Source organism: Vulpes lagopus, chromosome 3, assembly GCF_018345385.1.
Source record: "Vulpes lagopus strain Blue_001 chromosome 3, ASM1834538v1, whole genome shotgun sequence".
Classification (NCBI taxonomy): domain Eukaryota; kingdom Metazoa; phylum Chordata; class Mammalia; order Carnivora; family Canidae; genus Vulpes; species Vulpes lagopus.
The window spans coordinates 151,997,295-152,141,473 of NC_054826.1; the positions used below are offsets into that span (position 1 = coordinate 151,997,295).

The 144,179-nt window shown below is 43.3% G+C and overlaps 1 protein-coding gene, 1 non-coding gene and 1 pseudogene across 3 annotated transcripts; 2 read left to right on the forward strand and 1 right to left on the reverse strand.

Moving 5' to 3' along the window:
* Positions 1 to 954: 954 nt before the first annotated feature.
* On the forward strand, positions 955 to 78,430 carry LPAR3 (lysophosphatidic acid receptor 3). 2 transcript variants are annotated; one of them, XM_041747287.1, is made up of 3 exons: positions 955 to 1,119; positions 25,226 to 25,997; positions 76,649 to 78,430. In XM_041747287.1, exons 2-3 carry the CDS (start codon positions 25,247 to 25,249, stop codon positions 76,972 to 76,974), a joined length of 1,077 nt encoding a protein of 358 aa, XP_041603221.1. In that variant the 5' UTR covers positions 955 to 1,119; positions 25,226 to 25,246; the 3' UTR covers positions 76,975 to 78,430. The 2 variants fall into 2 exon arrangements, with proteins under 2 accessions (XP_041603221.1, XP_041603220.1); XM_041747286.1 differs by having other exon boundaries at positions 25,226 to 25,982.
* Positions 29,949 to 30,051, forward strand: LOC121488475. Its single transcript, XR_005987100.1, has one exon. It is a non-coding gene; the product is annotated as a U6 spliceosomal RNA (small nuclear RNA).
* Positions 39,290 to 40,182, reverse strand: LOC121486421 (annotated as a pseudogene).
* Positions 78,431 to 144,179: the final 65,749 nt, after the last annotated feature.

Genomic DNA, 144,179 nt, shown 5'->3' on the forward strand with positions numbered 1-144,179 from the left:
CTCTGGGATGAGGTCCATGCCACGAGGAATCAACCGTTATCACGCTACCATCTTCAGAGCAAGCAGGATTTCTTGGATGGTAGGGGGCGGGTTACCATACAGGCTGTGTCCTGGGATATGGGTCCTGGTTGACACACAGGAGGTCCCAGCATCAACGTTGAATGAACAAGGACCGAATGAATGGCCAAGGGCTACAGGGAGGCATCTGGGCACGGGCTCCCCGTGTTTCCCGAGGTTTTGAAGCGTGAGTAGGAAGGCCCCCCCTCACCTCACCCTCTCCCCCTCCCTGAGATCACCGGGAAGGTCCAACTTGCAGCACACCTGTGACTTCATTTTGCCTTGCAGAGCTCCGAGAGGACACAGTCTTGAGGACATTGTTTTACTTTGCATCTTTCTTTACCAAAGGTGGGTCCGGGGAGGCTTTATACCTCAGCTTTGAAAAACAAAGTATCCAGGACTATTTACCCCAGGAGCTTAAGAAGCCTCTTTCGAGAACTCTTAAGTGTTTTCTTTTTATTTCATTTTATTTCCTGTTGCAACAGAAAGGTGCCCAGGAAAGGCTCCAGGCCAGGAAAGTCGTGAACATCTGGGCCTCCGGGGGCTGCGTGCACCCCGGGGTGGCTCTGGGGTGCAAGTTTTAGAGCAGGCATGTGGCCTGGCGGGGAGCCGGGTGCACGAACCCGCGGCCGCTGCAGACGAACGTCTCCCAGGGGAGCGGGCGGGGGTTGGGGGGGGCGAGGAGAGCGGCTCAGCGCTGTGCTCCCGCGCTCCCAGGTGGGCTCCTACCCGCGGGCGGGCGGGCGGGCGCTCGCGGGGACCGGCTCCCGGGGACCAGCCTCCGCTCGGCGCTCGCCGGCGGGGGGCGCTCCCGCGTGGGAACGCTCGGGCGCCGGGGCGGGGCGGGGCGGGGCGGGGCGGGGCCACCCCTCGCGCCGCCAAACTTTCCCGGGGCTGCGGGCGCGGCGCAGAGGCCGCCCAGAGGACCGCCCGCCCCGTCCTCCGCGGCTGCCCGCGCCCGGCCGGAGCCCGACCCCGGTCGCCTGGTCGCGCTCGGCCCCGAGGGCATGCGGCAGCCGCAGGGGCCGCGCTCCCGGGCTCGGCGGCGGGCGAGCGGCAGCGGTGAGTGCGGGCGCCGCGCGCGGGGAGGGGGCCCGGGGCGCGGGGGGGGGCGGGGCGCACCTCGGCCGGGCCGGCGCGCGGCTCTGCAGGGTCGCCTGGCGTCCTGGGCCCTGGGACCGGACTCTCCCGGGGGCGCATCTGGCGCGCCGCTCCTCGTTCTGGGGGTGCAAGGCCGCCGGGCTGCGGCGGGGCGGGGCCTCGGCACAGGTGCTGCTCGCGCTCGGCCTCCGGCCGTCGGGGCTGAACGGCGATGCCCCCGTGGAGCGCGGGCAGGACACCCGGCGCGACGGTGTGTCAGGGGAAAGCTCCAAGTCTGCAAGGCATGAAGGTTCCAGAAATAGTTATTATGAACCAACTGGTAACACTGGAGGGAGGGAAGGGGGGCGCTTTGCGAGGGAGCGGAGGTCCCCGCGGGCGGACGCGCTGTGCCCCGGGGCAGCGTCACTTCATTGCTCGCCCTCGGCGAGTTGCGACTACCTGAAGTTGCTTGGAGGTTTCTCAACTTGTAATTCGAGTAGTGGCTGTGAATATTGGAAACAATTTGGTCTTATTGGGGTAATCATTAAAACGACCCTCAAGAGCAATTTTTAACTGAGTAATTTCCACGAAATGGGTTCCCATCATTTGTCACGGTTCGTGCAACGCATTTCTCCCTCCTCGCTCCCTTGCTGACTTGTTGCCTGGTCTTGGAGCCCGACTTTAGAAGGCAAAGGCCGCGAAGCTTTTCACGGTTCCTACTTGTTTTTTGTTTTTTTAATTTTTTTTAAATTTTTATTTATTTATGATAGTCACACAGAGAGAGAGAGAGAGGCAGAGACACAGGCGGAGGGAGAAGCAGGCTCCATGCACCGGGAGCCCGATGTGGGATTCGATCCCGGGTCTCCAGGATCGCGCCCTGGGCCAAAGGCAGGCACCAAACCGCTGCGCCACCCAGGGATCCCTAGTTTTTGTTTTTTAAATAAGTCGGAGTATCAAAGTAAGTGGCAGTTACACACAGAAGGTCCCTTCTTTACCAGGCGCTAGGAGTCCATGCACTGCATTAATGCATTGACTTTTCTGTTGCTAAAGAGAGTTGTTCCATTTTCCCGGGAACTGTCAGGAGTTGCTAACCCGGCTCCCCCTGAGACTTTGGATCCAATTTTGTGTGGTCTTGAATCCAGCCAATGGATTTTTCCTCCTTTCCAACTAGAAGTCATACAGTCAGAAACACACAACCTTGGCTCTGTTAACATCATGCTTGTCTAAACAAACTGGACCATTCTGGAAAGGCCAGAAAACAAATCCTGCCGGTGAGGTTTATGTACTTTTTTTTTTTTTTTTTTTTTTTGAGGTTTATGTACTTGAGATAAGCTTCCAGAGTTGTCTCTTGTGCCTTGAGACTGTATGGACCCAGTAGTGTGTACGAGGATATGTTAGATCTGGACATTTCACCATCTAGACATGACTTAATTGATTGTCACTACCATAGGACTAGGAAAGTAGATCATTTGGGCATCTTTTTCTTATCTTTTTTTTTTTTTTTTTAATCTTTAGCATTCCAAACTTTATAGCTTTGATTTAACTATAGATGACACATCTTCTTTTCTAAGCTGGCTGCTTCTCCCCCAAGTTCTCCATCTTTTTGATGAGGGGCAGAAATGCACCATGACTTAAGTCCAACCTCTTATTTCTTTGGGCTGGGGCAGGGGAATCAGTGTAACTCGAATGGGAATTACTATAACTCAAATTACCTATTAGCCGTTCTCCTTGGAGTATACATTAGCTCAGAACGCTTTTCTGGCCTGTGATTATACCCAACAGAGTGGTTAAGTCTGATTGCAAGCTTCAAAATGGCAGAGCCTGGGCCCAGGGCGTTATTAATGTGGTGTAAGGGAAAGAGCAGGGCTTTACAGTCAGACCAGCCTTTGTTCCAGGCCAGGCTTTGTGACCTTGGATACTTGCTTCACGTCTCTAAGCGTTAATTTCCTTGCCTGTAAAAATGAAGATTCTAGAAGACAAAGCACTTAGCAGAGTCTCTGATACACAGGAAGTACTCCTTACCTGGTTGCCATCCTTTTCTCCAAGATAAACATTAAAATGTTGGTATTTCTGTAAACATGGGTGCAAATGTACATTGCTCAGGTGAGAGTGCAAGTGTAGATTCCCATGCTGTCGGTGACCTAGAGGTGTTCCACCTACTTTCCTTGCTGGTCCTCCCCCTTCCTGCTCTTCCCTCCATCATTCCTTCTGCAGGGACTGAGCCTCCTCCTCTTTGGCCTTGCTGATCCATTGTTCCTCATCCTGGATTCTGTGTGGATGGGGAGGAGTCCCCTGGAACTCAGTCCTGCCATGGATGGGAGATGTGGAGGTGAGGGGCACAGAAGCCCTGAGAGTTTGGGCTTTGACAGGACTGAGTTAGGCAGTTGGAGTACAGGGGTCTGGGTTCCAGTCCCTGCCCCACTTTTGTGAGGTCTTATGACAAGGTAAATCGCTTGTTGTCCTTGAATCAGTTTTGCCATTTAAATAACAGGGGTGATAATCCCTTTCCTGCCTCCGTGCTTGTGCTGGTGGGTGCTGTTAAGTCAGTCTGTGTGAAAGAGCTTGGCACCCAGTGAGGACTGCATAAACATGTGAATTACTGAGACAGGGCCTACAGGTGGGGGACACCCCAGGCAGGCCACCTGGAAGTGATAAGGTCTGAGTGTTGCATGTGCTACGTGCACACTACTGCGGTCCCTCTGCACCCTCTCTCCTGCCCTCTCATTGAAGGGGACTTCATGGAGGAAATCCTGCCAGAGGGTGAGAAACTGCTCTATGAGGAATACATGAGGAATACAAGTTTCAGGACTGAGATGACTTCCTGATACGTGATTCCATGGCACAGGACAAAGTTCCGAAGGAACTGTAATTCCCTCTTAGAATCACCTGTCCTGTCTGCTCATCTCAGTTCTTAGTGGACAAAAGCATAGCCGGTTAGGCCAGCCAGCCAGTGAGTCAGAAGAGCACAGTAATGCAATTGCTGGACGTTGAATTGGGGTGCCTGATGCCGTCCTCACTGGCCTATGCCTTCTTGCTAACTTGGGTCTTTAAGGTTCACTCTGCAAAGCACGAGTCCAGCTCCTTGCATTTCCATGCTGCAGACAATTAAGCTAATTATTTAATTGAGTCTGAATGATGCTTGCTTGCTCTCTGCCGGCCCTGCCTGCTGAGCTGGGAAAGTGGTGCCCAATGAGTGGAAGGTTCGGATTTCCCGGTTGCACCTGCCCCTCTTTGACCCCGCCCCCCCAGGCTGAGGTCTTTCTCCGTTTTCCTCTTCCCTCTGCATCTGCTGCCCCTGCCTCTGTAGTACCTGACCCCTGTCATCCCGTCCTCTGTGCCTCTTGCCTTGAATTCCTCCCTTGCCTGTGACCCCTGACATCACCCAGCTCCCATGGACCTTGCCTCCCTACCTCAGATGTGAATCATTCATACGCCTTAGGCTGGGCCAGACTGGGTGTCACTCTGGAAAACAGCCTGTCCAGTACAGCCTGCTCCGCTCCTTCCTAAGGGTGTTAGGCAGCGCCGCCCCCCCCCCCCCCCATTACTCATCAACAGTCCGGTGTCTTGATTATTCTCTGGGACATTAGGCTGAGGGGCTGCTAGCCTTGGCCCTAACTTAGCCCTGTGCAGATTCTGTGGTATCATCAGGGATGGCTTGGCAGGTGGCAGCTCTGGGTTGGAGGGTACTTTATCCCCTCCATAAGTGCCACCGGTTTGTCCCTCCAAACGAACATGCAGTCTAAACAAAAGCAGTGGGCTTGCTTTGTAAATGAAGCCTTAAGGTTTCCCTGGTCTCCCTTTACAGATAGGCTGCCCCAAAGCCCCTCCTCTACAGAAATTCCAGAGTTGCCTACAGATAGACTCGGACCATAGAAGTCCAAGGTGGGCAGTGGAGTCAAGTCAGAGGCATTCACTCCCCAAGGAGCTAGAGAAATCCAAAGTTAAGCTCTTGGCAAAGCTAGTTGTTGAAGACCAAAACAAGAGTTGAGGTAGAGAACCCACTGACTCATTTTGCCTCCTGCCCTGGTTGATTTTTAATAGGTTCGTCCTTTGAATGGGGGCCCTTCCCCTGAACTAAACTGAAAATAAGTATAATCTTTTTCTATACCCCCATGGCATTTGGATGAGTCAGGGTTCTCCAAAGAAACAGAACCAACAGGATATATATAGATATACGTGAGTGTATTATTGGAATTGGCTCATAGGGTCATGGAGGCTGAGAAGTCCCATCATGTGCCATCTGTAAGCCGGAGAAGCAGGAAAGCTGGTCATGTAATTCAGTGAGAGTGTGAAGAACCCGAGAACTGGAAGCACTGTTGTCCAAGGACAGAAGAGGATGTATGTTCAAGCAACAGCACAAACTTGACCTTTCACTTCTTTGTTCTCTTCAGGCTCTCTGTGGAAGATGACACCCAGTCATTGGTCAGGGTTATCTTCTTTACAGAGTTTATCAGTTCAAATGCTAATCTTTTCCAGAAACGCCCTTGGGGACACACCCAGATATTTTACCAGCTCTCTGTGCATCTCTTCACTCAGTTATGTTGACATACAAGTAACCGTCGTATCACCAAATCAGGGAATTGACATTGGTACTACTCTCTGCCATCCAGTCTACAGAACCCATTCATATTTCATCAGTCACCCCACCCCCCCGATATCTCTTGTCTTGCTTTTCCATGTTACATCAATTTGTCCTGTCTTTTCTGGAATAGTTGCTCAGACTTACTCTGTTCCCGAGATCCTTACAGCTGTACAGGTCTTACACACTCTGTAGGCTGATTATCCACCAGGGTCTAGCAGATGTTTCTTCAGTATCAGATGCAGGTCATGTGTCCTCGGTGGTACTCAGCTCGTCTTGGTGCATGGAGTTAGAAAGTACACGATATGAAACTGTCCCACCACTGGAATATTGGCCTTGAGCACCTGGTTATGGTGGTGGCTGCCAAATCTCCTCACCTCAGATTCACCATTTTTCCCTTTGAAATTTGTTGGTGGTTGTGGGGAAGCACTCTGAGGTTAACAGCCTGTTCCTCATTAAACCTCCACCTACCACCTGTGCCATTCATCGATGACTTCTGCCTGAATCAGCCACCTCTATGAAGGTTGCCACATGGTGATTTTTTATTTCCAGCCCTCCTTCTATGTTTGTTCATTGGTATTATACTATAAGGAAGAACTTTTGTTCTCCCTTCTGTGTTTATTCATTTATATTAGGTAGTATTCATGGATTCCCTTTGTATCCAAAATGTTGAAATCTGTTACTGTCATTATTTATTTTGATGCTCAAATTGACCTCTTTTGGCCAGTGGAAGTCCCTCTAAACTGGTTCCTGTGTCCTTTTGATATCCTGTTATTCATTGAGCATTTTTAAAAAAGATTTTATTTATTTATTCATGAGACACACACACACACACACACACAGAGGTAAAGACACAGGCAGAGGGAGAAGGAGGCTTCCTGAAAGGAGCCCAATGTGGGACTCCATCCCAGATCCTAGGATCACGTCCTGAGCTGAAGCCAGACACTCAGCTTCTAAGTCACTTAGGCTTCCCACACTAAGCATTTGAAAAGTTTCTGGCACCACAAGATATTCCAGGCTTACGTTGTACTTTCCCTGACCTAGTCAGTGCCCCTTTTGGTAAAGGATAGTATCACAAAGATATGGAAGGTTGATGTTCTCATTGTTTCTGGAGTGTCATTGCTTTAGACCCCTCAGGGCACAGAGGTAGGCAATGTATGTATATGTACGTGTGTATGTATACACATGTAGTTGTCATAAATTTTTCTATATTAGCCTATGTCTCATAAAATCATGAATTCAAAACAAATAGCTCCAACTCTAATCCAACACCCAGGATTGTCTTTGTACATATCTTTCCTGGCAGTAGGAAGATTGTAGCCCATTACCTTTAATATTTTTACTTAATATTTTACTTATTTTTACACTGTTTTACTCATGGTAGCCCATCTCCTAACCACAAAGGCCATCCTGCCTCCTCTGGCTCTCTCCACACTGCTTCTTGTCCTCATCTATCAGGCCTGCTCACCCATGCCTCTCTGTAGAACAGACTATCAACATAACCTCAGAGTGCTTCCCCACAGCCACCAACAAATTTCAAAGGGAAAAATAGTGAATTTGAGGTGAGGAAATGTGGTAGACACCAACATAGCCAGATGCTCAAAGCCAATATTCCAGTGGTGGGACAGTTTGACATCATGTGCCTTCTAACGTGATGCTCCCTTTGCTCACCAACCTCACTGGCACCCCGACCACAGCCCATGCCTCAGTGCACCTCCCCCAAACTGCCTCTCATCATACCTTTTTCTCACTTACAAGCTGACCCCTCAGTTCTGGGGAGGGAAGAAAGAGAAGGCAAAGGAAGAGAAGGGAAGGTGGGAATGGAAAGAAAGCCAAGATGAAAATAGTATATATATGTTCTTAAAGCTTTTGATACATCTTGCCACATGGCTCTCCCCCAGGTTGTTTCACTGTACATCCTCAAGGTGTGGTCTGTGGATGCCGTTTTCACTGTATCCTTGCCAACACTGAGGTCCAGTCAACTGTTTAAACATCAACCTCATAGCATTTCACTTTTGTCTCTCTTATAGCTCACACCATATTCACCTCGCAGCACTAAGACTGCTTCTAGTTCTCATCTCACCCTTTAGATCAGGGTTTCTCAGCCTGGGTACCACTAACATTTGGGGGCTGCAGAATTCTGTGTGGTGGGGGCTGTCCTGTGCCTTGTAGCATGTGTAGCAGCATCCCTGGCCTCTACCCACCAGATGCCAGTAGCGCCCCCAGCTGTGTCCAACACACGTCTCCAGATATTGTGAGATGTCCTGGGGCAGGGGTGTATGGAGGATTAGCCCTGGTTGAGCACCCACGACTCTAGATTACAAACTTCCTGAGGGCATTTTACATCTTTATACATGTTTGCACATCTCTTTCTCCTGCATTTAATGAAACCGAGGAAATGTTAACTGGACAGGGATGAGAGGAATCCGTGGAGGGGTAGCATTCACCATGACAGGACCAGCGGAACACATCCTTTTTGTATTCGTAACTTTTCATGTATGGGAATTCCATGACTATCCGAGAAGGAAAAGAAAAGGAATGGCAGCAAGGCTCAGGCATTATTAGTCTTGCTGAGTTAATTTCCAGTCTTTTCTTTTAAGTCAGGTAATTGAATTCTGTGGTCTAGCTCAACAGGTAGACTGTTCTGTTGATGGGGAGAGCAAGATGCTTTAGGAGAAGGTGGGTTCTTAAGTTATATTGTTCATTGCGTTAGAGATAAACCTGACTGCTTGCTCTTCTGGACTTTCTCTGAAGCAGGCAAACGGAGTAATCATTGATACTTTCTGTTGGGTATTTAGAGTTTTATTCTGTCGCTTTCATTGGATTATATGGACTTATTCCCGTAAACTTTTGTCAAAACTTCTAAGTAGAGATACAAGTTTTATTGGCATTTACCATAATCCTATTATATTTCTTCGGGAATCAGTAAATGTTTGGAAAAGGCATTAATGTCATTATGGAGAATAAATCTGCGTATTTCATTTCTCATGGGGCATAGAATTAAGTACGGAAAAAGGGTTCCCGTGGTCGGTGTGGCCCAAGAGCCCTGGGCCGGAAGGCTGAGCCCTGGTGAGAGTGAAGCAGGCTGTCCCAGTTTTAGTTTTCTTCTCCGTAACGTGGAGAATGCTCTATTTGCCTGTCTCACCATGTGATCAAATGGGAAAAGAGATGGGAACTCACTTTGAACACTGTTCAGTGGTATGTCAGTGAATGTGTTTAGATGGATTAATCTAAGATCCAGACAGAGTGGCCTAGAGTAAGCATGGTAATGTACTTAGAATGCTTCAACCCAGCAGGCTAAGCTCCTCTTACACATACTCATCTAAATGTTGTCAGTGGTGATGAGAAACTCCGGACAGGGTGGTAGAGGAGAGAAAGCCTTAGCCTAGAGGTTGTTATGCTGGTGACCCACCCAGTCTGAGGGAGGGGGTTCTTCTTCTGGTCTTCCCTGCCCCCCCCAAACCTCTGTTGAGATTCCCCTTCTCTGCCTATTGGGAACAGGCTTGCCTTGAAGTTGACTGGAGTCTTTCGACTCCTCTGAACTTGGAAGCAGGCTGAAGTCTCTACATTGGCTATTTCATTTATTTTGTCCTAATTACCCAGTAACCCAACAAGTTAGAGCTTGTCTCCCTTTTACAGCAGAGGAAATTAAAGCTCAAAGAGGGAAAGTAACTTTCCCAAGACCCTATTGATAAAAACTGAAAAGGAATGTCAGATTTAAATCTTCCAGTAGTCTTAGGGAGAAGATAGTATTATTATTCTTATTTTGTAGATGAGGCAATTAAGGCACACAGAGGTTGAATAACTTGCTAGTAAGCAAGGCCTCGACTCAGGCCATGTAGCTCGAGGCTGTGCTCCTTTGCATGTGCATGTCCAGTTTCACCAACAGCATTTGTGGAAGAGACGTCCTTTCCCCACTGTGCATTCTTGGCAACCTTGCTGAAGATCAGCTGACCGTCTACAAGTGGATTTATTTCTGGGTTCTCTATTCTGTTGGTCCCTATGTCTGTCCTTTTGCCAGTACCATACTGTTTTAATTACTGTAGCTTTGTCATATGTCTTGAAATCAGGAAGTATGTAGCCTCCAAATTTGTCATTCTTTCTCCTCTTTGGAATCCTTTGTGTTCTATATGCATCTTAGGATTTTTTTAAAAAGTGCCATGGAGATTTTGATGGGGGGATAGCTCTGAATCTTTTTTTTTTTTTTTTTAAGATTTTATATATATTCATGAGTGACAGAGAGAGAGAGAGAGAGAGAGAGAGAGAGAGAGAGAGAGAGAGAAAGAAGCAGGCTCCAGGCAGGGATCCTGACATGGCACTCGATCCTGGGACTCCAGGACCATGCCCTGGGCCAAAGGCAGTAGCTAAACCGCTGAGCCATCTGGGGATTCCCGATAGCTCTGAATCTTTAAATCACTTTGACCAGTATGGCTGTTTTGACAATATTGAGTCTTTTTATGCACTAACATAGTGTGTCTTTTCATTTACTTGCATCTCCTTTAGTTTCTTTCATTGATATGCTATAGTTCTCAGTGTGCAAGTCTTTTGCCTCTTTGGTTAAGCTTGTTTCTCAGTATTTTTTACTCTACTTTGATGCTATTGTAAATGGGATTGTGTTTTTAATTTCCTTTTTAAATTGTTCATCATTAGTGTGTGGACACGCAACTGATTTTTGTACGTTAATTTTGTGTCCTGCAACTTTACTGAATTCATTTATTAGGGTTTTTTTGTGCAACCTTTAGGGTTTTCTCTATATAAGATCATGTCACCTATGAACGGACGCAGTTTTACTCCTTCTTTCCCATGTGGATGCCATTTATATCTTTGCCTTGCCTAATTACCCTGGCTGGGACTTGCAGTACTATGTTGAATAGAAGTGGCCAGAGTGGGCATCGTTGACTTGTCCCTGATCCCAGAGGAAAAACTCATTTTCTAACTGCAGGGTCTGATGTTTGCTGTGGGAGCCACGCTCTTTAACCATTCGGCTCACCTGCTTATCTCCTAGTATTTGAACCCATACCTGAAGTCTGTGTTCTTCTACTGTGCCGCCGTGTAGCCTCTGCTTTCCCTCCTACACCCCCTGCTCCACTGCTGCCTCCCTGCTTTGTGTCAAGCGGCAGCAGAAGCAAGTGGCAGTGCCTTAAGCTTAGTCATGTGGCACTGGGCCCATCCTCAGGCAGGGGGAGATTCGTTCCTGGACTGTAGTTCTTCTAGGGTAGGTATAGGATGACTGTATCATCAGTCCTTGTTAAATTGAGGTGTCAGAGCATGAACAGTTAAACTTCCAGAATGCCAGTTGTATATTCCATTGATTGTTTAGAAATTTTGAGTTCCCCAGCTTCCTTGGGAAGTACTGTGTACCATTTATTAGTTCCTCTGGGCTAAGCATCTTGCTCCTCACCCTGTAAACATTGCTCTGCTTTAACCCTTGGGCAGTCCTATACAGCCGTTGTAGCTATGGTGCCTTATGTGTAGAGAGAGGCAAAGGCTCCAGCTGGGTCAGCAGTGCGCCAGGTCAGAGTCGTTGCTGAGTGTGACCAGCCTACGTCTGACTTACGTCCAGCCGATGCCAGAGCCTCTCTGGTCCCTGGCACTGGTGACCCTGCCCCTCCTGTGTCGTGGCCTCCATGCGTTCCTTGACAGGGTTGCGGTTACCAGACTCCACAGGTGTAGCCTTTTGCTCTGTGACCTCTGTGTTACATGCCAGTGCTGAAGCGTTCCTTCCTTGCTTCATGTGGACTGGCCAGCATCTGCTCCGTGATGGAGGAGTAGAAATGAGAGAACTGCATTGAAATAAAACAAACTCCCATTCAGCAGGACAGGAGACCTGCAGCTGCACGGGTGCATAAAAATAATGATCATGAAGCCGTGCTGGGCAGGAACTGAAACCTCTCTGCCCTGGTAGGGGAGTAATTCTGCGGCTGGCCCCGCTTCTCCTTCCTGGGAGGCACCTCACCAGCACCCTGACCTTGACTTTGGTTCCTGTGAAGGTCTCCCCATCCGCCACCCTCTGTGGCCATATCTGAAATGGGTGTGGGAGAGGGTGTGCTCCTGCGGGAGAGGGAACAGGGACTTTCCAGGCCCAGCTGTGGCTTCCACAGCAACCTGATACCTTAAGGAGTTCCTAGGCCTCCCGGTCTGTTTGCTTCTAGTCAGTTCCACTCAGCAGTTACCGTGTCCACGTTTTGTGGGGGACCACGTTCTGAAGCTTGCCTGACCTCCCGACTTCTGTGCTCAGCCCACCTCTGTCTTCCCTTTTCATTGATCTCTGCTGCCAGGTCCCCTAAGGCATGGACGGGAGCAGGAAGGCGCACCTTGGCTCTGCTCTACTAGAGGCCTGTCTTCCTTTGCTTCAGTGCAGCATCTTCTTGGGAGGCCTTCAGGAAAGTCTGAGGGTGGCCACACCACCCTCTGCTCTTTGGGGTCACAGAGAAGTTAACATTTCTAATCTGTCTCCCAGTTTCTGGATGCCATCTGCCCCTCTACACCTTGGCTTCCAAGCTTACGGACGCTTCTTGCCTGAGCTCATCTCTTTCTTGTAATGCTTTGCTCAAAGCTGCAAGGAAGGGGCAGCCAGTGCATGTTCACATTGTGTTTGATTCTAGCACCTTCACCTACAACTGCAGGCTTCTTGGGCAGAGTTCTCAAAACACACTTGCTTGAAGAAGGTAGCCGTTTATTTTTCTGTCTTGTGGACAGCACCGAGGTGAGTGGTTTGCGTTCTAAGGGTCCCTTTTGTCTTGTTTTTCTGCCATCCACTAGGGCAGTGCTCCTCAGACTCTGTTTAGAGATGGGTTTTCTTTATTTCCAGTATTGCAAAGACCAGTAGCTGTGGTTTATACTCCACTGGTCGTGCACTTTGTCGTTGACAGCAGCATCAGAGTGCTCTAAACAGCTCTAAGTGTTTATTTGCAGTTTCTGTACCTACCTCCCCATTGACAGAAACTTGTCCATGGAAGGCGTTGAATCATGCATCTCTAGGGCTCCGCCCTGGTCTGAACGCTTAATGCTGAATCACAGGCCTCCCATCTGTATTCTAACTTGCAAGAAAGGGAAAGAGCAGGGAGGAGCACACACCACACGTTTTAGGACTAACCTGGAAGTAGCATGCTTCATTTATGTTCACATTCGGTTGCAGAAGCTTAGTCATGTGGCCCGCCTAGCTGCAAGGAGGCTGGGGAATGGAGTTTGTTACAAGTGGGAAACAATTAGGAGTCTGCGCCATAGAACATGAAGCTAAATATAGATATAAAAAAAATAATCATAAGTTGCAGGACGGTATAAAGCTAAGGGCAAATGAGTTAGCAGAATGAGTTCAGTGTCATACCAGGTAGAACAGGACTTCTTAGGAAATGGAGTCCAAGGTCCTGCCAGTCTTTCTTTGCAACCTGAGGGTCAGAGGCCTGCTGCTGGTAAGGTTAATGAGGGGGAGTTCCCTGGGGAAGAGGCAGAGAACCATTCTCTCTGGAAAGCCCAGCAAGCATCTACTGGGTTTGGAGCTGAGTTAGAATCCGAAAGGGCATATCCAGCATGCTGGAGCAGGAGTGGCTTGAGACCCCGGAACACCAACAGTAGTCAGGACCCAGCGGCACATCGGGGAAAGGGTCTCTACTAGTCTACCCTGAGCCTGAGCAAAACACCCAGAGGAGAGAGAACACGAGGTCCAGGCCAGCATGATTGGGACAAAAGCCTGTCCCATTCCAAACCGCTCTGGCAACTTTTGAATGCCATTCTACAAACAAGGAGTGAGGCCTGAGACCAACCATCATTTCTAGCTCCCTACATTAAAAATCTGGTGTTCAAACTTGTAATTTTATTTTTTATTGTGGTCTTATTATCTCCAAGAGCTGAAATGAGGGAAGTTGAGAGTTCCAAACTACATGTGCTATCTTTTTTTTTTAATTTTTATTTATTTATGATAGTCACACACACACACACACACACACACACACACACACACACAGAGAGAGAGAGGCAAGACACAGGCAGAGGGAGAAGCAGGCTCCATGCACCAGAAGCCCGACGTGGGATTCGATCCCGGGTCTCCAGGATTGCGCCCTGGGCCAAAGGTAGGCACCAAACTGCTGCGCCACCCAGGGATCCCTACATGTGCTATCTTTAGCGTGACTTTCTTCTTATTTATCTTGAAGGCAGTGTGGGAGCTTAGCATGAGAGAGAGGGGTTGTGAGAGGCATGGGCTTGGGATAGCTATTCAGGAGTCATCACATAGAGGTAATAATTTAAGCAATAGTAGTTCTGGTGGGAGAAAGTTTAAAGGGAGGAGAAGAGGAGGCTGAGAACAAGTCTAGGAATGTGTATCTGCAGAGATATTGAGGATGATGGGGAAACACCAGGAAAGAAGAGAGGCCCAAGGGCTTAGGTGGGGAGTTTCAGGAAGGAAATAACTCTTTGTCAACCTCCACAGTGAACCGAAGGAAAAGAGGATTGGAAACAGAGGATTTGGGAATTACTTGATAAAATGGAACACATTTTAATTTTGTGCTGGTTACAAGCAAGGACTTGTTTGTGCCTCAAAAAGCAGGGAGACAGGACACCAGCTCTGCTCACAATAGGTTTGGAAGTGATGTCAAGATAAATATGCAATAAAGCATGTCGAATGCCATAGAAGAGGTGCCTAGTGTTTCTCAGCCAAATTTCTTGAGAGGACAGCCTACACTTTCTTTTTACTCCTGTATCACCCAAGCCTTATTCAGCATAATGTGATCAAGTCTCCATCTCCTCTGCTTCCCACTGGCTGGCTGAAACTGACCAACACATGAGCCAAATATTTATTGTGTATCTAAGTCTTTGGGCATCAGGGGCACAAATGTAAGAAACTGTGCTAGCCCTTGAGAAGCTCACAGTCTGGTGGGAAAGGCTGACCCTGGGGTAGAGGACACTCCTACAGTGTGACCTCCGACCTCCAGGGAGCTCTCCCCAACAGTGACTAAAATAGAGTCTGAATTCAGTGAACCAAAAGTCAGTTCAGCAAAATCAGTGTATACTTGTAGGAAAGTTCCAGTTGTATCGATTTGTCTAAGTTCCAGAGTCAAGGATTGCCTCTGATCTCCCCCAAGCTTGTTTGTATTCGTATTGGAGGTAGCAGGTGGAAGAGCAGAGGTGAGGAAGGCTAGGATAAGGTGAAGCTATTATTGGTATAGGGACAAGTGTATTCCTGAGACACCCCCACCCCATGCTTTGAGCCCCCAAGCTTCTTTGCTTATTCGGGGACTATGTCAGGTTCGTGTCCCCAGAGTCCAAAGATCATCTGCCATTGCAGCATCTCCAGGGAGGCTGCAGGCTACAGAGCTTCTGGGAGAACAGCACTGATGCAGGACTCCCCACAGCTGGCCCCACCACTGGACATGCCACTGAAGGATGGATCAACGGTGCCCAGCAACGTGTAGCCCTTGTAGTATGTCTGCCTTGCTTTTGGTTCACATCAGGCTGCGGTGCCCCCTCGGCTCAGTTTGTCATTACCCTCCCCCTGCCCTCCTCACAGGCAGTATACGGAAAAGACTATTAATTTCTTCGCTGTAACCCCTGGTTTCAAACATGGCTAACCTTAGGCCCAACTTAACCCTTAAATCCATGTCATGTATTTCCATGGTGTCTAAGACCAGCAACACAGATCAATTTGGGACCAATCCTGGATTACGCTGAAGGGTATCAGTGACGTAGACTCTAATATGCAAGGATCTGTTGGAATCCAGTGCCATCCCCTGTATTTTATATAACCCCTATCACCATGGGTATAGATAACTCATTTATTAAATCACTTACTATATGTAGAGGAATTTAGTAGGGTTCTGGTACAGGTAAAGGGACGCTGAGGGCAGCAACAGAATTATGATACTGGTCCATGGCCTCAGGAATATGATTTATTCCTTCTCTGGAAGTTATTATATTCACAACCAAGAAATTTTTTAGAAAGGTTTTATTTATTCATGAGAGATACACAGAGAGAGGCAGAGACATAGGCAGAGGGAGAAGCAGGCTCCATGCAGGGAGCCCAATGTGGAACTCGATCCCAGGACCCTGGGATCACGCCCTGAGCCAAAGGCAGATGCTCAACCACTGGGCCACCCAGGTGCCCCCACAACCAAGAAATGTTAAAGTGTACTAGATGTCACTAAAAGATTTAAGGAAATCCATAACGTTAAAACCTTGAAAATAACATTTTCTGTTGTATTACAGTGTACTTGAAATGATGTGTATTATCAGTGTCCCATGAGAAACAGATGATACGGTTAAACTGGTAATTGGAGCAGGGGGGAGGGTACTTGGAAGGGGGGGCAGGGGGCAGAGTTCATGGAAGCCAACAAGAAATGGCACAGCATCAGCCAAGAACTGGAAGTAGCAAGGGGTAGTTAACACCCCTCAACCTGAAAGCCGAGGGGAGGGAGGAGGTGAGGCTGCCTGTGTGGAGAGGCTGGCTGACAGGAGCTAGTCGGGCCAGTCCACAGCAAGCCAGCGGGGAGGGAGCCAGACCAGTCAGTGTCTCAGCCTCACCTCCGCACCATCTCTTGCTGTCCCTCCCACTGGCAGGAAAGCCCCCTGATGCGGTCTTGCAGGGTAGGGAGCAAAGAAGAAGGATGGAGAGGGGAGCAGGAGGGGTGGGTGGATGAGTCAGGCACAGCACTCAGATGCCTTATATATACATTTCCATGACCGACCACCTTTGCACAGACATTGCTCTTTCACGGCCAGGCAGGTGCAGGGGTAGGAGAGGGCAGAGGGTAGGCAGGGTTGGGGGGGGGGGCGGTGAGCCTCCCCACTTTAGTGATGAGTGCTGCTTCCTGAAGAAGGCCTAGAACTCCTGCAGGAGACCCTGGGACTCGTTGGTTTAGTGGTAGCAGTGCTCTCCTTTAGAACCCCTGAAGCCTTGATTAAAACAACCCTTTTCTGTTATAGCCACACGCTTTGGAAATACGATTTTCCTTTCTCTGCAGAATTTTAGGATTTAGTCAGGCACTAAACTGGGCTGCTGTGGTCTCCAGAAGCATGGAGGGGTCACTGCAGGTCACTATTGAACCCATCGCTGGTAACGGTGGGAGAAGATTTGGAACAAGCCATGTAGAGCAAGAAGACTCTTGAATATGCTATTTAGGGCTGGGACAGGGTCATGAAATGGAACAAGCAAGGGAATAGAGTACTATGGTTAGGTTAAGACAAATGGTTTGGACTGAAATTTTGTCTGTCTGTAGATTTTACATCTAAAGAAACGTAATTTTCTTCTTGTGGAAAGTATTTACTGTAAACAGGAACTTTGAGGTTTCTCAAAATACATTTTCACAGTGGTAAAGTTCTTCGTACAAGAAGAATATCTTTCTCAGTCGTAAATGTCCACGCTTTAAATTTTGGCACTTGCCTCCTTCAATACAGCAAAGCCTATGGTGACATAATGGTCTAACGTTTATGCTCTATAACAAAACATCTGTAGTTATTGGATGTGTAGACATTAATTTTAAGCATTAGTGATTAGCAGCTTTACTTTTGAGAGGGGGCAAAGGACAAAGTGTATCTGTCATCTTTTTAGCCTCGTGAATTAGATGAGATGAAAATTGCATAACAGATGAAGCAAACACAAATATTTACATTATATGTGGATAGGTTAAGCCAGGGAATGGACTGACCATATAAAACCTGTGTCTCCTTGGTTTGGTTCTGTATGCTTTCCAGTTTGCTTTCCTGTTTAACCAAGAGGTTTAAGACAAGGCTTCGGTCACCAGTGACATCTGGGGAACAATGCATTTGCTCGCAGTTGTTTATTAAACAAGTCGTAGGGTAGGAGCAGTGTGTATATCCCGCGGCCCCTCACCAGCCCGCCCACTCCGAGGGGACAGAGAAGGCTGCGGCTGAGGGCTGAGCCAGCTGACACAGGGCAGGCGGGCCTCCCGACCTAACGGGCTCATCCACGGGCAGTAGCCCTGTGACCTGTGCATCCTGCAAAGCTCCAGCTGCCTGTCCTCCCCCGCGGGTCACCACCTCCCGGCTGAGTAGCACTGGAGGCACGGATGTTTGTCATCTCCCAAGTGCACCCCGTGTGCAGGCCCCTCCTCTGGGTGGCCGCTGCCTGGGAACTGGCCTACCAGTAGAAGCACTGGCTGTGCCTTGTGGAAACCTTGTTGCTGAGTGGAGCCGGAGGATCTCCAGGATCTCCATCAGAACAACTTCGTACAGGGGCACCTGGGTGGCTCAGCAGTTGAGCATAGGCCTTTGGCTCAGGGCCACGGGGACTCTGCTTCTCCCTCTGCTTCTCCCTCTGCCTGGGCCTCTGCCTCTCTCTCTGTGTCTCTCTTAAATAAAGAAATGGAAGGAAGGAAGGAAGGAAGGAAGGAAGGAAGGAAGAAGGGAAGAAAAAACAACTCTGTATGCTCGACTTTACCATTCCCTCCTTTTTTTTTTTTTTTAAACCATTCCTTCTTTGAGAGAGTGGCAAAACTTTAGCAGAGCTAAGTTTAGCTTTCCTGAGAGAAGTGATCTAGGGTACGAAGATAGGGTATCAGATTTGTACACTTAACAGGCACCCCTAAGTAAACACATTAGCTTTACCCAATGGTAACAGAGGCTTCCAGCACTCGTAGACAATATCCATTTAAATTAAACCTCAAACAAATGGCCTCTTCTCTGTGTGTTTTATCCTAACAGTATAGCAACCGTTTAGGAAACATGTGAGCTTCATTTATCTTTAAATTACTGAAGTATAGTGAAGTTGGTAACATCCTCTCCTCTCTTTCTAAAATCTATTTTAGTATGTATTTATTTATAGAGTGGTTTTATATTTACAGAAACATCGAGCAGATAGTATAGAGTTTCCACATTACACGAACTCCCGCTTGCAGTTTCCCCTATTATTTACATCTTCATCAGTGTGGTACATTTGTTATAATTAGTGAACTGATATGGATACAGTATTATTAGCTAAAGTCTGCATTTTATTCAGATTTTCCTTGTTTTTACCCGATGCCCCTTTTCTGTTTTAGGATCCAGGATACATATTATATTTAGATGTTGTGTCTCTGTAGGTTCCTCTTAGCTGACAGTTTCTCAGACTCTCTTCGTTTTTCTTGACCTTGACGGTTTTTTGAGGAGTCCTGGTCAGGAATTTTGCAGAATGTCACCCAAAAGGGAATTGTCTGAGGTTTTTCTCATGATGAGACTGTGGTTGTGGGTTTGGGGAAGGAAGATCACAGAGTAGAGTGCCATTCTTAACATACATCAAGATTACAGATTGGCAACATGACTTATACCACTGTTGTTGTTGACCTTGGTCACCTCACTAAAGTCATTTGTCAAGTTTCTCCATTTGAGATGTGACCCTCCTTACCAGGCCCCCTTTCCCTTTCCATACTGCTCTCTGGGAGAAATTATGTTCCCCTCTTTTTGAGTAGAATGTCTATATAATTTATTTGGAATTCTTCTGCATGGGAAATTTCTCTCTTCTTTCTCTTTTTGTTATTTTGCTCCATCATTTACTTACATCAGTATGCATTAAGGATGTTTATTTTATACATTGGTATATAGTCCATTGCTGTTTTATTTTGTTACTCAAATTGTTCTAGCTTTGGCCACTGGGTCCCCTTCTCTTTTGAAGTTATATTTAAAGAGGAGTCATAGTGTCACACAAGGGAGAGGTCTCTTCTATGGGACTGCCCTTCAGACCACCCTGTGCAAGGGTGGTAAACTCCACTCCTCACACCTCTCAGCCAGCAGGGCTTGGAGCCAGGTCTGTGGAGGGAAATGAGAGAGTTGTGAGATCCAAATTAGAGAGTATGCTGGAGAAGAAAGTAATAATGCTCAGTTTGAGTAAACAGTTAGGGGCATGTAGGCATGTGTGCACAAGGACTTCATATAGTTCTACATTTAACCAGCCCTTGCAGACTGCCTACTATGTGCTGGGCATTGTTTAGCGTACTGGGGATGCACCATAACAGCACAAGGTCCCTGACTTCCTAACACGTGGGAACAGACCATAACCCCGATAAGTAGTTTCAGGAAGTGAGAAATGCTGCAAAGAAAAAGCCAGCAGGACAGGGGGTGGAAGTGTAGCAGGGGGTGTGAGGTGCTCTTTTACAGAATGGCAGAGGAAGGATCTCTGATGCAGTGACATTTGAGCAGGAATGAAGTGGGGAAGTGAGCCTGTGGACATCTGGGCGAAGAGGCTTCTGAGCAGAGAGCATAGCAAGTCTAAAGACTTTTCAAACTAATGACTAAAATGAAGCTCAGGGATCATATGTGGATTGAAATCTCCCATGCTATCCTGATTTTTCCATTAACATGAATTATTGAAAAGAATTCAGTGAGCAGATATGATTGCTTATGCAGGAATGGTCTCTTTTCTGGCTGTTGGCACACCAACTGACCTAACCTCTGACTCCCACCTGGCTGGGGTTTCCAGAGAGGAGAGAACTGTTCTACATTTGCAGGCCCTGGGAGAAGAAAATATGCACAGCACCCACTGACCTCATCCATGATGTACCTCGTTTCATCTTAGGAGGCAGAAGGGAGCATTATTGAAAGCCAGCTAAAAGGCCAGCAGCGCCATATCGGGTGAGATGTAGCTAGAAATAAAAGCTGCTTGAGTGGTTTTCAAATGTCTTAATTTTCATAATTGTTTCCACATTATGGGCTGGCTGAACATTTTTTCAGAGAATCAAGTTTAGGAGAGTCCAAATGAAAGCTTTGCTCATGAAGTTTTCATTTAGATTCCACATATAGACTTTCTAAACCATCATTTTATGAAGTCTTAAATTACTCAAGTTTGAAGTTGTGGTAATAGCTCCAGAGTTTAACATCTTTTGTTTTTGGGTCACAACTAGCCAAATCCTCTAAACCTTTGGTATAAAAAAAAAAAGAAGAAGAAAAGAAAGGAAAAAGAATAGAAAAAAATCTGCTTGGCTTTTGGCAGAATTAGTTTAGCAACATTAATCTTGAAATTGACCATATTCTGGGCCTACTCACCATGAAATTTGAAAACATATTTTCAGAAAATTGCCTCTTCTGTCCTTCTCGGGGCTATTAAAACAAAACAAAGAAACCCTAGGGGCACCTGGGTGGCTTCCTCGGTTGAGTGTCAGATTCTTGGTTTTGGCTCAGGTCATGATCTCAGGGTCATGAGATCAGGCTCTGTGTCTAGCTCCCTGCTCAGTGGGGAACCTGCTTGAGATTCTGTCTCTCCTTCTCCCACTAGTCCTCGCCTTCTTGTGGGTGGGTGTGTGCACACGCTCCCTCTCTCTCAAATCTTAAAAAGAAAGAAATCCTAAAGGCTACTTATAAAGGTCCAATTTTTATATACTGCAAGACAGTCTCTGAATGTGTTTTGATTAGATCATTCTGTTCTGGTAATTCTCTAGTTATTATAAATATGACTGTAGTTCTTGGTCCGTCTGGTGTTTTGTTTGCCCATGGAGAGAAAGCATAATGTTGTGCATAAGCATGGGGGCCTGGGAGCACAGCTTCCAGAACAGAATCCAGGGTCTTCTCTTACTAGTTGTATGATCTTCAGGAAGGGCATTTCAGTTTCCTCATCTGCAAAGTTGATATAATAGTATTTACATCACTGTTGGGAGGATTAAAAGAGATGAGCCACCAGGCACAAAGTAATCACTCAAATACTAGCATTTAAGGATAGTAATAGTGAACTAGAGGTATTAAGTAACTAACCCAAAAGCACAATTAAGTCAAGCAGTTCTCTTACTGACATTCTTGGTGATGTGTAAGTCCGCCAAGATGTTCAAGTGAACTTCTCATTTTAGCAGGTGAAGAAGTAGGGTAGGATGGAGATTCATTCATTTTTTCCACAGATGCTAATGCTATGGACATGATCTTAAGAAGCAAGGTCCCTGCCATACTGGAGCAGAACAGTCTAGTGATGGGGGATGGAATATGCATAAAAACAAAACACGTAACAAATGATAGGTGCTCTGGCGAAGATAAACAGGTTTCTGTAGTTACTTTGGATTGGTTGGAGAAGGTATCTCTGTGGAGGAGATGTTTAGGTTGGGATCACAGAATCATATTTTCAAGTTTGAGAGAGTTAAAAGACGATACATTGATTGTTCGTTTTAAGCTCACTAAAATTTTGGTAATTTCCAGCTAAGAAAATATGGTGACCTGTCATTAGTACTGGAGAGTGTCAGCAAGCTTGGCAGCATATGGCAGGGAAAGAAAAAAATCAGAAGTACTAATTCACAAAACTGCCAGTTATTCATTTTTGAAGCCTTGGGGTGATTGCGTTAGGAAATGTTTCACAGGAAAGTTGGGTAAAGTGACGTCCTGATTTGATTATGGTTGTCAATGTGTAAGGGTTTACAGTTAGATGAAATTTTAAGTAGAAAACCATTTTATTGTCATTATCACTGAAAAACTCTAAAATGTGCTGTGCTGGTGAGAATAGTAATAATGAACATAGTGAATCCTTGAGGCTTTTCCTTTGAACATTAATTTTGATTTTTTGGAGCTGTATTTGTCAAAGAAGTGGAATATATTAAGTAGAATGTGCGTTCCTAAGAGAGAATTTTAAACTAGCATTTAAAGTCTGTTTATTTATTTATTTCAGAAAATGTGGAACAGAGAAAAAACTGGAAAGAATTTTTTAAATGATCCCCAATTCCACCATCTTTAATTAAGTATTTACACTTTAAGATTTTTCCCTTTTTTTCTATATTTTAAAAGGTACTCAAGAAATATGTGCATGTATATATTTATGTATATGGATACATACATATATAGTGATTTATAATTAAAATAATGGCATGTGCTTTTTCTCATATTACCACAACTTCATGTTAAATATGATTTTCATTGGTTGTACAATATTCCATCCTGTGGGATCTTTTTCACAGGTTCCCCATTTGTTCTCATTGTCCATTTCTCCCAAAAGCGGGATTTGAGGCTTTGAGATAGGGAGCTGCTTGGTGGGTGTTCTGGTTGCTTATGTTTTTTCTGTGGTTTCTCAACTTTGAAAGACAGAACTACTTCTCAGTCTCAGGATGATTTTTTGGTTAAAATATGTCTAAGAATGTGCCATTTGAATTTTGATGGGGGAGAGTTGGATTTTGATGAGGGGAAGATTTTTCTAGTAAAAGTCATTGAGGTTTTAGGGTATCATACAATTACAAATTCCACCAAATTTATGAACAAAACAAAAATGTTACAAACCCTTCAAAAGGAAATCAGAAAAATTTAAAGGTTTTTTGGTAGTATCTTAATTTCAACGTCTTTCTGACATATTAATTGATACTGCTGATGAGTTAGTCAAGGATAACATAAATTAGAAATATGTTTCTCTTAGCTATCCAGAGTAGATAGCAAAATAAAATACTTGAAGTATTTATTAATGAAAGGATACATAATAATTGCACTGAAAATTTTTCATGTGGCTGTTGGATTGTTTGTCTTGAATTTCTATATACTTTCAACCCTATTGAAAGCTAAATGTTCTCCTTGTTTATTTAAATTGAATTTCATTAGGTTAGTGTCTTCTATTCAAATTTTTATGCTGGCGGGGGGCTTAGAAATATGACCTGTCTTAAGGGCCGTTTGACAATATATATCAGAAATCTTTAAATAAATTCATATTCTTTACTTCAGTAACTTGAAATCTGTGGATTAATTCTAAGCAAATAATTGGCCAAGTATGTAAAGATAAGTGCACAAGAACAAAGCCCTTGCTTATAGAAGCTAAATATTGGAGGCAACTAAAATATCCAACATTTAGGGATTAGTTAAGTAAAACATGTTATGATCATATACTGGAACATTATGAAGCTATTAAAATTAAATATCTATATTTTTAATTTGGGGAAATGACCATGATATAGCATAGATCTATTGGCCTGTTACGTGGATTTGTCTGCTATTGGCAGTTAAACATTGGTGAACGTCTGCCAAAGAGAGTAATTTTTGTTTTGTCATTAAAATTGAGTCCCTCCCTTGTAATTGAAAGGCACTAGAGCCATTTGTCTCTTGAGACCACTCCTGGTTTGTTTATTGTAAGCTTATAAAATTATATTTTACCTTCTTCCATTTGCTATGGCTGAGAGTTATTATCTAATTCATTTAAAAGTATCATCACACCATTAAAATAATAAAAAAGTTGTCTAAGATACGTTTGTATTTTGTGCTACTTTAATCGATATTTGATCTGTTTATCCTGATTCTGGGTATGGTTTTAGACTGCAGAATTTATGAGAACCTTAAAAGCTGGGGATTTCTATTAAGCTTTCCCGGTTAGAGCCACTTCATTCCAAACAGTGGACTGCTCAGCACCTGGCCCTACTGGATCTCTGGTTCCCAAGTGAATCAATTGCAGCCTCATTCCCTGAAAAGGAGCCCATGGTCATTCTCCCTCTAAATTTCCTGGCTTTTGGCTCCAGTCTCCTTTGACTGGACCCTTCATAGCTGTGGCCAGACCCTCCAAGGCAGAACACGTGGTCTTTCCACCAAGCACAGATGGAGAGGCATCCTTAGAGCCCCTCCCATCCCTTCCTTGGCCAGAATCCCTTAGTTTTGATGTCCAAGAGATCTTGTCCTGAGATGAGTGCCTTCTCTGTCTGCCTGATACCCCGGTTTGGGGTCTCCTTTTAGACATGTGTCCCAAGGACTTGTTCTCACTTGGCAGGTATGTTTGGATGTCTGCCCAGACTCCAGAGCTCAGTCTCGTCCACAGAGCCCTGTTCTTCTACCACCTGCCATATTGAAGGCCCAGGGAAGGAACCTGACTTAAAGTGATTGTGTTGGAAAATCCAGGAAGCAGATTCACCAGTGATACAATTTGGATTAGGGCAATAAGGAAAAAGTGAACCAAAAAAGTATGGAGGAGTATTGAGAACAAGGTCTTCAGCCCTGCATCACATGCTAAATAAGTGAGCATTGTCATATAGCTTGAAACCAAAAGATGGCAGAAAGAGGATGAGGCGTGGAATCAGAGGTGATAGAAAATTGATCTTTTGGGGAATCCATTTGGTCATGTGAAGAGTAACTCAACACTCATTATCTCGAGGAGAATGTGCCCGTCATTACCAACTTGCCCCTGCCTAATGAACAAAACCCATAAATAAGGAATGAGCTGGAAGCCACCAGGAGAAAGCATTAATGCGCTGTGCTGTAGTTATTACTGATGCAGAATGGATATTGAAGGGCTCAAAATATTTGATCCATGCTGATCCATGATCATTCAGTCAGCCAGTCAGCCATTCAGCAGATACCATCATGAAGCAGCCAGGGCAGATGGGCCTTGGGATTATAATGGTGAACAAAAGAGTCATCGACCCTCCCTCCCTGTGCTTGTGCCTAGCCTGGGAAACAGACAATTATTGAGGCAAGATAAATGCTGTGATAAGGGGTCAGGGGCTAGAATCCAAAAGCAGGGGACGTTTACCCTGGGTTCTGAAGGATTAACAGGAGTTGGCCAGAACAGAGCCTTAGCTGTGGCAATTGGGGGTTGGTTTAAGTTATTGGATTTGCAAAGAGTGATGTTTGTTTCTTCTTTAAATCTCTTTCTAGGATGTTCAGTTCTTCTCCACAATGAATGAGTGTTACTATGATAAGCGGATGGACTTTTTTTATAATAGGAGCAACACAGACACTGCCGATGAGTGGACAGGAACGAAGCTGGTGATTGTTCTGTGCGTTGGATCATTTTTCTGCCTGTTCATTTTTTTTTCGAATTCTCTAGTCATCGCAGCAGTGATCAAAAACAGAAAGTTTCATTTCCCCTTCTACTACCTGTTGGCTAACCTAGCTGCTGCGGATTTCTTTGCTGGAATTGCCTATGTGTTCCTGATGTTTAACACTGGCCCCGTTTCAAAAACTTTGACTGTCAACCGCTGGTTTCTCCGCCAGGGGCTCCTGGACACCAGCCTGACTGCCTCTCTGACCAACCTGTTGGTTATTGCCGTGGAGAGGCACGTGTCAATCATGAGGATGCGGGTCCACAGCAACCTGACGAAGAAGAGGGTGACGCTGCTCATTTTGTTTGTCTGGGCCATTGCCATCTTTATGGGGGCAGTCCCCACGCTGGGCTGGAACTGCCTCTGTGACATCTCTGCCTGTTCTTCCCTGGCCCCCATTTACAGCAGGAGTTACCTCATTTTCTGGACTGTGTCCAACCTTGTGGCCTTCTTCATCATGGTTGTGGTGTACCTGCGGATCTACATGTATGTCAAGAGGAAAACCAATGTTTTGTCTCCGCATACAAGTGGGTCCATCAGCCGCCGGAGGGCACCCATGAAGCTAATGAAGACGGTGATGACTGTCTTAGGTAAGGAGGAATCAAGTGAGTCATTCTTCCCATTTATTCAGCAAATATTTATCAAGGGCCTAGAGTACGCAAGGTGCTCACTAGGCTGTAGGAATGCCGTAGTGAACAAGAGCAGTCATAAATCCCCAACCTGCTTGGAGCTCATACCTACTGGGGGAAGACAACAGAAGTATTCTAAATAATTTTATAATACTTTTTAATATAACATTTATAAAATAAGATGCTGAGGAGTCTCAGGGGGAAAAATAAAGCAGGGAAGGAAGATGAGGAGGCTAAGCAGGTCTAGTCTGTGATTCTAGCTTCAGCTAGAAGATGACTTTTTGAGCAGATGTGAAGGTGGTGAGGAAGCAAGCCATGTGTGCCTGGGGAAGGGCACCAGACAAGAGATGCAATAAGCCTAGGAGCCTGGAATAGCAAGGAGGCCAGTGTGGCTGGAATAGAATGAGTGGGGAGAGTGGGAAGATGGGAGGTCAGAGGGATGATGGGAGGTACAGGGGCCACTCAGATCATGTCGGGCTGTCAGGCCTAGTTGTCACAAGGACTTTGGCTTTTTCCAAGTGAGAGAAGAAACCATGAGAAGGTTTTGAACGAGGGAGTAAACATGATTGGACCTGCACTTTAATGGTATCTCTCTGGCTGCCGTTTTGTGAGGGGTAAGGGCAAAGGCAAGAAAATTGCTGAAGAGGATATTTCAGTCCTCAGAGTGGTGATTGTGACTGGGCCCAGAGGGCAGTTGGGAGGTAGTATGGTATGGTTGAATCCTGGATATTTTTTAAAGGTCAGGGTGATAGGATTTGCTGACGGGTAATGTATGAAGCAAGGTGAGAGGAGGAGGGAAGGTGGTCAGGGTTATTCACCCAGATGGGGAGGCGGGAGAGGTTTGTGGGGAAGATCAGGAGTTTGGATGTGGACAAACTAAGTTTACAGTTGTATTAGACATCTGAGTGAGTGATTGAATCAGGAATTCAGGAATACAGTCTAGACTGGAGAATCACTGAGAGTCAGTGGGGGAAGAAATGGTTTTTTAAACCTCAAGACTAGATAAGCTCACTATGGTGAGGTGAATGTGGTTGCTGAATGTAGAGAAGACAACCAAAGAATAAGCCTTAGGGCACTGCAGTGTGAGGAAGGTAGGAAGGCAAGGAACAACCAGCAAAAGAGCCAGAAAATGCGGGAGAATATGGTGGCCTAGAAGCTATGAAAAGAGAGCCATCAAGGAAAGAGAGTATCAGCAATGTTAACACACTTGGGAGGTGGAGTTAAATGAGGTCTTACTGGGCTTAACTTAGCAAACTAGTAGTTTTTGGATGACTTTGAGGAGATCAAATTTGGTATAGCCAAGAGCCTGATCAGAACAAAATGAAGAAAGGGATGAGAGGCCTTAGGACAGCAAGTGTGAAAACCTCTGAGGACTTTTGCTTTGCCCTGCAGTCCCTGTCCCCAGAAGATGTATTTGGTGCAAAAAGTTTTCCCTTTGTTTTGTTTCCTCTCTGGGAGGCATTCCCCCAATTCCAGCCTCGGTTACAGGTGGAATTGGTGCTGTGTGGGTTCACAGGCCTTGTCTTCTAAGTTAGAGAGGCCGTTTCTTACCATGTGCAGTGGTAGCTGCTACAGTAGTGGGGACTGTTATTGAGAGAAGTCCCAGATACGTTCCTGTCACGTCCCAATGTGGAGGAGTTCTTGGGTAGCAAGTCATATTAGAAGATGCAGGGAATATGTGGTGTGGCATGGGAGCCATCATGTTATCTCCAGGTCCTGGAATTGCTAGTAAGATGTGGAAGTCAGCAGACCCATAGGGTGATTGTTAAAATGATTTCAAACTGAGGATTTGTTTTAGTTGACAAATATTTATATAGTACTTACTAGGTGTCAAGCATTGTTCTAAGCATTTTATAGATATTGATCTACTCAATCTTCATGCCAGTTTTGTGATGTGGGTGCTGCCTTTACCCTCATTTACCAGATGAAGAAAGTGAGCAAAACAGTATGCCCAGGGCTGCTCAGTGATGGATGAATAGTGGCACCAACACTCACTGTGCAGTTGGCCTTCAGAACCCACGTGTTTTATACGACATTCCACAGTTAGTTTTGACTTACTTGGACTGTTTACTAGTTTCCTCTTTGTCCCATCTTCTGCTGTGACGACGTCAGTCTTCATTTAGCCCCTTGACAAGAATACAGGCTGAGAGTAAGAAAAGGACGCAGGGGTCACACTTCTCAATTTTCTACTCAAACTAAACAGGATGTTGATGTTTTTGGTGAAGAACAACATTCAAATTCATATTTATTGGTATTGTCAATGGATTTGCTATTTTCCCTTCTTGAATTGTAAGCATCATTGTTTGGCTGTGTGTCTTGAGAAACTACCTGCCTGATTAAAGAGAAAACTTTTTCTTTGCAGCATATTATATATTATATGCAAGGTGAGATAGAAAAGGCTTCTGTAACCCTAGGTGGGGAGAACAGGACTCTGCAGGATTGTCATGGTCACTAGCTTTAGCTTTGAATGTAACTTTGTCTGGAATGGTTACAGAAGGGTAAAATACAGGAGCAATGTGGTTTGGGCGGATGTGATTGGATAAGGGGGTAAAAAACGGAATTACTAAGTAGGATAAGAGAAGTTGTGGTGCTGAGATGCAACAATGTGGAGGAACTGGTTAATGGCGGGAAGACAGCTTGATGGCGAGGACCTGGCGGACTTCCTAAGTGGTGAGACAGAGGGATTTGGTGGAAAGTGAGAAGTCTGAGGACAGAGGAAATGAAACTGAAGAGCTGGGTGGTATGAGGCTTTTAGACTTCCAGAACCTGATTTCTTTGGATTATAGAAGATATGGTTTTAGCCCCAAATCTATCGTTTCCTACAAGAATGATCTGAAGCACATTATTAGCTCATCTTCTCCTGGTTAAATGTCATCATTTAAGTCATAAAATCCAGTGATCCTATGATGACAATAAGTAACCAAAGTCAACACAGAGTTCAGTGTGTCAACTGTGTATCAAAGCACAGAATCTTTTTCCATGAAAAGATGTACCATCGTATCTCCTTAGGGAAGAAGCCCATCAGTTGCTCAGTGTGATGCATGTAAGAATTCAGCTGCCTAACACAAGTGTTTCCCAAGTGATAGTATCTTTGAAAACTTGAAAGTGCTGGCCCTACCATCACTGTAGTTACTGGTTCTACGTATGTGCAAATTAATATTTAATACTTATTTCTGTAATGATTACCTGATTTAGTCATTTAAAGCAGAAAGCTTTAGGAATTCAGGAATACAGTCTAGTCAATGGCTTTAAAGCTTTCTGCTTTAAATGATTAAGTGGTTTTCTGCCATTGATATATATGTTGTAGGAAAAGTTAATTTAAGATTAAAATTAAGATTAAATGGTTTTCTGCCATTGATATATATGTTGTAGGAAAGGTTAATTTAAGATTAAAATTTCAGCCAATAGGGATCCCTGGGTGGCGCAGCGGTTTAGCGCCTGTCTTTGGCCCAGGGCGCGATCCTGGAGACCCGGGATCGAATCCCACGTCAGGCTCCCGGTGCATGGAGCCTGCTTCTCCCTCTGCCTGTGTCTCTGCCTCTCTCTCTCTCTCTCTCTCTCTGTAACTATCATAAATAATAAATAAATAAATAAAAATAAATAAAACTTTAAAAAAAAATTTCAGCCAATAAATAATGTATTGACTGTCTCTTAAACAGTATCTAAAGCAAAGAGTTGCATGAATTCATTGAGCTGAGTATTATTTCAGAGAAGAAAGATGAGATGGACAGGTGGAGTTTGGGGATAGCTTCTAGGAGGACTTGTGATGTGATCTGGAAGGATGGGTGAGATTTGAATGCACAAGAGGGAAAGATATTTTAAGTAAGAGAAATGGCAAAATAGAAGTGACAGAAGAACCATCTACAATTGAGTAGTACCACAAGGAAGGCCCTTGCAGATGCATATTGTGGTACAACAGAAAGTAGCTTGCATCAGCAGCACATATACTCAAATTGGAATGGTACAGAGAAGGTTAGTATGGCCTCTGTGCAAGGATGACACGCAAATTTGTGAAGTGTTCCCATATTTTTTCAGCCATCAAAAAAAAAAAAAAGAAAGAAATGTTGTCATTTGCAATGACATGGATGAAACTAGAGGGTAGTATGCTAAGTAAAATAAGTCAATCAGAGAAAGAATTATCATATGATCTCACTCATATGTGGAGTTTAAGAAACAAAACAGAGGATCATAGGGGAAGAGAGGGAAAAGCAAGATGAAATCAGAGAGGGAGAAAAACCATAAGATACTTTTTAAAAAAAATATTTTATTTATTTATTCATGAGAACACACAGAGAGGAGAGAGAGAGAGAGGCAGAGACACAGGCAGAGGGAGAAGCAGGCTCCATGCAGGGAGCCCGATGTGGGACTTGATCTCAGGTCTCTAGGATCACGCCCTGGGCCGAAGGCGGCACTAAACTGCTGAGCCACCCGGGCTGCCCAGAGACTCTTAATCATAGGAAACAAACTGAGGGTTGCTAGAGGGGAGGGGGGTGAGAGGATGGGGTAACTAGGGGGTGAACATTAAGGGGGTGGACATGATGGAATGAGCACTGAGTGTTATATAAGATTGATAAATCACTGACCTCTACCTCTGAGACAAATGATACATTACATGTTAATTAATTGAATTTAAATTAAAAAAAAAAAACCTCAGTCATGAGCCAGGAAAGTTTAGTTGGTCATCCTCTTTGGCAGGAGAGGGGGAGACCTTTATGGTTCTTTCCAGCTTTAGTATTTTGGTTGCACATGAAACATACAGAGCTGAACAGGGAGCAGATTATTTTCCTTGTTGAGGGAGGTGGTAGTGGTGATGGTGGTGGTGTGAATCTTAAATCTGTCTGTGAGTGGAAAGGCATCTAGGCATTGTGTTCCCATTTTAGCAGCCTTGCGGCAGAATGCTTGCTCATTTCTGAGTCATGATGTGTGATGAGCTCTTTACATGGAAGAAGTTGCATTTTTGAGTGTTCTCATGGAAAAGACATTGGAGACATATGATGCTGCTTTCTATAAGGCACCAAGGCCCTGCCTAAGAGAGAGTCCTGTATTTTGAAACCCTGCTTGTTAACAAGCCTAATCAGCCTTAGCAACCAAACGAGTGCACAAGAAGCCCCTCGTGGAAAAGCTTTTAATTTAGTGGCAGACAATAGACCATGTCAACTGTGCACACAGTGATGTTCTGTTTCCTGGGAAATGGGCTGGATTTTCTCCTACTTTGCAATGTCTTGAAAGGCAAAAGAAAAGGCCGAGAGGATTCATGAACCATACTCTTGAAGTCTTTCATGAAAAATCTTCCATAAACTTTCTCGTCTCTTAGGGGGTGGTTTTCAAACCTCAGGTTATGACCCACGGGCAAGTAATGAAATCAATTAGGAGATTGTAACTAACACCTTCTGTGTGTGTACAGGATTGTAATATATAAAATGTATTTCTTAACAGCCTTGTGGTCAAGTATATTTGAAAAGCCATGGTCTTAGGGTCAAAGTTTCTTTTCTGGCCAGTGATGACTGAAATCTTTTAAAATATGAGAAACAGGGATCCCTGGGTGGCGCAGCGGTTTAGCGCCTGCCTTTGGCCCAGGGCGCGATCCTGGAGACCCAGGATCGAATCCCACGTCGGGCTCCCGGTGCATGGAGCCTGCTTCTCCCTCTGCCTGTGTCTCTACCTCTCTTTCTCTCTGTGTATCTCTGAAGAATAAATAAATAAAATCTTAAAAAAAAATAAAAAATAAAATATGAGAAACATTATGGTTAAGGGACCTTTAAAAGGCTTGTGGGAATTGAAACAAACTAGATGTTTCTCTTGTCATTTCTCCCTCCCACCTCTGCACTTAGGTTAGTGTTAAATCCTCTTTGCTTTCTCTCAGGAGAGAGAAGAAAGAGGCAAAGTGGTTGTAAAGAAACAGTGCTGGGAGTTCTCACACTGGAAGGAAATGGGTGAAAATTAAATCCATCCTGAGCCTTGCCAGAGTACTAATAATAAGCGTACATGATGTTTCTGCAACACTATGTCTTGTTCAGTGTTTTAATACATGTTCTCATCCCATCTTGGGAAATCCAGCAAGATAAGTGGGAAAGATATTGTTCTATTTTCCTGCCGGTCCCTTAGATGTGCCCTACACTCAGCTATAGTTATTTATGGTTTTGTGTTTGGCATCTCTAAGCCTTGCAAATGGTGGAATGCCCCTTGTTCTGTCTGGGAAACTCCCATTCATCTTGTAAGAACTAACTCAAGGGCCTGTCTCACCTGAATCTTTGCTTGCCCTACCTGGGTAAATCTGCTTACTATGTCTTTTCGGCCACTTCTCTATTTTGTTCATACTTCAATCAATCCACTTAATCATACATGCCTTCATTTTAAACTAGAGCGTGCATGCTTGAGAGTCAGAGATTGGGCCTTGCTTGTCTGTCTTTGCATATCTAACATGTAGCATGCTGTCTGGAATATATTTGTTGAGGTTATAATAGAATGAGTGAATGAATGAGGACATTGAGGTTTGGGGAAGTTAAGTGGCTTTTCAAAAGCTGGAATGAAAGTAGAAAACGGGTTTCCTCATATCCAGCTTGGCCTTTGGCAGGATCTGGCTGTGACATGCCTGTGAGGTGGATGGTGATCGAGGAATGGATGTGTCTCCCGTGTTGTAATAATATGGGAAACCGAGGTCTTAGAAGAGTGAGTGGTAGTGCAGTCTTGGGAAGAGGAGGTCAAATCACCATTTTTTGAGCGCCTACCAGTAGGAAATCTACGTGTTACATGCTTTGGGAATTTCATTTCACTTACCCTTCATAACAATGCTACACAGATCTGTTTTGTAGATAAGGAAATTTGAGTGGACTTAAGCATCTTGCCCAGAGATCTATATTAGCAAAAATAATAACAGTTAACATTCACTGTGTGCTACACATGGTTCTGAGCACTTGGCATGTTCTTTGAATCTTCATGTTAGCTCTTCGAGGGAGGTTCTGTTATTATTGCCAGTTGAGGAAACTGAGGCCCAGAGAGGTTCAGTGCCTTGTCTAAGATTAGTAGCAGTGCTGAGATTTGAATCCAGGCAGATTGGCTCCAAGACCCCACTCTTCAAGGTTAACGAGCAGCTTCACATAAGTGATAGGGATAGAACAACATTGACCCTACTAATGAGGTTTATAACTTGCAATCGCCTTGATTTCTAGTTATTTCTGCAAGGCCACTTGAACTCTCAGCATTTAGTTCACTCTTGATTTGTTCTAAAGATTTTGCCATATGGTAGTGACAATTATGACAACACATCTCTTGGGGGAATGACAGCTGCACAGTTGTGAAACTTTATGCAAGATGTAGTTGGCAAGATCAGGGGCTTTGGAATCAGGAGGGAACAGATTTAAATCCCGGCTTTGCCACTTCCAAGCTATGTGACCCTAAGCAATTAACTCAACACTCTGTGAGTTAGTTTCTTACACATGAGCGTAATATCAGTACCTCTGGCATGGCAAGGTTTTGAGGATGCAATAAGATAATGCACATACAAGTGCCTAGCGTAGCACTTGGCACATAGTATGTGCTAAGTAAATATTGGCTACTCTTTGTAGGCTTTGGTTTGACTCTGGAGAGCATGGCCCTGCATTTAAGCAGAGTGCCCCATTATTTCCAGTGATGTCACAGGTAGTGTGGAGGGGGAGGCCAGAGGCCTACTGTCGATGCCATCATGGTGGCAGATTTTGTTATGTGGCCAGACAGTCAGGAGGAAGTTGCCTGGGTGGGCTGCCTGGCAGTGAACTAAATGCTGCCAAAGGGCACCAGCTCAGTTCCTGGAGACCTAGGCCAACCTGAACATGTGACCACCATGGAACTGAAAGGCTCCCAGTTTGCATTACTAGTGCCTGTAAATGCCAACCCCAACCACAAGATGCTGTTAATGATTCCTGTGTCTGACAGATGATCTTTGCATTAATAATTCATTTCACTTTTGCAACATTTATGAATAAAACATTATAAGTGAGACCCTGACCATTAAGTGGTAGCTTAATAAGAATCCTGTAACACAGCACCGACATCTTAGGTGTAATCTAGAAAGCATTCCTCCTAAGAAACTGTCCCGCCTTGCTAATGAACCCTATCAGGATGCCTTGTTAGTCAAATACTGTTACCACCTAAACCAGGGTTAGGAAGTTTGCTCTCTGTCCAAAAACAGCTGAGACCAGAACCTAGGCCTTTTGATAGGATTTATGGATTTAATCAATGAAATTCCCTTGTTCCATTAAAAAAATGTGTACATGCACACACACACACAAACACACAAGCACACACACAGAAACCAGGAGTTGAGAAATGCTAACAGAATCCCAGGAAATTATCCAGATTTGTTTGCAGCTTCAGAAGCCTTGTAGTGGCTTCTCCATGGCAGAAACCTGCTTCCAGTGTTCACTGCTTTGCATGCCTGAGTTATCAGATCTCTGCTTTAAAAAAAAAGTTAAAGCTTTGCCTTAAGAAATGCTGAAATGATCAGATTGTTGGCACGTAAGGGCTCTCTTGTCGCTGTGCAGTCCTATCAGGCGGAGAATGACTAATTCTTTTCAGAGGCAAGCCATCCAGGCACCAGTACTTATGCACTGAGTCCGGGGGCTGTTCAGGCTTCTGTTTGAAGACCAGCCAGTCAAGGAGCACCTTTGTCGCGGAGCCACGTGCTTCATGGCGTCGCAACAGGTGTCTTTGGGGAGAGAGGCACGTGTCCAGGTGAACTGGGAGTGCTCCCTGGCTCTCGTGGTTCCCACCGTATGGTGATACTGTCTGTACCCCCTCTCTGTCCCAAGGGGGGACGTGGGGACGGAGAAGACCCCGCTGCCTAATGTCACACCCTGTCCACACACAAGTGTCTGGGAGTCTGTGTGTTCCCTCTGCCTCTGCCCCTGCCTGTGTGGGTACTTGTCTACCAGCCAGTCTATCTGGCTCTTGGTTCTCAGCCCCCCCCCACCCCCCCACCCCCCCCCGCTTCGCTGTCTTGGATGCCTCCCTCTGCACTCAGCTCAGAAGGCCTTTTTCCAAATCCTTGTTCGCATTTCTAGTATAATCCCTGCCCTGCCTTCTTTCTTCCATTCCTTCCACATACCCCTTCAGTTCTGTTACACTAACTACGACTCAATTCTTTTATTCCCCTATCACACTTCCTCCTTCAGAACTGTTTTTCTGGCTTTTTTTTTTTTTTTTTTTTTGAAACCTGAAACCTTCCTCTTCTGCTGGAACAAACAATTACTGAATATTTCCCAAGTGTGAGGTACAGAAACACGGCTCAAGTTCTAGCTCTCTGTTTTCCTCCAACTTTATTGAAGAATAATTGACAAATGTAGCTGGGTATGTTTAAAGTATCTGACATGATGACGTTATATATATAAATGTGGAATAATTACCAAGATTGAGAAAATTTATATATCCATGTCCTTAGATCCTTTCTTTCTCTCTCTCTTTCCCTCTTTCTTTCTCTCCTTTTACTTCCTTTGCTTTCCTTCTTTCCTTCTCTCTCTATTTCATTCTTGCAGTACGAATGCTTCAGATCTATTCTCAGTAACTTTCAAGTATGCAATACTGTTTTATAAACTATGATCATCACACTGTACATTAGATCCTCAGAACTTAAAAATTCTTATAACTATTTGTTCTCTTTGACCTATGTCTCCCCATTCCCTCTTCTCCCTGGCAACCGCCATTATATTCTGTTTCTATGAAATTGGCTTTATTTTTCCTTTTTTCCTTTATGATTCCACATGTAAGTGATACCATACGTGTTTGTCTTTCTGTCTGGCTTATTTCGCTTCACGGAGACGTTGCATTAACCAGCTACGTCCAGTGCTCATGCCTGCACCCAGCCAGCCTCCTGGAAGGTTTAAACTTCCAGAAGTCAGTAATGCCTTCTCTTAAGGCCTCGATTTCTGCCAAAGGGGTATGTGGCCATTGTTGGTTATGCAGGTCACACCAGTGGGCTCACACCTGGAATAGCATGGTATGTGCTGACCCATGGTAGAATTTTATCAAACCTATGCCAACATGGTTTGTGTTTTTATAATTTCACCTGGGGGCTGCTGCATTCAGTGTGTAGCTAAAGCAAATGGGTTGGATAGGAATTAGGAGTAAAGGTGTTTTCTGGAATCAGGGCCTGTCAGGCCTAGGCATCAACGTAGAAGCTGGGATAGAGGGCAGGTGAACCAGAAGTGTTGGTGGGGGGACACCACAGGTGAGCAACCCTTCACCCTGCTCTGACAATTGCCCCTCATGCCATATTGTTGGCATAACAGCAGAGGGTGAGAAGGAAAGATCCTGTTACCTTGAAGAATACCTTGATGAATCAGTATCTGTTGAGAAGTTTGTCCAAGTTCACTAGTAAATCATTGCTGGTATTGTGGCCAGAGCTCTGGGCTTCCTAGTTCCTGCTCTTTCCGTCGGGTCTCCCTCCTTGCCTTGGCGAAATATACCTCTCCTTGGATGGCTAAGTGACTGTGACGTATACTAAGAGTTGTTTGTTTTCATCAAGTCAGAGAGTTCACGGCTCAACACAGGGCCTGTTTTATCCTTTTGGTTTTCTGAACAGGAAGAGATTTCTGGTTTTTACATTTTCTCACGATAAACATTTATTGGGTACCTATTGGGTTTTAGGCAGTGTACTACTGTAAGACGTGGCCTCTGCCCTAAAAGCACTACAAATCTGTGTTTGCTCTAAAGTTTTATGGTTGTCAGGAGATGACCAAGGTTTATGAGTCGATGGTTGGGTCATGTACGAAATAGATCACGTAGAGGCAGATCTGCTCTGTTGGCTTTTTGTACATAAGACTTAAAGGGAACCCTATTTATAGGCTGATCTGAGAAAATAAGAAAGTTACAAAAAAAAAAAAAACCTAAGAAGGAACAAATAAATATATAGAAGAGCCAAGTGAGGGGGTCCAGGCAAAAAAAAAACAAACCAAAACAAAACAAAAAACAAAACGCTATGGGTTTGGATGGTCTTTGGAGGCTTCCTTGAAGAGGCAGGATATGAGCCAGATCTCAATATGACAGGTAGAGAAGAGAAGGCAAAGCTTTGCAGATAGGAATGGCAGGATGGAAGACAGGCTCACGTATATCCAGGGAGACCATACAGGGGCCAGGAATAGGAAGGGGGACAGAGTAGCCCAATTTCTGGAATAAGGGTGTTGCATAATAATGACGGTTTGGTTTTAGAGGCATATAGGAGTCAGAGAATGGAAGGACTTGAATCCTAAGATGGTATGGATTTCATTGTCAAATGTCTACAGAGGCCGGGCAGATGACATTGATGCCTGGGTTGGGTTTGGCCTTATAAGGCAATACAGAGGGGTGGCACCTGTGGCTGCCTGGACAGATTGAACTTTTGTTAAAAAAAAACTCTATAGGTTGAATTAAATAGGTCTATGGCCACGCTAAACTGCTTCATCTGGCAACGGAGGGACTGTGTGTGGTCTTGAGGGCATTGATGGGTTGGGAGGAAGGTGAGAGTTGCTAAATGCAGAATTTTAGAAAGATAGAGAACAGGTGAAGAAGGGGAGATAATTTAAGAGATTGCTGGAATTGACCCAAGGCTCAGTGGGTGGCATGAGCTACTCACATGCCACAGAGAAGGCAGAGCTGGCCCCTCCCAGAGCAGGAGGGTACAGCTGTCAGCAGAGACCAAGTCTACATGGGCCAGGAGGAGCAGCCAGGGAAGCCCAGCAGGCCAGTGGAGCACGAGCTTGCAGAGATCTGGCAAGAGGGAGAGATCGAAGAAGCCAGAAGGCCAAGGGCAGGGAAATTTGGAAACAGGAAACAGAGCTCCATCCCGGAAACTAAGATTCAGGGGTAGAAATTCATCCTGGAGACTAAGATTTCTTAAAGCCTTTTGAGCTTTGCCCTTTCTCAACTCCCAGCTGACCCCTCCTTCCTTTCTTCCTTCTAACCACGAAGATAGAAATTGTGTGACGTGATGCCCCCATTAGCCCTCCCTCCACCTTCTTAGCCAATCCGCAAAGGCCTCCATCTTTTTCTAGCTTTCTCTGATAGCCTGTGATTTCCAGCCTCCCCAAGGGCCTAGTCTCATTTTTCTTGCTCCGCTGTGTATTTGACCATTAAAAAATATAGCCCATGGCCTTCTGTCCCCTTTCTCACTCCTGTTATGTCTCTCTTCTTCCATCTCTTATCCTCTTTTCTTAATCCCCCAAGCCATGGTAAGCTAGCTCTGCCCCATTAAGTTGGTGTTGATGAAGCCACCATTGCCCTCCTTCCCGCCATTTCTAGTGATCGGACTTGAGCTCCCTGTTGCACAGCTGCCTGCTTCATGCCACCCTTTGATGATTTCTTCCCCTTCAGTTCCTTCTTCTGTCTCTTGACATCCCTGAAATTCCCTTTGTTCCCATCCCCTGTGGCCTGCCCAGGTTCTCTAAAGATGACCATCCTCCTGTGGCATGGACCGATGCCCCTCTGTGAATGCTGTTCAAAGTCATGTCTCCATCTTCAGCCTCTCTTATGAGATCCAAATCTCTCCAGCTATGGGTTGGGTACACACACCCAGATGCCCTGCAGGCATGACAAGCTTTATCTTCTCCTCTGAACCTGCTCCGTGGGTCATTGCCATGTCTACAGCAGAAGTCCCATCTGCCTTGTCTTCCAACCTGGAACACTTGGTATGGCCATCTTGCTCACCAATTATACCCAGTTAGTCACCATATGTACTTGAGTGGTGTCTCAGATCTTACCACATCCCCTTGGACTAAACCTCATCATTCCGTTGCTTATTGTCATTTTTGGATTCCCTCCTCCCAGCTTTTCCTGCTGCAGGCCTTCCTACATACCACCATCGGAGCACCATCCTAAAAAACACAATGAATGCTGTCTAATCTTTTCTTGGCCCTTAATTCATTCTAGATAAAGCCCAAATTACTGAGCAGGAATTATGAGGCCGCTTGCACAATTCTGGTCCCAACTTTCTTCTCTAAACATCCCTCCTCCCACACAGCCCGGGCTTCTGCTGTGCTAAGCTTTTCACCATTCTGCAGGTGTGCAGGGTCTGCTTGAAGCTCCTCTTGGGTAATCATTTTTTGTTTTTGTTTTTGTTTTAATATGAGTGGTAGAGATAGACCACCTGGCAGGTTTTTTTTAATCTTTTAAAAATATTTTTTATTTTATTTTTTTTTCATTTTCCCAAGATTAAATGATTATTAAAAAAAAGTGCGCCACACTGTATAGAAATCAACATTCTCTCCCATAATTCTGTGCATCTGAGACTATAGAAATGTCACTGTCCCTGCCGCACATCTTCAAATTAACATTCTCAGGTCACAACAATAAGTCTTCCCAAAGGGAACCTTCCGGAAAAACAAACTATTTCCTCGGCTCATATTTCCCTCTTTTTGTAGCATGTACCAGCAATCTATCCAAGAAGTATATATTGGGGAGTAAGGAGGGGATCCACCAGCCAGCCCCCAGTTGTTGGCAGCCATAAGATTAGAGACAAACACAAAGGGATAGGTCAACATACTGGCAAAAAATCCTGTGACAGTTTGGGAATAATTCTTCATCTCACTCATGGTAGAAACCCCACTGTCCAGTGCATAGGTATTGACGAGGTAGGCCAGTGAGTTACAGAGTCACAAAGAAATGATGTCACCTAGGAGGTGAGGAATAAGACCCGCAAAAAATCCTAGGATGCCCTCTTTGCTATAGATGGTTACTATGGAGTCATAAGGTCCACAGTACTTGGATTCTCTGCCAATGGATTGTACCATAGATCTCCGTGTGATCACGTGGAAGGGATGTATGATGAGGGTAGCAGCAGAACGGGCCATCATTTCTGAGTTGTCTCCTTGATAACTTGGTCAAAAGAAGGTGTGACTTCTTTCTGTACATTTCCAGAGCCTAAATCCTCGACCTTGTCACATTGCTGGTAATGCTATAAAACTTTACCATGGACCACAGTTCCAAGGACGTCTGTACACAGTCTTGGAGTTAAGCCTTCCCATCGATGCTCACAATGTGCTGCATAACAAAACAGGCCAGGAAGCTGACATACTTGCCACCCAAAAATATTTCGTCCTGTTGTTGGAGGAAGAGGCTCGTATCCCACCTGGCTGAGCACCTTCATGTACATGAGCGGCTAGGACAGGATGGTGAGGCCAGAGCCCAGGAGCACCTGACTGGCTGCGTCTGCCATGATGGCACCTCCTTTTAAAAAATATTTTTTAAAATAATCTCTACACTCAACATGGAGCTCAAACCCATGATCCTGGGATCAAGAGTAGTGTGTTCTATCAGCCGAGCCAGCCAGGTACCCTTCTTGGGTATTCTTAGTGTGACAAGCTCCCTATCTATCTTTTAAGATCTTTCTCTGTGATATTCTGACTCTTCCAAAGTTAATTATCCAGGGCTTCTGTAGCATACTATTGATGTGTATAAAAGCACTTGGCCCATTCTATTATAATTTATTTGCTAAGTGCCTGTATCTCTTACTAGACTGAGCTTATCAAGGACAGGACTGTGTCTGTCCTACTTTATCTCTGTAGTACCTGGCACACAGCAGTTACTCAACAAACCTTTATTGTTTATGTAATGAGCTAACAAACATATTAACCAAATGGGGCCTGAGACAGGAACTGAGCAGCTGCCCCAGCCTCTGTCCTTGTCTTGGTCATGATCATAGGGATGGTCCTACTGCCCCTTGGAATCCTTCTTACCCTGTGATATCATGACATGATCTGCTTTCTGGAATATAGGCCCCTAATGTCTAGCTCTTACCAATAGTCTTTTTGAGCTGGGGGAGTTTGAAGCGGGTACCATGTAAACCTTAAGTGAGTGACTCTTAAGGTATAAAAGGAGATTTCTTTGGTAGAAATGGGATTAGAGGTGGAGATAATGCCAGAGAATACACGGTTATTATGTTTTTAATTCCCTCCTTCCAGGGTTAGCTGGTTACTTGGGAAGCTGTTATATCAGGTCTGCTGACAGGATTGGCTGCACAATTCATGGGCCCCTTAAAAGAAGGCAGGAAAAAAAGTGCTGCTAAAGGCACTATGATCTAAAACTCCTTTCTTCTGGACATCTTCGCTCACACTCATGCTCTGCTGTCCCATCAGATTTCACTTACAAACAGTAAGTTCAAAGGTAAACTTACTGAGGATTTCAAGATAGTGACAGTAGATCTTGAAATGGAGCTCAGGACCCTGGTGAGCTCAGGCTCCATGTGACTGTGCAGGCCACCTGCCCACGAGACTGGCTGTGGCTGCTGAGTATAACCTCCCAGCCCTAACTATCCCAGGACCACTTGCGGAGACTCAGGTCTCATTGAATTTATCCTCTTCCATGATTACAAGGGCCAGCCATGTGTGTTGTCTCATGAGCCTTCTCTTCAATTGTGAGAAGCACTTTCTTAGAAGCATCCTGTCTTTTTCAGAGCTGATGCCTATTTCTAGAGTGAGGCTTCTTACCAGCCTCGAGCACTGACAGGGGTACATGGGGCCTGTGTGACTGAGACGATCCCAGGAGCTCCCACATACAGCTCATGCATGACTGGGCTTTCAGAACTAGACTCACCAGGGAGGCAAAGACCTATCTGTTCCTGTCCTTTCTCTGTTCTCAGTCTTCCTAGCTGGGTCCCCAAGACAAGACTTGTAAGTACTGTATCCAGAACAGTCCCCCTCATGACTGGGCTCACCTAGAGAATACTACAAATCAGCCTCATATGAAAGGTCAGTACTTTTTGTGTGTGACATGAACAATTCCTCCTGGGAACATCAGTGTTATCCTTCCTGGGATGTGTTCCAAGCTCTTGGGTCCTGGGATTCCTTGTAGTTAGGCCTGATGTTCTGTTGAAGTCTCTTGGCTCAGGAGGAGTTATACTGAGTTTACTTAGATTGGAAAACCTGTAGCAAAGCTCCTGGATCCTCACGGCCACTTGGATGTCCCGCTATCACTCCAGGGACACAGAGCAATCTTGTGAAGCCCTCTGAGTGGAGGTCAGTGCTGCCCACTGTGGCTGGGGCCCTCCTGAAGTTGCTGAGGTTGCATAGCAGAATTATTGGCTCTAAATGAATCCTTGTAGCTTGGAAGCTAAAACTCCATCTCTGCAGTGGCATGGAATGGACCATCAGAAGGACATAGAAGTGGTCCTACAAGAGGTTAGTGCTAATTTATGGGGTATTACTGGACTGTCCTCCATTTACTCTAATTCGGAAGGAAAATATTGTTCCTTTGCTTTAAGGCAGCTTAGCCTAGAGAATCTTTAGGCTTCCTGATACTTCTTTGCTGGCCTCTGTTTAATAAGGGATCATGTAGACCCTTCTGACTGGGGAAGTCTCTCCGGATATGGTCAGAGAGAGACAGTGCCAAGGACCAGCCATTGAATTTTGGACTTCTCTCATGGCAGGGTGGTCGGTGGGGGAGGGGGGGTGTGAGTGGACAGGGCTAGCCTGGGGGTCCTGCAGAGGCAGCCTGGAAGTTCTTAAGTAGAGGGCTTTCTTGAATTCCTTTAAGTTTAGGAAGGAGATAACATAGGAGGAGAGTTCACTAGGTAGTTGGGCTCAGCCTGAGGAGTCTCAGTGTTTGTGGGGTAGAGGGGCTATGGCCTTCAGGATTCACACAGAAAGGTGGGGCTCTCTGGTTTGAGAAGTTCTCTGGGACTTGGCTCTTCAGTCCCTCTGAAGCACCACAGGCTAGCCTCTGGGGACCTGGGGACCTTAAGAGGCTTCAGGGTCTCAGGTGAGAGCAACCATCGTGGATCCTTCAGAGACTGGTTATGACCAGGCACTAGATGTTCAGAGAGCACAGCTGAGCCAGGGTGCATGGGGCTCATGAGCCAGGGAAGCCTTGGGCAATGGAAAAGAGAGTATACTAGGATCTGATGAGGTTCAGTAAGAGAGGCCTTATTCTCTTAAGGTCCATTGAAAACATACCGGAGTATATTCATGCATGTTCTGTAGTTATCAATGAGGAGGCAGTAGGCTGAGATAACCCTTTATCCAGTGAATGGGAAAGGTTGGATGCAAAGCTCACACACTTATGTCTCCATTGGAGAGGATGGTCTCTGGCATCCCTGGGATCCTCCTGATGAGTTTTCTAGAGAGCTCTCTGGGCATTCACTTGGCATAGATGCCTGGAGACCTGAAGGGACAAGTGGCCCACTGGTCCCTTGGCCCCTGGGTAGAGCTTCTCCAACACCTCCAGACCAGGAAAGGGTCACAAGGTGACGACAGAAAGTAATGCAAGTGGGAGCTGCCACATTTGGATGGAAGGCATTTGTCTCCTTTGAGTTGCCACTGTCCAAGCTGTGTGGCCGGTGAAAGGCTGGGGCCACCACGAGGCTGGGGCCGGGGCTGTTGGTTGATGTGGTGGAGCAAGGAGCTGGCTGGTTCTGAGCAGGCTCACAGAGGCCTGTGCCTGCTTTTTTAAATTAATTTATTTATTTATGATAGTCACACACACACACACACACAGAGAGAGAGAGAGAGAGAGAGAGAGAGAGAGGCAGAGACACAGGCAGAAGGAGAAGCAGGCTCCATGCACCGGGAGCCCGACGTGGGATTCAATTCCGGGTCTCCAGGATCACGCCCTGGGCCAAAGGCAGGCGCTAAACCGCTGCACCACCCAGGGATCCCCTGTGCCTGCTTTTTAAGGCAGTCCTGAGGGAGGCAGATCAGATCAGGGTAAAGTGGTGGATCCTAGATGACAGCATGGTTAGCACTACCTTGGAATAGCTCCAGGAGCTACCAGGGAAGGGCCAGGATCCAGGCAGGAGAGCCAAGGGCAACAATGCCACTTCCCCCAACAACCAGGTGCAGGAAGCCACCTCAAAATCAGTAGTTGGAAGTGAAGGGAACTTGACCGCAGGTAATGGGGAGCTGGTCATTGACCTGAGCCCAACCAGGGATCTGGTTGGGTGGCTGCATCGTCTGGAGGGCTGCAGGAGTCAGGGAGAGGCCCAGTCCCAGCAGACCTGGAATACTAGTCAGGTTACCATGGAGACATAATTAGTGGGACTAGAGTGTAAAGCAGAGACCAGGGATATGGTCAGACTGAGGCTGGGGGCTCCTCAGATTTCTCCTGCCCAGAGGTGGGCTGCCTCCCAGGGCTTGGTTGTGGGGGCTGCTGAAAGAGGGCCCAGACAATTTATTATAGAAATAAAGTTTGGGGAGGTGGTGTGAGGCATTGTATCAGGATCACCCGAGCAATGTTTGCAACCCATGTGCAAGCTCTGCCTCCCCTCCTGCACACACAGACCAGTTTCTACTTGAGTGGAAAGCCCTGACCTGCATGTCTGGAAGAAACCACCTGGGTCCCATGCAGAAATGCTTCACAGGCAAGAGTTACTATGATGGTAGTGAGAAGACAGGAAAAATAGATTTAAAAGACATTAAAAAGACAGATACCTCAGGAAGGGGAGGCATGAGGGGAGCAGCAAAAGGATGAACCCAGCTTCAGAGCTTTATATTTGGATGACGGAAAGAGCAAAAAAAAGAAAAAAAGGTTTATAAACAGAAGTTCAATAAAATAGACCCAGAGCAGAATCTCTGATATTCTTAGAGAACATAAAATATCATCTTTTCAATAAGTTTGGAATATATCCCCTAACTCCAAATCTCTAGGAGAATAAACTATAGTCCCTCAAAAGTTCCAGGTAGCACACAGGAGCTGCATAATTTGCTTTGAGGGAACTCATCTATTTAATACATGTCTAATCTCCTGCCTGTACACCATCAAGAAATTTAACAAATTTTTGTCCCTGCCTTGTTCTTTTAGTTACTAGGAGTAAACTATTTTGTTAGGTTGAAATTAGCCAGTTTGCATTTGTATCAAATCTCATTTGTTCTGACACAAACAATCCCTTTGTGGGTAATGAAAACAATTTAATGGTGTGGTCTGAAGGAGAAAACAATATTACTCAAGCTATTAACACCAGGGGACTTCTTGCTGACCTCTCACAATGACCTGCAAACTGTGCTTCCAATATTATTGCACTCCCGAGGAAGCATGAAATGAAATGGTGCCCAGAAATGTTTTAGAGAACACTTCATGTGAGAAAGGCATGGAAGGAAGGAAGGAAGGAAGGAAGGAAGGGGAGGGAAGGAGGAGGGAAGGAAGGAGGGAAGGAAGGGAAGAAGGAAAGAAGAAAAGGAAGAGAGGGAAGGAAGGAAGGAAGGAAAAAAGGAAAGAAGGGAGGGAAGGAAGGGAAGAAGGAAGAAAGAAAAGGAAGAGAGGAAGGAAGGAGGGAAGGAAGGAAAAAAGGAAGGGAAGAAGGAAGGAAGAAAGAAAGAGGAACGAAGGGAAGAAGAAAGGACGGGGGAGGAAGGAGGAGGGAGGGAGGGTCTGAGACAGAGAAGTAGCTATAAAGGACCGAGAGGGCAGGCAGGACTTCTAGCATTAACCTGGGGACCAAGTTGACAAGTTAGCACAGCACGTCTTCAGTATCAGGGGTGGAACTGGGCACAGAAAGCTGTTGCAGTCATATCTTGGAAATAAAAATTGCATGGGACTCACATTGTGTTTTGAGATTCTCTGATAGAACTGGAACTTTCAAAGAAAGCTTTTCTAACCTTAATTCTCTGTGTTGGGTGACCCTCTTTGGGGCAGGGACTGCTGCATCTCATTTGTCTTTATTTGCTCAGTGCAGTGCACATAGCAGGACTCAAGCAGTAAGCCAAGAGGTCTTCGAGAAGACAGTCTTTTACTGTTGTGAAACACCTCTGGATGTGCTCCCAAGGAAGAGAGAATAATTATTATTATTATTTTAAAAAATAATACCTGGGAGCAATGTAATCAGTAGTTAAATAGTTGAAACATCTTTATAATGCAACCCCCCCTTTTTTGTAAAACAGGAACATGTATCCAGGGATGATGCTTTTTGATGCTCTTTGTTGATCAATAAACTTACTGTCTTGAATTTGTTTATTTTATTGCTAGACCCATGCCTGGGCTGGGGGATTGACAGAACTTTGTGATGTTGAGCTAAAATTTGCTTACCTAAGGCCTAGGGATTTGGAGCGCACCCACCTTATTTACAAATGAACCCTCTTATTTGAAGCCTTGGCAAGAGTAACAACCTTTAGGATCGCGGCTGTGTGGGACTTGTAGGACATGTCCTCCTGCCCTCTTGTTTGTATATAACGGTAGCTTTGCCGTAACAAGCCACCCTTTAGAGACTTCCCAGTGGAGGAAGTGTCCTTTTCCACTGTGGGGTAGAATTACTGCTCCTGCTTTTTTCTAAAAGTTTCATTTTTCCTCCAAGTAAAGGCATGTTTGTTTTAGCAAAGCCTACGTTTTCTCTTCTTTTCTTTAAAAATCTTGACTATTTATTCTGAAGAGGTTTTCCAAAACTACTACGGTCGGGGGTGCATAAAAGCATTTTTTTGAGCATAATTAAAGGGATTAATTGGCCTTGGATCAACACATTTGAAGCATAAGAAGCATGCCGCTTTTTCACTGCAGTTTTATTTCATTTTATGGCTCTAAGGGTATCTGATCCTGCTCCTGAGGAGGGCCCAGCCCCTTGGATCTGGGAGGGACCATGCTTTGCAGGGCCTTGTCCTTTGCCTTCTCTCTGGGTAATACCTGGGATGGCATGAAGGTTATAGTTGGCCTTGGGTTCTAATTCTATGATCTGAGGGAGAAATTTCATTTCTTTCCACCTGTTTCCTCACCTGTAAAAATCTTAACACAGGGGCACCTGGGTGGTTCAGCGGTTGAGCTTCTCAGGTGGTGATCCTGGGGTCCTGGGTTGAAGTCCTGAATTGGGCTCCCTACATGGATCCTGCTTCTCCCTCTCCCTATGTCTCTGCCTCTCTCTGTGTCTCTCTCATGAATAAATAAATAAAATCTTTAAAAAGGAAAGTCCTAACACAAATCTGTTCCAGAGTATATTCTTAGGAGTAAATGAAATACACTGCTAACAAGAAGCTTCAACAATAATATACACAATGGCTTCTTGAATCGACTTAGTAATTTCAAAATGTTTTCAGAACTCACCCTGTGAGTTTGATTTAGCCACCCAATAACCCCAAGCAGCAGACAGGACAGAAATTCCTAGCCTCATTTTATGGCTCAGGAATAAATAAAGCCTAGAGAGGTGACAAAACTTGTTAATCTGGACATCGAGACTAGAGCTCAGAGTGTAAATAGTTTTATAAATATTAGAGTGCCTTGGCTCCAGAATTTAAATATGTTTAAAGCCTTTATTATTTTGTTATTATGAATGTAGTCCTTGCTGGTTGCCAAATTCTACACATTATAGAAATTTATGATGTAGAAAGTGGAAGTCACCCTCTCTCTAGAAAGGTCAGAACCACTGTTAACAGTTTGATGTGTCATCTTGTAGACCCATTCCCTGCAAATAATAAAAGTATGTGTGTGTGCGTGCACTCCTCACATACACATAATAATGATTTTTGTATAGAAATGCCCTGTAATATTTATAATAGTTCACAGCTTGCTTTTTTCACTTGACAATAAATATATCGTGGATTCTTTTCACATCAGTACCAACATATCTAACTCTCTTCAGCGAGTATATAAGATTACACAGCATGCCACACCAAATTATTGATATTTTGTGGGCTGTTCTGATTTTTTACCCTCACAAAGAATGCTGCAATGAGCATCCTTTAAAGGTACATCTGAGCATTTGTGAACTACTTTTGTGGACTATCTTGTTTGAGAATTAGTCAAGAGAATGCCCGTTTAAAATTTTGTCAGATATTTCTAAGTCATCCTCTACATAGTCCACACTCTTGCAAACAGTGCAGTGTTTCTCCATTGCTTTCTGTCAACACCAGGTTTTTATAACTCACATACCCTTAAATGAAGCATTTGTGCTTTAGCATAAGACATTTGAAAGGGTGGAGCTCTCCCATCTATCAAGTCTTGTCAGCAAACCAAGCACAGCAAGCACAGAGGAGTAAATGAAAGCTGACAGGGGCATGAGCATATGTTAAGCTAGATATTTAGATATTTGGCTTCCATTCCTATTCATTCATTCAAATAGTGTTTACTGAGGGTTGTTATGGGCCAGGCCCTGTTTAGGTTTTGGGAACTGAGTGATGAACAGGATGAAGTGCCTGCCTTCATGAGCTTACATTCTCATGTGGGTGAACTATAAACAGATAAATTAGAATATAATGTCAAGTAAAGTTAAAATCTCTGATGAAAAATAAAGCAGGGGAAGGGATAAAGTGGCAGGGCAGAGATAGGGGAAGGGTAGGGTACTTTTGGCTGGGTGGTCCTAGAAGTTTCTCTGCTGACTTGCCAACTGCGTAGAAACCCAGTACAATGAGGGCTGAGCTCAGTAATGACAGGGGACAGTTCCATGTGGGCAGGTCTGGCAATGGGAAGAGCAGAAGCCCTGAGAGAGGAGCGATTTGGCAGATTCTGTGGCCTCAAAGCCTCACTGACTTGATCTGCTATAAGAGGATACAACTCTCTTTGTAGAAGGCCATGTTCAAATGAATGAACTGGTGAAATGCCTTATATCTCTTTAGAGGGTGATGCCTTTAGTGTTGACTAGAATTTAACCCCTGAAAGCCTTTGAAGTGTGTCTGCCAATGGCCAGCAGACACGGAGCTGTACACAGTCTTTCTCCCTAGCGTGAAGACCACCTCTATGAACCTGATAAAAATGTGAACCAGGCCCACTGCACCTCTAGTGTGAGAAGGTTAGGCCTACATACTCATGATTGGGTCCTTCTTTTTACTTCTTTGCTTCCTAAGAACTCTTTGCTATTAAATGTGTTTTAACACAACTGGAGGGGAAAGTCATCATTTAAAACGAAGTTTGTTGGAAGGTAGTCACAGAGAGAAGCATCTGCTCACCAGGCCCTCGGAAGTTACTCCTGTGTCTGAGGATGGATCACCCTCCACCTTCCCTCCCAACTCAGACACCCCAGTGTCAGCTGAGAGCAGAGGCCAGAGCGTTGAGGAATAGCTGCGTGCAGGGGGACAGAGGACATGATGAAAGAAAGAGGGCAGTTTTAAATGTGAGGTTGGAGAAAGAATTTTCTGCAGGCTGGAGCTTCCCCTAGAGGCATTGAACGTTGAGCTCAGCCCTCTCACCCATCAGGCTTGCTGTGGTTTCTGCAGCATAAAGACCAAGATGGGAGTTTCCTTTCCTTCGTCCCCTTTTTTTGACCTCATCTTTCACAGAGAGGATGAAATTGCCTTGCTGTTCAGCTTACAGAGGCTGAAGCACTGCTTCTTGGTGCTTTACTAAGTTTCCTGTACACTAATTTCTTCATGTCTCAACATGTAGTGAATCTTTTTTTCTTTGCTCTCCTCCAAGAGTCTTATGCAAGAGGGCTCAAACAAGAAAAACCTCCTTGTGAACAAAACAACACCCCTGGAAGACTTTGAAATCCATGCCAAATGCGATATTGAACTTGAAATTCAAACATAGGGCTGTTATTATTATCTTCTGCTTCTAAAAGAAACTCCCGAATCTACCCTCATTTACCTACATAAAGAAAAAATGTGCTGACTCATAAGTACTTTAACAGATCATTTTTTTAAAAGACAATTTTTAATAAACAGACTGATGAGGTTTATAATCTGCACAAATACTTTCATTTTATCAAAATGAAAACTAATCTACTTCAGTGTATTTCTTTAATATATCTCTTCAAAGCTCTAAGTTATAAAGCTAAAGGAAATGTAAGGAAGATGATTTCTACTAATTCACTTACATCATTAAAAGCGCTTGTGTAGCCCATACATTATGGATTTTATTTTTCCTTTTTTTTAACTCTCTGGGAACTTTTTGGCTTTTGACCATGGACTGAACTTCTTTTGTCCAAGACTTTAAAATTACAGCAAAAGATTGATCTGTTAGTGGTGGCTATGACCTATCTGGAAGAAACTCTGTATTTTAGTTGGAGGCCCTATACCTAACTTTGGAGTTCTAGTCCTGTATTAATTATCCTTTTGATTATAAAAACAGGAACCAACTCTTGTCACTTAAGTGAAAAAGAACAAAAGTGTCATAGAACCCAAGGGTGTGTAGATCACCACACCTAAGATACAGCCTGGAACCAGAGGCTGGAAAGCCCTGTGCTATCCAGGAAAGTATATTCATTTTTTTCATCATAGTTTCTCCTTTGTGCTTATTTTATTCTTAGCTCCCTCTGAAAACTGCTTTTCTTCCCCATTTCCCCCCTGCTACTTCTGTTTATATTGTACAAAACATGGCAGCCAGTAGTTCCTCAGTATATACACCAAGGTTTGTGTCTTTCTTGCATTTATACATTTTCTGGGAGGGGATTCAGCTGGCCTAGCCGAGAATCCCATGCCAACCCTTAGACCATTCACATCTGACCAGAAGCTGCAGTCTTGGAAGGGAATTGTAATTGGTCCATTGTGGATCTGATGCTTTAAAGGAACTAACTGTGGTCAGGAGTGGAATCAGACATTCCAGGAGCTTCACCTGTATAGCAATGTAGCTGGAGATACCTGTTTATGACAGAGAGACAGACAAAGAGAAACAGACAGAGACAGAGTTAGAGACAAGGAATGTGATACTTAAATACTGAGAGACAGATAGATAGAGAGGGATGTGTAGCTAGAAGCAGTCACCAGAAAAGAGGGAATCTTGACTTGTTGGCATCTGCTTTAACCCCAAAACATAAAGCCATGCACACCAAATGACATCAAAGTGTAGAGGTATAAGCTTGGAGAATGACAGAGCCATTGAGAATTTTCTAGAATCTCATGGTGGCTTCATCCATTTTACTTTTCCTCTAAAGTACAAATTCCTCTTCAGCAAAATCCAGGGCTTCTCAGATTTTTAGTCATAATGAGATTTTGTCTCGAAATTTGAAAAATTAATGAGTAAAACATTATTTGTCATGAGGTGCCTTTGGTGGTTCTTGCAAACCTCTCAGGCAAATAAAAATTCTCATGATTTTGCTGTTTTTTAAGTAAGGTTTAATCTCTATCACAGAAGTGGGAAATGGAGTTTCAGGAATTCATTTTTGACATGTGATTTAGAAAGAAAAGATATGAACCTCAATGAATACTTTATTATTTTCATTGTCAATCATTTGCCAAAGGATGGATTACTGTGAGAACCAAAGGATAAGGTTGGAGTAAAAGTTCTGGTTGCTGTTTGTTCAGGAGGAAATTCCTGTGAGCATTTAAATGGGTTAGGGACTTGAGGGCCAAAGCAAAGGGTCAACTCTGAATAAAACTGTTCTCTGTTAGCTCCTTCCGTGACAACTAGCCACTGTTTCCAGCAATGGGGTCTTCATTTCAGTACCCTCTGAGCAAAGACAATGTTCCTAATGTGCTTAATTAACTCTACAAAACCCTGTCACAGTGTTTACTCCTTTGGTTATATCTTTTCTTAGACAGATTTTTTTTTTTTATTTTGAAAAGACATCTGCTTTGCTTTTAAGAGCACACAGCTAAATCCCCTGTCAAGGTCTGAGGATGCAAGTTTTTTTCACTGTCAGTAAGTATTTCGTGCAGGAAATTCTCTCTATAAAACAGAGCTGCTTGAGTCCTAAACATTCCCACAAATCTGAAATGGTCCTGTTGTCTTAGGAAACATTTCCTTGTAACTGTCTTCTAAATTTGGCCCTTACATGTAGCTATACACCTTTTATACGAGTAAGCGGTGTGCTCTGAAACTTCTGGATCATTTCCTCTTGGGCGTTAGTAAGGAGCCTACTCACTCATCTGTCATCATGGTCACTGTTTCTTAAAAGTCTCCTGATGGGATATTTTGTAAGGAATCCTTCAGCTATGTATTGGGTGTATTGTAACAAATCCTTGGATGATGATATTTAATTTTAGAACCAATATATATTTGAGGATCGTCACTTGATCTTAGCTCCTATAAAATTGGGCTAATGATATTCCATTTCACAGGTAGTTTTTGTTCTTTCATTAACATGAATGCTAATAATGGCAAACACTTTGTATAATCATTATGTATGCCAGAAACTCATCGAAGCACTCTACAGATATTAACTTATTTAACTCTCATATGAAGCATGTGTTATTATTCCCATTCTAGGCAAAAGGGTTAAATAATTTTCTCAAGGTCACACAGTAATTGGAAGAGCTGAGATTTGGATGCAACCAGTTGGTTCTACCTGTATACCATATAATTGTCATCCATTAGTTCAGCAGACATTTATTAAGCTTCATGTAGGAGACCACTAAAAACCAGACTTGTCTTTTTCCTTTAGGACCTGTAGTCTACAGTGCAGAAAATTGGGAAAATATATAATAGTAAGTCTTACAATAAACACAGGGGGCTCTGGGAGCACTTGGAAGCACATAACCCAGCTTTGAGAGATAATGCCAGCTGGTCTCTAAAAGGAGAACATGATAATACTTACCTCAAAGAGTTGATGTGAGGATTAAATAACTTAATGCATAAAAATGCTTAGAAGAGAGCCCCTCCTGTTGAGTGTCAGCTGCGATTTTTATTAAGCCAAGCACTGGAAGCTGTGGAGTTATGTGAAGAACTGGGTTGAGGATCTGTAAAGCATGTTGAAGGCCAAAGAAGCTGCAAGGACAAAGACCCAGAAATAAAGGATGGCATGCCAGCTCAGGGTGCTGCAGTTAACACAGAGTACAGAATAATGGGTCAGAGGAGCAAGGAGTCTGGCGGGTCAATCAAGGTGAGGTCCTGAAGGAGCGGTCTGTCAGGCTGTGGACTTTGGGCTTGTCCTGAAGACTTCAAGCAGGGAGACAACTTCAGCAGAATTCCTTTATATACAGATTGCTGACCACATTTTGGAGAATGAATTAGAGAGAGTAAAGACTGGAGGCAGGAAGGCTGTTAAATTAATCCACGCTAGAGTTGATGGTGATTTGATGTAAGGGACAGATAGGATGGTTGGAAATAAATGAATGGATGAGAGTGACATTAATGATATAGAAGCAGCAATACTTGGTGACTTTTGCCATGTGTTCCATGAGAGGGGGAAATCAAAGATGACACCCACATTTCTGGCCTGGACAATTGAGAGGAAAGTGATCCTGCTACCTGTAACTCAGAGCATATAACCTATATATAAGAATGCAGATTCTGGAATCATTGAGAATGGGACCATGAAAGATGGTAGAGTTTACAGTGAAAGAAGATGATCTATGAAGGAATTCCTGGTGGACCCAGCATCAATACTGGGTCAAACACAGATTTCTTAGCATTCATGCAGAGAGGCTGATAACCAGAATGTTGGCATAGGTCTGCTGGCAATAGTGATCCCCATCTTCAAACACCTTTTGCTCCAAGCATCCCTACCTTGTCCTCTAGCCTCCAGGGTCCGCCCTGGTGAGTAGCAACTTGTTTCTCCATGAGTTGGCCTGGTGCTCTTTATGCCCCAATATGTGCTAGACCTGTGATTTTCAGAGCTCTGGTGTTCAAGGGAGATTTCTAAAAATCCATCAAATATTATACAAGCTGGGACCTTAGTGGCCATCCAGTGCATCCATCCCAGCATAGTATTTCACAAGTAGACATGATAGGACCAAATTCTGTATATTGTAAGGATACCACTTCTGAATCATTTTTCCTGTAGCTCTAAATAATATTCTTTTCACTCTATCTAGTTCTTGTACAAATAAGAATGTAAGTTTCTACCCTTCGATTTTACTGTAGCCCAGCAAAGAGGTGGTATGTAAAGCCTCACTGCCCTCCTGTCTCCACGTCTCCTTACCATCAGTAGCATTTCAGCCTTACTTTTCACAGTGTATTCTGTGGCAATACACTGATATGAGGTGTGTGTGTGTGTGTGTAATATATATGTAATAAAGACTTTACTAATGTACCATATTTCCATGTTTTATGATGAGAAACTCCTGCCTGAGTCTGGCATTGCATATACCTTCTGTTGACTCCATCAGAATTAATGTCACCTTGGTTTTTTTCTAGAATGGGAAAGGACCCCAGATTCTCTTTACTGGCTCCAAACTAACTCAGAACCTGCAGGGAGCACAGGTGTTGACTATATGGAATCAGCCTAGGGGCGTCTTCTGTCTTTAAATAACTGAAGGGCTGTAAAAAGTGAGTTTTTAAATTTAATGATGGATAAAGGAAGTGTTTTTCTTTCAGTGATGGAATTACCTTTTTCTTCAGAGTATAGATATTTTAATTTGCAGGCTACATCAGTCTTAATTGTATTGTTTGCTAATAAGATTTACTTAACCTATCTGTGTCTCAGTTTTTTAATCTATAAAATGAAACCATTAGAAAGCACAGAAGTGGCTAATTTTGAGACATGTAGTATTAAGAGTTTGTCCTAATTTCCTAAAGTACCATGTAAGCTATTATGGTGATTGAAAATGATATGTTATTATTCTTTCCCAGGACACAATGGATATTTGAAAAAAATACAGCAGTTGTGAACATCAGAACTTTAAATTTCATTTTCGGATCATGGTTGGAGATTTTTAAAAATATTTTATGAATATGAGCAATTTTGTATAAAGTCAGAAAATAAGTCATGAATTTATATTGCTTAACTATTTTTATGTTTGATGAAGAATCATATGGCCAGCAAATTGCAGAATGGATTTTTAAGTTTAAAGAAAGCAATGTTCAGAAGATACCACATAAATAACAAATTAACCCAATTTACATTTTGTGATAAGGTTGCCAGGTGAATAGATAAAGAGAATGCTGTGGATGGAATGTATGTGGCTGTCAAGAAGACATTTGATAATTGGACATAATATTCTGGTTATCAAGAACTGTGGGCAGGGTGATAGAACAGTCAAGTGATTCACCAGTAAGAGCAATTACATCTGAAGCCTGGTGATTAAAGACAGGATTGATATCAACCTGGCAAGAACTTCAAGGACTGCCAAGATTCTTGCACTATACTCTTGCACTAAATATATGGTCTATATTTCACCAGCAAAATAACAATGACTTAGAGAAGATGTGAAGAACATTGCTTGCATACATGGCAGAAAGAGGAAAGAATAGCTAATATGTTAGGGAAGAGATTCTAGATTTAAACAGCTGTCAACAGAGTAGAATGATACACCAAAGAAAACAGGAAGAGCATTTTATAAGAATAGATCTGGTCATTAGATTTAAATAAAACACACCAATGTACACATTGCAACCACAAAAGTGAGGCAGACCTCCTTTAAAAACAGTGCATGTTTGGACAAAAAAGAAAAAGACCCAAGGGTTTTACTGACCAGCAGTGCTGTTGTGTAGAGGATGTCATGCTGTGTGGCTGCCCAAAGGGAAATGTGATCATAGGCATACTAATCGAACATGAAAGACCCAGTTAGAGAGGAAATTTTCCTGTTTTCCCTGGATACAGGTTAAGTCCATGGAGACACCACAAGGCTGGTTCTGGACATCACATTTCGAAAGGAATATTGTCAGTGTAGTCAGCATCTGGGGTTTCAAAGGATCCAGGACAGATGAAGGAACTGGGGAAGTGTCACTAAAAAAAGAAGAAGAAGGAGGAGGAGGAGGAAAAAAGAGGAAAAGAAGAAGAAGAGAAGAGGAAGAAGAAGAAGAAGAAGGGGGAGGGGGAGGAGGAGGAGGAGGAAGGCAACATAACAGTTATCTTAAAAACATTTTAAGAATTGTTACCTGGAAAATAAATTATATTTCGGAGGGTTTGGAAGTTAAAACTAGGGTCAAGAGTAAAAATTACAAAAAAAATTTAAAAAAATAAAAAAAAGAGTAAAAGTTACAAAAAGGATATTTGAACTCACTATCGGAAGAATTTTATAAAAATTCAGGCTATCTCTAGTAGAGCTGGCTGCCTAGTGCAGTGAGGAGAGCTCCCTCTTGTTAGAAGTGTTACACAGGTATTAGGTGATGCCTGGTGTTGCTTAGGGATTCTTTCACTGCATAGGATAGATAGGCAAACTTTAAGAATCCTTGCAAGTCTGTGACTCCACAAAAAAATTTTATTGGATTTACCTAGTGATCAGATTTTTTCATGAGTACGGGAAGATAACTCGATCTCATTTGAAGTAGGCACAAGCATTAACTACTTTAATTGCATGGGTGTGTATCATTTGCAGAAAACAAAACCATCTTGCCAAAGGCCCTGTGCAATCTATTAGCTCAGGATGGGCTAATTAGATTTGGCAAGCAGACAAGATGATTCATAATAAAAGCTCCATACAATAAAAACTAGAAACTGTGAAATTGAGGTTCCAGGTTATAGGAGTGCTACTCCTGTTCATTTATCTTCTTCCATGCTCTTGGCTCCCTCCAAGTGATCCCAACAGTCAAATTTGGCTCTGTTAGTATTAAAAAGCCTTCTTAAGGAACCTCCTTACTGTTTTCCACAGTGGCTGCACCGATTTACTTTCCCACCAGCAGTGCAGGAGGGTTCCTTTTCTACACACCCTCACCAGCACTTGCTGCTTCTTGTCTTTGATTTTAGAATGACTATTGTACACATGAAACAAATGTAGTATTTTGTGACAACTATGCTCAAGTAAAAAAATTTAAAAGAGAAAAAGGTCTTCTTAAACTTGGGCAAATATCTATATGTATCTTTAGATCATTCTTATGTTCACTTATCTGATCATCCACTCATTAATAAATATTAAGTGCCTGCTTTATATCAGGCACTATGCTAAGAACTAGGGATAGAAAAGTAAATTGGCTGATTGTAGAGCTAGTCCTTGAGGTATACCTGGTCTAGTAGAGAACATGGGCATGAGAATGAAAACAAATATTTGCAATGTTGCTGGTGCTCTAGTAGAAAAATGTGGAGGAGATAGAGCTCAGCCAGCTACCTCTGCCATTCGTCTTTTTCACTTGGTTCCCCCTTTTGTACAGCTCTGTTCTAAAAGACTTAATTTTAAAATCCTCTGATTACTCAGGGAACAATAGAACATTCCTACATCTTATGTAACCCTGGTACCTTAGGATTTTTCCCCCCCTTTTTGAGACTCTTAAGTTTGATTCTGACCATCTTTCAACCTGGAGAGCATGGTCAGCACAGGAATGGCTAACATATGAAGTCTTACTCCATGCCAAGCACTGATCTATATACTTTATGAATAATCAGTCATTTGGCCCGTACAGCAACCCCAGGTGGAGGGTATTCTTATTGCCTCCATGTTACAGGTAAGGGAGCTAAAGTAGGTTAAAGTGGTTTCATAGAAAGTGCCCAAGGGTACCTAAAAGCAAGTGTCAGGTCTTGGATTTGAACCCAGCAGTCTGGCTCTAGAGGCCAAGCTGTGAAAGCACAATGCCATATTGCCCCTCTCACCAATGCCATTGTAGATTTTCCAAATATGAGATCACAAAAAATCTTTCCTGGAGCAATGAGAGACATGACGTTATGATCATGTCAATGACCCTGTGCTAAATGCTGCAATGAAACGCCTTGTGTTCATCCATTCTTTCACTTGGGCCTCACCAATTCCATGAGGGGGATTTTATTGCCTCTGCTTTACAGATGAGGCAGTGAGGCTTAAGAGTTTAAGTAAATCGTCCAAGTTTACCTAACTAGTAAATCCTTCAGCATATGTATGTCATCAGGTAAAAATACCAAGTAGTCATTGTACACAATAATAGACACATTTGTTTCAGGAAAGTAAAAAAGGTGTATGCTGAAAGGGGAAGAAGCATTTAATGTTTTCCTGGGGATGGCTAAAGGGGTGAGAAGATGAGCTTTTTGTTATGTGACTATCACGATGTCTTTAGTTCCACAGTTTAAGTGAGACAGTATCCCAGACTTCTTTATTTGCCCTTTAATGGATTTAGGGTGTTTGATTAGTTTGTAAAGAGATGCTCTGATTCAAGGAGACCTTTAAACTTTGAATGACCTTTTTTAGCATCTGTATTTATATGATTTAGATAAGTTTCTTCTTCACTGATTACAATTTATAAATTAGGGGAACCTGGGTGGCTCAGTCAGTCAAATGTCTGCCTTCATCTCAGGTCATGATCCCAGGGTCCTGGGATCAAGCCCCACGTGGGGCTCCCTGCTCAGTGGGGAGTCTGCCTCTCCCTTACCCTCTGCCTCTCCCCACCTTTCATGCTCGCTCTCTCTGCTCTCTCTCTCTCTCAAATAAATAAAATCTTAAAAGAAACAATTTACAAATTATTTGTTGTTTACACATTCTGACTTACTAATCTCATTTGATTAGTAGGATAGTAAAAGTAACTTTTTAAACAGAGGATTCTTTCAAACAATGATGTAATGTGGTTTATATGAGTTTGATTAACCCAAATGTGGAAAAACATGGACTACAAGGACGAGACGCAGACTCTTCTGTTCTAGATTATAATAAACCATTCCAATTCAGAAGAGGAGTCTTTGGCTTCCTAGGTACCTGTGATAACATGATTTACAGTTCCACTGGGTGAGATGTGCACTGCGAGTTGTTTCAGCTCTCTTATTACAGCACCTGATCTCAGAGGTGTTGGGTATATTCATATGTTAGGCATCTAGCTGGTGGCTTGGGGGACAAGTTGAGAGTGTTCTTCCTCTCTAGTAATTCCTGCATTTCCTTCATGATCTCCCTCAAACCCTGTTCTCTCCATCAGGTCTTCAGTCACCCCAACATGTGGAGATTTCTTCTCTGAGTTCCTGTATTATTCCCCCCTTTCCATTCATTTGTTATGTGTCATTTACTGCCTTAACGGTGATTTATTTTTGTGTGCGTGCCCTTTCTGTCCTACTAGAGAGCAAACACTTTAAGGTCAGGAACTGCATCTTATTTGCCCAACACTTATTGCTGAGATTAATAAATGTGTTAATGATTGCTGGAAGATACAAGAAAGGAAAAAACACATTAGCATTTTGTATAGGAGTTCTTTGGTGGGAAGGAAGCATATTTATGATTAGCGGCTCAGATTGGAACCATGATCATCTTGCTCATAGGGGAATATGTTGGTTGGTTAGGAAATATTGCACTGTTAGCACAGACAGTCCTCACATTTAAGTTTGCTGCTTGCTTTCCAGGATAAAGTGATATAAACGAAGTTCAATCTTATTTTCTGTAGGAACAATGTCTTAAAAGAGAATGGTGTTCCTACTCGAGGGCCTGGAATGTTCAGTCTTTCTCTAAAGGAAATTTTTACCAATGCTTTATCAACTCTGAGTTAAATATTTATATGTAATAAAAAGTAAGTGTATATAAAGTGTGCATGTATATGCATATGTACATGTACCTGCATTTTACAGGGTAACTAGAGTAAGCAACTGTGTGTTTTAAGGTTTAATGTAGTTTATTTTCAAATACAGAGGTGTAAGAGGCATTGGAATTCTGGGAAAGGACAGAGGGGGCTTTGAAGAAATAGCCAGAAGAAACAGAGATGTACCTCTAACGCCCTTTGTAGGAATTGGTGGGGCTTTAGGCAGGGCGAGGCTCACAGTTTGGGTGGAGACTGTTGGAAAATTATTTCACACATTAGCAAGGGTAAAAAGGATATAACTGGTCGAGAATGAATCAATAAAACATCATTGCAAATCAACTCACAGTTGGCCTAGAATTGCCTATAAAGTAATCAACGACTAGAGGCGAAATGGGCTTTTTTTGAGTGACTCAAATATCAGTTATGCTCATGACAACGGGTATTTTGAATTTCAGCCAAGCAGCTTGCACAGTTTGAGAACAGGCTATTGAGTAAATTCATAAGGTGGGTCTCCTACAGCACTTCGCGCTTTCCTTGATGGCACAGAAATGGGATCAGGTCCGACTGCCTGAGAAATGTTCTATCTGAAACCAATATATGAGGATGAGCCATTCGGGTGAAAACTCACAAGAGAGAATATTTCATTTTCTCTTGTGTTTCCTGTCTGTGACATTCTAGCTTTCCTTGCCTGCTTTCTTGAAAATTGAGCACCTACCAAGCACCCAGTCCCAGCCAGTTGGGAATCCAAGGGGACTGTGGCAGCATTTTTACCCTTCAGGTGCTCTCAGCCTAGCTGGCCGTAGAGGGACAAGCCACTCACAGTGTCTGATTTGACAGTAAGCATTAGGAGAGTGCCACAGAAATGTGGACTGGGGAACATCTGATTCAGCCTGGGGGCAGCATCTGGGAAAAGCTGTGAAAAACAGTGACAAATGAGCTGGACTTGAAAGAATAAAGGCAAAGGAGGTCACCAGGCAGTAAAGGTGACAGAGGCAAAATGTGAATAAAGCATAGGTGTCACTACTGATTTGATTCCTTCCCTTATTCCCTTTGGCCTGCTCTCTCCGTTAATTACCAAGGGGTTAAGATAGTCAATACCTGGCAAGTTCAGTTACAATCAGAAGTTTCCTTTCTGCAGAATCAGAACATTAGAGACTGCCCAGCCATAAGAATGGACATACTGGCCAAGAACTTTTCTTCTGGGAGTTTCCTATGGTACATCTAGAGATCCCAGGCTCCAGTGACATTCTTTCTTCTGAGATGTTATCACCTTCAGTCAGATTTCAGTGAAGGTACTACAGACCCAAGGACCATTGTATCTCTTTAAGTGGCTTAGGGCTTAACTGAAAGGGCAAGCTTTTTTCCTCCCGTTTCCAGGTTCTCACAGGATACCTTAATAGCATCTTCAAGTATGTCTCGCAGTGTCCATCTTTCCTTCCATCATTATCTTTTACACATATTCTTTTATTTTAAGATTTTATTTATTCATGAGAGGCACAGAGAAACAGAGACACAGGCTGAGAGAGAAGCAGGTTCCCTAAGGGGGGCCCGATACAGGACTCAATCTCAGGACCATGCCCTGAGCTGAAGGCAGACGCTCAACCACCAAGCCACCCTGTCCCCTTTTGCACATATTCTATTTATGTCCTCCAGGCTTACTTTGCTGTATACGTAAGCTACCCATTTCCTCATATTCCTTTCCCTTCTATCAAACTTTGCAAATTTGGTTATTGCAAACTAGGAGTATGTTTCCGAATACTGCTTTTTCTTTTTCTGATGGCATAGCGGATCCCTTAGTGAGTTTAAGTAGTTAGGTTGTACTTCACCAAGAGTTTTTTTCTTGAGTATAAGCCTGACCAATAATGGTTTTTCATAAGCTCCTATAGACCTAGGCCACTCAGTATTACCAAATTATATTTCCCACGAGTCTACAGAGTATATTAGAATTGAAGACTTTTCCTTTCCAATAGAAGGATCCCCAAGAAACCATTTTGTCAGTGGGATGGAAACAGATATGGTCATCAGACTTCTGAACTGTGGATGAGAGTTAAAACCTGGGTTTGTATAAAAGCTAGCACTTTGCACATTTGCCCTGAGCATGAGAATCCTTTGGAGTATTTTTTGAACATTCGGATCCTTGGGCCCCCACTCCAGACTCCCTAGAATCAGAACCTCCAGAAGGGAACTAGAAAGTACCATTTACATAGAAGTGTTTGTAGGTAAATAAAATGGGCAAAGACCCCCCCGCCCTTCATATTTACTTTCCAACCGGGATGATAGGCAATTAGTAAGTCAGTCAGTCAACCAGCTAACTAATCAACAAGATAAGTGCAGAGAGTGACGAGAAAATCAAGCAGAATGATATTTTAGGGAATGATTGGGCTGTGCACTACTTTATGTGGCACAAAGGAAGTCCTCTCCAAAGGGTACTACAATGTGAGGAGCTGATGAAGTCAAGAACTGGGAAAGAGATCATGTCCATCTTGTTTATCTTGTGTCCTGGGTAACCTGTGCTATCATTGGCTCCTCTTGGGGCTTAATAAGTTTTTGTTGGATGATGTGTGCTCTTGGAGGGGGAAGTGATCATTTGTGACCTTTTGTCTCAGTGTATAGTATAGCATATCTTCCTTTCTTTACCTTGTGATTAATGTACAACTAATAGAAAATGTTTTTTAATTAACATTGCAACAACAAACCTCACATTTTACACAATTGATTTTTACTGGTTCTACTTCAAGGGTTATAACATGGTTTTACCGTTTAATGATTTTCTCATACTCTTACTATGCATTTACCTATTTAGTAAACTATCGGTGGGTAACTTGGAGTAAAACACCCATTAAAAAATTTGTTGGGAGAGGCAGTCTTGACCTTCTTATTTCTCAACTGCATAAACTCAGTCTTATCGCATTTCTTGCAGTAGAAATCTAGTGCGTGCAGATATATGTGTTCCCAAAATAGAAACAAAGCTAGCTTTAGTGAGAGCTTATTATATATGTAAAAAAAAATTAAAAAAAAAAAAGGTATGCTCCTAGCAAAAAACGAAAGACAATAATGAGAGAGGTAGGGAAGAAGAAATAGCACCTGGCTTATGCTGCCTAGAGATTATATTTGCTGGGGTATTTGGATAATACTGTATATTTTGTGGTCTTTTCTAAGCACACACATGTACATGCACAATGCATCTTGTTCTTTTTTAAAAAAATATTTTGAAAGAGAGAGCATAAGTGCAAGCAAGGGAATGGGCAGAGGGAGAAAGAGAATCTCAAGCAGTCTCCTCTCTTAGCTTGGAGCCTGATGCAGGGCTCAATTTTATGACCCTGATATCATGACCTGAGCCAAGATCAAGTCAGATACTCAACCAACTGACCGATCAAGGTGCCTCTTAACTTGTTCTTTTTAATCAGAATGGATTAATACTATATTTATAGTGTCTTATAACCTATGTTTTTTTTTAATTTTTTATTTATTTATGATAGTCACACACAGAGAGAGAGGCAGAGACACAGGCAGAGGGAGAAGCAGGCTCCATGCACCGGGAGCCCAACGTGGGATTCGATCCCGGGTCTCCAGGATCGCACCCTGGGCCAAAGGCAGGCGCCAAACTGCTGCGCCACCCAGGGATCCCTTATAACCTATGTTTTACGTAAATTCAACAATATATTATAAGCATCTTCTACATCAATATTGTTTTCAGTACTGTTATTGTTTATATCTATTATTTTAAGTTATTTCAATGTTTTAACAATATTGTTTTTAATATATCAAAAATATTTTTTGTATTGAAAACAATGTAATAATGCCAATACTGCCATAAGGTATTCCTAACATTTGTAGCGGGAGGAGGGGCAGAGGGAGAAGGGGAGAATCTAAAGCAGACTCCCCACTGAGCACAGAGCCCATCCCCAGGGCTCAGCCTCACCATGAGGAGATCACGACCTGAGCTGAAACCAAGGGTCAGATGTTCAACCAACTGAGCCACCCAGGTGCCCCTGCATTTGTATGCTTTTAAAAACTCAATCCATGGTCACACTTAGAGAATGGTAAGTTCAACTCTTGTGAATACCATTAGGCAGTATGCCCTAACAGGTATCTCATGCATACCCTGCAGTGGTGGTCATTTACTCCTCTGTCTCCTTTGACTTGCTATTCCTAGTCATTAGCATAGTGTGTGATACTTAACAAAAGCTCACTGTGTATTAACTGAATACACATTGGTATCTGAGAGCATTCTGGGTGTCCCCACTCAGATAGCAGTTTCTGCTAGAATCACATAACGTGCATCTTAGATTTACCACAGAATTCTCTCTCACACTTGGCACCATAGAGAGCATCCATGTTTGCCTTTCTCCTAAGTTACTTGGACTATTCATTGGCCATGACTGAAGGAAGCTCTGAGTGAAACCCAGAATCATCAAATGTGAGAGCTAAAGGGAACCTTGCAGATCATTCTGGTCCAATCTCATTAATGGACAGATGAAGAAATTGGCAGCGGAGAACCATAATGACCTTTTAAAAAGCGTACTCCTGGGTCTGGATTCGAATTGATATCCTTTCATTTAACAAGCTTTTATTAAGTACCTACTATGTTTATGGTGCTTGGCTAAGCACTGGGTAACCCAAGTTGAATAAGATACAAAAGGGGTCTTCCTAAGGATGTCAGCCTAGCAGGGTAGCCAAATGCATGCAGAATTGGGACCACATGTAATAAATTGTGTGTGTGTGTGTGTGTGTGTGTACATGCACATGCAGATACACAACAACAACTGAAGCATCCTATAGGATGTGTTTATGAATTGCCTTAGGAGGCACAGCAGGGGAAATAACCCTATCTGGGCAGTCAGAACTAACATTTTCTGAGGGTTTTCTGTGTTGGACATTCCATGTATTATCTTATTAAATTCTTACAAAATTCCTGTAAGGTCAGTATCATCATGCTCATTCCATAGTTTAGAAAATCGTGGGAGGCCCAAGAAGGTGAATGGATTTGCCCATGGTCCCCTCGGTGTCTGCTTGATCTCCAGCCTATGCTCTGTTCACCAGAACAGGGATGGTTAGGTGGGTTTCACCTCAAGGGCAAATTCCATCTGATTGCTAGAGGATGTTTGGAGCTGTGCTGTGAAGGATTTGAGGTGAATGTGGATCCAGCTACAGGTGGTGTGGTGGATAAATAATGGTGCCCAGGGGCATGGGATGGGAGGTGATAGCTCTTGTGTGAAGACATTGTAGTTCCTAAGCTATAACATGCTCTTGCTCCTCCAGGTCCAGCTTTCTATAGGTCAATTTCTGTTCCCTTCCTCTGAGCTCAGAATGGTGTTTTGTGCCATCTGAGTGTCCAGAATCTTGTATTCTATTCAAATCAACTTTCCCGTGCAGTGTCCCATATTATGCAGCCCTTTTGAAAATTTTCAGCCTCATCAAAGATACCCCTTTAGGGACGCCTGGGTGGCTCAGTGGTTGAGCATCTGCCTTTGGCTCAGGGCGTGATCCTGCGGTCCCGGGATCGAGTCCCACGTCGGGCTCCCTGCATGGAGCCTGCTTCTGCCTCTGCCCCTCTCTCTCTCTCTCATGAATAAATAAATAGAATCTTTAAAAAAAAGATATCCCTTTAATATCCTCTCAGAACCCTGCTCTGTGCCAGTGACAGTTTATGTTGTAAAATATTATATGCCTATGGCTTAATATGTTTACATTTTTAGGTAGGGTGCAACAGAGACCTTCCTAATCCAAAGGAAGTGACTCCAGCAAGAATTTCAGTTCCTTGGGCAGACTAGTTGGAATCTGTCCATCTTTAAAATTATACCAAGCAAAGAGCTGTTACTCTGCCAATACATGCAGCTGACCTCACACCTTTTCTTAGATGCTGAAGAGCCCTTGGTGTTAGTGAGGTACTGAGGTATTATTGGTCCATACATATTATGCTCAAAGAGGAATCTGGAGGTGGAGATGGTGTTCCCTTACTTATTCAGCTTATGATTTCCAGCTGTTGCCCAGAGTTAAACACTAGAATTAGGTCTTGGGCTGTGGTTCTAGCTGCTATGCCACTCCTTTATATTTTATCTCATAACCCCTTGGCACTGAGATTTTCAATTCCAAAGCTGGCCACAAATTTAAAACAAGTGCCTAAAACCAGTTGTTAGAGTCAAAAGACCCAACAGTCGTGACAATAGTGTTAAATGAATCATTTGTGGAATGCTTAACTGCTCATCTTCTATTTGAAGTGTCTCAGTGTTTTCTTGCTTTCTGTAGTAAAAATAAGTCAGGTTTCCTAAAAGTATATGTTTTCATTCCTTTCACATATGTGACAATCTATTTTCTGAATTATTGGATTTCTGAAGCACTGTGGGTAAACAAATACGAATTTAAATGCAAACCACATCTGAAAGTGTTATTTTGCAATTATTGAACAAATTCTTTGCTATCATGAGAGGATTGCCATTTAAATATTCTGTTAGTATGTGACTTGCACAATATAACGTTGCTGATCAAGAATAACTTTTTAATTTTAAATTTTACTTTTAAAACTTCTTTTCAGATAAGAGAGCTTTCCTCAGATGAGGTTCACAACCTGATTTTTATGTAGAGTTGTAATTTTCTATTTTAGTAAATCAGACAGCCCTGTGGCTTACTAGGTTAGCATTATTGCCTGTGTCCTGCCACTTTTTCCTGGACAAAAAACAAGGAATAACAGAGTGAACATATTTAAAATATATCCTCCTGTTTGATGAAATGAGTAGTCCATGTGCCAAAGTGTGACTATTCTCTGTGAGTGATTGCTTTTATTGTTATAGATGTTTTATTTATGTGCCACTCACATGTCAGGATTTTTTTTAATTGCATGTGTGAATTTTTAAACAGATGAAAATATGGGTACAAGTCTGACTAGTGGAATAAAAAAAAAAATGAGTCCTGAAGAATGGGTGTCACATACCTTGAAGTCTTCATCTTTTGCATATCCTGTCACCAAAACCTAAAGAATGCTGAACTATCTTAATTACATTCCAGTGAGAGGCCCTTCTTCCAGATGGATCGGTGTTCTTTCTAGTTGCCTATATATTGTGGAGATGAAGTATTAGCCAGGGGATTTTTGAGATATTTCGAAAACTTCCAAATAAGAGAAGAGGGCTGTTATAGACTGTCTAACACAATATTGATTAGAGACTTGAAAAGATCTTTTATTTAACTTGTCACCAATATTTTCATTTGTAATTCTATCTTCCAAAACGTTAGACATTCCTTAATTTGATATTTCTGATTACCTTAAATTGGAGTCATTAAATATCATTTCAGCACTGTAATTGCATATTCTAGTATATGATTCACTATGCTTTAAAAATTAACATTGAACTCATGGTACTGGTTTTTGAGTATAGCACTGAAACTAGTTTATTTAATTACCAGAGGAAAAGCTCATTTGTAGTCTAATTGGACAATTAGTGAGTCTCTTAAACAGGTACTGAAAGAACATAGTGCCTCATTAAAATAAAACCTAATTGCTTCTTGTCAATGTAACTGACCTGTCACTTGGCAATAGAAGGAAATGAGATTTGTTATCCAAATGTAATTATCATGAAAATATCCACTCTTAGGAGCTGGCACATGGTATGTGATTGCTGAGTAAATATTTATTAATGGAAGGACGACATATGGCCAAAGTGCCCACCTACTGCTGGTAACTCCCAAGTCAGCATTTCAATTTGGAGCTCTCAGAGTGCCGGCTGCCTTCTACACGTCTCTGGCTTGAGGAACCATAGGTACTCTCCTTATCGAATGGTGAAAACCAAACACTCTCCTTCTAAACCTGTTCCTTCTGCTGCCTCTCTGCTTGGTTATCAGGACCACATGCAACTCACCCTGGATTCTTTCCTCTCCCTCAGTTGCCACGGCCAGTTCCTATCAAGTCCTTCAGTCTCTTCCTCTTTACCATCTGTTTCTGTCCATCTCTACCACCACTGCTCTTTTCACCCTTATCATTCTCACCTGAATTTTGGCCAGTCCTCAGTTGAGTCTCCCTACCTAGGCTAGTGGTTTTCATGCTTTGCTATACTAAAGCATTCCCCAGGGAGCTAGCTTACCCCAGAGATGCTTAGATTTTACTTTCATCAGTTTCTCACTTGGTAGATCTAGGTGGGGCCTAGAAACCTGAATTTTAAAGAGCTCCTGACTACCCACCCCCACTGGTTTTGATGCAGGTGGAGCAGACTTCGAGCTCCACTTACCTCTAGTCTGTTCTGAGCACTGAAAATTTTGCTCTAAAATACAATACTTACAAGTGTTCTTTAGTTTTCAGAGTACACATCCTTTAGGTTAGGTTTATTCTTCGATTAGGTTTATTCCTAGATATCTTATGGGTTTTGGTATAATTGTAAATGGGATCTATTCCTTGATTTCTCTTTCTTCTGCTTCATTGTTAGTGTATGGAAATGCAGCTGACTTCTGTGCATTGATTTTATATCCTGCCACTTTGCTGAATTCCTGTATCAGTTCTAACAACTTTTTGGTGGAATCTTCTTTTTTAAATTTATTTGAGAGAGAGAGAGAGAGAGAGAGAGAACGCACAAGCCGGGGGTGGAGGGAAGCAGAGAGCGAAGCAGACTACCCACTGAACAGGGAGCCTAATATGGGGCCTGATCTCAGGACTCAAAGATCATGAAGGCAGCCGAAGGCAGACGCTTAACCAACTAAGCCACCCAGATGCCCTGGTGGAATCTTTTGGGTTTTCTATATCAAGTATCATGTCATCTGCAAAGAGTTAAAATGTGACTTCTTTGCCAATTTAGATGCCTTTTATTTCTTTTTGCTGTCTGATTGCTGAGGCTAGGATTTCCAGTACTATGTTGAACAGTATTGGTAAGAGGAGACATCCCTGTCATATTCCTGGGGAGAGATATTTGCAAATGACATAGCAGATAAAGGGATAGTATCCACAATCTATAAAGCCTTATCAAACTCAACACCCAAAAAAACACAAAACCCAGTCAAGAAATGGGCAGAAGACATGAACAGACATTTCTCCAAAGAAGACATAGAAATAGCTAACAGACACATGAAAAAAATGCCCAACATCACTTAGCATTAGGGAAATACAAATCAAAACCACAATGAGATATCACCTCACACTGGTCAGAATGGCTGAAAGTAACAACTCAGGAAACAACAGAAATTGGTGAGGATGCAGAGTAAGGGGAACCCTTGTACACTGGGAATGCAGACTAGTGCAAGCACTCTGGAAAACAGTATGGAGGTTCCTCAAGAAGCTAAAAATAGAGCTGCCGTATGACCTAGAAATTGCATTACTAGGTATTTATCCAAAGGATACAAATATAGTGATTCAAAGGGACACCTGCACTCCATTTATAGCAGCAGTGTCCACAATAGCCAAACTATGGAAAGAGCCCAGATGTCCATCAACAGAGGAATGGATAAAGAGGGTGTATACACACACACACACACACACACACACACACAAACATACATGGAACATTACTCAGGTATCAAAAAGAATGAAATCTTGCCATTTGCAATGACGTGGAAGGAACTAGTGTATTAGCAAAACAAGTCAAGCAGAGGAAGACAAGTACCATATGACTTCACTCATATGTGTGTCATCTAAGAAACAAAACAGATGAAGATGGAGAAGGGAGGGAAAAAGAAACTAAGATGAAAACAGAGAGGGAGGCAAACCATAGGAGACTCTTAACTATAGGAAACCAACTGAGGGTTGCTGGAGGGGAGGGGGGTGGAGGATAGATAGGGTAACTGGGTGATGGGCATTAAGGAGGGCACATGATGTGATAAGCACTGGGTGTTACATGCAACTGATGAATCACTAAATTCTACCCCTGAAACTAATAATATAGTATAGGTTAACTAAGTTGAATTTAAATAAAAAAAAAGAATTTTAAGGAAAAGACTTATCCATGCCCCATTAAAAACCTTCAAAAAGCTACCATTCCATAGCAGTTTTTTAAAAAAAAATTTTAAAGATTTTATTTTATTTATTCATGAGAGAAAGAGTCCATAGCAATTTTAAACAGCGGTCAATGGGGCTCCCCAGGGAGCCCCAGTGCATATACACATGTGGAGTGGGGGTTGTAGTGTAGAGGAGCATGGATTCTGCAGCGAAGGGCTTTACTCAACTTCTCCTCATTCCCTGCTCTCCATCTCTTTCTTTTAGTCAGAGAAGCTTGGATTTTGAACTTTAACAAGAGATTTCCTTTGGGAAGTGTTTCTCTACTTTTTAAAAACCTGATTTGAAAAACCACTCATCTATAGACATGGCTTATGCTTTTTTCTTTTAAAATCAGGACCCACAATAAGAAATGATGTACATTCTATATCATGGCCCAGTGCACACCCACATTTTTGTGTGTAACTGAAACAAGTTTCATGAAACATACTCTTACTATACTTGATGCACTCTGATGTTTTCTGTTCTGTTCTATTTCATCTTTTAGAAAATTGCTGGTTGCCACCCACTAAATTGATTTCACAGCTCACTAATGACTTGCAATTGAGTCTGAAAAACCTCTGATCTAGCCTTTCTCAATGGGATTCTCTCATGAACCATGGAACATAGAAATATTTCTTAATCTTCTCAAGAATGCTGTATGACTCATACCATTCTAGATGCTTGGGAGAGAAGTTAATTCATTATATAGAATGGACACCTGAGGGCAAAGGCTTATGGGGTCTGATCTTTATAATAAATTCAGACTCCTGAGTGCTGCCCACAGGACCCTTGCTCAGAGATGCCTGTGTGTGTGTGTGTGTGTGTGTGTGTGTGTGTGTGTGTGTGTGTGTATGAGGGTGGGGGGTATGGTACAAAAGTGATAATGAATAGGCAACGTGCGTCTGGCCCATGTCATCTCTCAGACTTCACTATACTTCTTCAGTCACTTCTCTAGGTTAAAACCATCCTGAACTATCTGGAATTCCCCCCATGTATCATGTTGTTTCTCACCTCTGCATGGCTGGTCTTAACCATCAACACTTAGCTCACCTGGCTGTCACTTCACCTGAGACTTTCCTTGATGACAGTCAGAATCATGACACATTGTACCCACGTTCTATGCCTGTCAGCACCTGAGGGGCAGGACCAGATGCTGTTCACAAGAGCAGATGCTGCAACTAGTGTGGTACCTGGCCCTGTGAGGCCTCTTATTAAATCTCACGTACCTTCAACTGCCTCATCTCTGCTATGGTGTGTGGGGCTATCATGTTATCCATACTTCATTCTGAGGATACAGACTGGTTATGAGGTACAGCCACATGCTTAGGGAGCTTATAACAGGCCTGAGAGAGAGGATATAGGTATTAAAAACTATCTCCAGTTTAGCCTGGTGCTCAAGAGTTTGATGGAGGAGTCAGGTCTGGGTTCAAATTATGACTCTTCTACTAGTTGGCTTCTGGGCCCAAGACAAATTCTTGACCTAAACTTCTAAACTTCAAATCGCTCTGTGTAAGATTGGGATTATTGTAAGAGGGGCAACCTCACAGGGCTGTGAGTTTTAAATGATCAGTGCATCTAAAGCCCCGAACACGCTACCTGGCCGAGAGCTCTTGGCAGATGTGAGAGTGAATTAAGCAGGTAATGTGCTTGGGGGCACATGATGTTATAGGTGGAGAGTGCCCTGGGAGTTGAGAGGAAGGAGTGATTGCTGTGGGTTGGATGATGGGAGAGGTCCAGTAGAGGAAGCAGAATTTGAGCTAAGCTTAGAAAGAAAAGTAGACCTTAGATTAGGAGACAGGAAGGCATTCCTGGCAGGGCAAACCAGAAAGCCAACAAAGGCCAGAGGAGGACATGCACGCCTTACCAGAGGTTTTAACTACTGGGTCTGATGTGAGATCAGGGGATTTGCATTATTATTTTTTAAATTTTGTTTATTTATGAGAGAGAATGAGAGTGAGTGCGTGCGCACAAGCAGGGGGAAGGGAGAGAGAGAAGCAGGCCTCTCCCCTACTGAGTGGGGAGCCTGAGGTGGGGCTCCATCCCAACCCTGAGATCATGACCTTGGCTCAAGGCAGAGATGATTGACTGAGCCACCCAGGCGCCCTGGGGATCTGCATTATTACAAAAGTGCCCCTGGTAATTCAGATGACCAGCCAGGTTTGGGAACAGCTAGCTCAGAGTATTCATCTCCATCAGTTTTTAGTCATACTGTCTGATAATTGTGTCCGGAAAACAAGTCAAATTTGCTTGAATCTTATTGAGAGTTGAAATTCATAATTTATAGAACGTAGCAATTTTCTACTTGGAAAAGAGTTTAGAAACCACTTAACCCTGTATCTCATTTAGGAAAAATGCCTTCCTTTTGCATATCTCAGGAAGATCCAGGCAAAGGAAGTGTTCTGCTGATGGGAAGCTCTCTGCCCACTCAACAACCAGTTCCCCTCCCAAATAGCTTCATTTACTTAGGAAGAACTCTTACATCCAAATTTTTTCTCTTTGTACTTTTTCTGCTGTTTTAGACTAACCTTCTAGAATGGCCCAGGACAAGTCTGTGCATCCTCTTTCTACATGATGATCTTTCAGGCTTTTGAGGTAGTTAGCACATCATGTCTTTCCTAAGCCTTTTCTTCTCCAAGGGGAACATACTTGATTTTTTCTACTGGTTGCCAAATAGACACCTTAGATCCACTTGTATTTATGAATGCCTGATTTTTTTTAAAAAAAAGTGATTAGGACTTGTCATGACCTCTGTTTGAAAACTCTGCTTATTCCCAGCTGGCATGGTCTGAACATGGAATCTAAATACTCAAAAAATATTTACATTAGGTATTTTCCTCCAAAACCTTTGGAACGTGGTAGGGGACTGACTCATATATATTTCCCAGGATCTATCATCTGCCCCCTTTTTAAGAACTAGGCCAGTTGCCTGTTTGTTTATGGCATCCCCTGCAATCTCAAAGAATTTCTCCAAGATTACAGATTCCCCAGGCCAAGACCATTCCTGACATGTTCTTCTCCTTTTAAATTGTTTTGGGGGCCTCATCTCTAGCTGCCCACATACAGTAAAACCCCCGAAGAATGAAGTATTAGATAAACCTCATATCAGTGCTGAGATGTGTTGGGTGGGAGAGGCTGACTGCCAGGTGGAGGAGTCAGGAAGTGGGGTATTTACCAGGGTTGCTGCCCGGTGTGCAGCCAGCACCTGAGACAGCATGCCCGAGGCCGGGCTCTCTGGCAGTGCAGGGTGTCTGGGCTGCTTTGTGAAAGAAGACTTGCCTTCTGTTGTTCTTGGAAACAGTATAAAGAAAAGGTCAGCAGATTTTTGTTTCTTCTTACTCCTAATACTAGCATATATTTTTGTTGGAATTCTTTCTCCTTTCTTTCCTCCCTTCCCTTCTTTCTTTTCTTCTTCCCTTCCTTCCCCCCTTCTCCTTTCCCCTCCCCTTCCCTCTTCCTAATTTCTTCCCTTTCCTTCCCTCTTCCCCCTTCCCTTCCCTTCCTGACATAAAATCTTTATGCTAACAAACCAAAGAATGACTTAATTGTTATATACACACAGCTTCATGGTATGTGACAGACCATAAATGGGAATTTAAGGACCAAAAGTACCCTTCTCCCTCCCCCATCACTCACTTTGGTAAGATTCTGTGTCCATTGCTGAATAGCCTCACATGTGGACAGGAACACAGACTCTGGTGCCAGGGTATCAAATCCAGGGTATCAAATCTGGGTTCAAATCCTGGCTCTGTGGCTTTGAGCATATTACCTTGCTTCTCTGTGTTTCACCTACCTCAGGTTTAAAAAGAGAGTTGCATCAGTATTTTTATGAGGTAGTGTTCATAATAATACTAGTAGGATTGCCATGAAAATTAAATGGTTAATTCATATAAAATTCTTAGAATGGTGTCTGGCATATAATCATTGCTCAATGAGAAGTTTGTCAAGTGTTGACTGAATGAATTATGTAGTTCAGTGCAAAGGGGAAATATACATGAATTTCATTGTGACAAGCATACATGAATTTCAGTTTGGAGACTTTATTTAGAGTGTTTGGATCCCCTGACTAATATAAAACAGTTTTGTGCTGGGTGGGGAAAAAACACTTTTATGATTTGAAAAAAAATTGATTTAAAAGTTTTTAGGAAAGCATAGTGGCAGTTTTATCCTTTTTTGACATGTGTATGTGTGAGATACATCATTCAGAGAAAATTATATAAGACATGCGTATGGTATAAAGAATAACACAGAACATGAGAGACTCCTAACTCTGGGAAACGAATAAGGGGTGGTGGAAAGGGTGGTGGGTGGGGGGTGGGGGTGACTGGGTGACGGGCACTGAGGGGGGCACTTGATGGGATGAGCACTGGTTGTTATGCTATATGTTGGCAAATTGAACTCCAATTAAAAAAATGTAAAAAATAAATGAATGAATGAATGAATGAATAAATAAATAAATAAAATCTTAAAAAATAAAAAAAAGAATAACACTTAAAATAATTTAAAAAAACATTAAAAATTCCTGTGTACCTGCCACCCAACATAATAGAACATCTCTAATATCTTCAACATCACCTATGTGGCCCTGCCCCAGTGACCCTTTCTCCTGGAGAAATGACTATCATAAATTTCATGTTAATAGTCTTGCTTTTCCTTATGGTTTTACCACGTATGGATGTAATGTTAGACATCAAATTGTTTAGATTCACCTGTTTTTAAAAAATGATACCACATTAACATTGGGCTTGATTTTCAGTGCATTTAGATTCATTTCCAGTATCTTCTTTTGTTCTTTATTTGTTCTACTTTCCTATGTTTGACTCTCCCCCCAAACTCCTTTTTTTTATATTGAGATCTTGTTTTCCTTTCCTTTGGTTCCAATCTTCCCCTTCCATTAATTTGGAAGTTATATACTCTATTAAATTTTGACATGCATATTTAACAAAGTATAAAGTTAATCGATATTTTCCTCATTAACACAAGGACGTTGGAACTCTCCCACCGGGATTTCTTTGGAATCGTGCAATTTCACACAGAAAGGAGTCTTCGCATCAAAATTGGCAGCAAGAGCTTTTGATGTCTGGCTTGTTTAGTTCTTGCCTCTTGACAACATAGTAACCCTCCCTCGGGAAGAGCAGAGAACAAAAGTGTTACTGTTAAGGGAAATATAGACCACTGGACCCAGATGGGGCCTTCAAGTTTATCTAAACTAGTGTTTTCCAAACTTTTGGCAAAGCCCAACAGTAAGAAATAATAGTTTACTTCATAACCAATACACACATAAACATAGTGTATAAAACTGAAACAAAAATTGCATGAAACAAAACTTCCTTTGGTCTATGCAATATACTCTGAGCTATTCCATTCCATTCTTGCATTTAAAAATCCCCAGACTTGTCCAAACCCATTAAATTGACTGCATACACACTAAGGTGTCCTAGCCCCAAATTGGAAAAACCCAGAACTTTCCTAAAGTCCTCAATTTATAGTTTAGGAAGCCGAACCCCAGACAGATGACATGGGTCTGCCAGAGTTGTGCAGTAAGTGTAGGTTAGGACCCAGTCTCTGACCTCTTGTCTCCAAGTTCTTTATTCATATAGGCCAGCTGGACCAAAAATAATACAGAAAGGGGTGAAAAGGGAACCATTGGTGAGCTGTAATTATGAAATAGAGAATTAAACCCTCCTGATAACTCCTAAACATCTAATTTTGACCGATGTCTTTGACAGAACATCTCATGATAACCACTAATTAGTGAACCCAACTCAAGGAATGGCATCACTTTCATTACTTCTGACCCCTCACAACCATCCAGAGTCAGGATTGTTATCTTTATTTCATAAGTGAGAAATGAGGGTGGTGCTTGGGTGGCTCAGTCAGTTGAGCTTTGGCTCAGATCATGATCTCAGGGTCCTGGGATGGAGCCCTGTGTCAGGATCCCTACTCAGTGGGTAGTCTGCTTGTCCCTCTCTTTCTGCCCCTCTCCCCACTCATGTTCATGCTCTCTCTCTCTTTTTCTCTCTGTCCCTCTCCAATGAATAAATAAAACCTAAAAAAGTAATAGTAATAAAACAAGGAAATGGGAGTTCAGAGAAATGCAGTGATTTGCCTCATTTGTGTAGCTCAAAGTGAGGAGCTGGGCACACCTGTCTGACCCTGAGGCTCATGGCATTTTACAGCCTCACATGGCCTTTTTATAATTCTTGATTTGACTTGCTTATTATTATATCTCTCAGAATAAAGGTGAAGGGACAAGAGGAATACTGTCCAGGACTAATTCTAACCAATAAGAATAACTAGTTGGTGATGTGATTTATAGACTTGCTTGTTTATTCTATCTCCCCACTAGCACTTAGCTCTTGGAGTGCATAGTTCGCCTCATTTACTGTCTAGTGCATTCCTGGTACGTCGTAAGCTCATGATGAATGTTTATGGAATGGATAAGCAAGGTTGCTTAGAAATGATAAGGACTTTGGGGGAAAGAAACCATATCACATTATAGAGACAGGTACCTATATCGTGGCCAAGAGCACAGCCTCTGGAGAAAGACTGCCAACACTCCAAATTAGATGTTTCTTACCAGCTGTTCGATGGTGAACAAGTTACCTCACTTTCTTGTGCCCCCTTTTTCTGGGGATGCCTACTTCTTAGTGTGGTTCTATGAGTTAGTAAAGGAAAGCATTTACACTAGTGCCTGGCTCATAGTAAGCATTGTATAAATGTGAGCTATCACTTATCCAAGGTGATGGTGATAGAATAGGGGAATATTGAACCTATGTCTCATATTTTAGGAAAAATGTGTCAGAAAGCTTTAGTGGTAAGCTAGGCATGATCAGATGTCTGGTGACTCAGAAGAGACTACCCTTCATGTGCAGTTGGTGCTAAAATTGTGCTAAATAAATAGACCTGCTACAAGCACGTCTCTATCTCATCATTAAACAGAAAGATTTATTTCTGACAACAACCAACAGGAACAAAAAATCAAGAGCAGAGAATCAAGCAGATGGCCTATAAACATGTCAAAAAGAATACAGGGCTTCCTCAGCATCAACATGGATTTATAGAGTGAAATTTGTGAGCAGGTGACTTAGCTAAGAGACCAGGAGAATGCTATAGATGCCATGGGTCTTATTGTCAGCAAAACATTTAGAACATCTGAGTTGTAGCACAGCGGAGTGTAGGGTTGATGGTGTGAGGCCTTCCCACACGCACTCCTGGAATTTGCCCTTGGTTTTCTCATCTGCCAAGCATGGGTGATGACTGCAGGAGCCTCCCAGTGTGGATTAGAGAGCTGACAGAGATGAGGGATGTGGAGTGCTTAGTAAACATGAGGTAAATGTGAGCCCCTAATTACGAGCCCTGGAAAAGCAGGTAAGGAGCTGAAATAGAACACAGAGAACAGTCAAGGAGGTGGCCAGCTGTTCACCCCTAACGAGCCCAGGACTCAAGTGCTCAGAGGATGGATGGAAGTGGGCTTTGCAGTTGTCAAAACAAATCCTCAAAAAACAAAACAAAACAAAAAACAAATCCCCAAGGTCATTGTTTCCACTGACTGAAAGCAGGGCAAGAGGAAACCTAACTGAGCAGCCCGCTTCCTTTTCTCTCCCCGCAGGGGCCTTCGTCGTGTGCTGGACCCCAGGCCTGGTCGTTCTGCTGCTTGACGGCCTGAACTGCACGCAGTGTGGTGTGCAGCATGTGAAAAGGTGGTTCCTGCTGCTGGCACTGCTGAACTCAGTCATGAACCCCATCATCTACTCCTACAAAGATGAGGACATGTACAGCACCATGAAGAAGATGATCTGCTGCTTCTCTCAGGAGAACTCAGAGAGACGCCCCTCCCGCATCGCCTCCACCATCCTCAGCCGGAGCGACACAGGCAGCCAGTATAAGGAAGACAGTATCAGCCAAGGCACAGTCTGCAACAAGAGCAGTTCCTAAACTGTGGGTGTGCCTACCAGGGCCTCCTCTGGGAGAGGGGCTGTTAAGAATGGCTACCTGTCTCTAACTACACCCACCTACAGTGTTATTTCAGGTCTAAATGAATCACTGGTAGATTTTTAAAAATTATTTTACATAATTTCAAAGCATGAGCAGTAAAGAGGGGACACAGTGCATTTGGAGAAAATGCACGAAAGAGAGAGACAGCACAGTGGAATCCTCAGTGATGTCCTTGGAACTGCTTGGAGGACCATTCTGGGCCCTGTCACCATCTTGTAGCCATTCTCTTTGTGTTTTAAAAGGATGTTGATAAAAGGCCTTAGGCCAAGATAAATAATAATGTTACTTGAGCCACTTGATATAGCTGCTTGGAAAGCCTATGTAGTTCTTTCTGCATGCATTTAAAATTTTGAAAATGCTTCAGCTATGATATTTGTTTCCTCAAAGAAACCATGGCCAGTAGCTAGTTGTTCCATAGGAATCTCAGAATAGCAAATCAGTAAGGACTCCAGATTCGACTTGGTTTTTAACTGAAAGAACATTCTGAGCAAGAAGATTTACTTAAATTAATAACAAAAACAGGTACCTGTTAGAAACATCTCTTGAAGCAGCACACACACACAAAAAAAGGCCTTGAAGTGGTTGTCTTAAGTGTGCATGGGTGTGTATACACTCCTGTATGTTTATACATTTCTAATTTGTATTTAAAGACCTCAAGGACAGTGATGGTGAAGTAAATTCACTGGCCACCTAGACTTTCAGTCTAGGACTATAGCTGTAGAAATGACCTGTCATGCTCTAAAAGAAAAGAAAAAGAGGTGACTCATTTGCAAACAGACACAGAACAGAGTAGAAGGTATATTGATAAGTGGGCTGAATTCCTTTCATATAGGATCACATATGAGCTTGACTTGAGTCCTTATTTTCACTTACCTCCATATCACTGGTGGCTTGTCAGACTTAGTATGTGGAATAATTTTCACATTTCATATTTTGCCCAGAGTTATCGACATATTTCCGGTACTTGTCTTCCATATGGAATGAATTTTGATCTGAGTCCTATTTAAAAATCATCTCTGTCAAAGACCTAAGTAAACATGAAAGGCAAGTCAGTAAAAAAAAAGTTTCATACACATAGGCTACTGACCAAAGTTTTTATGTAAAGCATTTAGAATATATTCTGATTTTAAAATAAGAATAACTTCAAGGCAGTTATTATAGTATTTATGTAGTTTGCAAAAGAAGTTTACATTTTTTTGCTATTGTGATGTAACATTTATGTGCAAGAACTACTTGGAATAAAAGGATTTGAGAAGTCATGCTTTTTAGATGGAATGGCCTAAAATAGAGAGTATTACGATTTGAAGGTGTAGATTTCACAAACTCCATGTAGTAAGTGGGTCTATCTGAAGCTTATGTCAAAGTTCCTGATAAAATAAAATAATTTGTTCCCTCTTGTTGAGTGCATTATTGCTTTGTGTATTTTCTAAGTAAAAATATAGTCTGTGGTAAGTATAACACACATTTCTATTGCAGAAGAAAAATCAGATTTGCCATGAAGTACATACTTTCAATGTTTTATGTAAGCATTTTGAATCTACAGCTGGCCAAAGGGTGGAGGATTGAAATTGAATTCCAGTCCCTGAATAGCTACTAACGGATCTTTAAAGGTTTTATTTTGAGGAAAGAACCATTTTTAGTACCCTGCAGCAGAATTTTGTATTCAGAATAGTGTCTGGAGGGGATCCAAGTGTGGAAATTTGTGATGGAAATATATAGCTTTTGTTTTTATGTGTGCACACATATCTCAGAGATGGTGTAAGAGTAGAGAAGTTGTGTATATTTGGAAGTGACAAGTGGCAGGGGTCACAGGACTTGCCCGGAGCATGGCAAACCCATCTCTTAGTTGGAGAAAAAATGAAGAAAGAATATTTTCCCTCAAATCCTAGGACCTCAAACTTACCTTCAAGTCATTGAGGTGATGGTTCTAAAAATTCGATCTAGACCTTTTCAGACCAACCCTTGACTCAAGGCATGGGCTACTCCCAAGCCAAACAAGATTTAATTTTCTTGGATTTGTGGCACCGCCCGAGGTGTTCTCATATATCTGTGCTGGTGACAGAGTCTGCTTCTTTGTGAAAGCTGCCTGCTTGGAAGGAAATAATTTTTTTGGAAATACGCTGTTGAATTTTTTTTTTTTTAAAGTGAGTGGTAGACTTGGGGCCATCATGTGATCTTTACAAGCACTGAGCCCTGAAATGATCATGGCCCCCACTGTGGAACTCCAAATACAAACAGTACTAAATCAGAGAATAAATGTAAGCCTCTAACAGAGCTCTGATTACCCTCACAATCAGCCTTTGATGCTTTTTGTACATACCGATAATCAAAATTTAGAAATTTCGCTGCCCCTGTTTCCCCAGACATGCTGAGCATCTGCACAGCCCATGGTCAGAGAAGGCCCAGGGTCCAGGACTGGGTGAAGTCAGCAGCATCAATATTAGATGGTGGGCCATGGGGGAGACGTGGGAACAGGTGGTATAGCTCTGTTCATCTGCTGGCGCCACCCCACGTACGACAGGGCGTGCCATGTCCCAGGTCAGTAATTTCATGAGGTTAAGAGTGTTTTGTGTTATGAGCCCATTAATCCTTTAATCATTTGTGATGGGGGAGAAGAATGCTTTTAATTGATTGGATAGCCATAATGAAGGTAAGCCTGTGAAGACACCCGTGAAGGTGACTTAGCCCTATTAGAACCGAGAGTAAAAACAACCAAAGTCTTGTTCTACATCATGATCCATCTCACTGTGCACCAAAAAGAATCCAAAACTTGCAAACACAGATCTGACCTCTGGGATACTTACCTCAGAATTATATCCCCTTGGTGGACTGCTAACTGTGATATTAAATTGGAAACCCCTAGGGCTCCTTCCAGTTTTATACATTGTCTTTCAGGCATAGGCATGGGGTTAGAATCACTTAAAAAACACGACAGATTTTTAAAGTAAGGGAAGCTGCATTTTGTGAGTGAGACTCTCTTGAACACGTCACTTAATTGAAAATACTCATGATTTAAGACTAGAAAACTAGTCTGTGAAAACACAGAGGAATAATGTCAGGGTGGGAGATTCTGGGGGTTGGGGTTTTTCGGGGTCCTAATGCTGTATTATATTTTTACAGCATTCTCTCCAGTACTTTTTAGAGTGTGCTTTCTCCCAAATTAACAGATGGCAAACTATTAATGGCAATGATTAGGAGTTCAGAGTGTTTTATCATATATAATTTGTGAACTAAAGGTTTCTAGTGCAAATGATAGTAAAATGGTTACCAAAATCACATGTGAAGATTCCAGTGGACATCAGTAAGAATGTGAGTCACATTGTGCTATGGATACAATGCAGTACCTTTGCATGCCAATCCATGAACACGGTTTGCAATTCACTGGGTCAGCCAATCTTGGAATGTGCAAATCTTGCCAGCTTTTTAGAGAGTTGCAGTTTTGTACAGCAAAACTTCATAAATTTTTTCTGTATCAGCAACTTCAAGTTTGAACAATTCTAATTTCCATAAACCATCTGTGTTGTATTTGTTACTGAGTTTAGAGCCTGCACATTCCATATCAGTCACAAGGTTATATTGAAAAAGTGAAAGGGGGGAGGCCACCTGTCGCAAGCCCAGGTTTTATCTTTGTGGACATTAGAAAATACTCTCCTTTCCTCAAAATAATCAGCTTGCATCTATTGGAAAATCATCTGATACATTAATTTTGTTAGAATTTTACTACTATGTATCAGAAAACTATACTAATGTATATGCATGTCCACAGTATGATTGGCATACTAGAGTTGTTCAGTTCACCACTCACACAAATGTACGTGACATCCATCTTAGATTGAAATTCAGAATACCTGGGTTCCAATTTCTATTCTGCCTTAAATTGTCAATAAAACCCTAGATACGATCACTGGCCTACTAAATGTAGGGCTCCCAAAATTCTGTGATTCTATACATCCACCTCCCACATAGGAATCCTGGAAAGAACCCTAAGTCTTTGGATTCTCTGGATTACACTCCTTTTGTAGGGATTTCAAAGAGAAAGAGCTCTGTTTTCACTTTTTACAATGGTTCTGAAGGTTGGGGAGCCTGGGTGGTTCAGTTGGTTAAGCATCTGCCTTCAGCTCAGGTCATGATCTCAGCAGGATCCTGGGATTGAGCCCTGCATCAGGCTCCCTGCTCAGCGGGGAGCCTGCTTTTCCCTCTCCCTCTGCCCCTCCCCCCAAGCTCATGCATGGGCTCCCTCACTCTCTCTCTCTCTCTCAAATAAAATTTAAAAAAAAATGGTTCTCAAGCTTTAGTGTACACTAGAAAGACCATCTAAAATCTATGAGGGGCGCCTGGGTGGCCCAGTTAGTTAAGCGTCTGACTCTTGATATCAAGTCAGGTTTTGATCTCGGGGTGCTGGGATCAATCCCCACATCCAGCTCCCCGCTCAGTGGGGAGTCAGCTTAAGATTCTCTCTCTGCCTCTCCCCCTGAAAGAGGGGGAGACTTGATGACCTGTTTATGTGTGCTAACGTGAACTTAAATGTGAAGTGTGTGAACTGCTGTTTACTCCAAGGCAAATAGAAACCCCACACTTATTTTTACATTTAACCAAAACTTTGAACATTCCCTAGGTGCTAAGGAACAAATAAAATATTTGAAAATATTAAGGAGGGGCATGCACGGATGTAGTCATCCTCAAGGTATCACTTTGAAAATTGGTGATACTGGTATTATGTTTTTTAGATCTGGCCTCTGTGGTGTAATTCTTGATATAGAATTCCCCAAGACCTAGTAGTAGAAAAAGAAATCACGTAAAGGGGCTACTTTTTGGTTAAAATCCGTTTACAATTTATGGGTTAGTGATCTGTTACTGGTAATCTAAATCAGACTTGTGTTTCTTTTAGGTGAATGCCTGATTGTGGGTTTATATAAACTGGGAGATGGGATACATCAACCCAGGCTTCAGTTAGGAAAACAGAAACCATTCTGCGTACTCGAAGCAGGAAGGTGTTTAAAATAGGCAATTAGGCACTTATAAAACAGTTGGAAAGGCTAGAGGAGCAAAGGTAAAGAAGGAGAGCCCATAATTGGCTCTCAGGTTTGCAGCTAACTTTCTGGTATATATTGCCACACTGGTCAGGAACTTTTGGAAACTGCCTCCTGAGGCAGACCATTTGTGACAGGACACCCAGAGGCCACAACAAAATCTCAGATCTGTTGCTAGAGGAAGAATACGGCTCCGGCTTCCCTCTGCCTTCCTCATCTCTCATAGTTGTCTGGCACTGCCAGACTCTAGACTGGGATATTTGCTGGCTTCGTATTCTGAGAAATATGGTTCCCAGGCTTCCAACCTTTCAGATTCAGGAGAGATAGAAAAGATCAGCAATACAACCGACTGCAAATAGCCAATTCAGCACATGGAGAAAGGAAAATGAAAGGAGAAAGGACTTCTTGGCTTCAGAGAATTTCCCCTTTCTGAAATACCTGTCTTTTAGTTTTTCTTGACTGAGGGTAGAATATACAGTTAGTTCTGGAATAAGGGGTGAAAATTTTGTAAAAAATAAAGTGTTGGTACATATAATTTACAGGTTCCAAATTTTAGCATATGGATCTTCCAAAGACTGAGTGGGAATAAGACAAAAAAAAAAAAAAAAAAAAAAAAAGGACATAAAAGCTTATTATTGGCTATTCGTTATCCAAACCTATTATATCAAAGTTAAGATTAGAACATGAGAAATAAAATATGTGTGTCACAGTTGATATACAATCATGACAAATATAGTGCCATTCAATCTTTCCTTCAGGTCCAGATAGTACGTAGAAGAGGATCTTGAAACAATAAGAAGTGAGCCAAGGTCGGTTTAAAATTCAGGTTTGCAAAGCCATTTAAAAGTCAGAATTCAGTGTTTCATGGTCTAAAAGATGCAACAGATCAACCCCTTTCTGGAGTAGAACAGTCATAGATCTAAGTTTCAGAGTTTATAGTTTGCTGGGGAGAAAAAACACTAACATTTCTTCTTTTTACAGAAATTAGAGCCTGATAAAAGCATCTCTGTGAGGAAGTTGTAATGTAGGGATTATCTTGAATTTACAAATAGGGAAACTGAAGACCACAAGATTGAACGAATATGTAAGATACACGGTGATTAAATCAAGGGTCAAACTTAGCTAACGTTCAACTTTGGATTTTCTTCTCTACTCAGAAAACAGCCCTTAGTAACTGCATATGACTTCAGATTTCAAAAAGCCAATGTTAATTGATAATAGGTTAGCCACTTTAGGGATTAAGAATGTTTATGCTCTTTTGAGCAATTCAACTTCTGAGAATGGTTCTAAATGAGGAAAAGGCTTTGTACACAAAGGTGGTCAAAACAACATGTATAGCACTGGAAACTTCTACACAATGCAATTTCCCAAGCACCGCGATCAATGTAAAGCATTGTAGTCCAGCACGTGGACTTGGAATCCTATTGCCTAGGTATCTCAGCTTTTTCACTCACTAGCTATGGGACTTTGGGCCAGGTCCTCTTTGGGCAATTCCACCCAGCACAGGCTTGTTATGGACAATAAATAAGTTATGTCAGGCATTTAACACAGTGCTGGGGCGCTCTGTGTGTGTGTTTATTGTTACGGATGGAACGCTGTTCAGCAAATTTTAATTATGGCTGTGGTTCAGCTAGTGGTATTGAAAGACGTGTGAGATGGAGGATTTGCTGATGCATTGGACGTGGTAGCGAGAGTTGTGTCCTAAAGAGACTTCTAAGGCTTGGGCTTGGACTACTACAAACGTACAAATGGAGAATTCCTTTTTTCTTTCTTACTCTCTTTCTTTTCTTCTCTTTCTTTCTCTTTCTTTCTCTTTCTTTCTTTTTCTCTCTTTCTTTTTCTCTCTTTCTTTTCCTTTTTCTTTCTCTTTCTTTTCCTTTCTTTTTCCTTTTCCTTCTCTTTCTTTTTCTTGTTTCTCTGTCTTCTTTCCTTCTCTTTCTTTTTCTTCTTTCTCTTTCTGTTTCTTTCTTTTTCTCCTTCTTTCTTTTCTTCTTTCTTTCTCTTTCTTTTCTTCTCTTTATTTTTCTTTCTCTTTTCTCTTTTTCTCTTTCTTTTTTTCTTTCTTTCTTTTCCTTTCTCTTTATTTTCCTTTCTTTCATTTTCTTTCTCTCTTTCTTCTTTCTATCTCTTTCTCTTTCTCCTTTTTTCTTTCTTTCTTTTTCTTCTCTTTCCTTATTTCCTTCTCTTTCTTTTCTTCCTTTTTCTTTCTTTTTCTTTCTCCTTTTTCAATCTTTTTCTTTTTCTCTTTCTTTTCCTTTCTTTCATTTTCTTTCTCTTTCTCTTTTTTTTCTTTCTTTCTTTTTCTCTTTTTTCTTCTCTTTCCTTATTTCCTTCTCTTTCTCTCTTTTTCTTTCTCTTTCTTTTCTTCTCTTTATTTCTCTCTTTTTCTTTCTCTATTCCTTTCTCTCTCTCTCTCTCTCCTTTTTTTATTTTATTTTTATTTTTTACCAATATCTTGGTTGAACGTCGAAAGTGGTGCTGGCAGCTTGGGCCCCAGGGGCGGGACATCCGGGCCTCCGGAGGGCCGAGGGGCCGCAGGTCAAGGGTCAGAGGCCAGAGCACGCGCACGCGCCGTGGGGCCCCAGAGCAGCGGCTTTCACTTTCCCACGCCGACGTGGGCGGCGAGCAGGGGAGCCGAGGGCCCTGCGGGCCTGGGAGCCGCACCCCCCACGGGGGCCAGGACAGAGCCTCAGGCGGTGACAGCCAGTGCCCAGGGCCGCCCGCCGGCTGCCACCCCGCGGAGCCTTGAACGGGGTGTTGGGCCCGAGGAGCACAGCTACCAACAGCCTCCAACAGTAGAACTTCTCGCGGAGATGGAGACCTTGGTAGGAGCCCAAGATTTCGGGGGGGGGGGGGTCCCGGAATTCAGCGGCAGTGTGACCTTTGACGTTGCAGGGACAGAGCCAGGTGGAGATGTCAGGGAGGGGCTGGCTGGGCCGAGCGGTGTCGGGGTCACACACAGGGCCTGGAGGGCGCGTGAAGCCGCGGGGTTAGACCGGAGCCGGTGGCCGGGGAGCGAAGGCGGAGGCCTGACGCCTGGGGGCTTGCGGTGCCGCGGGGGGCCTGAGCGTGCGCCGGTGACGATGACAGTGACGGTGACGGTGACGGCGTCTCGAGCCCGCTGGAGCAGCGCAGCCGCGGCGTGAAGCTGCCCGCAGGAAGCCCGAGCGGCGCCGGGAGGAAGGGGCTGGAGGCCAGCGAGGACTAGTTAGTTTTACCTTGTTTTCTTTCCTGAAAAGGGACCTGTAGCCGGAGGGGCATGTGCAGTAACGGGGGGGGGGGGGGGGGGAGGTTGCTTATTTTTACACGGGAATTATTACAGCATGTGGTTACTGGTGGGAATGATCCAGTAAAGAGGGAATATGATGATTCAGGAGAGTTGTGGTGATGATTGCTGGAAGGAAGAGCTCCAGGGTCTGAGCGGACACTTGTCTTTCGCAGCAATGGGGACATTTCCCGAGCACAGCGAGAGGAGACCGGGCGGGGCAGGCCCGGGGCGTCGGCAGATGTGCTGCGGCGGTGTGCCCGGGCGCTCCTCCTGTCTTATCGGTGAGGCCTGCGGACCTGACCGTTAGCAGAGGGTGGTGATAAGGGGAGAGGAGTTGAGGGGCTGAAGGGGGAAGAGGAAGTGAGAAGTCGCGTCCAGGAGAGCGCGAGGGCGAGAGGACCGGGCCCTCAGTCGGACTGCCACACCCAGGCCCGCCTAGCGAGGCTCGCGGGCACCGATCCAAGACCATCCAGACAGTTCATGCTTCCCTTCCGCCTGTCTAGCTGCTTGGCTGCAGTCATGGTGCAGACAGAGACCTGAATTCCCTGTCAGGCCACGTCCGGGCTCCGTCCCAGCCAATTAAATCAGAACCTCTGGGGCTTGGGCTCAACCAGGGCGGTATCTGAAGTGATTGCCACTCTCAGCCAGGCTTTCAGAACCACGGATTAAAGCAAGAAGGTGAAGGGAAGGTTCGCAGAAGAGCCTAAGATCCAGGGACATCCTGCTGTGAAAAATTCAGGGTCTGTTTAATTACCGAATCGTGGGCTAAAAATTGAACTGAGAAAGGGAGCCCAAGAGGGCGGAGTGAGTGCATACTCTGGTGAGAAGTGCGGTGCACCTCACGTGCTTAATCTTGCATGAGAGGAATTAGGGAAGGACCTGGAGATAAGGATTTTTAACCTCTGCTCCATAGTAAATAACCTGGAGCACAGACAGGCGATGTGAGTTGCCCTCAGCAACCCTGCTAGTAAGTAGGGTCTGAATCTGGACCAATTTGCTCTAAAGTTTTTGCTGAAGGTTTTGTGAAAGATGTGAAACTAAAGCCGTGTGTTCAAGGAGGAAGTGGGTTTTGACTTTGGACATGTAAGAGGGCTTTCTCAGCTGGAGGAAGACTCCAGAAAAAAAGGCCAGGAGGGCAAGAAAGAACGTGGTGAATACAAGGAATATCCAGGGAGGAGGACGCCTCCTGTGGCCAGGTTGAAGTGAATAAGAGAACAAATGATTCCACTGACCAGCGAATAAATGAATTGGGGGAGTGTCCGTCTTCAGTGGCTGGACAGCTGGGCAGCCTGCCAGTGTACTTGGGGCTCGTGGAAGCTGCATTGCAGGACTGCTGGGCAAATGTTCCCTGCATTGTTTGTACAATTCATTATTTTTAAAAAATGATAGCTGTTGGGCTCCATTGAGATAAAAGATGGCCTCTGAGTATAATCTCATTATCATCTGTCACCATGGCTGGGGAGGTTTATGGGTCCACAGAATCTCAGAATCTATATTTCTCTAGCTTTAATCTCAGGGTCGATATCCCAACACAGCACTGCTCATAATAAATAGCTAGTAGTAAATGATAAAGTAGGCTACTGTGTTTTATTTTATTTGGCTTTCAAGCCAATCAATTTTATAGCTGTCTGTTTGAGTGCTGAAAAAAAAAGTTCTGGAGACAGCAAAGAATCACATGAAAAACTAGAACACGCTGACAAAATGAATCTTTATCTCCTCGATTCTTCCCATGGAAAGAGGCCCTAGGTAGACTGTTGATTATGCATCTAATAAGGCGGCTGCTCAAGGAAATGATCCTTTTGATTGGTTTGCAGACTAACTCTGTTTTATGCCCCTTTTGGCCAGTGATACAGCTTCTCATATGCACTTGTGTGGTATATTCAGTGATGACATTGGTTTGCTTGCCCTCCATCAGCGATTTTTTTCACTTTAAGAATATGGAAAATCATAGTTCCTGAAATGGTAGCTAGAGAGAGAGAGAGAGAGAGAAAGAGATGAAAAATAGAATAGCATCTGTCCTCAGCAGTGCTGCTGATTAAAAAGCTGAGTCCACTCTCTTTCTGCCTAGTATTCTTCTTATAAATATGTGTGGTTCAAACAAGGTGGAAAGTGTCTTTCCTGTCCTGGGGTAGAAAGTCTGCATGTCTACAATTTGAGTTTTTTTATGTTATGGCACAGGGGGTGGCGGGGCAAGAAATATAAATGATCCAATTTTTTAAAATGCCGTAAATTCAACAAAAAAGCCAACTTCTAAGTATAATTGCTATCCTTGTCTGTGTTTCAAGTTTCCAACCAAGAAAGCCTGTTTGGTTCAAGTCATTCATCAGTGGTAGCAGGCATTATTCATTCATTCCCTGAGCAAACTTTTATAGAGTATTTACTGTGAGCCAGACAGTGTGCTGGGTATTGAGAAAAATGCCAGGGGAAATAAAATGAACCCTGAGTTCAAAAACAGCTTACTCTAGTGACTAAGGTTCTTCCAGTACATATTCATGGGACAAGAAAGGGACTAATACTCAGAAGTTGCCCCCACTGTCCAAAATGTGTGACCATACTTATGGCTATTGAGAATGCCATTTGGATTGCCTTTGTACAGCTTGCAAGGTATGGTCTAAAATTCACTATAGCTGTGGGATCAACAGAAATCTTCCTAAGAACCAATGACTGCAAGGGCATTTGCATGTGATTTGTCTATTTTATGTAGATTATGTGAATAAGTTATAGGCATACTTTAAAAAAAAATTATCGTTGCTATCCTGAGGTGTATTTCTTGATTTTTTATTTCCTTTTTTATTTTTTTAATCCTTGAAATCTATCTGATTTCCTTATAGAAAAGTCTGTGCAGAAAGACAAAAGATGTTTAGCTAGAGAGGAAGAGGCAGAGGAAACTGGGGGGTGGGGTAGGGTGGAGAGGGTGCTACAACAGGTGTAACCCGAAGGGGCTCCCTGTCATCACAGAGAGGATATTCCCAAAGTTAAATGCAGTTGCTAGCACCATGGAGGACACAGCTCCTTGGCCTCCAAGGCAGCACATTCTCTTCATTGTCCCTTCTCAGTCTCTTTTGCTAGTTTCACTTTTCTCCCTGGCATCTTAATCCTGGCAGGGACCGCCACTGGTCCAGTTGTCTTTTCCTTCTACCTTCTTTCTTGGTCGTATCATCAAATCTAGATGCTGGCAACTCTCAACTGTACGTCTCTACCCAGGACCTTTCTGTCTCTTTCAAATTTTAAACTCGTGTAGACAATTCCCCTTCCATGTCTAGTAGTTGTTCCCTCTCACCCCAAACTTACTCTACCCATCTCAGTTGATGGTAATACGGTCCTTCAGGTCGCTCAGGTCAAACATCTTAGCATCTTCCTTCACTTCTTTTTTCCTCACTTCCCACATCCTATATATCTACAAATAGTGCTTTTCAGCATAAAAGCAAAATCTGACCACTTCTCACCACTTCCAGGACTGTGTTCTGGTATGAGCTACTTTTGTCTCTTGTTTGGATTCCTACGTACCCTCTGATTGGTCTCCCTGCTTTTACCCTTCCCCTCCTACTGTCTATTCACACTGTAGCCAGGGTGATCCTTTTAAAATTCAGGTCAAATTGTCAACCCTCCGCTCTTGGCCTTGTGATGGCCTCCTATCTTATTAAAGTGATGCCAGTGACCTTCATTATCTAGTTCTGTCATCTCTATGCCTTTTCCCTTTTACCCTCCCCTTGTCTCACAGCACTCCTGTTACACTGTTGTCTTGCTTGTCCTTGAACATGTCAGAGGTACTCCCACCTCAAGGCCTTTGCACAGTTGCTTCCTCCACCTGCAGTGCTGTCTCCCATATATCTGCATATGGCTTGCTCCCTCACCTTCCTCGGGTCTTTACTCCAGTGCCTCCTTCCCCACGAAATCCTGACCACCCTATCGAGATTTCAACCTACCCTGCTCCTGACACCGTCCTGCTCTCTTGCTCTGCTCCATTCTTTCCACAGTACTTTTCACTTTATTTTTGATGTTGTTTGTTTTTTTTTTTTTTTATAAGATTTTATTTATTTTATTTATTCATGAGAGACAGAGAGGGAGAGGGAGAGGCAGAGACACAGGCAGAGGGAGAAGCAGGATCCATGCAGGGAGCCCAACGTGGGACTCTATCCCAGGTCTCTGAGATCAGGCCCTGGACTGAAGGCGGCGCTAAACCCCTGAGCCACCCAAGCTGCCCTACTTTTCACTTTCTATAAGGCTCCCTCAACTAGAATTTAAGCTCCGTGAAACGGATTGATGCCTATTTTGTTCAGTCATCATCCCAAGCACTTAGAACAATGCCTGGCAAATAGTAGGTGCTCCCTAAATAAAAATAAATATAAAATACGCAGGAAGGAATGAACCTCCTTTTAGGGAATATTTCTATCTATACCAAATTTGTGTTCAAATAGTCCCTAAGGAAATATGGAAACACTCTTCTAGTATTCAAATCACTAACACTTTTTGTGTGCTTGTTATAAAACTGGGCGCTATGGAAAGTACTCTATGTGCACCAACTCTTTTAGTCCTTACAACCCAATGAAGTAACTTGGAATGATGTTACCAATGTTTTATAAACGGGTATACCGACTCAAAAAGTCTAAGGAGTTTTCCTAAGCCTTAAGTTTATATACAGAAGAGTTTCTTTACCACTCTAAAGTACCACCTCCTTTAAATAAAGACCTACTATTGAATTTTTTGAGATTCATTTTTCAACAGTTTGTTCAAAGTCCTAACAATCCCTAACCAGTTGTTTGAAATTGTTCTGCTGGGCAGAACCATAAGAGAAAGACAGAAATTCAGTTATTCTGTTCTAATATCCCTAGATGTTGATGATTTTAATAGTTTGGAAAGATGTGAAAAGAATCCAGGATTCTGTCAGGTACAAACATGTTTAGAAATAACCATACAATGTATTTATACATGTTAAGAGTCAATACATGTAAAACCTAATCAAATAAAGTGCACAGTCCAGGTGGGAGGAAGTTAGTACAGAATTCTGTGAGGACATAAAGAAATCCAATAACCAGAAATGGACCCTCAACTCTCCGGTCAACTAATCTTTGTCAAAGCAGGAAAGGCTATCCAATGGAAAAAGGACAGTCTCTTTAACAAATGGTGTTGGGAAAGTTGGACAGCCACGTGTAGAAAAATGAAACTGGACCATTTTCTTACACCATATACAAAGATAAATTCAAAATGGATGAAAGACCTAAATGTGAGAGGAATCCATTAAAATCCTAGGGGAAAACACAGGCAGCAACCACTTCAACCTTGGCAACAGCACCTTCTGGCTAAACATATCTCCAAAGGCAAAGGAAACAAAGCAAAAATGAACTATTGGAACTTCAACAGTATATACAGCTTGTTCACAGCAAAGGAAACAGTCAACAAAACTAAAAGGCAACCTACAGAATGGGAGAAGGTATTTGCAAATGACGTATCAGATAAAAGGCTAGTATCGAAGATCTGTAACTCAACACCCAAAAAACTAATAATCCAGTCAAGAAATAGGTAGAAGACTTAAATAGACACTTCTCCAAAGAAGACATACAAATGGCCAATGGATACATGAAAAAATGCTCACATCACTTGGAATCAGGGAAATCAAAACCACAAATGAGATACCATCTCACACCAGTCAGAATGGCTAAAATTAACAAGACAGGAAACAACAAATTTTGGTGAGGATGAGGAGAAAGAGGAACCCTGTACACTGTTAGTGGGAATGCAAGCTGGTGCAGCCACTCTGGAAAACAGTATGGAGGTTCCTCAAGAAGTTAAAAATAGAGCTATTCTGTGACCCAGCAATTGTACTACTGTGTATTTATCCTAAAGATACAAATGTATTGATCTGAAGGGGCACCTGCACCTCAGTGTTTATAGCAGTAATGTCCAAATAGCCAAACTGTGGAAAAAGCTGAGATGTCCATTGACAGATGAATGGATAAAGACGTTTGTATACACACACACACACACACACACACACACACACTGGGATATTGCTTAGCCATCAGAAAGGATAAATACCATTTACATCAATGTGGATAGAACTGGAATGCACTATGCTGAATGAAATAAGTCAGAGAAGGACCATTATCATACGGTTTCATTCTTATGTGGAATATGAGAAACCACAGGGGATCATAGGGGAAGGGAGGAAAAGGGAATGGGAAGTCATCAGAGAGGGAAAAGAACCATAGAGATGTTTAACTATAGGAAACAAACTGCGAATTGCTGGAGAGGGCAGGGGGATGGGGTACTGGATGATGGGCATTAAGGAGGTCACTTGATGTGTGATGAGTGCTGGGTGTTATACATAATGGATGAATTCTTGAACTCTACATCTGAAACAAAGGTACTATATGTTGGCTAATTGAATTTAAATAAAGAAAGATAACCCGCTTCCCCTCCCCAAAAAGAAATCCAGTAAAGCAGAATGTGAACTCAGAGCTGTAACTATGAGAAGCTCCTCTGAAAGGCACTGATAGCGCTGCTATAAATAGAACTCGTATGTCCCAGCAGTGTTGCTACCAAAAAAGCACTCAGCTCCCACCTCTGAGTGTTACCATGATTCACTGGAATTTCAGGCCCCCTTTGTGGGTAGAGTGGGTTGAAAAATATGTCCACATCCAAATCCCTGGAACCTGTGTATGTTCCCTTCTTTGGAAAAAGGATCTTTGCAGATGCAATAAAAGTAAAGATCTTAAAATAAGATCATCCCCCCATGGTCCCTAAATCCAGTGACAATTGTCCTTATGAGAGACAGAAGAGGAGGCATACAGAGAAGGTAATGTGAGGACAGAAGCAGAGCTTGGAGTGGTTTGGCTTCCACAAGCCAAGGAAGATAAGGAATGCCTGGAGCCACCCAAACTGGAAAGGGCAAGGAGGGATTCTCCACTCAAGTCTCCAAAGGGAGCAGGGGCGTGCTGACACCTTGATTTCAGACTTCCAGTCTCCAGACTGAGAGATAATCAACTTCTGCTGTTTAAGCCACCCAGTTTGTGGTAATTTGTCACAGCAGCCCTAGGGAACCAGTACAGTGCTTAGATTTTTTTTTTAAAGATTTTATTTATTTATCCATGAGAGAGAGAGAGAGAGACGCAGAGACACAGGCAGAGGGAAAAGCAGGCTCCATGGTGGGACTCGATCCCCGGTCTCCAGGATCACACCCTGGGCTGAAGGCAGGCGCTAAACCACTGAGCCACCGAGGCTGCCCCCAGTGCTTAGATTTTAGTACGGATGTGTTTAAGAAAGTCAACCTGTTTTGTATTAATATTTTGTGTGAGGGAGAAGCATTTATTTAGTATTTAATGTGCCTGTAATGTTTAAGACCGCTTGACCTAATATTAAAATGAACAGAATTTAAGCTTCAAGTTGTAATGTATGAATAATTGCCTTAGATTTTTAAGTTATACTTTTATTGTTTATATCTACAATATTGCAATATTTAAAATAAGTTAAGGTTAGCCCTCCTTATAAGTTTAACTTATTAGTGTTCTTTGTTGTTTGAGTACTCAGGAAGTTGTGTTAGTTCAATCAAAAGGTTGAAGTAATACAAAAACTAGAATGCATTTATAAATAAATGCAATTTAAATTGCTTAAAGGTATTAGCTTAGAAATAGGATCACATATTATTCAAATGCCTTTAACGTAGTTTAAAAATATATGACAGGCTGTATATAATATACAAAGAACAGTAAGATTTGATGCAGAGCTTAAAACCTTCAGGAAAAATTAGTTTTTTTAATCTGTAACTTTAATAAATTGAATATTAATTTTTAAAAACAACGTTAACCTCTGAATAGTTTTTATTGCCTCTGAACCACTCGAGGGCACCAAAAAGCTCACATTTAATAGAAGCAACATAAAAGAAACTTTCTAACTATGTCATCCTTCAGGAACAGGGCCAGGGGAGGCAGTCAGCAGGAGTGATCAGTGTCCGGACAGTGTGAAGGTGATCTGTGCTCTGGTGGTAACAGCAGAAGGCCATGAACTTCGCTGGTGGGTGCCTTTGTTCTGAGTCAAAGCGTTCCTTGACACGCGGAGGAACATCAGGTCCAAAGGCCTCTAGTGACTGAACAGATAATGTGAGTTCCATCAAAGCTCAGCTCCGCTCATCCCTGCCTCTCCTCCCCAAGACAGTGCAGTGAGTGTGGCATTCAGGCAAGCTTTTGATTTTCTCTTTATTAGTTTAGTTTTTTAAAAGATTTTATTTATTTATTCATGAGAGACACAGAGAGAGAAAGAGGCAGAGACCCAGGCAGAGGGAGAAGCAGGCTCCACGCAGGAAGCCCGATGTGGGACTCGATCCCGGGTCTCCAGGATCACGCCCTGGGCTGAAGGCAGCACTAAACCCTTGGGCACCCGGGGCTGCCCTCTTTATTAGTTTAATTTGAGGGACCAACTCTGTCCCCACAGAGAAAGCCATAGAATGATCATTTTGAAATGGTAGCTATTTTGGGGTTTAGTACTTAAATTCTCATTCATTGCTGCATGTGTCATTGGTTTCCTTATGTGCAGCTGCTGATCCTAATTTCCATTTGCTTCCATGTTGGGCCATCGGTCAGATCTGAATGGTAGAGCGCTGTGCAAGTGCTTTCCTGACCTGGAATAATACATGGTATTGGTCTTCACTTTATTATTATCAGTAGTCAGAATAATTATAGTAGATGACTGAAGACCTGTAACATGGAAACCATAAAGTAACAAATTATTTTAAATGAAGAAAATGAGAGAGGATTATGATCTTAAACGTATAACCATTTTAAGACTGTCTTTAGTTCTGTTCGCTTCCATCTTCTGTTCACTTCAAAGCTCTCAGGGTGCTCTAGGGGCTTGTAGGGGACAGTGGGGGAAGCAGAGTGGTAGAGAGGAGCACGTGGCTGGCGTTGCCCTACAGAGAGGTGTTCCCCAGTGCTGGATGCTGTCCTTACTTGGACTGCAGAAAGCTTAGCACTCTTTCTCTGCTCTGGGCTCTACTTGCCAGTTCCAAAAAAAAAAGGAAACATTCTACTTGCTGTCGCCCACTACCATATTATGAGAATAAGAACACTGGTTTTTACTGGGTTGAATCAGCTGGCTGTTTTTGTTTTTATCTCCATGGAGATTACTCAGCAGGAAAGCAGAGCACAGTAAACCAAGATTTTTTTTATTATTATATCTCACTGGAAGTTGTTCCTGAAGTCTCTTTAAAGGAGTTCAGTGTCCAGCTCTAGCTGCACGATGAGAAAGAGCATACATGTGCCTTCTCTGCGAAGTCTTCCCCATGCCTCTTCCTGGCTACCCCAAGTCAGCTAGTTGTGCCACCATCTCTCTTCCATTTACTTGACAAACCCTTTATTGGCACTTATTGTACTGGAGTTAGAAAAATAAAAGTTTTAGTCTCTGACTTCAAGGAGCCTTTAGTATAGCAAAGAGAGGGAAAAATATAAACATAATCATAATGCAGTGTTATAAACACTAGAATGGAAGTGGCAGGGCTGCTGTATATCATCATGCAAACTGTGCACTGCACAACCCTAGGTGGGGCAGGGTGCCTTTCAGGTTGCAGTCGAATGAATGCACAGCCGTGTGTGGCAGCTGTGCTAGCTCCGGAGGCAGACAGGAGGGGCAGTTAACCTGAGTTGATGAAGAACGGAAGGCGTACAGGCTCTAGAGCTGTTCCTGTGCTTCCTATTACCTGTATTCACATCCCTCTGTAATCTTTTCCGCCCTGAGTATGGCCAGACCTGTGACTTGATTTTAACCAACATATGTCAGCAAAGGTGGTAGGATGTCCTTTCCTGATGGTTACATAAGACTAAAATATCCCTTTTGCTAGGAGTGGCTCTCCTTTGCTGGCTTTGAAGAAGCAGGCTGCATGTTATGAGCTTCCCCACGGAGAGGGCCACTGGCAACAATTGTGGGCAGCCAGTAGCTGACAGCCATCAAGAAATTGAGGCCCTCAGCCTGACAGCCCACAAGGAGCTGGAAGTTTTCAGAGGAGAGACCTGGAAGCAGAGGATCCAGCTACACCATGCCTGGACCCTGATTTCACAGTGTGAGAAAATAAGTATGTGTTGTTTTAAACTGCTAACTGGGTAATGATACAGTTATGCAGCAATAGATAGCATCTCAGGTCCCATACCCACTGTGTTCCCATGGCATTTTGGAAAATCCTCAGAATGGTGGATTGTAAATGTCTGTCTTCCCTCTTGAAGCCATAGACCATGTCTTACCTCTGAGTTTCCTCATCTATAAAAGAGGATAATAGTACCTACTACTTAGGGCTGCAAGTTAGATCATCTAAGCAATGTTCTTAACATGGTGCCTGCCTTAGTAATGTGCACTAAATACTACCTCTCAGTCTTGAGGGTTTTGTACAGCACCTGGTGCATGCTTTATAAATGTTTAGTGCAGGAGTAGTTAGATGTAAGAACTGATGGAGAAGGCCAGCACCTTCTGTACCATATCAGTACCTTATGGCAGTAGTAAAAGTAGCAGAAGTTTGGCTGTCATGCCTCAGGGTCAGCCAGAAGGAACCAAAGATGTATAAAACCGTGGTGTCAGGGTGGCTGAGCAAAGCCAGGCAGGAACAAACGTAGTTAAGGTGGCATTTTTTTGAGAGCTACTTTTTTGGTTCTGACTACTCTGCATACCAGGTTCTTGACTGTAATAGATATGTGGGTTTCAACCAGAGATCTTTTATTCAGGTTTTATGAATCCGCCCTTTGTATTGAGAGCAATAAAGAGCTTACATACCTGTATACAGGTGTACCTCATTTTATTGTACTTCGCTTTATTGCACGTCACAGATTCTTTGGGGTTTTTTGTTTACAAAGTGAATGATGGTTTGTGACAACCCTGTGTCGAGCAAGTCTATCAGCACTATTTTTCCAACAGTATTTGCTCCCTTTGTGTCTTAGTGTCACATTTTGGTGAATCTCACAGTATTTTAAATGTTTTCTTTATTACTTTCCTCATTATGGTGGTCTGTGATCAGTGATCATGACTCACTGAAAGCTCAGTTGATGGTTAGCATCCTTTTTTAGCAATAAAGTATTTTTTTAATGAAGACATCACATTTTTGTTTTAGACATAATGCTATTGCACATTTAGTAGACTATAGTATAGTGTAAAACATAACTTTGGTATGCACTGGAAAAACAAAAAAATTATCTGACTTGCTTTATTGCAATATTTGTTTTATTGCCGTGGACTGAAACCAAACCTGCAATATCTCTGAGGTCTGCCTGGGCAAGAAATATAGGAGAATCAGCAGATTCTGCTATGACTTTTTTTTAATTCCTCCTTTCTACGTATCTGATAATAATCTTTAACACTCCCCTTGCTACTTCTTTCATTCATTATGCATTCATGTATTCCACCCACAAACATTTATGGAGGACAACTCTGTGCCAGTCTTTGGTGTAAGCACTGGGAATACACTAGTGAGCCGAACAGCTGCTCACGATCCTAGGGCTCATTAATGTCACATCTGGTTGGAACCTCTTCTGTATGTCTTGAGCACCATCCCCCCTCCTTGCTATTTGTGCTGTGCTGGAATGTTCTACTCTTGTTTGGGGGTCCTTAGTATTCTTTGTGGTCTTTACGCTTTGCTTATGTACTTGCTTCTAGAAGAGTCTTTATATATTGAGTCTTCATCAGTTAAATTCTGTAGAAGGTTCTTCTCCCTCCAGTAAGCTTTTCCCCATGGGACTAGGCAAGTGATTTTGCAACTAATAGCCTCTTTAATCTGGATGTTCTTTGTGATCTCTCTTCTGATGTTTTCTCTGAGGAACTGGGGAGATAATAAGACCCTTTGATGGTTAAAAAATTTTTTATTGCTTGGAACATGAGCTTAAAGTGGGTCATGCATTGCATAACACTCCACACTTACAGACTTTGTGGAAGGAAGATGGTGAGATACTCTACCTAACTGAGTCAGAAAGCCCTATCTAGTTGTAGGAGGAGGTGAAATTATACCTAACAGGAACATGGAAAGCAGTAAGGAGAAAGGCCAGCCACAAGAAATTTGGTGTATCCTCAGGTGGTCATGGAGGGCCAGCATCTGACATTTCAGTCTTGGTATTGCTGATCCTTTAGCAAAAGCTTTGGATCCTCCAAGTGGAATTATCAGTGGCAGACATGTATTCAATTTTGGTGTCTGCTTTTAAAAAACCAAACAATAAAATAAGCAAGCATGACCCTAGTACACAACCTAAGAAATAGTATGTTATAAATATCACTGAATCTCCCTGTGAGTAGGATTGTCAGATTTAGCCAAAAACAAGCAACAACAACAAAACACACCCTGATAATTTTAAATTTCAGGTAAATAATAAATAATTTTTAGTATAAGTATGTTCCATGAGATATCTGGGGTATAGTTATACTAAAAACAGTATTCATTATCTGAATTCACAGTTACCTGACCCCACCTAGTTTCATCTCACACTATCTTGTCAATCACAGCCCTATGGCCCTTCTCTGACAGATAACCATTGCTTTTAACCTTGGTTTTATCATACCTTTGCTATAGTTTATAGTTTAATATATATATATCCCTAAACAAAATATTACTTTGCTTATTTTCCAAGCAAAATGTTACTTTTGCTTGTTTTATTAAAATATCATATATCATGTATTCCTTTCCTCTCAACACTGTTTCTGAAATTCAGTTATGTAGTTGATTCATTTTTACTCTTACAACCATTTTATGAATACACTACAGTTGATTCATCTATTCTCCTTTGAGTTGTGTTCAGTTTTTTGTTACTATAAACAGTGCTGCTTCAAATGTATCACCTGGTGCTCATATGCAGAAGTTCTTCTAAGGCATGTTCCTGGGAGTCATAGGAGATGTGCTGTCTCAGCTATACTAGACATGTCAGAAGTGTTTCCCAAAGTGATTGTATCACCCATTGTAAGTGTTTAGGAGATCTCATAGTATGGCTTAAAATTGTTGGACTTTATATTTGTACCAGTTGGTAGGTGTAAAAATATCTCTCATTGTGATTCCATTTTGCTTTTCCTGATTACTAATGAAATTAAACTACATTTTGTATAATGATTGGCCACTCATGTTTCCTCTTCTTTGAAAAGCTTTTCATTTATCAATCTTCCCCTTTATGGTTTGCATTTTCTGGGTCTTCTTTAGAAAATATTTCCTTACCAAAAGTTAGAAATATTTTTCTGTATTGACACATGAATTTTTAAGGTTTTTCTCTTCATATTTAAGTCTTCATTTCACCTGGACTTTATTTTATATATGCCGTGAGGGAGGAATCCAATATCATTTTTTTTTCCAATATAGATAAACTCTTGTTCCCATACTATTAAACACTTAATTTCCTGCCATCCCCTCTACCTCTGCCAGCTGCTCTAGTGTGCCAATAGATCAGTCATCATCATATATTTATGAGTCCATTTCTGGGCTCACCATTCTTTCCTTTGGTCTGTTTGTCTATCCCTGTCCCAATATCACATTGTCGTATTTAAATAAATTTATCAACCTCACTGTTTGGCAGGGCCCCCCCATCTTACACACACCCCTTGTTCTTACTCCTCAAGAATATCTGAGTATCTTGGCTATTCACGGGCTTTTGCTTTTCTGTGCAAATTTTGGAATCAGATTAATAAGATCTGTGATAAAATGTTGAGAAATGGATTTTAATTACATTGAACTTGAGGGAGAGTTGACATATTGAGTCTCTCTACCTATGAACATGGTATATCTATTACTTTATATCTTCTTTAACGTTTTGCAGTAAAGTTTTTCTCCATAAAGTCTTGCCTTTATTTTATTTTATTATAGTTTTCTGTCCACCATAATAGTATCTTTAAAAATTCTGTTACTGTGTTTTTATGGCTATTGTATGGAAATGCAATTATTTTTGTATAGTTAGCCACTTTACTAAATTATCTTCTCAATTCTAATAATTTGACTATAGATTCTTTTGAATATTCCCTATGGGCAATCATATCAATCTGCTAATGCTGATTATTTTAGTCCTTTTCCAATTTGTAGACCTTTAATTTTTCTTTTTTACATTTTATTCATGAAACTGGAATGATGTTGAATATAATATTGACATTGGGCATCCTTAACTTGTTCCTAATTTTAAAAGGAAGAGTTGTAAGTTTTACTGGGGAGAATATTTGCCTTAAGTGTTTGTTTTTGGCTTTTATCTTGTTAAAAAGTTACCTTCTTAAGTATAATCTTAAGAATTTCTATCACAAATTAGGTTGCTTTTACTCAAATGTTTCTTCTGCTTTTACTGAGATTATCAGGTGGTTTTCCTTATCTGATCTGTTAATGTAATGAATTAAATTATTTTTATAATGTGAACCCAACTTTGCATTCCCAGGATAAACCCAACTTAGTATGATATTTTTTTATACTCTGCTAGATTGGTAATTTAACCTGCAATTTTCCTTTCTAGTTCTGTTTTGTTTGATTTTAGGATCAGTGTTATACTAATCTCATAAGATGAATTGGAAGAATTTAAGATTGCTACAGGAGGGGACCCTTGAGTGGCTCAGTGGTTGAGCATCTGCCTTCCGGTCAGGGTGTGATCTCAGGGTCCTGGGATCGAGTGCTTTTTTTTTTTTTTTAAAGATTTTATTTATTCATGAGAGAGACAGAGAGAGAGAGAGGCAGAGACACAGGCAGAGGGAGAAGTAGGCTCCATGCAGGGAGCTCAACATGGGACTTGATCCCAGGTCTCCAGGATCACACCCTGGGCCGAAGGCAGGTGCTAAACTGCTGAGCCACCCGGGCTGCCCTGGGATCAAGTCCTTAATTAATTGAGTTCCCTGTGGGGAACCTGCTATTCCCTCTGCTGATGTCTCTACCTGTATATCTGTCGCTCTCTCTGTGTATCTCATGAAAAAAAATTAAAATCTTAAAAAAAAAAAAAAGATTGGTACAAGAGGATGTTCAGTTAAGTTTTGACTGAAGCACCAAGATTCAAGATACAAACTTCCAAAGTGAGATGATAGGCCAAGATAGCCTTTTAAAGATACATCTAGGAATTAGTTCCTTGACATTAACAACTCCTCATCCTTTCAAGCATGTAAATGGCTTGACAGAGGGAATGTGATGGAAATTTTGCAAGAAGATTTCTTTGGTAAACTTTACTGCTATGAAGTGAGACAGCTAAGGAGGGATTCAGTAGTTTCCCCTTAGTCCTCTGCAACTAGGCAAGTCTAGTGGACTTGTGTCTGGCTCTCACCTGAAACATAAAAGGCAATAACAGGGCAGGCTAGCTGCTTTGGTGATTGTGTGAGAGAAAGGTGCTCCTGGCTTGAGTCAATCTGCATTCCCCAAATTTGCCTGGGCAAAGAAACTGTGTGTTTCTTTGGCTCACATACAGCCAGATGCATACAAAGTTGCTGGCACAGGGTCATCTTATATTGTCTCAAATCGTGTTGGATCAGTTGGAGAGGTAAACAGGTTTCATTACAGGGGAAGCTGGATGCTGCTTATTTGGGCATTAAATGGAGGTTAATGAGCAACTCCCAGAATACAGTATATTCATTTAGATCAAAGGAAATCAGCAGTGATGGGGTAAAATAGGTTTTCCAAAGTTCACATGAAAGCCCTCCAAGAGAGAAAGAATCAGATTCAAATACCCAGCAGTTCCAGAGAGAGCAAAGCATTCTAATAATAGTACCAATTAAGTAATAACTTTCCATTCCCTTCCTTCTCAATCTCCCCAAGCTGGAGAAGATCAGAAAAGCAGTGAGTGAATAGGGTGTGTCATTTATTAAAAGTCCACCCTTTTATTCTCTGTGATGCTAGGGCCACAATCCTGCAAACCACATTTCTGCTTCGCCAGCTGTGTCTGATGGGCTCTGACAGTCAAAGAGCTGGAGGGAGACCAGGAGGCTGGAAGAGTGGAAGCAGTGTGTTCCTCCCTGCTTTCCTTCCTGCCTGGTCCCTCTGAGTATCACCCTAGCACAACTTCTTCACCCCATCAAGGGCAATTCCCTCCATAGCAGCAGCCAGTCCAATTTACAGTTTCAACAAGACTTGTAAGGTCAGTCTCATCACATCCACTCCTTCATCCTGAAAGAGGGTTACATCCTCTTCAGAGTTTGGGTCCAGCCTTATGAGCTCCTTCCTCTGAGTTCACACACACCAGCACCAGCCAAGCATCACTTCCTCCTCAAGATCCAGAGTTTCAGGTCTGTAGGGTCCCTTGTCTGTGGTTTGAAGTTTCAAGAATTTTAACATCTTTATTTCCTCAGCCCTGGGGATGGTAGCTTCTGCTAGAATGTTCTTGTCTCATCAGTCTCCTGGTTAGTAACTTCAATTTAGTTAATGTTTTACATTAATTTTTTCTCAAATCACTGGTATATTTTCAATTTCTTTTTTCTTTTTTTAGATTTTATTTATTTATTCATGAGAGACACACAGAGAGAGGCAGAGACATAGGCAGAAGGAGAAGCAGGCTCCCTGTGGAGAACCCAGTGTGGGACTTGATCCCAGGACCTTGGGATCACGACCTGAGCCAAAGGCAGACGCTCAACCACTGAGCCACCCAGGTCCTTATTTTCAGTTTCTTGATTGAACTCTGACTTAAGACGAGGTGATGGTGGTGGTGGTGGTATGTGTGTGATTGAAAAGGGGAGAGAGGAAAAGAGAAGAAGCTGACTCCATTTCCTTCCCCCAAGACAGGTGGTGAGTCTGCCACAAGCCTGAGCTGGGGGAAGAGAAGTCTTAACTTTTAAATTGAAAGCCTATCTCATATTGTACTGGACATTTTAAGTTACTAATTTGAATCTGGGTTTATGTCTATAAGTTATTATAGGCATTTCTGTTACTCAGTAATAACCTTAAAAGTCAGAAGGCTAGCCTGAGTTTTCATCCAATGGCAGAGGAAGGATTACCTTCACTGAGACGATTTAAAGGGACAGTAGGAGACAGAATGTAGTAACTTTCTTGATTACATTCTATGAATCCTTCTTATTTAACATACTGTTTATAATCTGAGGCTAAATTGAAATGTCTTCTAGAACTCACAAATAAAACTCTCAAAGTATGGCACCCCGGTGGCTCAGCAGTTTAGCACCACCTTCAGTCCAGGGCCTGATCTGGAAACCCAGGATCCAGTCCCACGTCAGGCTCCCTGTTTCTCCCTCTGCCTGTGTCTGTGCCTCTCTCTCTCTCTCTCTCTTTCTCTTTCCGTGTGTCTCTCATGAATAAAATAAATAAAATATAAAAAAAAAAACAACTCTCAAAGCCTAGGATTTCTTTCATAGGAAGATTTTTACTGCCGATTCTGCAAGCTTTCTATTTCTTTTTTGGTCAGTTTTGGTAAATATATCTTTCTAGGAATTTTTCCATCTAAAATGTACATTTTGAAACTTATTGGCATTTTTCTATGTTTCTATTATATTTGTGATTCTTGTGTATTCTTTTTTATTCCTAATATTATGTGTGCCTTCTCTCTGTATATATTTTTTATTTCCTTATTCAATCTTTGTAGGGATTAGTCTCTTTAGAGACCCAGTCTTTGGCTTTGTTGATCATCATTTTTGTTTCTGTTTTGTTTAAGGGTATTATTTCCTTTTTACGTTCTTTGGGAATATTTTGTTTCTCCTTTCTTACATTTGATGTTCATCTTATTAATTTTAAACTTTTCTCCCTGTTCCAAAGAAATATTTAAAGCTATAAATTATTTTATGTGTACTTTGGACAAATCATCATTCTCTATTGCAGCTTATTTCCCTTGATCTGAATGAGTTCAGTACATTATGTAAATTTTGAGTGAAGTGTCATGCAGTTCTTATTTTTCATACTTTATGATTTCTTCTAGTTGATGTTTTTTATTTTGAAGTTCTTTTTTGAAGCATAATATAGAAAATGTAAACATATACATACAATAAAGAAAAATACACTAGATTGAAAAAGTTTCACAAACTGTACACACCCATATATCCATAGGTTAGAATTTTTTTTAAGACTTTATTTATTTATTCATGAGAGACACAGAGAGAGGCAGAGACACAGGCAGAGGGAGAAGCAGGTTCCATGCAGGGAACCTGATGTGGGACTCTATCCTGGGACTCCAGGATCATGCCCTGAGCCACCCAGGCCTCCCATAGATTAGGATTTAAACACAGAGATATGAGCATTTTTTTTTTATTGAGGTGGAAATTCATATAAAGTTAACCATATTAAAGTGTACAATTTATCACACAATATTGTGTAACTACCACCTCTGTCTAGTTCCAACATATTTTCATTACCCCTAGAGAAAACCCCATACCCATTAAGTAGTCCCATTCCGTTCCTCTCTCCTCCTAGCCCCTGGCACCCACAACCTGTTTTCTGCCTCTGAATTTTAATTGTGCTTTTAAATTTCTAAATGTATAGAGACTTTTAAGATATAAGTTTTACTGATTTCTAGCTTAATGGTGATGCAATCTTATACTGATTCTTTGAAATTTGTTGAGATTTGATATTATGTCCTAATTCATCATCAGTTTCATAAATGTAATATGTGATCTGGGAAAGAAAGTGTATTCTCCAGTGGTTGAGTGCAGTGTTCTATAGAAGTCCGTTACATCGAACTTGTTAATTATATTGTTCAAAATCTTTATAACTTTACTGAATATTTTTGGCTGTTTGATCTATCAGTTACTAAGAAATATGTGTTAAATCTCTCACTCTAATCAAGGAATTGTCAATTACCCCTTGAAGTACTGTCAGTTTTTGCTTTCATGATAGACTTCTCAGATAACACAGAGAGGCATTAATCAAAGCAGAAACTTCAAATGTGCTACATTTGCAGAAAGCCTCTCAGCTGCCTCAGTCTTTTCTGCCACATTAACCCAGTTTGGTCAAAGTCCTCCCAGAACAAGGTGGCCCTGCTGTCACTCTGTCTCCCACTCCCTCTCTTTTCCTTCCTCCCATTACAGGAGTGCATATATTTAAAGTCAAAAGAATAGTCTAAGATGACGTTGAATAAAACTACTCTAGATCCTTGAGATTTCATTACTTCATTTCAGCAATAGAGTTAAAAGTATCAGCAAATTATCGTTTCACTAACCACCATACCACTTCATGGTTTGCCATTGTCCACAAGGGTCACCGTGCAACAAAGGCAGTATTAGATCAGAGGTGGACCAGACACCTTTGGCATCTCATATCTGTGTATTCTCCAGGCTTGTGCTGCTTCTTCATCAGGCAGCAAATGATGAATTAGGAGTCAGTCCACATTGGGGGAAGCCTCTGTCATCCCACAGCTGAATTCACTCTGTTCATTTGCTACCTTAGAACAGGAAAAAGAAACATATATAATGAGTCATTGGGCTGGGTCCAGCAGCTTTATTCCTCATTATCTTCTACATCGAATACAATTGCTAATTGAAGTAATTACTGTCCTTACCTGGTAGCAACATTCTATTTTGCTTATAAGACAGACTGACTGATGTGCTTTGAAAAAGCAGCAAACCCTCTTTCACTGAGCTTGGATTCATTTCCCTTAGCAGATGATTTCAATAACTTCACATCATTTTTCATCTGGCAAGTCAAGGGAAGCCAAGTTTTGAGAGAAATAAAGCTTGTTCCTTGGAGTGGAACAGTGCCAGGGAAGGTGAAACAACTTCATTTTCCACACAGACATGTGGGCCCTTCTAGTTTTTGCATGGAGAGCTGCCTGGATTTGCTCAAATCAACTTGTGGTGCTCATACTAATTGGTTGTTTGAAATGGGCTGTCCAGCTGGCAGCTGTTGGGCCGCTCGAATGGCCCTGGGGTTGCTGATTCATTTCTCTCCTTAAGACTGAATGGCCTATTATTTGAAAGGGAGGATGGAGCCAACCCAGTTTGCCCCAGCTTGCTGCGGTGACCTAGGAAGCAGGCCACCTCTCCAGTATTTCTCCTGAACTTTGAAGAAGTCATTTGCACCTTTAGTGCAATAACCCAGTGCCACATTTGGTGTCTTTGAGCCAGGAGGTCAGAGACGGTCAGTTTTGCAGGGACAGTGTATAGTGTGAGGAAGAGATAGTGATACACTGAGGTATGTGAACTGGTCAGCCACATAGCCTATAGTATTTTGGATGTGTTACTCCACCCAAGACCCTCCTCCTACTCATTTTTCTGAACTGCAAAGCAGTGGCAAAAAGAAGGACTACGGCACAGATGATGCCAACTATTGTGGTAATTAACACTTTAATATTCATTTATACAGCCTTGTATTCATCTAGCCAATCAGTGCATCTAGATATATTTACTAAACATCTGCTGTATGCAAGGAATGGTGCTAAGTGCTGTGAGGGAAATAAAATAGAAATCTAAGAAAATCACTGCCCTCAAACTCCTTTTAGTCTAAGTAGGGGGTGCAGACATAAACACAAAACATTAAAGAACTTTAAGAGAGTTCAGAGAGACCATTAAGAAAATGCCAAACTCATTTCTCAGATCAATTTCTGTCCACTTCCAGAGGTCTGACTTGAATCCTCAACAGAACTTCCTCTGGTAATGATGAACATAGGCGACATTACTGAGGGTTTACTATAGGTAGAACATTTGTAAGCACTTTACTCATTACTTTATTTCATTTTTAGAAAAATCATTAAAAATCTTTAAGAGTGAAACATGATTCAGGTTTAAAACTAGGTGTTACGGGGGCACCTGGGTGGTTCAGGGGCTGGAGCGTCTGCCTTTGGTTCAGGTCATGATCTCAGGGTCCTGGGATCAAGTCCCACATCAGGCTCCCACAGGGATCCTGCTTCTCCCTCTGCCTGTGTCTCTGCCTCTCTCTATGTCTTTCATGGATAAATAAATAAAATCTTAAAAAAAAAAAAAAACCTAGATGTTACAGTAAACACTGAACTTTAGCCTTACCAATTTGTGTCAAAGCCTGGAACTAAGATTCCTCTTTATCTTATAACATGATGCAGGTTGCATCTGAGAAGCTGATCCAGTAGGCCATAATTGTGATATAGACCCATCAGTGTACAAATATGACTATGTACTCCAATGTGCTGGGACATGTTCCCAATTGTGACATTGCATTGTAGGGGGCTAAGGGCAGAAGGTAGCAACAAACCCTTGTTTATAAGAAAGCTTCATGGAAGAGAAAGCATTTCAGAGAGAAGTTTAAAGCTGTATTTACAGATTAGGAACTAAAGTAGAGATTGATAATTTCACCCTATAAATTTTAGACCCAGTATCAAGATTAGATATCCATTATCAAATTGGGGTTTTTTGTTTTGTTTTGTTAAGATTTGAGAGAGCCTGTGAGAGAGAGAGAGAGAGAGAGAGAGCACGAGAGGAGGGAAGGGCCAGAGGGAGAGGCAGAAGCAGACTCCCCACTAAGCAGGGTGCCCAATGTAATGCAGGGACCCATCCCATGACCCTGAGACCATGACCTGAACTGAAGGCAGATGCTTAGCTGACTGACCCACCCAGGTGTCCCCCATTGTCAAATTAGTTTAATAAAGAAGCAACTTGGATCTAATATGGCTCAAACATACCTTGGAATACAAGCGTATAAAAATATGATCTTTATAGCTTGATTTGTTAGTGTTCTCAAAAGGCTCCCTCTTGGGTAGTACAGTCAGGAGCAAATAAGTTGTAAAATTGAGCACATCACCTGTTTGCTTCACACTCTTGTCCTTAAAGTTCAAATCAGGCCCCATATCCTCCAGGAAGCCAGGATTGAGTTACATGCCCTCCTCTGTGCTTCCATTTATTGAAGTTGTGTTTCTGGGTGTGACCTAATCCCTAGACTCTATGTTCCCTAAGGGTAGAGACATGTCTTACTCATTTTGTATCACTAGCACTTGGCATAAAACTGGGCACATAGTAGGTACTCAACAGATGTTGAACTGAACTTCAGACGAAAGGTTGGTTGGGGTCCCATTTGAGGGTTTATATTCAAAGTTCCGTGGGAGAGGTGGGGGTAGGAAGTGACTGGATGTTTGCTTTCCCCAGGGAAGAGTGTGGTCTGTCACATATCACTTGTCAACCTCTGCCTCCTGTGGGCTAACCTCCATGACCCCTGGAGGCATGACCTACTCGAAAGGGGGTATGCAGATCTAGGCCCAGCCCCCTTCCCTATAGTGGGGGAGAGTAAAAATGAGAGTAGGTGTCACTGACCTAAGTGGATCAAACATGAGGGTGAAGAAAGAAGAAGGATGGAGGTCTGTGTCATAATCTTAGGTGCTATGGCTGACTGGTCCCAGTTGGACCACCTGTATTGCCATTATTGTCAGGAAACCCAGTGTGGAACACTGGAAGGACAGAACCCCCCAAAACTGTGGCCCACTGTCTGCCGGCAGTTAATAAGAATCACAGTGAGAATAATAAACACTTAGAGAGGGCTTAGAGAGGGCTTAATATGAGCAGGGCATTGTTCTAAGTACTTTATTTATTTAATGGGAAGAGCTAGGGAAGAAGAGGTCCAGGTCCATGAAAGGGATCCTCTGAAATTTGCTCACTTCTCAGAGCAGGAATTGGCATAGTTTCAAGAATCTCCTCAGGGGAGGTCAAGATTAGAGTGAAGGGGGCTCATGTAGCCTTGAGGTTGGCCTTGAACAATTAGAGAAGCCACCAACCTGTGCCCTCAACGTGATTCAGCAGCCAAGCCTCCAGTAGGTGGGGCCTTTAGGGACTTTTTGTGCTGCACATCCCCATGAGCTCAGGACAGCTCCTTTGCCAGTACCCTGCCAAGCCCTGGCCCCTAGGTCTGCCTGTCAGGATTTGGCACCCTGCTGGAGAGAATATAAATATGGATAGAGCATGGCATCTTTAAACATGGTACAAGAGCAGAGGGACAACCAGGTCCAAATGATAATATTTTGAAAAGCCACAGGGAGCTTCTGCTGCTGTTGAGTTAGAATTGCTCCTCTTTCATGTGATTAAAGAAACCCTTGTGGGTTTTTTTTTTTCCTTTTCCTTAGAGACATTAGCAGGGTTTCCCCCCTCCTACTACAGCACTGAATGATTTCTAAGGTTTCTAAGCACACCGCATTTACATTTACTACTCGTTGGTTCTCTAAATGAAAGGCAGCCTGAAACACATTAATGAGCCTCCTGATTACTGCAGCCCTTGAGAAATTAATTAACGACAATGCAGCGTATACTTAACATCCCTCCTCCTCTCTGTGCTTTCATCCCCACCCAACCAAGAGTCACCACACATCTTTGGCCATGGAGCTGCCTTTTCTGGCACATTTTGGACCGCTTTTCCTAGGGCATGCCATTCCCGGATAATTAAGTGATAGCATCTTTCTCATGGCCTGGAATTTCCCCATTTACCACCCCTAAACCTGGTCCCTTCTTTCTACTAATAGCCAACATTTAAATGTTGCTTAATTTGTCAGGGACTCTGTGTGTGTGTGTGTGTGTGTGTGTGTGTGTGTGTGTGTGTGTGTGTGTAGCCATTTGCTTAATAAATTTCACAATAATCCCGGGGTAGGTGCTGCTATTTCCCATTTTACCTTTTTCAGCTTTCATCTTTACATGTACAACTTTTACAAAGGGTAAACTAAAGGTACAGAAATGGCAATTAAGTCACTTAAGGTCACATAGCTAGTAAGTGACTGAGCCATGATCTGAACTCAAAGAGATTGACTCAAAATCCATATCTTAACCACTAATCAGATCCATAGCTACCCATAGATATATTTGTATTTGGGGGTCATTTTGAGCTTCTTAATTCTAAAATGTGTATATTGAGATGGTTTCCCATGCATCTTGACTCAGGGTGCTATCAGTGCTACTTCTGACTGGTGGGATATCCTTCAATGACCTTGATCTGCCTCCCCAAGACAGAAGAGCCAACACAAAGAACTACTATTTGAGCATAGATAAACTCCAGGGCAATTTTATAGCATCCAGACTTCTCACATCTAGGAGACAAGAATTGACCTCTGTACCGAGGCTCTTCCTGTGTTTCCTCTTCTCTTCTGGGGAGGGATGAAGGAGCTCTTTATAAAAAGCATATTCTCTTGTGCATATACTCTTGTCACAGCTGAAAAGGATGGAAAGAAGTTGGCATGATTATTCCCATTTTGTAGGTGAGGACTCTGAGGCTCCAGGAGGATTAACTTATCTGCTCAGGATCATGCAGATTGGGGGGGGGGGGGGGGGTCTGACTCTGCAAAATGCAAAGCTACTGATTCCAAATTGCTGTTCTTTCTACCAAACTGAACTGTGTCCATGTCATTCTGCTGGATGAACTACTCACCGAGATGGCTATCCATTTATAATCACTTTGGATCCCAGGGCTACTGTAAGGGAGCTCATGAAGCAGCCTTACAAACGTGAGTCTCACATGCCAGGTTGTTGAAAGAACTGTGCAGCTTTTTGGCACCCCCACCAAGCCCTGAAGTAAGGGTAACCTGAGTGGTATCCACCGTCATCCTAGTGGCAACCACATTTATCTTGTAAAGAGAAGCAGCAAAGACTCAGGAGGCCACTCAAAAAACAACTTTGGTTGGACCGTATTTCCAAGTAGGAGAGAAAATAATCATACAAGAAAGCAGTTTACATGATGAGCAAAGCATCTTCCAGGCAACATACAGCCTCAAAAGTGTTCTTTCCTCCACACTAAGCCCCGAGGGTCTGAGAGTGCTCCCCAACGCAGCAGCATGGGGCATGATATCTTAAGAGGTTAGGGACGCGTTTAGACTGAGACTAGACCCAAGCTCAAGCCTCAGCTCTGCCATGTCTTAAGTATTTGAGCTGAGGCAGAGTAGCTCATCCTTCAGCCTCTGTTTCATCATCTATAAAATGGGAGAATAATTGTACCTGTGGCAAAGGACTGTCGTGACGGTTAGATGCGCCGATGCACACAGGCAGCACGCTAGGTATGCAAAGTGCTTGCTTACAGACATAGTAAGCGTTTCATAAAATCAGTTTTTAGTGCTCTTTGCCAGAGTCCTCCTTCTACTGAGCTCCTGCTGTTCCCCCTGAAATGTTCCATTCGGGACTCTGTTCAGAGGGCAGCTCATCAGCAGACCTTCCCTGGCCACCACACTCAGAGCAGCTCGTATCCTCCCTCCTTGCTTTAGGCTTTCCATGGCACAGATCACTCCCACATGCCATATCATATATTCGTATGTTTACTTGTTTATTGTCTGTCTGTTTCCATTAGAACGCCAGCCCCATGATGATGGCACCTGTATTGGGTTCACTCCTGAAGTTTCAGTGCCTAGAGCAGGGTCTGCCGTGTGGAGGGGACCAAGACTTACGTATGTGATGAAGGCAGGTGAGTAGAACACATCTCTTCTGAATAGATTGTGATTCCATACTGTGGTGCAACCTAAAACCAGATGCAGGAGCAGTTGTATATCTGGGACAAGCCTCCTGCAGAGTGCCTGAGAAGGCCTGAGCCACTGAGGTGCTGAGCTGTGCTCTAGTGAGCCCTGCAGCCCTGGAGTGTAAAGCAATCACCGCGCCATGCTGCAGGGGATCGGAACCAGCTCAGCCATTTTCTTTGCTCCGAAAATTATAGCCTGAAGTGACTGCCAGGGGAGCTCCCTTCCCTGATATGCTTCTGCTCCTCTTCCTCCTCCTCCTCCTCCCCCTCCCCCTCCTCCTCCTCCTCCTCCTCCTCCTCCTCCTCCTCCTCCTCCTCCTCCTCCCCCTCCCCCTCCTCCTCCTCCTCCTCCATGCCCTCCCTGGGGATTCATGACTGGGAGTGCAACTTCCTCAGGGACAAAAAAGCATGTCTTAAAAGTAACCTGTGGCAATGGATAGTTCACTGCTTTTAAACTCACAAATTATTTTTTCACTGCAGTACACAGCTCAGATCATGATTTCACTAAGTAAAAGCAAAAATGGGTTTTGCTCTTGGCTCTCCCTGGTTGCTGCTGAGGTGCAGCCACCTGTGTTCCTGATGAGAGGGCCCCAGGGATGGCACCTAGTGGGGAGAGGTAAGGGGGCCACGTGGACAAAGAGCTGCCTCCTTACTGCTGCTGCCCCCTGGGGAAGGCTGGAGTAATGAGGGTCAGTGGGCATTAAACATTCCGGCATTGCCTCTCCAAGGTTTCGCGTTTCCCATGAAGGTCCAGGTAGAGAGCGCATTGGACGTGATAAGGCACCTCAGAACTACTAGTGGAGATTGAGATTGATTTTTTGAGACTCCTCAAAAGGGCATGGAGTTTTTCCTAAAGTTCAAGGCACTTTCAGAGATTGTTGATGATAAACAGATGTGTGCTTCCCAAAGCCTGCATAGAGCAGAGGCATCAAGCTAGAGGAAAGAATTAGATAAAATAACAAGTAGCAAAAAGGAGAGCATGCTTCATGAACTCTAGCTTGACCTTACTAGCAGATTCTAGAAGTTGCCTTTGGTCCTTATCTGTGAATTGTTGTCTATGATGTAGACATTGCTTTTCCGTGTTAATATATATGCTAATGTAACTATATAAAATAACTCCTGGATAGGGCACGTAAATGAATGCAGTCATTAAGAACTATATTACCTCGGGCACCTGGGTGGTGTAGTTGTTAAGGGTCCCACTTTTCATTTCGGCTCAGGTTGTGATCTTAGGGTTGTGGGATCAAGCCCTCTGTTGGGTTCCATACTCAGTGTGGAGTCTGCTTGAGACTCTCTCTTCCTCTGCCTCTGTCCTCCCCACTGTTCTCTCTCTTTCTCTAAAATAAATAAATAATTTTTTTTAAAATGAACTAGATTACCCCCCCAAATCATGCATTTGGGTGCAGGTAAAACCCAAATTATCATGATGATGTGAGGTGGGCCCAGAAATGTGCAGTACAAGTGTTTTTCCTTAGCCGTTTTGTGGAAAATCACAAGTCTGTGGCCCACTGGACAACTAGCTGGTTGTCCTGGGTGATGTTCAGGTCTCTGTGGATGGGCTGCTGCTTCTTTTTCTTCTATTGATTTATTGTAGCCCCAACTTGGAGTGTTTCTTAAATAAACATAGCTCTTATTGAAGAAAACATCTATCTGGGATTTCCTGGGCAATTGTGCCAGAAGAGTGGGCTTTTTCTGGACAACTATACTCTCTTATGTATGGACAAATACAGCTATGGACAAGTATAGCTCCCACCATGGAAAATTAGGATACTGGAAATATTGTCCTAAGCCCTGGAGCTTGAAGAGCCCAATTCATGCCTCAGATGCTGGTCCCCACTAGACTGGGTAGGCAGACATCTGTGACCACCAGGACTGAAGCCTAGCAAGCAGATGGAAGAGTGTATGGAAGATCTACACATTATGACTTTCATTCCCAAACAACTGCTGGTGGGGGGAAGCTTTTCTTCCCACAGAGGAAATAGCAGCTCCTACTTTGTGCCCCCACTGAATCCAGTTGTTACCTCTGACATGTCACCTGTAACATATTATACTGATTTCCACCACCCCTGCCACCTATACTGCCCTTCATCTAATATCTTCTTGAGGACCCACGGGGTTCCCTGAGCCTGGCACAGTGCCTGGAACATAGTGCTCAATAAAAGGTGGTTCACTTATTTGACTGAGGACCCTTCCCCCTGAAGGAGGCAGGGAGTATTTATATGCACAGGGATAGCCCCTGCCTTACAGTAAAATACAGACAAATGCATGATGGAAGGCCAGGTGTGTAAAGAACTCTGACATGGTAGTTTAGATCCAGAATCCTTACAGAAATCTCTTTATCCAACCCCAAGGGTAAGGATGGCTCAAGTAGCTGGGATTCAGTTGAGCCAGAATGATGGATTGTTTGTTCCTCTTCTGCATGGTCCTCCATAGAATCCTTGGAGACAGAAACTTAGTTCTGCGTCTCAGCCCATTGATAGCAAGTTCACCTTTGACAGTGATTTAAAATCCCTCAAGACCCAGATTATGTCCAGCTGCTAACCCTGTGGCAATGCTCCTGGTGTGGAAAGAAGTACACCCCGTGTTGCAGGTTCGTGGCCTCCTGGGGGCTTCCTTGATTAAGGAATGTATGCTAATGGTGGCAAATAAAGGAATAGTCTTGCAGAAGAAAGACAGAGTGCCTTGGAGCCTGAGTAGCAACCGAGTTTCTTTTATTATGGGACTACTTGTCCGGTCAGCTTCAGGACCTGTGAAGGCTGTTACTTTGTGAGATCAGAGGCTCTGCATTTGAACTAAGGAGGATCCTAGGAGAAGAATAAGCCTGGCCCAGAGGCACTGAGTGCAAGGCATAATGCTCCAAAAACCAGGCCTTTCCTAACCTGAAGCCAGGATCCAGAGCCTCTTCTCTAATGGCTCTGAGACTCAGATTTGGTTACTCCTCCCTGTGGAATTGCCTGCCTGCAAAGAGAAGTGTGTGTGTTGGGAGGAATCCCATCTACACTGTGAGCCAGGTTCAGGCCTTCCCTGGAGATGGTTCATGGCCCAAAGAGTTTGAGGAATTCCTCCCTAGCAGCGTATCAGCTGCACCGTTTTTACCTAGGATTTTGGTAACATGAATGCTTTTTTGAAAGGGTAGATTGATTTCTTTTCAAACAAAAAGGCATTCAGGCCCCGGGGCCTAGGTGGGCCCCACAAGTCACCCATGCCCAGTGCCAGGTCACCTTTTCCACCCAGGCATCATCCTCCCTCCTGGGCCCTGTGGGGAGGCTCCCTGCACAGCTCAGGACTGCAGCGCTGCCTCGCTGCCTCCCAGCTGAGAAGGATGGATAGAGTGCCGCAGGCAAGACTGCTCTGTGGGAACTGAAAGCCCAGGCATCTGCTTGAGGCAGAAGCTCCAGGGTGCCCCGTGAGGAAGCCATCAGGGCTCTTGGTGTGCAGTCAGGGGAGGCTGATAGGCTGCGCGCTCACTGCCAGCCAAGGAACACAGAATGTTCCTTCACAGTACAGCAGGTCCATCTGGGTGGGGAGCCCCTGCACCACTGGCCTCTCAGGGACCATGTCTTTGCTATTTGGAAGGCCACAACCATCACTATTCATTCAGATGCCCCTCTGTGAAGCCAAGAAGGCTGGCCCCTTTGTTCCCCTGCCCACAGTACCCCTCTGTCCTCCTCCCTGCAGCCTGGGATCCTCTCTGGCTGCTACCTGTCACTTGGGCAAGGTCTGTCTTTTAGGAGTCTCTCTTGGGACTGGCCAGGAGAAGAAAGACATATTTTAAAAGCACACGAAGCTTTAGGGCATTTTTAAAAAGGCATATGGCCAACCTCCTGTCAAGTGTTAAGCCTTCTGTCCTACAGAAAGGAAGAATAAATCTCTGGAGTATACACAACTGCTCAGGCAGAGAGCCTGCTGCCACAACACCGTTAATCTCAACATCATCAGCAGCATCATCATCATCATCAAAAAGCATCTTCTGAACCCTTGATTGCCATGACAACCAATAAGGAGGGAGACTTCAGTGGGAAGAGTTGAACTTGAAGGGAGGAAGCCTGGACTCCCATCCCAGCTCTGCTTCCAGCGGCCTCTGTGCCTGTGAGCATGGCATGGCTTGCCTTGCCCCTCTCAAATTCTTCACTACTATCATAGATAACACCCTCACCCCCCAGATTTCCCCAGCCTATGACCACTGCAGACATGACTACAATCACCATCCCACAGAACCTAGGAACATAGGTTCAAAAACCTTAACAGAACTCCTGACAGCCATTGTTCACTGGTTTGAAGGACACTCAAGATGAAACCAATTTGCCATCACTGCCCTGATGGAATTTATAACCTGGGAATGGAATTCTGTACCAAGAACCTGTACCAAGAACAGGCCAGGTCACTTAGGGGAAAAAAACAACAACAAACAAACAAAAGAAACTTAAAAATCAACAAAGCAATAAACCTACCTGAACAATCTAGACTGGCCAGGTAAATGATACTTAGTTACTAGGCAAAGATAACTTCAGTGAATTGTTTTATTCAGATAGACCCGGGGTTAAAGATATTGAAGCGCACCCCAAATCAGAAATGCCCCTCTTTATTATACAGATGAGGAAATGACTTCCCCAGCCCCCACCCCCAGCCTGGCAGTGGCCATGTCAAAAACCCAGCTTTTCTGGTTCCCAGCCCAGTGCTCTCTATCCACTGACTGCATTTCCTTGCATGGCCCCTAGGTGAGACCCTTTTATGGCCCCTCGGTGAGACCATAAAAATTTGGAAAAACAAATTTCCAAACACTGCATAATTGAACGAGTCAGAACTTCTTCGTTTTATTATAACACCACTCCCTATTTGCCTATCTGGGGAGAGTCACATAAACCATTTTGGTCCTTGGTTTTCTTGCCTGTACAATGGGCACCAATAATGCTGTCTGTCCTTGCCTCACCAGGACATAGACACTATAAGTAAAGATGTGGAACATCCAGTTAAACAGCAGTTAGCATGAAAAGAGCAATGAGCAATCAGGTAGTGACTGTCATTCTGGGATTAATGGCAACATTTGGCAAATGCCAGGATGTGTGGAATAAATGCACCACAGCCCAAGGATGACTCTGGTGATGCAACTGGGGTCAGGCAGGCTTCAGAAACGATCCTTATTTCCATGAGAATCTCAGGAAAAGGGAAAACCCAGAGGGGTGTACTAAATAACAAAGGATTTTTCCAGGTCAGCAGGAGACCCAAGGGTTCCTTCCCTCCTCTTTCTGCTGCAGCTGTCTGGAGGAGGGCTCTGACTGCAGGGCTAGGGCTCAGGATGAAGCACTACATGCATGCTTAATGAGTGTTAACTGGGGAGCAGCTGAAAGCATAAGGACCAGCGTGTAACAGATTATCACACAGGGAGTAACCCAAACACATCTCCTCCTGATTGCATTTATCAGGGCACCTCACTGGGTGTTCCTGACATCAGGAGCCTGGCTTTGTAACCACACACCGAAGCCTTTGCCATAGGAAGCAGTGCGTTTGCACAAAATATCTTCCTAGGACATGAATTAAATGGGTTTCTCCCAGGTCTGGCACTTTGCCGCACTCCTGCAAAGGGTTGAACCTGCTTTGTTCTCTTGCTTCAATTGAGGCGAGGCCTGAGAGTAAAAAGGCATTTGAGGAAAAAGAGTCCTCTGGATTGACCACGAGATGGCGCAAGAGTTCTACCAATGAGACCGCGGATGGCCCAGCGCCTACTTAGGGAAATTCTGAAAGGAATTTATAGCTTCAGAGAATTTCAAAGCAGGATGGTGCCTTAGAGGTCATCTAATCCAACCCTATAATTTTAAGGCCAGGTAAGAGGAGCTCAGAGAGATAAAATATCTTGCTTGGTGTAAACAACCAGTTAGTGCAAATCTGCGATTAGACATCAGATCCCCTACCTCTGGATCAATCTCATTCAGTCAACCACCATGTTTCTGTTCTCTACTTATGTTGTCTTGGATTCTTAGCCATTACTGAAGCAGGGAGCAGTTTCAGTATTTAGGATTCAACACAGGAGGAGCAGGAAGGGAGTGGAGTGGTGTGAACAGGCCTCTCAGATGACCCAAGAGCCTGGATACAAGGTACAGAGAATTCTTTGGTCCTGCCCACTCAGGCTCACTGTCTGAGGATGTTGTCATCCTGCCCTGGTTAGATCCATGAGTGTTAAAGGCAAGTGGGTACCAGCCTGGAGACCTCCACTCTAGCTTCATTTTGCTCACCACTTGCCAAACTCAGGTCACTGTTCCTAAGCCTTGGTTTCCTGACTTACTAAGCAAAATGACAAAGAGGGGTCAGGGGTAAACCCCACCATCAGGTTTCCATCCAAGACTCTGGGAATCCAAAAAGTGAAGCTGCCATTGTATTTTCTATGTTCTTTATTACTTTACATATGCCCTACCATGTTCCAGAGAGGAATTAAAGCATATTATAATTAAAGCATAAAACAATAAGATATTTTATAGAGATGAAGAAAAATTTGATGATCATGATGATTCATTCAGCAAGATCAATCCAAAAATACTTAATGGATGCCACGCTTGTTTTTATATGTAAATCTATTTTGAATGCATTCCATCAACCAGAAATCACATTTATCTGGCACATCTGTACTTTTTCTTCTAAATAGTAATTCATCTTTATAATAAATTAGGCATTTGCACTAGTGGAGAGGCTCAGAATGCAGGATCTGCCCTGGTTTGAACTTCTCTGTCACTTCTGTCTTGTGTAACATTGTGAATCATGTAATCTTACTCATCCCTATACTTCTCCTCTCTAAAATTGGAATCATAATTTGATTCTAAATTATCTTATAATGATAGAGAGTGCCACCTAGCATCCAGATCTTGTTTTCTAAAAACCATTCTCCAATAAAAGGATCCAGGGCTCCTTTGTAAGAGTAGTTGATGGTAGGAGTGAAGTAGAGAAAACCCAGGATGAATCTGGAGCATTTCGGTGGTCCCAGAAATTAAGGAAGTACCCACGAACAGATAATAGCATGTCAGAAGGGCATAAGAGTTAACATGAAAGAGGTTCCAATAGCCGGAGCTGGAACAGTTTGAGCAGCAAAATAAATTAATAATAGGATTGGGTTATAACTCATTGAATGAAATAACTATCCATAAGTCAACACAGATATAAATAAATAGTTGAATAAACAAATGGGGAAGGGACAAATCTTCTTTGCAGAAGAATTACAACTAATAAGTGAGGGAGTGAGGGACATATAAAATCACCTCAAAACACCACAGGCAAGATGCCCAGATGGATGCTGAGATTATGTGCAGAAGTTTGGAGGGAAATATATTATTTAAATAGTCTCAAAGTATCTAGGCCAAGACGCTTATCAATTACAAAGAGAAAACAATAACTTTACAGTGGGGAAATCCAGCCAACATCACCATCACCAAAGGATCGTGATCAGCATCACTAGTAATGACACACCAGCATCATGTACCTCCTGATATGATTGACTGAGGACACATCACTTCTAAAGCATTCTTGATAAAAATGCGTAACCTCAAACTAATAAGAAAATATCAAACAAGCCCAATTTGAGAGACCCTCTGCAAAAATAACTGACTGGTCCTTCCCAAAATATCAAGGTCATGAGAGACTAGAGGAGCTGTCACAGACAGGAGGAGACTGGAGAGTCAGGCCAACTAAATGCTATGTGGATCTTAGATTAGAGCCCGGAACAGAAAAAGGATATTCATGCTCCTGGCAGAGAGAACAGCATGAGAAAAGGCCTGGGGGGGGGGGGGACAAAACATGGACCCCTCAACCTCTGGTAGGAAGGGGCCTGGATCAGCCTCTGTTACCCTGTGCTGTACAAATATTTTTTTTTTTTTCTACATGTGCCACTATGGCAAAGAAGTTGGCACTGAGGTTGAGGACCAGACCAGTAGTCAATCTTTCCATTGCTCCTTCTGCTTCCATCGTGCAGATTGGTCAGGGGCCACGAGCAGCCTCTGAAACCAGTGACCTTAGCCAAGCTAGGGTTGGAGTGTTCTGGGGCAGAGCCCTCACATCTGTGGGCTCTACTTTGGGCCCAGTTTCATTTTGGGGAGACAGTACAGAAGTTACTTAAATATACAGCAGGAAAGAAAAAATTGATGATCTGTGTTTAAATTCTCACAGCTGTGTGATCTTGTGTAACTTACTTAACCTCTCTGATCCTTGATTTCCTCATCTATAAAATGAAAATTAATAATTTCACTTCCCTCTTAGGGCAATTAATTGGAAGGGTCGAACAGGACATGGTAAAGCCTCAATTAATTGGTTGTTTGCCTCTTTCTGTACCTGTATCTTTGGTGGTGTTGGCAATAATAGCAGGTTACCCTGGAAGCAATAGGTTTCTGTGTAAAACGAGAGTACCACCTAGCTAGATGGAGTAGCTCAGTGTGTTCTGGTTAAAATACATCACTAATAACACCACAAGTGGCCTATCTACACAGGGAATAGATAATAAACATTAAAAAGTAAACACTGATTTAAGGGATGACCAAAACCCAAAACAGATCAAAGGTGAGAACTCAGGTAGATCTTGGGAGTGAAAGAGCACAAGCAGAGTAAAGATGGGGTAAGGCATATACTTAACCGTTTCTATTCTACATACATCCTCCCCTACTTTCCTAGTAAAGAGCTCAAGTTGTAGGCATGGTGGCAACATACCAGCCAAAAGACTACATTTCCCAGCTTCCCTTGCAGAGAGTTATACCCAAATGACTAACTTCTGCCCAATAAAATATAAATGGATGCTATTAGGTGGAACTTCCAGGAAGATGTCTTGAAGAGGAAAAATTGAAATGTGCTCTTTTTTCTCTTCTTTGCTTCTTTCTGCTTATCAGGAAAGGCTAGAGTCATTGTGATCAATCTTGAAATACAAGGCAGCCTCAGAGTGGAAATGACATGCTAAAACAGAAAGATATAAGAGCCTCAGTTCCTGCTGAAACTGCAGAACCCCCAAACCAGGCCTAGACCACCTATCTCCAAACAGCACATTTATTAAACATTATTTCTGGTCTGTTATTAGCAGCCAATAGAAATCCCTAACTGGAAAGACATGAGCTAGAGTAAAACTGGTGATTGATGCTGGCTATCATAACGTAATGGCAAGAGAATGTAATCACTTTGGTAATCTTCATCTGCAGAATTTCAACACGTAAGGAAGAAAGCTTGCAGGTAATAATGGACTAGAAGCATGCTTCCACGTGTGCGTGCATGCACACACACACGCACACATACACACATGCACACATATCCTGAACCATTTGCATAGATGAGGGATTTCAGGCTATCCTGGAGAACACGTGATATTTTCTGGGCTAATGATCAGAAGCATGGTATGAGTATCTTGCATTGTTCCTCAATCCTTGCTTCAACATCTATTCCCAAATTTAGCAATCTGTTGAGCAAATGAGGCAATCACTACAGCCACAGACATCAGATAATCTTGGCTAGAAGCCCCAACAGAAGTCCATTATTATGAACAGTTTTTTTGGGGGGGGTATTGTGGGTATAATAAAAATGATCATTTTTTTCTTTGCAGGAAGCAAATTTCTTAAACTCTTCTGCGCAAGTCATCTCTTCCCTCTTGGGAAAAAAAAAAGCGCCATATTATATAAGGGACTTATGGCATATTTAGATGTTCCATCAAAGCAAAAGACAGGTTGGCTCATGCTGGGCCAGGAGAATACTCAATTGTATTCTTAGCTCAGGTAGAAAGAAACCTCTCTGGTTAGACTGTAAAACATCATTGGTTAGAGTTTTAAAATTAAAAATGCCAGATTCCCATAAGTGTCTGATTCTGGTGCTCAGGTTTTGGTGTTATACAGACAAAAAGGCTACCAGGCCTGATGATGGATAAGAGGGTGTTCTGCAAAGACTCTGGCATTGCCATTTGTCTGTCTGTCTATCCATCCATCCATCCATCCATCCATCCATCCTTCTGCCCAAGAACATCCACTTAGGGCATTCTATGTGCCAGGCATGGAGCTTACAGATGAATAAGACACATTCCCTGTCCTTGAGGAACATCTATTCCAGAAGCCCAAATAAGAATATAAGCCACGGGACAAATGTGGGAGAGCCTTTGAAACTTTGCTTTATTTCTCAGCACAGGCATAAACTGGTGAGTTAGTAATCTTGAAAATAGGAAGTTAAAAAGCAAATAACTGTAGATCCTTATTTGCCCCATGTATTGATTATTATAGGTTACTATTTATGGAATGATAGCTTTGTGCTAGGCACTTGACATGCACTATTTCAGTTAATCCTTGCAGTGATTCTCCTGAGACAGACATTTGTATCAGAATGTCTTAAGTCACAAGAATCCTAATACTCAGCTATCACTGTCCTAAATCTTAGAATCATTTAATCATCTCATCAGCAGAGGAGAGAAGTTTCAGAGGAGCTGAGCAGCTCAGTGGTGCCAGGGTGACAGGTGAGCATCTCTCTGTTCTCCTGGCTTTCCCTGGTGATGTGGTTATGGCAGCCCTAAACATCACGTGCTCATATGACAGCATCCAAAGCAGAAAGAGGAAAATAAGAGAAAGAGGAATCTTCTCCCATCTTTTATTATAGAGAAAAGTATTTCCCCAAGAGACTTCCACTCTCAGCCCATTGGCGAGAAGTGTGTCATCTCCAGCTACAAAGAGGGATGAGAAAACACGAATCCATTATACTCTGCTTCTGGTGAGAGACAGACAAGGAAGATGGGGCCGGACGTGTGCTATCATCTCCCTTGTACAGACAAAGAAGCGGAGACGTGGGGAGTTTTTGCTTATCCTTGGAAACAGTTGGAAGCCACACAGTTGGAAGTGTCAGAATTGGGATTAAAATTCAGGAAGGTCTCCTCTGGAGCCCAGACTCAGTCACCACTGGATATTTCCCTCACCTGCTCTACAAGACTGCATCAAGTTTAACAACTTTGCCCACTAATTGTATTTCCCTACTTCCCGTTAGCCTTCCACGGAGGTTGGATGTTGTAAATTCTTTCTATAAGGGGAGAGGCATGTGCAGGGTCTCACCAGCATAGTGATGGAACAGAAGTGACTGTTGAAATAATAAAAACTCCGAGAAGGGAGCCACCAAACAGAGCTATGGTGGAGGCATGTGTGTGGACCAGGCAGCGCAGTGACACAGCAAATCCAGCGCAGCTGCTGGAAAAACATCAGGCAGGCAGGGAGGGCTGATAAATGTCTGCCATTCAGCAGAAGTTTTGCCCCTGAAATGAAGTTTAAGGTGAAGGGCAGATCTCCGCCACCCAGCAAACTAGTTTAGTATGTAGTGTACCTTAAGCATCGTACAATTTTAGCGACATCCCCCCAGGATTTTTAATGCTCTCATTGGAAAATGCATTTTAATTTCCAACAAGGTATGCCGGCACTCAAATGCCCCTTCAGTGTCATGGTGATTCAAGGGCTTCTTCTAGCAAGTGGGTAAGGGAGAGTGGGTGGGAAAAAGAATGTATTAACTCTATATCTGCCAAGCCCCAGGTGAGGAGCCAAGCTTGAAGCATGTTAACAGAGAAGAGCCTCAGGAGGTCTGGGCTCAAGGGTATAGGCAGGGGGTCCAAGTTCCTTGTGAATTCTCCACTCAGAATGTGGCAGAGGTGCCAGGCCATTCCAGGAACTGCAGCTCAGGAGTCAGGGGGGGACGTGAGCTAGATGGGACCAGTGGGAAAAGTGCTGGCATAAAGAGCTGCTAACCACACAGTCCAACTGGTAAAGGCCAGCTATGCCATCCCCCAGTCCCATCTGGCTCACCCTCACCCTGGTGCTTGTTCTGTCCTGACCTGCTGAAGTGAGACTGGAGGGGAATGTGGTAGACAGAAGAATGGTCCCCCAGACATACCCAGTCCCAAGTCCGGGAACCTGTGTCCATGTTACCTTAACTGACAAAAGGACTCAGTGATGTGATTATGGTAAGGACTTAAAGATAGGGAGATAGCTTGGATTATTCAGGTGGGTTCAATATAATCTCCAGGGTCCTTATAAGGAAAAAGCTGGCGGGAGAGGGAAGGAGGCTCAGAGATTTCAAGATGCTGTACTGCTGTCTTCGAAGATGGAAGAAGGGGCCATGAGTCACGGAACAGAAGCAGCTTCCAGGAGCTGCAAGACATGGAAATGGATTCTCCCTTAGAGACACAGCCTTGCTGACATCTTGATTTTAGCCAAATAAGACCTGTTTTGGACTTCGGATCTCCAGAACTGTAAGAGAACAAATGTGTTTTGTCTTAAGCCACTCGGTTTGTGTAGTTTGTTGCAGCAGCCATAGGAAACCAATACAGGGGCAAAGGTGGAAGCAGGGGGCCAGGTGAATGCCTGTAGACAAGGATGGGATGGTCAAAGTGCAGTGGACATAGGCAGGGCCGGGGTGGGGGGTTTGTGTGAGGACACAGCCTCAGCTGCCCTGTGCCCTCTGTGCTCCCCTCCACTGCCATCTACATTTGTAAACTCTGCTCCACATCCCAGACCCTTTCCCAAAGCATGTGGGAGACTCCCGTTTGGAGTCTTTGTGCTAGAAATACACAAAATAACTTCTTTTAGAGCTAAAGGGCTGATGACTAGCCCCTTGATTTGGGGGCTCCTGCCCATTTCCAGGGTCACACTGAAGTGCCCCAGTGTGTTTCTCTTCCAGAGTGTTTTTGTTGCTCTAGTTTTAAAGGACTCAGCTGATGGGACTGCTTGCTCTCTCTCACTCTGGCTTCCTGGGAGTCTTGGTTCATTACATCCATTAGCACTTCCCTGTTTCTCACCAGCAGTAGATTTTCAAAAGCATTAGTTCAAATGGCAGCCGCCTCCCCTCCAGCGTGTGTTAGCATCCTGGTTGTGTTCTGGTTCCCTCCCCTGTCCCTTGGCAGTGGAGACATCCCAGGTGGCCTCTCTGTGTTGTGAGACCTGTTTGTGGCTAGAGAAAGCTGTGTGCCCTTGGGCTTTACAAGGATTGCATTCATTTGCAGTGATTGTTCCCTGCTTGGGAATATAATCACTTTCAGAGCCTGTGGAGAAAGTGAGGGGAAAAATACCCAAGGTGCATAAAACCTGCTTTCAGCCTTAATTCTGAAGTTTTCCTTGTTTTACCTGAGTTGACTGTGATCACAGGGCACCACATTGCTCAGGTTAGATGCCTCATTAGAAAGTGTCTGAACAAAGACCGGGGACTTTTCTCCAGCTTCTGGCACAAATTCCCCTGCTGTGGGCACCCAGTAAGATAAGGATGGGAAGTATACCTGCTTTATGGCAAGAGCATTTAGCTCTCTGAATTGCTAGATGAAAATCAGACTGTGCTTCATTGTTAAGCATCCAGAACACATTATTAATTGAATGTAGAAGACAGCATTAGGCAGGATTAGCTATGCAGATAACCAGCAGCATTTGAGGCCTAGAACATTGAAAACTAAGATTTCAAATAATAATAATGCCTTCATAATTCCAAATACCAGTGGAAGATATTTAATCCAGCTACACTTTGTTTTTAAGATCCTTTTTCTCATTATTTAGCCAGAGCTATGGATAATTGAACTTTTATGCAAGTGGAAGCCTCCACAAATCTATGGGCCAAATGTAGACAAAGTCCGTTGGAAGGGCAACAGCTGAAAAGCTGGCTCATAACAACCAAGAACCTATTATATTGACCAAAAAAATGATAAACTACCAGGATTATGTTATATTAACAAGAATAAGAAGTATGTGCCTTTTGGAAGCTTCTAGTGAAATAATTTTTTTAAATGGCATGCATGCTGACACTCCCTTCCTGTGACAGTGGCAGACATCAGTAATCAACCACCAAACTTTTCCTGCTAGACCAAAATGTTGCATCAAAATCCTTCTCTGCAGGGTCAGGAGGCAAGGTTTGCCATGCAAGATTAGTCCCAGGAAGTTCATTCAAAATTCCTTTAGAGTCTGAGGATTTAGCTCAGTAGAATGCCTACATGTCTAGAGCAGTGTGCTGGGCACTGGGACAAAAGGAATATAAGGGATGTTTTGTGGAGCTAACGAATTCCTAAGGGGAAATCCTCCCAGGAAAGAGCTGAAGGCAGATGCTCAACCGCTGAGCCACCGGGGTGTCCCCTCTCCCAGGAAAGAGAATTCAGTTTTCCCTTTAAGGGGAAAGAGGTTATAGAGACCATAAGAAACGGGCAAGAGCATGAACAGCCAAGATGATAAAAATGCTCCTAGCACATTCCAGGTCACATAAGAATAGGGTAGGATTATGACTAAGAAAACTGGCTGAAGTCCTTCTGGGAAGAGTGTTGAATGCCATACTAGGAGTTTGCTATAGCAAGTGGAGAACTGATGATGTTTGTGAAGAGTCACCCAAAGCTACCTATGTTTTAGAAAGGTAACTCTTCTGGAAGCATGCAGGAAGCGTTGTATAGGGTGGACCCAGACAAGGAAATCAGGGAATCAAATATCTTTTTTTAAAAATATTTTATTTATTCATGAGAGACAGAAAGGCAGAGACACAGGCTGAGGGAGAACTTGATGTGGGACTTGATCCAGGGACTTCAGGATCACGCCCTGAGCCAAAGGCAGATGCTCAACCACTGAACTACCCAGGCATCCCGGGAATCAAATATCTTAAAGGAAAGGATGTAATCCCTTCAGCTCCCTTCTTCTCTGCTGACAGTACAAAGCCTTATGGTCAGCTCATTTCTGGATTGATGATATTGATACTAGATGCCTCTTCCTGAGTCATGGGAGAGCCTCTCCTGCTCTCATTCTCCCACAAGTCTGGAGGCCTCTAGTGACCTGTTCTACTCTAGGCTCACCCACTAGACTGGAATCTCCCTGAGGGCAGGGACAGGGAGAAGCCCTCTGTCCTCCCAGTACCAGCCTATTCCCCTCCTACAGCAGATGCCCTACAGATGTTTGTTGAACTAATTCACTGTAGGCTATTCCTCTTGTTACACACCCATACTGCACATTCTGCCCCAGTTGAACAGATCTCACTCTCTTACAAGCAGGAAAGCCTGTTCTCAAGCTCCTCTCTCTAACCACCTTCTACCTGGACAGATGTTGTCTTTCCTTCATTCCCCCATACCCAGTGCATCATACTCATCCCTTCTAAGAAGTCTATTCTGAATAACATGCAGACAGCATTCCAGAGCTTGGGCTTTATCAATCCATGGGGTGTATGTACACTCCTTACACGCCCCTGCCTCCAGGGAAAGCTCTGCTGCCCCTTTGTTTCCAAGGCTTTGTTAGCTCAGGCTCACAAAATGTTAGAACCAGAAGCAGCCATACACAGCCACCTCTGCCGTGGTATGATGGAGGGACTGAAGCCCTATTTGACCCAGTTGGTGAGTGGCAGAGTCAGGATTAACTTGGTCTCCTGACCTCTCTATCATCTATAAAAACTTGGAGCTGTCTCTCCTATTCACTGAGTACATGATCCATGAACTTTCTGCAAATAGTTGTTAATGGAGGTGACAACCATATATAGATTACTGACTTTGAAAGAAACATTTTTTTTCCCAAATAAAATCCATTTTACACTACAGTGGCATGGAACATGATTTTTAGGGGGCGATTGTGCTTCAGAAGGCACTTGACAGTCTTGTCTCACAGTGTTTGCATAAATCCCGGTTCCTGTCACTGTATTGGCAATGGGGTCAATACAAATTAGCACTGCAGTAGACAGAGCACCAGAATGAGGTAACCATGATAAAACACCCACCGTGGGCCTGGCCTGGACTTGGGTCTCAGACTGGTCACTTTGTCGTTACTGTTGATGGAGTTTCTTCCTGTTTCCAGATGCTGCAGCTCAGGCCTAAGATGTCCCATTCACCCCAAAGGACCCAGGACATATCTGTGGTAGGGAAGATGGGACTGATGGTTGACTTCCACTTATTAAGTCCCAGCTCAGAGCCAGGACTGTACTGGCTTCCATATCTCATTTATTCCTTTCAAACCCAGTGAGGCTGGCATTGTCTATGACTCAGGTGGACTTCATTATGGTGCTGGTACCTTCAGGGCCTAGTTGTCAGCTACATGCTACTGTCAAGAAAGTGTTATAAATTGTGCATTGTGTTCATTTGTTTATCTTTGCATTATGCATGCTGTTTTAGAACATAAATAATTTGCATTGGTGGGTTTTCTTTCCATAAAAGGGGTTAGCAATAGTTCCTACTTAAGAACATGGTCATGAAGTAATATATATAAGATAATCAGAACAGTGTCTGACACATGGCACCAACTTGAAGTTTCTTTTTAAATAGTAGTTACTCTAATGATGGTGGTTGATATTGTTTGGGTTTGTTTAACATTACATGTTGTCTTTCCTTTTCAACGTGAAGCTAATTGTTTTTTCTAATAACAAAAGTAACACAAGAAAAACATAAAATGGAGACTAGCAATAAATCATATTAAACACTTTTAATACCTTGGCTAGACTATTTTAGATCCTTTTTGTATATGTATGCACATAAATGCAAGTACACATAAATACATATAAAACGTATTTCCAGGGGTACCTGGCTGGCTCAGTTGGAAGAGCATTTGACTCTTGATCTCAGGTTGTGGGTTTGAGCCCCACATTGGGGATAGAGATTACTAAAAAAAATAAACTTTCAGAAAAACCCCCAAACCCCTCATTTCCAAAACATTTTAAGCTATCAAGAATTTAGCCCCAAAGCAGTCATTCAGACCTCCCCTTCCTCCATCCCTCCCTACCCTCTTATGTCAGCCCTCCCCTCTTCCCCACCCCCTCATGCCTTCACACCTCATTCTCCCCTCTCCCCACACACACATTGGTCAAGGTGGTGGGGATGGCCATTGTTCCAACTGACTTTGTGAGAAGCTTTTTGGGTTGTGTGAAAACAAAGATCTTAGTTTTTATAGGGGAACATGACTGTCTCAGCAAAAAGCTGATTCACCGATTAAATATAAGAAAAGCAATAGAAATACTATTTACTGTTGGCAATTAATCAGACTTAATACATCTGGTGGTCAAGGCCAGCACTTGTGCCCAGCCGTGTTCAGGGAGCCATTTAGGCACTCGGAGCCACAGCCACAGCAAGGACTGCCAATAAGCTCTGCCCAGATCGCAGGGGAAGGAGTAGTGGGTGTGTATTATTTATGTTCCCCTTTCAAAACAAACCCAACAAAAGAACAAAGCTTCCCTTCTGCTGGCAATGTTAGCAGCTCCAGCATATGGTGCTCCCTGGCTCTTTCTGCTGAGGAGTGGGCGTCCAGGCCGCGTGAAGGTACTGCCTGCAGCCATCTGCTGCGTGCCACCTCTTGCCTCTGAGCTGAATTCTAATCGGGAAGCAGGACCTCAGGAAGGAGGGGAATGGAGGAGAGTGGCTTGGTAGAAGACATGATTTTGTGACAGAGGAAATGTGCTCATCCAGATTGCCTCTCATCACATATATGGTCCAAGTCCATTCTCGGGGTGGGGTGGGGGGAGGGCGTGAGATTGTGAGAGAGAAAAGAAGACAAAGAAGAGAAGGGGGAGCAGGGACCAGGAAAGCTTAGACACTCGAGTGAAGCTATTTGTAGGTTCCCGACCACAATTTCTCTCAAAGATCTTTTAGTATTTCTAGCCTCTCTCGCAGATGCTTATGAAAATAGTCACAATGGAACCACCCACAGTGGGTGAAAACTGTATTTCCAGGAGTGACTTGGGCCACAAAATTAATGTATAGTTCAGTGCGGCATAACAATGACTCTTTTGCACTTAGGGCTTCTGAAATGAAAGACCTGGAAAATCCATGCAGGGCTGGTGACATTAGTGTCGCCCTTTTTGTACAATAAAGTTTGCATCTGTGCCCCTGTAATCTGACATACAGCAGAGGAGGAGGTGGCAGTGGTCGAAATCACAGAGCACTGAGCTGGGGTGTGTGTGTGAGTGTGTGTGTATGCATGCGTGTGCGCATGTGCAGCTGCTTGAAGCAATTAAAAATACTTACGATGTGTGATTTTAAATGTCACAGACTGCATGCTATAGGGCCCGAGTGACCTGCCATTGTCTAGGCACACTGATGCTAAGGAACGTACATAGATGCAGGCACATTTTAAAAGCTGACTTGAAACACGTATTTGTCCCTGGAGGTGATAAAATCCCCTGTAGACTGATGTTTTCTTGGCGTAAACTGTGAGCAGTGGAATTTACCTTAAGCTAAGATTAGCTGGATTGTGTCAGGTGTTCTTCCCCTTTGTTTCTCCTCCTCCTGGGAGCCAGGGATCTTACCAACTTACTGAAGCTGCCACCTCACACCTGCAATAGTCACAAGATGAGCCCTTTTCTTCTTGCCCCCAGCATGCTTGGAGACCAGAGCCTTTCAAGGGCTGCTAATCCCTCAGCAAAGACAGAGCAGGTGGAGATGGCATGTCTCTAAGTTTTTTTGTTTTTTTTTTTTTAAGGAAAAAAATAAGAGGAATTTGAACACTTCCATTTTCTAAAGGGTATTTCTCTTCTAGAGTAAAAATAACATGTTCGCTGGTTTTGGCTTCTCCATCCTTCCCTGGGGGAACCCCTCAGGGTGGTCCAGGGACCCTCGGCCCTTGTATGTGGGATGCCCTGGGGAATATCCCATTGGTGCTGAGGTCAGGGGAAGTCTAGGATCTGTTACTGCTATTTCTGATGCATCCGATTTCCTGAGGTTTGCCTCAGGAGCTCTGGAGCTTGTTGAGTTGCTGTTCTACCCAGCCAACAAACAAAATCTGAAAGTATCTGTTGCCAGAAAGAGGAGAGCAGGAGGAGGAAATGGAGTATTGGCATATCCTGACACACATTCTTTGGTACCAGATCCATGGTTGGTCCTGGCAACAGTCTGTGTCTCCTGCAGAGACCCTCTACTCCACAGTGAGAGACTTTTGCTATGGGCCGCTTGGATTGAGGCCTCCTCAGAAAACAGGTATGCTACAGATCCCAGCACCTCAGCACCGGGGAAGCGTCAGTCCCTCTGGGCAGGGCAGGGTCCACACGCTTTGCCTGTAGAGGACCAGCTAGGAAGCATTTTCGGCTTGTCAAGTCAAGAAGCAAAATTTAGCAACGGTTCTCACTGGCAAGCTAACAGACCTTTGGACCTTTTACAAATTACATGTTAAAATGGAAAAACCATTTATAGCTGTCAGGCTGTATGAAAGGTGCAGCAGGCCAACGTGCGCCGACAGCATGGCAGCCTCCCGTAAGCTGCGGTCCCCACTTAGCTTCAGCCTCTAAGCCCTAGGATGCTCCTCACTTCTCCGAGTCCCCAAATCCATTTTAAAGGCAGCTAAAAAATTTGGAGAGAACACTCCTTTATGTCGAACTCCAGTTTGCCCTCCTGCATCTTATTACAGAAGAATTAATTCAAAAACTGGTTTTAATCATTTTCAGAACTGATTTAAGTTTCTAGAAACATGTTTTGGTGAAGATCCCCCTGTGTGGCTTATTCCCTTCCTGCGCAGCCAAATTGTAACCTTCGCTTAGTGTGTTGAGGTCATCCTAGAAATCAATGATTGTGTTGTGCTGTGAGGCAAAGAAACAGTGAGGAGCTGCTGGAGTTTGTGGAGCTCTTTGCCCTCACACAGAACATCCCTGCGATGCATTGCTCCATGAATTCGTGCTGCCGCTTTCAGAGCAGGTCCCTTATTATAGGAATGTCACCCATGTCCATTCCCATCGTGGTCTGCTTGCCTACTGAAGCAGTCCACACACACACACACACACACACACACACACACGCACACACACACATACACACACACACATCAGAATTAAATACTTATAATCTTCTGGACTGAAAACCTAGATGCCAAGAGAGAACAGACCCCAGGAGCCCTGGAGCCTTTGGTATTTGACTCAAGTACTTTCATCAGTGCTGTATTTAAACCACTCAGAGGCAAATTCTTCCTCTTCCTCCCTCTTTCCTCGCCTCTTACTCCCTTGGAAAACCAGCTAGGCTTCTGAGTAAATGTGAAGGTTTGCCAGAAGTGTTGATTACCATTTGTGTCGTTTACTAATTACGAATTCCTCAAGGGCAGTGACTTTCTTAACATCTTAGCCTTAGATTCTGGTCCAGTGCTTTATTAGTAGTAACTTTAGGACTTATTTATAATATCTTAGTAACCAAAATACATCAAGCCTTAGGGATGTAACAGAGATAGCTGACATCTAGTATGCTGTTTCCACAGATCAGTCATTGACTGTCACATAACCTGGATCTATGTGATTTATGCAAATGTGAACAGGCTGTGTTGGTCCTGCTACTAGACTACGTTCAGGGCTCCAGGCTTGTCTGTGTGGACATGGTCTCTGTTTGCAGCTCCAGATTCTGGGAGGTAACTGTGAGCTTTAACTAATTATACCCCGCATCACCCCCAGGAGGTAGGTAATGATTATAGATGTGCTTGGCTGAAGTAACTCAGAATGTCTTAATAATCACTTAATAGAATCTTATCATGAGAAGCAAATTGCATTAAGTGGGCAAATGAAGTTGACTGTGCAAAGCAGAGTTAGGAAATAAAATGCTATGGGGGGTTTTATATGGGAAAAATCCAATTAACACCTTTTTAAAAGAGTTGGCCCCATGGCTTTTTCATATCCTTCACAGTGCCTATCACAGGGTTATGCCCTGAATGAATACTTTCTCAATCAATGTCAAAGGAATTATAGGTAAAAGGTGGGGAGGCTGCAAAGGGTACATGGGGGGATGGGGAGGCAGGTGTAAAAGCCATCTGAGATCACAATTCTACTTAGCAGCAAATGGCAAAATGATTTGATTGTGAAGCCACTGGGACAAGCTTTATAATGAAGATACATCCCCCACCCCTGTCATTTTATTATTAAGCAAAGTGACTGTTATGCAAAATGCTAACCAGGTTAAGTAGTGTGCGGGAGGGATGTGCACTCTGTTTATCCAAATCTGGGAAACCCTAGTGTTGAAAGATGTTAAGGCAGAAAGAGAGATCAGGTGGTGCAGGGTCCATATAAACACCCTAGGGAAGATGGCTGGAATTTTGTGTCACACCGGAAGATAGGCAGACACCATGGAAGCTACGGTGAGATTCTTGTGACTCTGAAAATAAAGAAGGCAGGGGAACTTTGTCCAGGTGATTCTGGGGAGCATAGTGGTCAGTAACAGAGCTGGGCTTTTTTTTAAAAAACAAACAAACAAAAAAAACCTGGAAGGTAGCAGAAAGGCATGCACAAAACTCCAGACAGCATGTCCAGGATGCACAGATCCAGCATGATGTGCAGGGAGATTGGCATGAAGTCACAGGGCGTTGGGAGAGCCAGATTCTAGGGGGTGGACCAAAGCAGCACCCAAAGAAGGAGGCCTGTGCCTGAGACTCAGACTGGACCCCAGTAAGAGCAACAAGAAAAGCTGCGCTCCAGAAATGGCACAGGGGATCATTGAGTCCCTAAAGCCAAATTGTACACCTAGAATATCCCCATGTACTGACACATTTATACGTATGGAAAAGTACTCACAAACTAACCCAAGAGGAACCCCCTATGGAGAGGTGAGTGGAAAGAGGAAAAGTAGAGAGAGCCTTCACTTTTTCCATTTACAGTTCTGTGTTATTTGATTTCTTGCTTTTTATAAGGAACATGCAATCAGATAAAATGACTACCACATATTATGTTAAAAAATAAAATGGGAAGGTAGTAGAAGCACATTCACCACTTGACGGAAAGGACACTGGGACTTTGGTGTTTGCAGAGAGAAATTGCCTCCCTTTTTACTTGAAGGACAAGATGGACCCTAAAGCTGTTTCATAATGTTTAAGAGGGTGCTGGGATTTATTTTTCTCACAATGCAAAAAAAAATTATATATATATATATATATATATTTTACCTTTGCCTTTCTCCTAGAGGCTCTTATACCTCCGGCAATACTAGGAGCCTTTTTGTGGCTATTGTTTGCCTCCATTTCCTTTACTGAGCACTTCACATGCCATCCTGTGCTGCGTGGCCTCCGTAAATCAGCCTCATTTCCCCCAGTCCTGAGACTGAGGCGCCGCTCTGGCCATTACTGCCTAATGGCATGTTCTGTTGCTTATGTTTGTCTCATATCTGTGATGGACAGACCTCGGGGATGCATTTTCGCGTCATTCTAATTGAGCATGGAACATTCTGTTTTCCTGCCTTGTCGGGGTGACTAATGAGAGAAAACAAGCAGGTGCAATGAGCAATCAGGGTCACTTTCCTCGCGCAGAGGCCAGCAATAGCAGAGGGCACAGCAGCAGAGGCGCTGCTGGGTATAGGGAATGAAGAGGTGAAGCAGCCTTGTCCAGGATCACCCCCAAACTTGAGCTGCCTGCTGCAGCTTCCTGGCCAGTGCTGGTTCTGCCCACAACATCTCAGCACTGATAACCTAATGGGTTTTCCAAACCGTGCTCAGATGTGAATCACTGATGCTTCCAGAATGCAGTTATGTCTCTCAGCAGGGCAGATTTCTGCTGACTCCTTGGGGAATTTTAATAACATGTCATTTAACAAATTAGAAGGTGAAGCAAATTAAATACAGTAAATCAAAGCAAAGCTTGAAAAACAAAGTGGATGCAAGCAGATCTTTTCAAAGCATGCAGATTTGAAAATGTAAGGTTTCCAAATGATTAGCCAAAAAAAGGGGAAAGTTACCATAGCAACTCCCAAAGTCCTCCTAGCTAGTCTCCACAAGCCTTCAAATGCCCCACCCCGTGCAGGGGGTGAAGTGGGACATGTTTGAGGACAGTTCCGTGTTTCGTCTTTTTTTTCTTTCTTTCTTTTTTTTCTTTTTAAAGGAAATAAAGAAACAAGCTTAGTGGATTACAATTCACCTTTAAATGCCAGGAACAGCCCTCTGATGCAGATTTCAGGAAACGAACAGATGTCTCCAGTAATGACGTCTCCTCGCTTGGTGGCACTGTTGTTCCACTGCTGGGTGCTTCAGGGCCTTTCCCCAGCTAGAGGAGGGCGTCCTCCCTTCCCAAGCAGGTGCCCTTCTGTGAGCTGCCCTAACATTCATGTATTCAAAAATATATATCTATGAAGTATCTACCAGGTGCCAGTACCATGTGGGTTTCTCAGCTAAACTGGTGAACAGAACAGTCGGCAGAGCTCATAGAGCGAGAGAGACAAGTAACCAAATGAAATAATTACACACTGTGGTCAGATCAGGCTTCTCAGAGAAAATAATGGTGGGCAACTGCCTTTAAACAAACTGGTCAGGAAGACGTTTCTGCTGAGATTTTAGGCTGTGCTCCACCCTCTCCCACACGGAAAGGGACAGAGGGAGAGTACCAAGCAGAGGGAGGGTAGGTCACCGTGGCTGGAGCACAGCAGGGAAAAGAGGAGTGTAGAGAAGGATAAGCAGGTAGGGCCAGAGCATGTCCAAACTTGTAATCATGGGACGACCTCAGCTGTAAAGTGAAGTTACTCAACTTAAAGTGTTTGCTGTTCACACTGTGTTGTAATTCCCATTTTATCACCTTAACTTTAGATCTCCATGAACGCTTGGAGAAAAACATATTCAGTAGTGGAACAATTTCACATTTTTTACACAGCTATTGTTTTTTTATAATTATAAACTATAGGATATAAAGCTTAAGATCTTTGTTGGTGAGGAAGAGCTTAGGAAGTTGGAGAGAAGCAGACAAAATAAATGGCGAGAGAGCAGATTTCGATAAGCCAGGAAACTGAATTTAGCCACCCCTCCTCCTAGCACTTCTCATACTGTGTTGTCATCACTCTCTACCTTGTCTTCTGCCCCACTAGACTGGGTGTGAGGCAACTAGACACACTTTAGAGACAGGGACTCTCTCGCCCATCTTAGTAACCAATGATTAGCATAGGAATACGGTAGACTCAAAGTTGGGTGGATGGATGGACGGATGGAGGAATGGATGCACAGACAGAGGGTAAGAAGTGCCAACGCTGGATAAGTGAGACTGCAGAATTTTAGTGACATTTTCTCAAAGATAGATCGGTTTCCACTTCCAGGTATAAGACAAAACATTTCTCTGGCCTGCTTGGATATGTACCAAACATCAGTTGAGCACCCATTATGTACAAGACACTGTGCTGGGTCAGGGATACAGACATGAGTAAGACATTGTAACAGTCCTCAAGCTACTTACAGTCAATAAAGGACATAAAGCCAAAGCGTAACTGGTCCACAGTTTATAAGGTGTTATGCAACACAAAACAAGGTGTGGAGCAACTGCAGTAGGTGTTGAGAAGAGGAAAAGAGGAAAACTTTCACGGAAGTAACATTTGAGTTTCACCTCGAGGATGGGAGCTCTCCTTCTGGACTACAGAGCTCTGAGCCTCCACTATGAGCTAGGCGTGGCGGCTTGTTCCTAAACAGGCTGTGCCTAAGGGGAAAAGAATGCAAGGCCTTCTCCTCCCATCCTCCCCATTTTGTGAGCCCAGGGTGCTGCCATCACAGTGCATCTAGATAGCCCTGCTTCCCAGACCACAAGCTGTGGGCCACCACTGAGGAGTATATTCTGGGGGAATGTTCTGGACCGCAATAGTCCCAAACTCCTAAACACTCTTTATGGCTTTCTGTTAGAGTCTTTAGCTTGAGGACACTTTTTCTATTGTAGCATCTTTCCAACGGTAGATCACAGTCCATTAGTGTGTCAGGTAGTTAGTATAATGCTAATCAACATATGATGTGACCAGCATTTTCAAAAATGGGATTGAGGGGTGCCGGGCTAGCTCAGTCAGTAGAACATGTGGCTCTTTATCTTGGGGTTGTGAGCTTGAGCCCCACATTGAGTGTAAGGTTTACTTGAAAACAAAATTTTTTTTTTTTAATGGGAAAGAACAAAGTGAGAATTACCAGGGTACATTGCATAGTAAGGAAAGTATCCTTTTGTGAAATCTTTTTTCCATTAAATGTCATGTGTGAATGGTGGCAGCTCTGCTAGGTGACCATTTTCTTAGAGAGGTTCCAGGGGATAGACTTCCTTGTCAGTATCAGTACCCCACTCACATGTTGCTTTCAACCTTTACAGGATTGAGGAGAGAGCTCCCAGTTTAAATTTAGACCTACTCTAGGGTGTATACATTCATGCCATAACCTAGTAGAATCAGAATACTTTTGTGTGAAACATAAATATTTTTTGAAAATAGATGCCTTTTTGGCAGGCAGGTCAGCGCTGCTCAGTTACCCACTAAATATTCTCAGTTCTCCATCCTGTGTGTGTACACACAACACATCTTCCCAGGACTGGAAGAAGAAACTTCCTGTCAACTCTCTGAGCAATATCCCTCATCAGGTAGGCAAATACAAGTCAAAGTACCACAAAATGTTTGAGCCGAGGAGCCAGCCCAGAGCTTCACAAAGCCATAGGTCCTTTTAAAGTACCTCTGTTTTGTTATAATTGTTTACAAACCTGTGATTTAGTCAGGTTCCGTCTTCTACCTTATTAATGGCTCATAGAAGTCTTGAAATGCAGATTTTGAAACCATGGAAGTACAATTCCATGTGGATAGAATCAAATAACAGGTAGCTTGTCATTTGGAGCTCAAGTTGCACTGGGAATTCGGCAAAACACACTTTTAAAAAAATATTTTATTTATTCATGAGAGATAGAGAGAGTGTGAGAGAGCAAGAGAGCGAGAGGCAGAGGGAGAAGCAGGCTCCATGCAGGGAGTCTGACTGACTGGATCCCGGGTCTCCAGGATCATGCCCCGGGGCTGAAGGCAGCGCTAAACCGCTGAGCCACCAGGCTGCCAAGACACACTTTTCCTTTTTAGGATGGGACTGTGGAGAATAACACGTTGAGAACAAAGAACGAAACACATCCTTTCCTAACCAAATGAAGGCAGTTTAGTCATGGCGTCACAGTATCAGCAGGGCAGGTCACATCAGGTGGCTGATTGAAAGTGGTTGCCCCTCCTTTATCTAAGCTCTGAGCCAGCCTCAAGAATTAAGCAAAACACATTATAAGCTTGTGTGAAACACAGTAGAGCATGTGGAATGTAGGTGACCCCGGGCAAGTGTGTGCAGATGTGGCCAGTCCTCCCTCTCCCTATAGTTCTGACACTGTTTCCACAAATTGCAGACAACTTGCAGCCAGTGAGATTCCAAAGGGACACGGTACAGATTTGTCTTGTTGCTATTAGTGCTGGCTGTCAGTGACAGCAGCTAACAAGCTGGTGAAGTGGATTCTAATGAACATTTAGTCATTTCTTCACATGTTCAGATTTCCTAGAAATGTCATTTATTCCAGATATAGCAGCACTTACTTTCAGACACTGCAGCCCCAGTTTAGCAGCCTGTCCTACAGAAGGGGGACGGTGTGACGTCATGTAGCTGTAGGTACAGTGACGACAAGAATTAGGTTAGAACTTCTCACTGTGGGTCAGGTCAGGGCTGGAGGCATGGAAAAAGCCATAGCTGTTAGGCCCTGCCAACCCATCTTGAAGACTATGTCCTCCACCAGCAGCCCAGGCCACCTCGGTTCCAAGATTCCTGAGACTTTCTGTAGTAGATTCAGGGAATAGTTTAGTCCAAACCCTTGGATCTTATCAAACTCCAGCACCACTTGGCTTCATCATAGAGGACCCCTGGCTCACCTGATTACTGCTCACCATCCCCCAACTTCTCAGGAACATTCAGTTGACATAGAGATAACCCACTCTTGTGCCATGCTTCAAGTCTCCATGTGGATCTATTCATGGAGGGTGTAGGAAGCCCTCTGGTCTCAGTAGATATGGCAACCTGACTCATTCTAGATTGTCTGGTATCCAAGAGCCTTGAAAAGTGAGTGAGGGCAGTGGGGAAGGCTGTGTTCTTGCTCCTACCTCACGTAAGGAAATACTTGCTTGTCCTTCATGAGTAGGATCGCCTATGGAAGTATTCTGAAATGAAACCATGGGTACCTGAGCAGCGCCGACCTGCCTGCCAGCATTGCGGTCCAGGATTGTGACAAACACCCATTTCTGGTGTACTGTGTCAGTCAAGCCAAAACATTTGTTTAAGATTTTAAGTAATTTCTCTGGCAGCCTGGGTGGCTCAGCAGTTTAGCGCTGCCTTTGGTCTGGGGCGTGATCTGGAGACCTGGGATCAGGTCCCTCATCAGGCTCCCCTCATGGAGCCTGCTTCTCTCTCTCTTTCTGTCTTTCGTGAATAAATAAATAAGTAAAATTTAAAAAGAATTAAAAAGATTTTTTTTTTTTTTATGATAGTCACACAGAGAGAGAGAGAGGCAGAGACACAGGCAGAGGGAGAAGCAGGCTCCATGCACCGGGAGCCCAACGTGGGACTCGATCCTGGGTCTCCAGCATCGCTGCCCTGGGCCAAAGGCAGGCGCCAAACTGCTGCGCCACCCAGGGATCCCAAGAATTAAAAAGATGTTAAGTAATTTCTCCATCCAACGTGGGGCTTGAACTCACAACTCCGAGATCTAGAGTCCCACACTTCTACCAACTGAGCCAGCCAGGCGCCTCCAAGTCAAAACATTTTTGTTAACAAAATTTAAGCTGAGTGAATAAAAACCAGACGAACTAAAGCTGAATGAATCGAAAACTGTGTTTGCAGTGTGTGGTGGGAATTCAAGTGTGGATTCTCATGTAAGTCTTTGAAATCTACAATTGAAATTTAAGATGCTCATATTTCATAGCAGGATTCAGTGTAATGGGATGAGGTGGGGATGGGGTGTTTCCTAAAGGCTGATGGGCTTTTATCCCATGGTGGGAAAGGAGGGCTGTGCTCTGTATATGGTCATCAGTGTACAGTCATGCTTTTTCCTCCCCCCTTCACATTGTCAGCGTGCTACGACAAATTGGTGCTTGCAGACAGCTGGGGCCTTTGTTTGAGGGGCCCTCACCAAGTGTCTCTTCCCAGTGTTTCTGCTGTTAGGACAATGTCCTGGCCTCAGCAGCTGGGCAATGGATGCCAGACACTTCCAGATGGCGGGTACTGAGTGCCTGCACCCCCAGAGTGGGTTGCAGAGGTTGCCTCAGACTTGCTGGAGCTGTAGGTTAACCCAGGAGCTTCCCGGACTCCTCCTGAGATCTACTAGCTGGGAATCTGGGAGCAAGGCGGGCTCCAGGGTGAGATCCTGGGAGCCCATGCTGTGTGCCTCTCACGTACCACCTGTAATTCTTATTCTAACTAAAATTTGGAAACTATAGCCTACTGTGAACCAGGACCCTGGCTGCACATCAGAATCCCCCAGGGATCTTTGAAAAACACCAGTTCCCAGATCCTTCCACGCACCAATCGATAAGAATTCCATAGGAATTTGCCAGTAGCATTCCAGGTGATTTTAATTTGCAGACAGGGTTGAGGACCAAGCAACTCCTGAAAACAAATCATGACAGTTCTCCAGGTTATGTTAGGGGAGTAAGTCCCTGTCCTGGTTCCTCTCCTGTGCCCTGAGGCGAGTGTGGGACAGGGCCCTGGGCTTCTTTGGACACAAGTGGGGTCGAGTCAGGGATGGCGGACCAAAACCACAGGATTCCTTCTGGGAGCGGCTGGTTTCTTCCTTGGAGTCCATGTAGGGCTGTCTTAGCTACCAAAGGGTTTCTCACATTATGGAGGAAATTTGGCAAGGGTCCTAACTTCTGGGCATGGCTGCAGAACAAGAGGACCAGTGAGAATCAGTTTCCTGAGGAGACGTGCACAGTTAATTTTAATAATGACATGGGGGTAAAGAAGTTGCTTTTAATCAAGGTAATGTTTTTCTTCTGTCTTTTCCATCTAGAGTAAAATATTAGAAAGAAATACTTTCCACATAAGGAAAATTTTAATAATGGATTTCAAAAGAAAGTAATGCAAGTGGTAAACAAAAACTCCCGATCTTAAAGAGACTCACCCTTGGAATCATTATGACCATTGACATTTAAAATCCTGAAATTCAAGGCACATGGGACACTCAGCAGTTGAGTGTCTGCCTTTGGCTCTGGTGGTGATCCCGGAGTCCCGGGATCAGAATCGAGTCCTGCATCAGGCCCTCTGTGGGATGTCTGCTTCTCCCTCTGCCTATGTCTCTGTGTCTCTCATGAAAAAATAAATAAAATCTTAAAAAAAACAACAACTCAACCTGAAATTCTATTAAGATTCACAGAATTCAACAGCAAATGGCTTTTGTGAAGTGCTATTATAATACAGTTTCTTCAATATCTCCATAGTTACTACTCAGGAAATATTTTCTGAGCTAATTTCGACTAAATACCAGGCTCTATGCCAGGCTACAAGTACAAAATCAGCAAGACAGATCTCAGCCATAAGGAGAATGGGGCATGCAGATAAGTAAACAAATAAAAAGGTGACATTAGCACTGATGAAAACATTGGGTGCTATTAGAGGTGAAGGAGCCTGTCTGAATTGGCCAATTTGAGCTCAGTTTTGAAGGGTGAGTAGGAATTTCCCAAGTGGACCTGACCGGGCACCTGAAACAGAAATGAGAGATGTAAGAAGTGTAGATGAGCAGGTCACCTTTGGAAAACTATGTGCATTTGTTTCTATTCCTGCTTTTTAAAATTACCATGAACTTAGCATAAAACAACACAGATTTATTAATGTATGATTCCTAAGGTCAGTAGTCCAAAATGAGCTAATAAAATCAACGTGTTGCATTCCTTTCTGGAAGCTCTAGGGGAGGGTCTGTTTCTTTGCCTTTTGCAGCTTCTAGTCACCGCCATGTTCCTTAGCTCATGGCCTCTTTATCTACAAAGCCAAAATGACAGTTCAAGTCCTTCACGTGTCATCTTTTCTCATCATCATGTCTCTCTCTGATGACAGCTGGGAAAGATTCTCTAGTTTTAATGACTCAAGCAGTTAGCTTCAGCCTACCTGAATAATCTAGGACCATCTCCCCACCTCAAGGTCCATAACTCCAGTCACATTTGCTAAATCCCCTTAGGTAACATAATCACAAGTTCTGGGGGTTGGGGCGTGCACATCTCTGGAGGGCCATAATTCTGCCTCCCATATCGTGCATCAGTTTACCAAGTGACTTTGATGGGCTAGCATGATTGATTAGAAAGGATAAGTTGGAGCCAAGTCATAAAGGGCCCATATATGTCAGTTTACAGAGTATTCAGTTTATCCTTTGGGGGACCAAGAGCCACTGAAGGTTGTAAGTAAGGGACTTCCCTCTTAGAGATCTCTTTGGCTGTACTGGCTGATCATTGGAATCATTGGAGGGAGGGGGATGCTTGTTAGTAAGACTATTGTGCAGGCTTGGAGATGCTCATTTAGGAGGTCCAGGGTGAACATGCAGGAACTTATTTATGATCAGTCAGCTTACCAGTACACGGCTAGAGAAGTTGGTTGAGAATACAGCAAGACTGGAGGTGAGAGATCAGTGAGGAGCCTGTGCTATCAGTTCAGTGAGAACTAAGGAACACGTAAACTAACCCAGTGAACAGCTCTGCACATGGAGATAGGTGGATTTTTGGCATATTTAACAGGGAATTTTGGCAGAACCATTGGTGATCTACTGGATGCAGCTCTGGGCAGTGGAAAATGTATGTTTTAGAATCAGATGTGAGTTCAAGTCCTGACCCCAGCTGCCACCTAAAAGCGGGTAGACTTTGCTGAAATATCGTCTCTAGATACTAGGATCTTTGACTATTAAGTGAAGATAATAGTATAAAATTTGCAGAATTCGTAAGACTCACAATAATGCGTTTGTGGTGCCTAAAATACAATATAGGTGCTCAGAAATGGCCACCACTATTATTATTGTTATGGTGGTGATGGATGTTGTTATATGGTTGTAAAATGTGGCAGTGGCTGACAGAGAAGGCTAAAGATAACAGAGTGCTGGGCTGAGATGGCCAGATGAGCGGAAGGGCCACTCACCCAGACAAAATACAGGAGGAGGAACAAGCTGGGGGTGCCAGGTGATGGGCTTCAGTTTTGAATGAGTTGAGCTGGAGGTGATGGGGGAATTCTGGGTGGAGGGTCTAGAAAGTAGTATCTTACTATTTTAGTAGTATCTTACACGGGTTTGGAGTCAGAAAGAAAGAAAATCAGGGTAAAGTCTATGGCGGTTTTTCCATAGATCTGAAACTTTTAAAAGATATCTTTGAACATGAGCCGCAAAGCTGCAAGAATCAAAAGAACTACTAATTCATCAAAGCCTTTTTACTGCTTAAACCACTTTGTGTATTGTAATAATGTAAAAGTAATTACAATGTTCCTGTTAACGTAATAATACCCTGACAATTGAGAGGCATGCTTAGACAGCCACAAGGCCCTGAACATTCATTGGGAGCCCTCACAGAACCGTTTGGTTTATGGTGTTACAAGTTTGCTGGGAGCGGGGTCATGAGGAGGTTAATAGATGGAGCTGTGATTCCTCTGGGAGCATCGCTGAAGCCCGAGGGCAGGTCTTTGCCGCCTGGCCTGCTCTGACACCGCATTCACATTCATTTTCTGGCTTTGTTAACCCAACACTGGCCCGCCCTGGTAAAAGGACCGCCTGCATCCTTACTATGCCCGCTTTGGGGTCTGCTAATTCCACTCCCCTTCCTGTTAGAGCTTTAAGGTGTCCGTTCCTTCTGTCCATCCGTAGACTTGGGAAGGGGTCGGATTCCTGTTTCTCACTGGCCCTAGCTGGCCCACGGGTCCTCTGAGTCTCTTAAGACATGCTGATCCTTGCGACTTGTATGTAGTTCATATCTAGACCCTTCCTTTCATGCTGAAAGCTTTGGTAGTCCACAAGTAAAAATCACCTAGCAGATAGCCTCATCCACTTCCCCTTCCAGTCCCTCGGACCGATCACCAGAGGAGCTCAGGACCAGGAGTCAGGATTCCTAGGGCAAAGGACTGGCCTTCTCACCTTACTGCTGGGTGACCAGCAACAAGACACTTGACCTCTCTCTATGGCAAGATGTGCTCATTCCATGTTTTCATTTTAAGATACAAATCTTTTGTTCAAATGAAATCTGGAAATCCCTTGTTCAAACGAAATCTGAAGTTAGCCAAAAAAAGGAAGCACGGAACAAGGCAAAATGCCCTAGAGAGGTGGGGAGGGCAGTCCCAGGGCCAGTCACTTGCCCTGACACTGCTGAGCCCCCAAGGCAGCCCTGGGCAACTTTACAAAGTGCCAAAGTTCCTTTAGTGCTTTCACAGTCTCCACTTCCAAAATTTGGCTCATTCTGTCTCCTTCCTGGAACCGGTCAGCGACTTTCCAGGGGCCGGAAGATTGTGTCTCCACTCATAAATCTCTCATCTCAGGCTCCCCACAGCCTGACTCTGACTGTCCTGACTTCAAATCCTATTACACCTGCCACAGCAGCTCTCTGGTCTCATGACCATCCCTAAATCATCCTGACATTGTCCTGCTGTGGTACTCAACTCCTCTCCCTGACTTACACCCTGTATTAGTGTTCTGTTGCTGCTGTAACAAATTACCATAAATTTAGTGGCTTAAAAATATACATGTATTATTTTACAGCTTGAGGTCTGGAGTCAGACACAAATCTCTCAGGGCTAAAATGTAGGTGTAAACTCAGGCTATTTTCCCTTACCGAGGCTCCAGTGGAGAGGCTGTTTCCTGGTCCCTCATGGTGGTCACACAATAATGTGGTGACCTGCCCACAGACATGGGGCCACTACCCATATCAGTGCTGCATCTGTACATTTTCTCTTTTTTAGAGGAAGATAGCTCAAGAAAATGTTTCAGGAATTATCGCTGGCTGGGGCAAAAGAGCGGAAGCTAGAGTTCATGCTTTCCTTTCTCATAAAAGAAGAAACTGTTGACATGAGTGAAGAATCTAAATAAAAATGTTGATGGGGCAACCCGGGTGGCTCAGTGGTTTAGTGCAGCCATCAGCCCAGGGCGTGATCCTGGAGACCCAGGATCGAGTCCCATGTCAGGCTCCCTGCATGAAGCCTGCTTCTCCCTCTGCCTGTGTCTCTGCCTCTCAATCTCTCCCTGTGTCTCTCATGAATAAGTAAATAAAATATTTTAACAAAAATAAATAAATAAGTTGAATTTTTAAAGATTGTTTAAAAACTAAGTTGCATCCCTCCATGGTGTTACAGGATCATCCCTCACTAGATTGTTAGAACTTAAGGTTGGAAACCATATTTTATTCAGTGTCATGTCCCCAGTGTCTTAGTAAAGTACTGCACATAACTGATCCTTAATGCATTTTGATTGATATAATTAATAGATGCAGTATAAAAATCTATTATTTATTAACAGTGGCATATAAATTGTCCCCCACACAAATGTAGTCCTGTTTTTTAACTCAGAAGGGAGGTTGTCCTCTCTTAATGCTCTGGGATATTAGAGGGTGGGCTGTGTTTCTTGCTGTCAAGTGAGAATTGGTATAAAAGGAGGTGAGGAAAACAATAGATTAAATCCTTCATGGGGGATGTTGGAACAGAGCATTGGCATAATGGATGGAGTGTTTTAAAGCCACACATTAGTATTAACATCTGTGCAAAAACAAGCTCTCAAACTGTGAACCAACAGGATTTACAGCAGACTATTAATGCTCATTCTGCTCCTGAGTTAGAATTCTCAACAGTGAGTCATTCACAGACATGAGTTCCAAGAAGCAGCAATCTGCAGCACCCCAAGAAACACAGGGGAGACAACTTAAAATTCTCATTCTTGTGATTAAGTAGAGATCTTCCTCCACGTACAATAGGGTTACCGATAAATGCAC

Coding starts and splice junctions, on each gene's coding strand:
- LPAR3 (XM_041747287.1), top strand. CDS start 25,247: ATGAATGAGTGTTACTATGATAAGCGGATGGACTTTTTTTATAATAGG. Junction 25,998..76,648: donor CTTAGGTAAGGAGGAATCAA/GTGAGTCATTCT, acceptor CTCTCCCCGCAG/GGGCCTTCGTCGTGTGCTGG.